This window comes from Tursiops truncatus, chromosome 10 (genome assembly GCF_011762595.2).
Source record: "Tursiops truncatus isolate mTurTru1 chromosome 10, mTurTru1.mat.Y, whole genome shotgun sequence".
In the NCBI taxonomy this organism is placed as follows: Eukaryota; Metazoa; Chordata; class Mammalia; order Artiodactyla; family Delphinidae; genus Tursiops; species Tursiops truncatus.
The window spans coordinates 37,852,276-37,981,506 of NC_047043.1; the positions used below are offsets into that span (position 1 = coordinate 37,852,276).

The 129,231-nt window shown below is 38.7% G+C and overlaps 1 protein-coding gene, 1 long non-coding RNA gene, 1 other non-coding gene and 1 pseudogene across 23 annotated transcripts; 2 read left to right on the forward strand and 2 right to left on the reverse strand.

The window, feature by feature from the left end:
• The first annotated feature begins 6,064 nt into the window (after positions 1-6,064).
• FKBP5 (FKBP prolyl isomerase 5) lies at positions 6,065-104,880 on the forward strand. 21 transcript variants are annotated; one of them, XM_073810819.1, is made up of 16 exons: positions 6,068-6,216; positions 6,588-7,006; positions 11,655-11,759; positions 21,428-22,165; positions 22,693-22,829; positions 28,624-28,654; positions 47,256-47,384; positions 54,700-54,844; positions 68,819-68,961; positions 69,913-70,027; positions 85,269-85,425; positions 90,202-90,292; positions 93,006-93,089; positions 98,854-99,039; positions 101,568-101,807; positions 102,541-104,880. In XM_073810819.1, the coding sequence occupies exons 7-16, from the start codon at positions 47,280-47,282 to the stop codon at positions 102,646-102,648; spliced, it is 1,374 nt and encodes a 457-aa protein (XP_073666920.1). In that variant the 5' UTR covers positions 6,068-6,216; positions 6,588-7,006; positions 11,655-11,759; positions 21,428-22,165; positions 22,693-22,829; positions 28,624-28,654; positions 47,256-47,279; the 3' UTR covers positions 102,649-104,880. The 21 variants fall into 21 exon arrangements, with proteins under 21 accessions (XP_019805259.1, XP_073666927.1, XP_073666924.1 ...); XM_073810818.1 differs by having other exon boundaries at positions 47,259-47,384; XM_073810824.1 differs by having other exon boundaries at positions 6,588-6,764; positions 47,259-47,384.
• Positions 22,692-26,953, reverse strand: LOC141279741 (uncharacterized). The gene is made up of 2 exons (XR_012334501.1): positions 26,776-26,953; positions 22,692-23,631 (listed from the first exon to the last, which is right to left on the reverse strand). It is a non-coding gene; the product is annotated as an uncharacterized lncRNA (long non-coding RNA).
• A 10,021-nt stretch (positions 104,881-114,901) lies between the features above and the next one.
• On the forward strand, positions 114,902-116,554 carry LOC117313863 (sigma intracellular receptor 2 pseudogene; annotated as a pseudogene).
• Positions 116,555-121,911: 5,357 nt separating this feature from the next.
• On the reverse strand, positions 121,912-121,984 carry TRNAA-UGC (transfer RNA alanine (anticodon UGC)). The gene has a single exon. It is a non-coding gene; the product is annotated as a tRNA-Ala (tRNA).
• Between the last annotated feature and the right edge of the window lie 7,247 nt (positions 121,985-129,231).

Consider the following 129,231-nt stretch of genomic DNA (forward strand, 5'->3'; position numbering starts at 1 on the left):
CCGCCATGTTTGGAAATCCAGTTATGCAACTCAGTGGTTTTAATGCATTCACAGAAATGTGCAACCTTCACCACAGTCAACTTTAGAACATTTTCATCACCTCAAAAAGAAACCCTGTACCCTTTACCTATTATCTTCCTATCCTTCCTTCCCCTACACTCCCAGTTCTAAGCAATCTCTAACCTGCTTCCTGTCTTCTGTCTTCCCTTTTCTGGACATTTCAAATGAATGGAATCATATAATATGCAGTCTTTTGTGACTGGCTTCTTTTACTTAGCATAATGTTTTCAAGGTTCATCCACATTGTAGCATCTATCAGTACTTCATTCTTTTTTATGGCCAAATAATGTTCCACTGTATGGATATACCACATTTTGTTTATCTATTCATCAGCTGATAGACATTTGGGTTGTTTTCACCTTTTGGCTATTATGAATTTATGCTGATATATACATTGGTGTACAAGTATCTGTTTGAGTCTTTGTTTTCGATTCTTTTGGGTATATACTTAGGAGTGGAATTCCTGGGTCATATGGTAATTCTTTGTTTAACATTTTAGGAAGTGCCAAACTATTTTACATTCCCACCAGCAATGCCCAGGGGTTTCAATTTCTCCACATACTTACCAACACTAGTACCCTTGTGGAAGATCAGTTGACCACAAATGTATGGGTTTACTTCTGGACTCTCAATTCTATTTCATTGATCTAGTATATTTCATTGTCAAGGATAGGTCTACCCCGTTCTAATACCAGGTGTTGATTACTGTTGTTTGTAGTAAATTTTGAAATCAGGAAATGTAAATCTTCCTACATTGTTTTTCTTTTTAAATATTGTTTTGGCTATTCTGAGTCCCTTGCAATTCCATATGAATTTTAGAATCAGCTTGCCAATTTCTATAAAGAAGTCAACTGGGACTCTGATGGGATTGCACTGAATTTGTAGATCAATTTGGGGAGTATTGCCATCATAACAATGTTAAGACTTTTGATGCATAGGATGTTTTTCCAATTAGTTAAGTCCTTAACTTCTTACAACAATGTTTTATAGTTTTCAGAGTATAAGTTTGGCACCACTTTTGTTAAATTTGTTCCTAAGTATTTTATTCTTTTTGATGCTATTATAAATGGGATTTTTTCCTTAATTTTATTTTTGGATTGTCCATTGAAAGTGTATAGAAACACAATTGCTATTTATAATTGATCTTGTATCCTGCAACCATGCTGAATTCATTTATTAGTTCTAACAGGTTTTTGGTGGATTCCTTAGGATATTCTATACACAAGATCATGTAATCTGTGAATAGAGATAGTTTTATCTTTTCCTGTCCAATCTAGATGCCTTTGTGTGTGTATGGATGTGTCTTTTATTGAAGTATAGTTGATTTACAGTATTATATTAGCTTTAGACATACAACATAGTGATTCAATATTGTTATAGATTTTACTCCATTTGAAATTATTGCAAAATAATAGCTATGTTTCCCTGTGCTGTACAATATATCCTTGTTGCTTATCTTTTTTTTTTTTTGGCCGCACTGTACGGCATGCAGGATCTTAGTTCCCCAACCAGGGAATGGAACCCATGTCCCCTGCAGTGGAAGCACAGAGTCTTGACCACTGGACCACCAAGGAAGCCCTTGCTTATCTATTTTATATGTAGTGGTTTGCATCTTAATCTCATACCCCTATCTTGCCCCTCTCCCCTTCCCTCTCCTCTGGGGTAACCACTAGTTTGTTCTCTATATCTGTAAGTCTGTTTCTGTTTTGTTATATACATTTGCTTGTTTTATTTTTTAGATTCCACATATAAATGATAACAGAGTATTTGTCTTTCTCCATCTGACATTTCACTGAGCATGATGCTCTCTCAGTCCATCCACATTTGTTACAAATGGCGGAATTTCATTCTTTTTTTATGGCTGAGTAATATCCCGTTGTGTATATCTATCTATCTACCAACCACATTTTCTTTTTCCATTCAGCTGTTGATGGACACAGGTTGTTTCCATATGTTGGCTATTGTAAATAATGCTGCTATGATCATTGGGTGCATGTATCTTTTTGAATTAGTGTTTTCATTTTCTTCAGATGTATACCCAGGAGTGGAACTGCTGGATCATACAGTAGTTCTAGTTTTAGTTTTTTGAGGAACCTCCATACTGTTTTCCATAGTGGCTCCACCATGGACGCCTTTTAATTTCTATTTCTTAACTAATTGCCCTGGCTAGGACCTCCAGTACAATATTAAATAGAGGTGGCAAGAGTGGACATCCTTGTCTTGTTCCTTGTTTTGTTTTCTGGGAAAAGTATCTAGTTTCTCACCGTTAGGCACGATATTAGTTGTGGTTTTTTGTAGATGTCCTTTATCAGGTTGAGGGTGGCTGCTTATCTTTACAAATAAAATCTTATTGTTAAATAGCCAGGCCATTCATTGATGTGTTGTCTATGTCTGTTTTGTACTATAATGACAGAGTTGAGTAGTTATGATAGAGACCATATGGCCTGCAAGCCTAAAAATTTACCATCTGGCCCTTTAAGAAAAAATCTACTGACATCTGTTTTAAACTGCTAAATTTGGGGACAGTTTGCTATGAAACAATATATAACTGAAAAAAAAACTCCCCATCTTCAACTGGGACCTCAAAGAACTGTAGCACTGAGTAAGGGGAAACCATAAATGAACAAACCCTCCCACAGACTCTAGTCTAGCTTCAAGTTATCAGAGAGGTTCAGAAAATCAGAAGCCCCTGAAATTGGGTTAAGGTGATCCTAGCTTGCTGGTATCCCAGGATGCCTGCAGAAACAAATGGAAATCCTTTCTGGAGGAAGATACTATCATCAACGTCTCAAATGATTTTTCAAATACAATGTCCAAAACATAACCAGGTACATGAGGAGATAAAACAACATGAGGAAGAACCAGTAGGAAAAACTGACAATGGATGTGGACCCCCCGGGACTCCAGATTGTGCTCCTCCCCCCACCAAGGACACAGACCCTAAAACAACTATACTTACTATGTTTAAGGAGAGAAAAGCCGAGCTTGAAAATTAAGTAGGGCACTAAGGGATATAAGAAGTGACATAGCAGATGTGAAAAAGAACCAGATAGAAATTCTAGAACTAAAAAAAATAGAATAACCAAATTTAAGAGCTCAGTGGATGGGTTTAAGAGGAGAATTTTTTAAAAAAGCTGAAGAGAGAATTAGTGAACTGAAAGAGAAGAAATTTTTAGAACAAAGCATGGAAGGACAAAAGATAGAAAATACAGAAGAAAGGGATGTAGTGAGAAGGTCTAATATATATTTCAACTGGGGTCCCAGAAGGAAAGAAGAAAATGTACAGAAAGAGTATTTGAACATACAATGGCTGAGAGTTTTTCAAAATTGATGAACAACTATTTAAAAGGTGATAGCCATGAAATGACAGATATCCATTCCATCAGGTGTTCTGACTCTTAAAATCTTTCATGTACAAATCTACATTTGAAAGGATTCTGAAACTGACATGGAGGTAGCTCTGAAGTGGATGGAATAGTGCTTGGGTGGGCTGAGTTCAAATATGAACTCTGCCACCTCCTAGCTGTGCCACCTGGAGAAAGTTGCCAAACTTCAGTTTTCTCAGCTGATAGATGGGACCGGTAATATAGGCCCACTCCACGTTGTCACTGTGAGAATCAGGTGATACAATGCATATAAACAAACCAAGTTATTTTATTTTTAATTTTTTTGGTTGTGCCATGCAGCTTCTGGGATCTTAGTTCCCTGACCAGGGATTGAGCCCGTGCCCTGGGCAGTGAAAAGTGCAGAGTCCTAACCACTGGACCACCAGGGAATTCCCCACGCTAAGTATTTTAAATGAGATATGGTTTGAGCAGTATCACAAGCATTCCTAGGGGTATTAACAGTGACAGGTAGGATGGGCAAATAATTTGCTGGTCCCATCACAAAATAAAAATGTGGGCCCCTTGTTAAAACATTAAGAATTTCAGGACAGTAACAGCAGAGCATTAATCTGAGCACAGGTTACACTCCCATGAAGCCATCTGTGGTGACAGGCCTTGCAGAGGACTCCTGTGCGCACGAGGAAAGGGTTGCTCATCTCACACCCAGGTGTCTGCAGCCATAGCCCACGTTATCTTTGCGTTCTGAAGGGCAGCAGTGCTTAGGGAAATTGCAAGCACGCGTGTTTCCAAATGCTGAGGCAGGCAAGTGCAGTGACCGGAGTGGTTTTCTGAGAGAGTGGGTGTGGCCAGCCAGGCTGCCATTGGAACTGTGGAACTGACTGTTCCCCACAGACTCTGGCCTAGAAAAAAAAAAAAAAGTCTGCAGCTGTATCTACAGGGCCTGTTGTTGTTTGCTGCGGTGTGTTACAACACAGCCTGGCAGCCTCCTGGGTCTTTCTGTCTTCCTCCTGGAAGAGCCTGGTCCCAGACCATGTGACATGGCCACACAGCCCTGCAGATTTGCCCACACTGTTCCTTGCTGTTCCCTCAGTTACTAGGCTTTTCCAGGTCTGCATTCTTTTTGCTCCTGCTATTCCCTCCTCTGCACCCCCACCCCCCGCCCCGGCCCAGGGGAGTTCCTTTCCTTCCTCTTCCACATCTGTCAGTCTGGCAAAAACACCATCTTTTAATACTTACCTTTCAAGACTCAGCTCTAGAGTCACCTCTTCCAGGCCTTTCCTGACTCTCCCAGGAAGAGCAAATTCCCCTCTCCTTGGAGTCATCCACTGGCCTATGCATAGCCACTCCCTATGCAGACATCTGTCACAGTCTCTGAAACATAAGGAGCACTGATATGCAATGTGGATGTCACTGTCTTTTAGGCTGAAGCCCTTAAGGACTGGGACAGTGTCCTCTCACCTCTGTATACCCTGCACACAGCACAGTGCTTAATACTTGCTGTTAAAAAGCATAGTAGATGCTTAATCAACTGGTGTTAATATGCAGAGTAGTTTTAATCACCATTGTCTTACTGAATTAATGCACAAATAAATTGTTTCAGTGACTCTCCCTGGCATCTGGTAAAAAGGAAAGCTTCTAGGCACTGAGACAGGGCCTTTGCCCTTGACGAGGTTTCAGTGTCAGCTCTAGTGGTTATTTCTGCAGGCAGCACCTCTTGAAGGCAGGGATGGTGAATTGTAGAAGCTCGTCGTCAATACCTAAATGACCCAGGTGATATAGCTTAGACAGCAGTTGTGGAGCTAGGAGATGTTAGGTTTCCATAGGTAATTAATAAGCTCCATAGCTATGGGACTTCAGGTTTCTGTTTTCTCAAAAATGAGATTGAGCTAGCTACTCCCTACGGCCCAGGTGGCTAGCTCAGTCCCCTCATCTGAATCTCTGGGTGGCCATTTCATTGGAGGGGACTGAGCACCTCCTGAAGCTGAGTTGCTCAGCAGGTCTACCCTTTCGCAGGTGGCAGAGAACACAGACATCTTTTAAGGCCCTTTGCTCTCTCAGTCACCTGGGATCTCATGTTTGAAAGGTAGAAAGCCACAGGAAAGCGTAGTCTTCACAGTCCCTGAGTGTCCAGAGGGAAGTGCTATGTGCTATGTGCTACGGTTCTCCAGGTGGGATTTTCCCCAGTTCCAAATGGACAACTTTGAGTTCCTGGTATTGTTTCCTGGGGCTAACCTCACACAAACAAGCCTGGTCTGGTCTGTCACTCTCCATCCTCAGGGCAGGTCTAGTGGGCAGACAGGAGGGCAGAGCTTTCAGAGAGAGAGAGATCCGTATGCTTAGTCAACTAGCTTCTTTAGGCATTAGTTTTCCCGGAGATAAGGGATGGTGGGAGAGGGTGTCGGTCAGTTTCCTCCATCCCTTCCCTCCAGCCCCCACAAAGGGCAAGGGCCAGACACGTGGGCTGGCGGGGAGAGGCGGAGGTTACACCAAGGCGGAGGTGCAAATGGTCGGGGGCGGGGCCTTATTTGCATGGACGGCGCGCGGCCGCCAATCCGGACAGGCGGAGCGACAGCCCGCGCGCCTTTTGGGGGCGGACTGACAGCCCCGTGGCCCTATGGGAGGCGGGTCCTGCGGCCGGCGGGGGTGGGACGGCGCCGGGCGCTGCCCGGGGGATTCGGGCCGGTTCGCGGGCGCTGCCAGTCTCGGGCGGCGGCGTCCGGCGCGCGGGTGGCCTGCAGGGCGGGCTGAGGGGCAGCGGCTCGCGGGCTAGGCGGAGAGAGACAGAGCAGACGAACAACCGCGGCGACAGGTACTGGCTCCATGGCCGCAGGGATGGGGAGTGTGGTCGCTAAGCCCAGGGAGCCGAATTCCCTGCTTCGCGGTCCGGCCGCCGCTGCGCCGCCTCCCCGCCCCCTCACGCGGCTCCCCAGCCCGGGAGCGGCGCGTCGGGGCCAGGGGGGCCTGGGGAGCCCCCAGACGGGCGCGCTGGAGGCCCCTAGCTCCGCTGCGGGGCTCCTCTACGTCCCGCCGGGCCGCGGGGCAGGGGCTCCCTCCTGGAGGCGCGAAGCCGGCGGCTCCTGGAGCGGCTCCCCGCCCCCCGCCGCGCTTTCTCTCTCGGAGGCGAGGCCGGTCGCGCCCGCTGGTCCTCACCCGGCTTTTGTTTCCCTCCCGGGGTGACAGGTCACGGCTCCCGTCCGCGGCCCCCGACTCGCCCGAGGCCCGGCGCCCGTGACCGCGGCAGCCCGGAGCAGACGGCGGGACCGGCGGAGAGCCGGGAGGCGCGTGAACAGCAGCTGCCGCGGGCGGGAGAGAAACTTCGCTTTCCGGGGCCCGGGCGGCGGGAGAAGTGGAGCCGGGGTGAGCCGTGCACCGGGACGCCGCGGGCGCGATGGAGCCGCGCTCACCTGGCGGGCCAGCCGAGAGTGAGGATAACGGAGCGTCCCGTCGCCGCCGTCCTGGCTTTCGGTTTGCGCTCCCCGGGCGGTGGGTGTGGATGCGCGTTCACCGTCTTCACCTGCCGCCCAGGGACCAGTGACTGGGAACAGCATCCCCGCTCTCGGCCGCTCGTAGAGGGTGCGGGTGCGGCGGCGTTCTAACAGGTGATAATCCTAGTGCCAGGTGAAAGCCAGTGAAAAGTTGTTTCAGAGCTCAGTATTCAGTTCACTCTGGGACGTTATAACGCCTTCTCCCTTAATGATTTCTAAAAAGGTGTGCTGGCCGCAGTATAGTAGTCAAAACTAGTATTGATTGGGGAAAAAAAAAGGTGGGGGGCGGGTGTTGTCAGCGTGTAGATTGCCTTCTTTCCATTGACTTGCCGGGAGGAACATCTTTGTAAAAATCGGTTTCTGCAGTGGTGGCGAAAGCATGCATAGTAAGGTACAGGTTGTAAATGGAGAATGCAGAACTCTAGATATCCTTCACTGTGGTTCAGGGTAGCGTGTACAACGTTTGGCCGCCATTCAGTAAATTCTTCATGAAGCAGTTTGAGCTCGTGGTTTTGGATTTACTTTACAGGAGTGGAATAAGGCTTAGCGTTGAATGGGAGCTTTCTTTGCCTCTCTGAGGGCTCACAGGAGTGTTTCTTTTCATTGTCTTACCGTTTTGTTAGATTTTAGACAAGGGAAAAGTTAAGGCATATTTTGGTTCAGTATTTTGAGTAGTCTGTGGGAATTCTCCCGCACCACACCCCCCGCCCCGCATAAGAGTTTTTTTTTTTTTCCCCAAGGATAGAGTTGAAAAACTTCTTATTCTTGTGGGAAATTTTTATTTGTTATACGTTTCACTTATTTTCTGTTTCTCTCTCTCCCATCTGACCTCACTTAACAATCTACAGTTATGGCCCTGACCAATTTAGGGCATCTATAGAAAAAAAAGTTTTAAAATAATGTATAATTACTTTAAAATATATTATGAAGGTTATTAATAACATTCATTTGTGAGGAGCAGTTGATTTAGATTACTCAGTTATTTTCTTCTAATGTGTCTTTTTTATATCTATGCTGGGTATGATTTGTACTTAAGAGATGTAAGTTTAACTTCTTAAGGACCGTTATTTTAATTATGGTACTTTATTAGTGTTTCATTGAATAGTAATTTTAGTTACTTACGTAGCTAATTAGTAACACCTTTTAAAGGTGAACTCTTTAACCAATAGTCTAGTTGTGACTACTTGGGATTTAAAAAAAATCAAAGATGGACTTTATAAAATGTTTTATTTCTCTAAAACAACAGGCTTATATGCTGTGAGGTCTTTGTCTTTACAATATTTAACAAAACAAGTGTGTTTCTGAATCTTCAATTTTTTAGTGATGGGAATTTTGGGTGAATTTCTTTTTTAAAACATGATTTTAACCAGTTCAACATGAACATTATAAAATATTGGACTAGGCAACTAGTGAAATCTTCAATTTTCCGTTTATCCTTGGATTGGAAAAGGATACATATTTTAGGTTGTTTTGTTTCCTAAAGGCTTCTTACCTTAGAACCAGTCTAGAGAAGGAAGAGCATCCTCTTTCTCTAGCTGTAGAAGAAGTTATTACTGTTGAAAGCTGAGTTGGCTTTTTGATGTTTAGTGAAGGTAGATTGTTTGAACAGTGACTCCTGCAGAGTGGGTTTTATTATGTATAAGTAGTTCTAAGGAATCTTATGAGACTGGGGTTATGGGTGATGTCCTTTAAAGTGTATAGGAATATATTAGTTTAGGACAATTATGGGTAATTGTCCTTAAAAATGTATAGGAATATATTAGTTTAACTACTATGTGTAATTAGAAATTTTATAGTCATTATCCTATAATGATGCTTAAATATACCACATATCATAAATTAAAGCTATATTCCTTAGTTTTATTTACGTAAAGCATATTTGGGGAACTTTAACTATGGAAGTGCCCTTTAATTAAAAGACCATTTTCAAATTCAGTTTTTACATATTTTAATTACTGATTGTTGTCCACTTTAACTTGCGGTAGACCATATCATAAAATTATCAACCACATTACAGCTTCAAAATTAAGCATAAGTTGAATTCTTGCATCTACACAATAAATGTTGGGAGTGTTTTTAAGTCACTGACCCTCAGGTGTGGCTCCTTTTTAGTTTGGGGGTGGGCAAATATTTTTGAATGAATAAAGCTACAAAAGAACAGGGACACATATTAAACAAGCTAAATTTGAGGGTAGATCACATGATACTGTTAGACATTAATACTGCTTTATTTAACAGTAGTATGCATGCTGTATCTGTGATTAAGAATATTTTCTGTAGGTCTTTAATATAATTTTCAACAGTTCCTAACAAAGAATCTATATTGTATATATTTTGGCACACTAAATTCTGTAATTATTTTATGCTGAACAATTAAATATTTTATACATTTTATAATTCTGAGACTGTGTGAACTTTCTAACCTAGCTGATTAGTAATTAGATTTTGTTTTTTCATTGCTTCACATTCTGAATTTTTTTACAGCGCATTTTTAACTTCTGACATTATGTCCCCAAAAGTGTAAGGAAAATTACATCTACACTCACCAGAGATTAGGTGGACGTTGGTACGTAAATCACGTAACTATTGATTTAAAAACAGTAGCCACGGGACTTACCTTGGTGGCGCAGTGGTTAAGAATCTGCCTAAAAAAAAAAAAAAGAATCTGCCGGCCAATGCAGGGCACACGGGTTCGAGCCCTGGTCCGGGAATATCCCACATGCTGGGGAGCAACTAAGCCTGTGCGCCACAACTACTGAGCTGCACTCTACAGCCCACGAGCCACAACTACTGAAGCCCGCACACCTAGAGCCCATGCTTCGCAACAAGAGAAGCCACCGCAGTGAGAAGCCCGCACACCGCAGCTGGAGAGAGCCCACGCCCAGCAACGAAGACCCAACGCAGCCAAAAATAAATAAATAAATTTATTTTTAAAAAAAAAATATATATGGTACATTTGAATTGTATGGTCTTGAAATTGTTCATTGTTTGGAAGGAAGAATAAAAGATGGAGAAAAATCAAAGGCTAGAAGAGGTTTTTTTTTTCCCTTTTGTAGTTGCAAACCCTTCCTGAAGCAGATGATGGTAAATTTCTGGAACCGTTTGTAGTGTTCAGCCTCAGTCTTGGCAATTTATGTATGATGTTAAATAAGGAGCCATTCCTAGTTCCCTGAAAATGATCATCTGATTATCAAAAACAGGGCTGGGAATTTCAAATTGATCTCATCAAAAATCAGATTTGTGTGTATGTTTCTCAGTGTTCTATCTCTGGAAATTAAAGATCCTCCTCTACTGTCTGCCGAAAATTACACACAGAATTAGAAGGTTAGAATGTCTCTATCACAGACTTAATGCTGTAGTAAGATACTTTTTGGAACAGAAAACATCCTAGCCTTTTTCAGAATATACAGTGTTCTGAATGAGGATGAAATGGTCTTTACCCATGTTAAACATTAGCCAATGGAATTATTTCCATGTTTCTAACTTTTTAAAAAAGCAAGACAGTAGAATAGAATATTGACAGATTTTGGATTTGGCGCCTAGCATAAAAAATTATTACATGGTGGATGGTAATATTTAATGTTTTGAAATTCTAGTTTGAGAAGGGGATTTGTTATGAGAAGAAGGGTATTTCATTGAAGCAAAACAGGGTAATTTACATGGAAAGAAACTTGTTTCTCTTTTGAATTAGTCTTAGGTTAAAACATAATACTTATTAAGAAAAATTGAAATGTCATCTTTCCTATCTTAAATTTACTTGCACTATGAACTTTATAAGGTCTTTTTTTAAAAAATGAATTTATTTGTTTATTTTTGTCTGAGCTGGGTCTTTGTTGCTGTGCGCGGGCTTTCTTTAGTTGCGGCGAGCCGGGGCTACTCTTCGTTGCGGCACGCCAAGGGCTTCTCATTGCTGTGGCTTCTCTTGTTGCAGAGCACAGGCTCTAGGCACCGCGGGCTTCAGTAGTTGTGGCTCGCAGGCTTTAAAGCGTAGGCTCAGTAGTTGTGGTGCACGGGCTTAGTTGCTCCGTGGCATGTGGGATCTTCCCGGACCAGGGCTCGAACCCATGTCCCTGGCATTGGCAGGCGGATTCTTAACCACTGTGCCACCAGGGAAGCCCTATAAGTTCTTTTAAAATATCTTTGTTGGTCCTAGGTGGACCTCTCAGAATCCATTTGTAGAGACACACACACATATATATATACACACACACATAAATATATACACACAGGTAGATAAAGTATCTATGCTATATATATTTGCATTATATATGTAACTGTATGTTTGTTATATGTATATATATAAATCCATCTATCTATACTGTGTGACTTCACAGGCTTATTTATATGTGAAACCTTTTTTTTTAAATGAAATCTTGCTACACCAAGAGGAATAAAGTACATGTACACAGAAAGACTGATAAAAATGTTCATAGCAGCTTTTTCACAATAGTAATGAACTAATGATTCATACTGTGACATAGATGAATCTCAGAAATATTATTCAGAGCAAGAGAAGCCAAACACAAGTATGTACTATAAGATGCCATTTATAAAAAATATGGGAACAGGCCAGATTTAGGTATGGTGATAGAAATCAGAACAATGGTTTCTGGGTAAGGGCTGTGGATGACTGGAAAGGGGCAAAAAGGAACTTTTTAGGGTAATGGAAATATTCTATAACTTGATTTGGGAATCAAGCTATGGAATTCAAGTGTACACCTTTGGGGTAAGTTTTCATTTTCATGTAATTTTTAACTTACAGAACAGTTGCAAGACCAGTACGAGGAACTTCCAGATTCACCAACTGTTGGTGTATACATTTGTTCACATTTACCCAGCTGAATACTTAAGATCCGTGCATTTTATGGTATGTAACTTTTACTTTCATAAGGAAAAAAAAATATAAAAATTTGTTGAAGATGAGGAGAATGACCCTGTTATCTGAAAAAAGTGAAATACCTCAATTTGAAATTAAGCAGTGCTTTAATAATGATGTAGGAGAAGAGAATTACTGACAGTCTTTTGTCTCTACATATATGTATCTATGCTGCTTCTCTTTGAAGTTTCATGGCAGCATATTTCTGTTAGAAGAGACAAGATCCTGAAAATAATTCAAGGCCAACTGCCAGCCAGGAAACTGTGCTTTATTTTGTTATCCTGTGTCAGTCACCTAGGGAATGAGACTGATACCTAGCGATAGCTTCCTGGGAATTGATAATTCCTGTTAAGAGAGTTGCACACCTTCAGTGTGCTAGGTTTTGCACAAACGTGCAGTCCTTACTGTCCTGGAACTCACCAGACAAAGAAGAGGCAAACAAAGCTGGTTGTCATTTGTGGGTGGTATTTATAGTAGGGGGAAGGATTGGTGCTTGTAAACCATATAAACTAATCTTGATCGTAGGTTAAGTGGTAAGTCTAAGGTGGTGAATTTGATGCTCACTGTTAGTTTAAACTGTAATTTAAATAGGTTTAATTTAAAGCAAATCACTCTACAGCAGCCCTAAAACTATGTCAGTTGTTTAAAACGTTCAGCTTTTTTTCTCGACTTACTATTTTATATAATCTTAAATATGTGTTCTTCACAATTTAGGATTGGGCATTATTTATGGATATTCATTTTTTAATCAGTTTTTTGCATCCACATAAGAAATTTGTTTATTTGGTTATTTACTAGAGTGGAATATGATTTGAAGTAACAGAATGACTAGCCAGCAGTTTCAGCAAATTAATCATTGATAACTGGGGATGAACATTTATGTTGCCTTTACTAACAAAAACCATACATTTATATGGTCTATATATTTTTCTTTAACAAATATAAGTTCTTTGAAGAGAAAAATGACAAATGTCCAACTCAACCAACATGGATAAAAGGAGGACTTTCTCCATTTAATGAACATATTCATGTTCCTCTGAAATGACAGGGCCTTATCTCCCTTTCATACACAGTAAATTTCATTGGTCTATTGAGCATGAATAAAACATTATTTGAAAAGTTTTTAGAATTTTGTTTTGAGTTGTCAAACCCTAACTGCAGATAGAACTTTAAAAATATCTGTAGGTAGCCTTTTTTTTAGACTTTTTTATTATAAAAGTTTTAAACATATCCAGAACTGGAGAGAATAATAATGAACCTCCATATACCCATTCTTCAGATTTATTAATTATCAGCATTTTGGTTAGTGTGCTTTTAAAAACTGATACATTCTCACAAATATTGTAAAATAGTAGTGGTATTAGTGTACCAGATTTTTTCTCTCAATTTTTTTCAAAAGTTTCGTTGTAAATAGAGAAATCTGAAAAGCAGTGTGTTTTAACTCAGAGACTTAACTTTGGACAATCAGTAATTATGAAACTATTTTTATTCTAAATTCCTTTCTGTCAATTCATAGCCTGGAAAAGAAAGATAAATTTTTTAGCCTTTTATTTATAATAAATTAGTCCAAATATTCTAATCTATAGAATAAGGTAGTACTGTTCATCTGGTAAGTTAGATTATCTTCAAAGTGTAGTGTCTGAGGAATGCTGTTGTCTAAATGTTTTGCTGTTACTTTCTCTTTCTCTAAAAACTCAGTCATTGCTGTGCTTTTTTAGGCTCCAAATGTATATCTTATGTCTAAACTCCAGGCCTTGCAAAACTGAGGCCCAAATTTTCACTTATGTCTTGAAACTAAATATGTTTAAATACCATCTCTGTAGCAACTGCACACCAACACCCCCTCTCTCCACCCCCAGTCAAAACGCTTCTCTTCCTGACTTTCCTCTTTAGCTGTTTGTGACACCATTATTCTTACTGGTCATTTTTTACTCTTCCTTTGCTTCTTAAGCTCAGTGAGCCACTAAATCACTTTGTTTTTAAATGTCTTTTTATCTTTTCGTCCTTTTTCATTTCCACTCCAGTTGTCCTAATTTGGGTAACATGTTAGCAGGAAGTTATCCCTAATCTATAATGAACTTCATACATATCAAAATTAAGATATGTTCCTAAAGTAAAATAGGGCATTTTCTTCCCTTTCAGAGAAGGCTTCAGTCAGTCTTATAAGCAAACACATAATTTTTAAGGGCTAGGAAATCATTATATTTAAACCAAGGTGATAGAGACGATTTCCAAATCACTCAGCTCTAATAACCTTGTGAACGATGGCCAGCAGGGCCCACAGTTTATCAAGGGATATAGGCAGCAGACTTTCTTGGACCACAGAAATAGCCCAGAATGAGTTCCTTCCAGCAGAATATCTGCAGGTGCTTTGCAGTGGGGGAAATACTGAGTGTATATAACACACTTTCAGGACTTCTTGTGTTTTTATGGTAAAAATAAAGATCTGTGGGTTTACCCCAAAACCCTTCTATTCCTTGTGGCATATTTCCTGACCAAGATAGTTCTTATCAAAAAGCCATTGTGCCGAAAGTGACACGATACTCTTACCTCATTACTTTCCCTTCTTTTTACAGGCTCCTAGAATTGATGGTTGTCAGAAAGATAGGAACCTGAGGTTAGTTGGGAAGATATTAAATAGAAATGGGAAAATAAGTGATATCCATTCTCCTTCCCACTAGCAGTCGTCCACCCTCCAGTGGTCTTGGGCCTGAGTCCTTGACAGATGGATTGTAGCTTATCAACTTGCCTTGCTTTTGGTCAGCTTATGGAGCTCTTTCTTCTTTCCGCTCTTCTGGGAAATGTTTGAATTTCTTCCTTGTAGAAATCAAGACCCAATTTAAGATTACTGACTTTGGGGATAAGAGAATAAAATTTGATATTGTTTTAGATAATCCAGAATACCTGATTATTTTCTTCTATGAGAAGTAGGAATAATATGGGGATTCTGAGATACTTATGCAGAAATTAATTTAATAGTTATTACAAGTGGAAAATGGAAGAGAAAATTACACCGTTTCTAGGAAGCCTAGTATAGTAGGCATAGACAGGGGTGAGATTCAGGAGTGTTGCTACATGATCTTGGGAAAGTTAAAGTTACTTAACCTTACTGAGCCTTATATTAATTGTAAAATGAATGGGTTGGATTAGATAGTGATCTAAGGTCTTTTTGCAGCTCTGAAATTCTAAAATGAGTGGTTTTTCAGGGGAAAAACTCCTGATTTATATACTGTTCCTGGTTAATGATTTTTTCAGTAATTGTTTCACCTACATATTTTTCTGTTTCCATTAGAAGTTAGGAAAAAATTAAAGGAGTCAGCATTCGCAAAATGAATTAGATTTTAGCGTTTTCATTTATCTACATCTCTCTACTGGATTTATTCTGGACTCAACTTTCACCTTCTATTTGTGTCCACTTTCCTGCTTTTCTTGCTTTTTCTTTGCTATACAGTGTGACTTTCATCTCCCTCTTTTTGCTGCTTCTCCTTGCTACTGGTTTTTTCTAGCTGTCCATTGCCCATATTTCATTATGGACATGGAATTCGCCAAATAGACCCTTGAGTCTGAGCTACTGATAAATTAAATTTAGACATCCTAGTAGTTGTCAGGATTAGTGGGATCCTTCTACTCGATAATACAGAAACTAGAGAGATTAGTCCTAGGGTAGAGAGAGTGGGGGAAGCCTGAAGGGAGAAGGAAGGGGATGGAAGAGTTTCCAAGGATTATTTAGATATTTTGATTTAAAATATAAGTTAAAATCTTCCTTAAGTTTTGATGATGGTGGCTCTGCCTGTGATATCAAAGTTTGATCCTGAAGTCTTAGTGCACTGTGAGTTTCATCAGGGCAGCAGCTGTGCCTCTAATTCTGAATCCTTGGTGTTCAGCATAGTGCTGCAGAGTAGTGAAAGTTGAACTGAGTTGTTGTTAGGACTGCTTCTTTCTTCAGGGTGTTTTGTGGTTGGCTGGAGATTAAGATTCTGGTTAGACCCTTAAGTAAGACTGTCACCACCACTTTGTGATATGGGACAAGATATGTAGCTTCTCTCTAAGTTCAGTTTCCTCATCTATAATAATAGGAGGTGCAGGCAGTATTAATACCTACCGAAGGGTTGTGAGGAATAAATGAGACAATACATATAAAGTACTTAGCCCAGAACCTGGCATATGTCTTCAATAAATATTAAATGCTATTATAGTTTCATTAATAAGCACTTTTGTGTTCCAGATAATAAGTTGTGTTAGGTTCTAAGTAGTGTTGTTACAGAATAAATAAGACAAGATCCTGTCCTTAGAAAAGATAGAACATGTGCACAAAAGATAAATAACAACCTAGGTCTTGTGGTAAGTGACAAAGGAGTGGTTTACTTAAGGTCTCAAGAGGCAGGAATAATTGCTAAGCAGGTGAGAACTTCAGGAAGGTGACAGAACTCCACCTAAGCCTTGTAGGACTAGTTAGCAAGTTAGGAGGACAGGCTCCTTGGAACCAGTTTGCCTGTGTTGGAATCCTGACTCTGCTACTGTGTAATCTTTAGCAAGTTACTTGACCTTCTTCCTAGGATTGTTGAGAGAATTAAATGAGTTTATACATGTCAAGTGCTTAGAATGGTGCCTCAAACATGGTTAGAGCATGATAAATTGTTATTATAAATTGGAAGAAGGGAGAAAGCATTTGACAGAACACTGAGTGACAGTGAAGGGGAGATTTCATAGGTTTGTCTGAAATGATGAAGCCAAATGGACTGGAGGGAATAACCTGTTGGAAAATAGTGAGTGATTATGTTAGGGCAGAATTATGAATGATTAAGCCAGGGAGTATGGCATCTTTTCCATATGTACTGGGGGAACTTGGGAAGATTTCTTGGGTTATTTGTAAAGCATTGTTGTGTGTTACAAATAACATTTCTAAGTCTGTATCTCTAGCACTTCTCACTATCTTTCCTGATGTCATATAACTGAAACTACTATCATACTAATTTTGACAATGAAGCTCATGATCCTCTATTCTGAACCATTATGCCTCTTTAATTTGTCCATTTGTTTTTGTAAACATGTATTTTGGGCTTTCTCTTTTTCTCTCCATATTCTAGTTGTTTACATAATTCTTATTCCTTTTCTCCAGAGTTAAGTGGGTTTCTGCTATTTACCTCTCTGTCCTCAAAAATCCCAGTCTAGATCCTAAATCACCGAAGTCATAAAGTAGAAAGGGCCAGGGAGAGGGAAAAAGGGGGAGGAAGGTAGGGAAGTATGCTCTAGTCCAGCAGTCTTATTGTACAGATGAGGACGTTGAGGTCCAGAGGAAGTAACGTCAGGATCCACAGCTAATTAATTAGTGGCCTGTACCTTTCAGAGCTAAACTAGGGCTGCTTTTTTACTGTCGTCCTAGTATGACTCTTAACCATCTGGGTGGGAATTACAGTAGTATTACCAATAATCTTTCTACTAACGGCTGTCAAACACCAAGGTAAGAAATAATTTTACTGCCAGGAATAATGTGGTAATAATTCACTCTATTCTTAATGAGAAGCCCATGATCACACTTCTTGGACAGGCATTACTATTCTTAAAGTAATATTTAAAACCAAGGCTCCAGGGCTTCCCTGGTAGTGCAGTAGTTAAGAATCTGCCTGCCAATGCAGGGGACACGGGTTCGATCCCTGGTTTGGGAAGATCCCACATGCCACGGAGCAGCTAAGCCTGTGCGCCACAACTAATGAGCCTGCGCTCTAGAGCCTGTGAGCCACAATTACTGAAGCCTGTGCACCTACAGCCCGTGTTCTGCAACAAGAGAAGCCACCGCAATGAGAAGCCTGCGCACTGCAAGGAAGAGTAGCCCCTGCTCACCGCAACTAAAGGAAACCCGCGCGCAGCAACGAAGACCCAAGGCAGCCAAAAATAAATAAAATAAATTTATTAAAAAAAATAAAATTAAAAAATAAAACCAAGGCTCCAAAATCTTCTTTAGGAACAAAAGGGTTCCTTTCTTTTATTTTTAGAGTTGGAAATTATAAATATAATAGTGTTGTAAACATAACTATCATTCTCAAAAAAAAGTGGACTTCTGTTTCTGTCATGGTGGAACACAGGTTCTTTTACAGAGTGATTGATAGTCCAGTAAGATTAGCATGAAAAGTTGGGAACTATTGTACTTTCACCTCACAGTCCCCAGCCGTGTACTTCTACTAGTACAGTAGTTTCTAAGTTTACAGTCTTCTTTCGTCTCTCACATTTTACCATATGCCACACATAATGGTGAGAAACTTATTTAAGCATTGTTTTCTTCTATATTGTTTTCCTACCTAAATGCAATGTGATCGAATGTCTTTTATAAAGCCCTAAGCTTAGTGTCTGGATACTCTAGTTGCTCAATAAATACTCCCTTCCCTTTTTACAGAGCACGTAATTTTTTCTCATTAATGTCAGTTCCTCATCTCCAAATCACTGTCACACTACTTTTCTTCCCTTGAAATGTCTTGTTTTAAATTTGACAAGATGCTGTCCTTGCATTTTGAAAATTTGTGTGACGTACAAATACGTTTTAGTCACTTTAAGCATAATTTTGTCATAAAATTATTTCACAGCTAGTTATCTTTTCAGGTTCTGTATTCTTTCCCATGATTAAAGAAAGAAAAAGTGGCATGGGTTACATAAAAATACCCTAGACCTCTCTGCTCATCCTGCCATATTCCTTAAAAAAAAAAGAAAAACTTCTAACTGGATTCATTTTTACTGAAATACTAATTTTTCTTTATCATTTTCAAACACCGTGAAGTTGAATTGTATAATACACAAATATATATACAAAAGAATTTTTTCCATGTCCTCAGTGCTTTGTATCAGATCACTTAGTTGTATTTCCCATGGTTTGGTTTCTTTTTCCTGTCTTCATTTTTCTGAAGGGAGAAGGGATTTTTTTTCTCTCTTATGATCTGTGACTTGTTTTGTATTTAGACGATTACTCTTTATAACAAATTTTAACTTCTATTTGTGCTATTAGGGGGGAAGAGAAATGCTTCAAAATTAAATTTTAGATTTCTTTTTTGAGGGCTGTGTGTGTGTGTGTGTGTGTGTGTTTCTCTCAGCCCCTTCAGATAATATATAGGAATTTGTTTCTGTTTTTAAATCTTTTTTATGTTGAACTGTTTTATTGTTGTTTGAAAGAAGTCTGTTAAGCTATATTTTATGAGTGGTTACTAGCCTTTCCTTGTAAATTTATATAGTAATAGTACTATAAATTCTACGCTATATAACTATATGTTATATATACTATATATAATACTGCATTATATATGTTATATATATAGCATAAATATAGTATATATTAATACTATGCTGTATATAGTATATAATAATACTATATAAATTATATAGTAATTTATATAGTAATACATTTTGCTGTTAACTTCATCCTTAGAATATTAATTTTTTTGTAATTTGACTTATTTGGGTATGTCTTGCAATTCTCATATGTTGAGAGAGAAAGGAACAATTGGTTTTTGTAACTCTTATATAAATTATTTGGCTGTCTTCTTCCATTTATTATCATTTTCTTTTTTTAAATTTATGGCTTCTAAAAGTGAAGAGCTTTAATATTATGCATTCTTGTAGACCGTAGTCTTTGTTACAAAATGTGTTCATTTCTCTTTTCCATGTTTAATATGACTATGCTTAGGTTTTCTGTTTAATTCATGGTATATTTTTGTTTAGTTTTCGGCTGGATTTGTCAGTTTGGGTTGTAGTTTCTTTTCATCTTCGTGTTGTTTTTGTTCATTTTCTTAATATCTCATTTTATCTCCACTTAAACTTTTTGGTATTACCATATACTGAATATTTTAATATGTGTGTGTGTCTGTAGTTTCTAAACAAGTGTGACCGAGTTTCCCTCTTTTCTTAAGATTCCTAGGCTATTTAAATATTTTTATACCTGTTGTCTATTTTGCATCTAAAATGCTGATAACAGTAAGTAAGATTTCAGTACACTTTATGTGAGTTAATTTTTTATGACAATCTAGCTTTGCCAGACCAATTTTGTTAGTAAATTAAAAACATTTAAAAATTACTAATCCTCCTAATCTAGTGTCCCTCATTTAGTAATTTGTTTTGATCCTTGTGTCATTTTATGAGTCTTTTATTTGGAAGACTTGCCAGTGACTTCTAAAAGTGAATCATGAATTATGTGAAACAATTAACTTTGAAAGGGGAAAATAAATATACATTTTAGGACCTACATTTTATATAAATTGTTTTGTTTTTTTTTTTTTTTTTTCCTGCGGTATGTGGGCCTCTCACTGTTGCGGCCTCTCCCGTTGCGGAGCACAGGCTCCGGACGCGCAGGCTCAGCGGCCATGGCTCACGGGCCCAGCCGCTCCACCGCATGTGGGATCCTCGCGGACCGGGGCACGAACCCATGTCCCCTGCATTGGTAGGCGGACTCTCAACCACTGCGCCACCAGGGAAGCCCCATTTTATATAAATTGGATTAACAGATTATTCAGTGATGTAAAGATATCTTTTAAATTGTTTCTTTATACTCTCTATTCATTGAAAAGATTTGATAGATTGTAATTAAAACTAAAAAGGCAAGAAACATTAAAAACAAAGTCAGAAATTAAGCATAAATCACTTGAGAAATAATGAGCAGGATGAGGGAGTGGAAAGAAATCTTTACAGTAATAATCTGAGGCAAAATATTTTCTGTATTTGAACATTAAATTTAGCTCTGAGCTTCCTGGCAAGCAGGAGAAAAAAGGAAACAGGATGGGTTTCACAGTTATTGTCTGATAAAGAAAGCTTATCAGTTTTTCATGGGAGAGAAACTTTTTCTGAGTTCTAAGTTATAAAAGGAGGTTATGTGAATTCTTAATAAGGAATATAATTTATATTTCCATTTTATAGCTTAATTCCTGCTATTGCTGTGTTAGCTGTGATATACCATTTATATGCACTGTAGTTATATTTGGTCATATTAAGTTCACATCCACTGTTGTCAGGAGTGGAAATACCATGGCTAGGGTGTGTTTATGTATTGCCTCTAGAATTGTAACCATTGACGAACAGGAAACTGAAAGCTAAAAGTTCAGGAAATGTATTGTATTTAGACTTTGTGGAAAAAATATATATGATACTTAACTACTGAAATCCATGGCTGTTTGAAGACTGAAAAATTTATGTGTGCATTTGGTTAGAGAATAATATTATGGATTCTTATAACAATGCTGTCAGATGCTTAAATATGATAATAAATACAGTATGCACATTGTGTGCCAGGAAAATTGTGCAATGCTAGAAAAAATGCAATGGATTATAATATGTGTTCAGCTATACTCTCAAGAAATAAAACAGCTGGCACAGCAGTTGAATTCTTCAAGGATATCTTATTTTCAGAGAATTACAGAGCTTTGGTTTTAGTTTTAGTTCCAGGGAAGGCGAGGTCCCTGTTTTACAAGACAGTCCATTTCACTCTTAGGAAATTCTAATGGTTAAGTTTTATTTTCTCATATTGCATTGAAGTTTGTTCCCCTGTAATTTATTAATATACTCTATAGTTTTCTTAGTGTTGAAAGGAAAATGGTTAACTGATAAAAATTATTATTTTTTTTTAATAAAGGCGATTTAAAAATTTTATTTATTTATTTATTTATTTTGGCTGCTCCGGGTCTTAGTCGTGGCACGTGGGATCTAGTTCTCCGACCAGGGATCGAACCTGGGCCCCCCTGCATTGCGAGCATGGAGTCCTACCCACTGGACCACCAGGGAAGTCCCAATAAAAATTATTTTAAAAGTTAAATATATTTCAAATGCTTGGGTTTGGGGTTTTGTTTGTTTGTTTTAGGATTGTGGCATTTTAGGTGCCTCATGAAATACTACCTGTAGGAGCTTTATTTTTGAAGTTGTTTAAAAGATTTCTGTCAGAGGATAAGTGATTAACATATATGCTGCGTAACCTGTATTTTCTTACTGTTTCTGTACTTAGCTATTTTAACAGGATGTGATTTATACGGTTTCAACATTCTTTGAGACAGCATCAAGTTTTAATAGCCTTTTAGAAATGGGAATTTTCTAATATTGTATTTTTGTTGCTGTTCTGTTTCAACAAAAGCGATCAGTTATGACTGTTTTCACTGCCAGTTTTGTGATTTGAAGTTATAGTCACACAAAATATTCAGGGACCACATTAAATGAGAATTCTATTTATTACAAAGTTCTTTTAGGAAATTTAGCTGTATTATATGTCAGCACTTAATAATCATTTGAATAGCCTCATTAAAATTAGCCTCTTTTCAGGATTGATTTGGATTTGGATCTGTTAGGGTCATGTGTTCACCTCTGAACTGTTGGGGTGGCCAAGGGGATAAGAAGCTCTGACTGGCAAAGACTGGGGATCGGGCCCACCCCAGGAGGTGAGGAGCAGTGATTCCCCAGTGGAAAGTCCCAGAATGGTGTTTGCAGCAGAGGGTGGAATGGGCTCTGGGCTGACAAAACAAGGAGTCTCGACAAGGCCAGACCATAAACGGCCTGGTATAATGGGTTAGGGGCTTGGACTTCAGGCAGTAGCTGATCGGTTGTTGCAACAGAGGGTTCTTTTCAAGAACAACTTTTACTTCCTTCTTATTGTATAGTACATGGTTATTGTAAAAGAATTTAGTAAATAAATATAAATCAATGAAGAAAATAAAAATTTCCTATAATGTTTTTTCTTTTGAATTTTCTTAGCTAATTTCCCTTAAATTTTATTTAACATCTAAATTACTTTCTAAATTTTGTTTATTTGAAATGGTGCTTGTTCAATTGTTCTTTCACAAATTGTGTTTCTGTTAACTTTTTAAATTAATTATGAAGGAAATAGGAGTTAATAACATTTAAAGCCTTTGTTTTTATTTGATGTAATTATTCTATTAATTTGTTTCTATTTTATGGGAAACCGTAGGCATAATAGGCATAATGAGAACACAGACCTGGAAGTCAGAGTGGTTCTTACAGGAGAAACAGGAAAAATGGAGCAAAGACTAGGTCTGTCTTGTTCACGGTTATGGCAGTATCATCAGGCACAATGCCTGGCATATAGTAAGTGTTCCATAAATAGTTGCTGAATGAATGGATGGGTTTCTCATTAAGCACTTTGAGTAGCTCATATTTCCTGCACTGTGGATAATCAAGATCAATTATATTCATCCAAAGTTAAGAGTCTTTGCTGTGCTCTGCTCTTTTTTAAAAATGAAAATTGAATAAATCGATTGTTTTAAAAGATACATATGTGTGTATGTACATGCACACACACACAGTACAAAAAGTAAAAATCCCTTGTTTCTTCCCCTGAATCCCATTCTCCAGAATTTGCTACTATTAATGGTTGGTATATTTTTTCTAGATATTTTCTTGCATTTACAAATGTATATGCATTTTTTCATACAAATAGAATAGTAATTTACACTGTCGTATAACTTGCTTTTTCCCCTCTTCATGCCATTCTTAAACATCTTTCCCTATCAATTCATATATAACTGCTTCTTTATTTTTTTATTTTTAAAATTTTTATTTATTATTTTTGGCTGCATTGGGTCTTTGTTGCTGCGTGCGTGCTTTCTCTAGTTGCGGTGAGTGGGGGTTACTCTTTGTTGCGGTGCGTGGGCTTCTCATTGCAGTGGCTTCTCTTGTTACGGAGCATGAGCTCTAGGTGCGCAGGCTTCAGTAGTTGTGGCTCACAGGCTCCAGAGCGCAGGCCCAGTAGTTGTGGCACATGGGCTTAGTTGCTCCGCGGCACGTGGGATCTTCCCGGACCAGGGCTGAAACCCGTGTCCCCTGCATTGGTAGGTGTATTCTTAACCACTGTGCCACCAGGGAAGTCCTGCTTCTTTATTTTTAATTGCTGCATAATATTCCATTGTGGAGATATATAATAATAGTCAATTAAGGAAATTTCAGTTGTTTCCCCCCCCTTTTTTTTTTAACCATTACAACAGTGTTTAATATTCCTTCCACATATAATTTGTTTTCTTCTGTGAGAATATCTATAGGTAATTTCCCGGAAGTGCTATTGCTGGGCTAAAGGATATTTGCACTTACACTTTTTATAGATGTTGGAAAATTCACCCTTAAAGATAGTATACTACTTTGCACTCTCATTTAAGGATATGAGGTGTTATTTTTTGATAACTACATACTTCCATTTTGTGGATTAGAAGGGTTCAGCTTTTGAAGATGAATCCTCATGGTAATTTGAGTTGTCAGAAGATGATGGATTAAGTCATATATTCCCACTGCCTGACATAAGTAGTTGAAGTCAAGTGAAAGATGGTGGACTGTACTCTACAGACCTGTAGTGTGCATTGCACTGATCCAGATGTGGAAGATCAAGTTGTTGGTTTTCTAGGGTTTTGTCTCCTTAGTATGTTTAAGCTAAACGTTCATGAGTGACAGTCTGGAGGGGTGGAAGGACCTGAGTGCTGATTTGAGAAGTTTAGTTTTATTATGCTGGGGAACTCTTTTAAGACCTTGAACTGGGGTGTGTACCGTGTGAGAGAGGTTTACTGGCAGTATGTACAGAATGAATAGAAGGGAGTAGGCTGGAAGTAGGCAGGTCAGCTGGAGGGCTGTGGTGACTCAGGAAGGAAAGGAAGAAACCCAGAATGTGGTGATAGCTATGGAATTGGAAAGTAAGATAGTAGGAAACACAATGAACAGTTGGCAGGTCCTGTTGATTAAATGGAGAAAAATTAAAGTTGTAGGAGAACAGCCAGACAATACAGATGATAAAGTAAATGGAGAAGGAGCCAATTTTGAAAAAGTGGATTTTCTTTAAAAAATAGGGATATAAAAGGGTCCTGAAGTATTGAGTATCTATACCCAGGCAATTTGGGAGAGATTAAAAACAGGAGAAGGGAAGAGGGAGAAATTATAACTAGATCTGGAGGTTATCTTAATAGAGGCCATATTTGAAATTAAGAGTGGATGAGTTCTGGTATGAAGTGGTTGACAGGGGAAAAGCTGTTGATTGAAAACTGCATTTTGAAAAGAGATACTTGCAATAATAGGAGATGGGATGAAAGAATAATCAAGGAAAGAAGAAGTAGGTAATCTGAGGAGTAGGAAAAGAATCAGGAGCAATGTTACTGAGATCTCACCTTCATTCTTTTTCTCTACATATGATACTGTATTTACTGGATGTTTTCGAGGTAGCCACCATGTTCTTTCTTTTGTGTAATACCTCAGAAAATTTTGGTGTGAATATTTTAAAGATGGAGTTAGTTTTATTCCTGAAGTTGACTATTATACTTGAAAAAAGCTCTTGGAAAAGTAGTTTTGGTGTCATGTGCTATGTTCCTTCTGGTTTCATAAAATCTTTTCATCTTGTTTTAATATCTGTGGGCCTAAAGCAAGAAAAAGTACAGCTTATAGTTGAATAGATAAAAGTCCAGATACCTCGTGCATTTTAACTGCTCATTTTAAAAATGTTTCCTGGCGGGCTTCCCTGGTGACGCAGTGGTTGAGAGTCTGCCTGCCGATGTAGGGGACACGGGTTCGTGCCCTGGTCCGGGAAGGTCCCACATGCTCTGGAGTGGCTGGGCCCGTGAGCCATGGCTGCTGAGCCTGCGCGTCCAGAGCCTGTGCTCCGCAGTGGGAGAGGCCACAACAGTGAGAGGCCCGCGTACCACAAAAAAAAAAAAAAAAAAAAAATGTTTCTTGGCGATTGAAACTTGGCTTAATAACAAATGATAAGAATGCATATCTTTTTAGAAGAACATAGCGTGAATTTAGAGTACACTATCTTGGTGCTTGTCTGGATGGAGCCTAGTCACTGGAAATAATCTAGAATCAAAGCCAGGAACCTGCAACTTCACTTGAGTCAGTGTGTGAAATGGTTCGAGTGCAGTCTCAGGAGTCATTCTGTCTTGTTCCACTGTGCAGTAGCAATATTATGCACCTGAATTTCACCATCTGGAAATGCTAATAACAGTTCCTATATCAGGGTAATTGAGAGGGTCCATCCTGGAACTTATATTCTAGTAAAGAGAGATGGGAAACTTACAGATAAATACATGTGCCAGGTGGTAAGTGGAGGGAAAAAAATGGTAGGATTGATTGCCATTGTTTCTTGCTCTTTTATATTGGGTAATAGGGAGGGCCTTTCTGATAAGAAAGTATTTGAACAGAGACCTGACGGAAGTGAGGGAGCAAACTGTGCAGCTGTTTGGGGCAAGAGTTCCAGGCAGAGGGGACAGCAAGTGCAGAAGCCCTGAGTAGGGGTATATTGAAGGGTGCAGCAAGAAGGCCAGTGTCACAAAAGCAGAGTGAGTGAGAGGAGTAGCAATAGGAAATAATTTCAGAGATAGCCACTGACCGGCATGTAGGGTTTTAAGCATAAGAAGGACTGGATTTTATTCTGTGTGAGATGGGAAGCTCTTGGAGGATTGCCAGAGAAAAATTTTTTTGAAGTCAGTTTGATTGTCACTTCTTTTCTTTAAAATGCTTCAGTTCTCTACTTCCTTTGGAATAAAGTTCAAATGCCTTATTCTGGCACACAGGGTCCTTCACAGTCAGGCCTCTGCCTATTTATTTAGCATCATCGGCCTCCTTCCCACATGTACACTTCACTTCAGCTAAATTGGATTACGTGCAGTTCCCTGCATGGGTCACGATGATTTGTGTCTTTGTGTTTTTCTGCATGCTGTTTGCCCTGGGAGAAACTGTCCTCCTCAGCTCCCATGGTCATTGGCTCTGTTTTAGAGGGTCCTCTTTGTGTTCCCAGAGCACCCTGTACCTTGTTCTGTCACCATTCCCTCCCCTAGCCACTTTGTACTCAAGCTGCATAGTCTTGGAATGTGCTGTGTTCTTTTACCAGCCTTGATTTTACTCTTGCCACACCCTTCAAGAACGAGCTCAAACACTGCCGTCTTTTCTCTACTTTATAAACCTTTATAAACTGCTGTCTTTTCCCTACCCTCATAAATACGTCATAGCTCGGTTATACTTAATCATAGTTACTTTGAATAAAAATGTTTCTTTCCCTTACCTCACACAAAATCCTTGGCCTTACTCATTTTCAGTTTCCATTGTAGCCCCCAGTATAGGGTCTTGTACAGATTTCACATTCAGTAGATGCTCCAGGTATGCAGGATTCATATGATAATTAGAAAACTTGGGTTTCAAGCTGCTAAGGACCAAAAGCAGCAAAAATGAACAGTTAAAGTGAGATGCCTGTTAAATTAACAAAACAAATTTATTATAACATAATGTTGATGATGGCATGATTACTCTGGTTCTCTCATATATTCACTACTAGTGCCAAAAACTAGTGCACCCCTTTTGAAATGTAGTTTGGCAGAATGTATTCAGGCATATAAATGTCCATGGTTTTTGAGGTGGTGATATCACTTCTGGAAGTCATCTTCAGAAAATAGCACAAACTAGAATAACAATTATTAGCTACCTCTACCACTAATGTTGATAGTTTACTATGTGACAGGCACCATGCAGAGCCCTTTACATGCGTTACTTAATTTAATTCTCAGAATTCCAAGAGGTGTGAATACTGTTAACCTCATGTCATATATGGGGAAATTGAGGCACAAAGAAATTAACTGACTTGCCCGAGATCATACAGCTGCTATGTTGTCAAGTCAAGATTCCTACTAACAGAATTCATACCCTTAATTATATGATATGGTAAAAGCCTAGGCACAAAACTGTTCACAGCAGTGTTATGTAGAATAGATAAGTTGGAAGCAATGTATATCATTAATTATGGTCCATCCATTCAATAGAATAATAGATATGGATACTAGAATATATTTATTGAAATAAATCTATCTATCCATAAATAAATATGGATAATAGAATAGATTTATTGAAATAAAATTCACATAGCATAATATCACCCCTTTTAAAGTGTACAAGTCAGTGGTTTCCAGTATATTCACAGAGTTATACAACTATTACCATTATTGTACTTCAGAACACTTTATCACCCCCAAAGAAATCTCATACCCATTATCAGTCACTCCCTATTTCCCCGTTACCCTAGAAGATTACCAGTCTATTTTCTGTCTCTATAGATTTGCCTATTCTGGACATTTCATATAAATGGAATTGTACAAAATATGGCATTTTGTGTCTGGCTTTCATTTAGCTTTCATTCAATATTTCTTGGTTCATCCATGTTGTAGCATGTTATCAGTACTTCATTGCTTTTTATTGCTGAATAATATTCCACTGTATGGATATACCACATTTTGTTTATCCATCATTAACTAATGAACATTTGGGTTGTTTCTACTCCTTAGCTATTATGAATTATGCTGTTACAAACATTCATGTACAAGTTTTTGTGTGGACATGTTTCCATTTTTCTTGGAATTGTTGATCAAATGATAACTTTAACTTTTAGAGGAACTGCCAGACTGTTTTCCAAAGCAGCTGCATCATTTTACCTTTCCACTAGCAATGCATGAGGGTTTCACCTTCTCCACATCTTTGTCAATACTTGTTATTATCTCTTTGCTAATAGGCATCCTAGTGGATATGGAGTAGTACTGCATTGTGGTTTTGATTTGTATTTCCCTGATGACTAATGATGTTGAGCATCTTTTCATGTGCTTATTGGCCATTTGTAAATCTTATTTGGAGAAATGTCTGTTTGAATCCTTTGCCCCTTTTTTAACTGAGTTATTTTCTGTTATTGAGTTAAAAGAGTTCTTAGTATATTCTAGATACAGTCTCATTATCAGATACATGATTTGCAAAATTTTTCTCCCATCCTATTGTGTTGTATTTTCACTTTCTTGATGGTGTCCTTTGTAGCACAAAAGTTTTTAATTTTCATGAAGTCTAATTTATCAAATTTTTTTTTTATTGCTTTCAGTTTCACATAAGAAGACATTGCCTAATCCAAGGTCAGTGAAGATTTACCCCTGTGTTTTCTTCTAAGAGTTTGATAGTTTTCGCTCTTACACTGAGGTCTTTGGTCCATTTTGAGTTCCTTTTTGTATATTGTGTGAGGTAGGGTGTCCAACTTTGTAATCCTTTGCATATGGAGATCCAGCACCATTTGTTGAAAAGTCTGTTCTTTCTCCCATTGAATTGTCTTGGCACCTTTTTCAAATATCAATTGTCCATAAGTGTAAGAGTTTATTTATCAGCTCTCAATTCTATTCCATTGATCTATGTGTCTGTCCTCATCCTAGTACCACACTGCCTTGATTACTGTCACTTTGTAGTAAGTTTTAGAACCATGACGTGAGTCCTCCCAACTTTGTTCTTTTCAAGGTTGTTTTGGCTATTTTATTCTGTTTGCTGTGAACCTATAACTGCTCTTAAAAATAAAGTCTGTTTTTAAAAAAGGCCTCCTGAATTGTAATGTTGGGATTATGGTGAATTCTTTTCTCCTTTCTTTATTTCTCAAACTTTCTGTAATATATAACTATATTATATTTATAATTTTAAAAGTTTAAGTTTTGGCCAATAGAATACTTTTTTTTTAACTCAAGAGACAACTCTTAGCTCTGTAGCTAAAAACCAGAGTTACCTAACTTTCCAGGAAGAATGTATGAAAGTGAAGAGCTGGGGCATAACGTTATGGTTAGAATGAGCCAGTCTCAGATTTAACACTCAGCTCCACGAATGCTCCTTTCTGTCGCCAGTTTCCTTCAGTTTCTTTTTCGCCTTCTCACTCTCCATTAAAAGCCCTCCCTCACACGCTAACTAAGACTCCTCAGAACATTTAGGTGAAATTTTTGGAATCTGGCTAGTCTGTATAATTGCCATTGAGAAATGGAAAGAATTGTGATTGAGTAGCATGGGGGCAAGGAGCCAGATAATGCAGTCTGAGCCACAGAAGTCACTTTGATGGAAGGCGAATTGGGGGGGGGGGAGTCATCCAAGTAGAGCTCTTTATGGCCTTCTCTGCCCTTGTTGTGTTCTGTCAATTTCTTTGCATCTGTATATGTTGTTTTCTTATGAAATCATATGCTGAGGGCAGAGATCTGCAGGTAGTGCTAGGCTAGTTAAAAGTTTAAATAGACACACAGAGAAACAAGCCCTGTAACTTGGTGACAGCCTGCTCTTCCTATGTTGTTTGTAAGTACCGCTACAGAGTTTGCATGTTCTAAAGTTTGGGGGCTTTCTTTCCAGTTGAAGCAGTATTAAAATCTCAGTTTATTATTATTTTTTTGCATATAATAGGTGTCCATTTGAGGTTTGTTCCAAAACAAAAGCAAGTTTTATAGACCTGCTAAAGACTGTTAATACCAGTGTCAACCACAAGCCAACTTTTTTGTAGCATTGTGACTTTGAAGTATTAAGGTGATTAACAATGTATTTTTTTAGTTGAATTAATCAAAGGAAGGGGAAAACAGTTTTTAACTCAGATTTTTTAAAATTGTGGTATATTTATTGATGGCATTTAGAAATGTAAAATCATAATGTTTTTATTCTTATAAGGCTTAAACTTATCATTTTCTTACATAGATTAAAGAAAAAATGAGATACCACAATTATCCAAATTTCCAGAAATATGCACAAAATCATAGTTTTGATTGCTGTCTTAAGATCAAGTACCTGCCATTTTAGGAGAGAGATGTTTACTGTCAGTTACAGGCTTTGACTTTTGTATTGTTGTGGAAAAACTATATCCTTCAAATTTCAGACTGTCAAAATTAGTTCTAAATAATGTTTATTTTATAAGATATTTTCTTGCCGCTTGAAATTCCATTCATAGTACTTGTGTCTTTTTACTGTGTCTCCCTTTTTCTGGCTTAAAAATATACTTGTGGGCTTGTGCTTCTGGCCAAGGTGGAATAACAGAGATTGGATTTACTCTCTTGGCTGTAATCACATAACTAACAAACAAACAAACAAAAACCCCAGAAATACTATATGAAGTTTCAAATACTGACCAACTGACAGCACAGGACAATGATTCCCAAGAAAGCAGAAACAAACAGATGAACCCTACAATTATCCTAGCTTACTGCCTGGAGAGAGTTTCTAGGCTGCAGCATAAGGAGGGGAATCCCAGATGGAGCCCATCAGTCTCCCTAGTTGAGGAAACAGAGCTGGAGGCCAAGGAGACTGTAGTTTGGAGAAGAGAGAGCTGCACAAGGAGGAAACTCCAAAGGTCTGCAGAGAGTCTCCCTTAAGTCTTCATATGAGTAACGATTAGTACTTATGTTGTATGGAAGCTACCTGAAGCCAGGAACCACCCAAAAGGAGTAGAGGGGATAATCCCTGATTCTTTTTCAGGGTTAAAAATAGTTTGTGTTCCCACCAGCCATAGGAAAAAACCTCATAAGTCACAGAACATTGGATAGAGTACTCTGAGGGTATCGCCCCAGCAGTGGTGCAAATGTAGACCTAAACTATAGACTGCTGTGATCCTTTCTAACAAAGCTTAAAAATAGGCCTCAAAAGGATCAAACTGTTTCCAAGTAATTTAACTGCATCCCAGAACAAAGCTCAATGTATATAGTTATGCAAAAATATCTAGCACTGTATTGTCAAATAACAAGTGTTGGTGAGGATGTGGAGAAAAGGGAACCCTTGTGCACTGTTGGTGGGAATATAGATTGGTACAGCCACTATGGAAAACAGTATGGAGATTCTTCAGAAAATTAAAAATAGAACTACTATATGATCCAACAATTCCACTCCTGTGTATTTTTCCAAAGAAAACAAAATACTAATTAGAAAAGTTACGTGTACCCATATGTTCATTGCAGCATTATTTACAATAGCCAAGATATGGAAGCAACCTAGTTACCCATCAGTAGATGAAAGGTTAAAGAAGATGTGATCTTTATACCATTTGGACAACAAGGATGTAGAGGGTATTCTATGGGAAATAAATCAGAGAGAGATAAATACTACATGATTTCACTTACATGTGGAATCTGAAAACAAAACAAATGAACAAACATAACAAAACAGAGACAGTGTTATAGATACAGAGAACAAATGGGGAGTTGCCAGAGAGGAGGGGAATAGGGGGAAGAAAGAAATAGGTGAGAGAAATTAAGAGGTACAGACTTCTGGTTGCAGAAAAAAATGAGTCAAGGGTATGAAATGTACAGTGTGGGGAATATAGTCAATAACTGTAATATCTTTGTATGGTGACCTATTGTAACTAGACTTATTGTGGTGATCATTAGACTTATTGTGACGATCATTTTGAAACATATAGAAATACCGAATCACTGTGTTGTGTAACAGGAACTAACATAGTGTTTTAGGTCAATTGTACTTCAAAAACAAACTCATAGAAGAAGAGACCAGCTTTGTGGTTACCAGAGGCAGGGGCAGGAGGAGGGGAATTGGATGCAGGCAGTCAAAAGGTATAAACCCCCAGTTATAGGATAAATGAGTACTAGGGATGTAATGTACAATATGATGAATATATTTAACACTACTGTATTTCATATAGGAAACTTGTTAAGAGAGTAAATCCTGAGAGTTCTCATCACAAGGAATTTTCTATTTCTTTAATTTTGTATCTATATGAAATGATGGGTGTTCACTAAACTTATTGTGATAATTATTTCATGATATATGTAAGTCAAACCATTATGCTGTATACCTTCAACTTATACAGTGCTATATGTCAATTATATCTCAGTAAAACTGGAGGAAAAAAATATCTAGCTCTCACCAAGGTAAAATTTACATTTGGCCTCCAGTCAAAAGCATCAGACTTGTAATGAAGCAATCCATGAGGAGGAAAATTAAAAAATAGAAACCGACCCAGAAATGACACAAGTGATAGAATTAGTGGACAAAAACATTAAAACAGTTTTGGCTATATGCCATATATTCAAGAAAGTAGAGGGAAGATTGAGAATGTTAAATGCAGATATAAAATACATTTGAGACGTAAATTGAACATCTAGAGATGAAAACTACAATGTGCAAGATGAAAAATAAACTACATGGGCTTTACAACAAATTAGTGCAAGAGAAAAGATTAGTAAACTTGAAGCCATAGCAATACAAACTATCCAGAATAACACTCAGAAAGGAAATAAGACTAGGAAAAAATGAATAGAGCATCAGTGAGCTGTGAGACAACTTTAGGTAGCCTAATATATGCATAATTGTAGTCTCAAGGAGAGGAGGGGGTGCAGAAAATTTTTTTGAAGAAATAATGGTCAAAAATTTCCAAATTTGATAAAAACTATAAATCTAGAAATCTTAAAAAAAAAAGGAAAAATGGAACAAAGAACAGATGACAAATAGAAAACAAATAGCAAAACATTAGGTTTACACCAAACTATATCAATACTTATATTAGCTATAAACCATCTAAACAATCCAGTTAAACGGCAGAGCTTAATAGATTTGGTAAAAAAGCAAGACTCAACTGCATGTTGCCTACAAGAAACCTCTGATACGTAGTAAGATACAAATAGATTAAAAATAAAAGGTTGGGGGCTTCCCTGGTGGCGCAGTAGTTGAGAGCCCGCCTGCCGATGCAGGGGACATGGGTTCATGCCCCGTTCTGGGAAGATCCCACGTGCCGTGGAGCAGCTGGGCCCGTGAGCCATGGCTGCTGAGCCTGCGTGTCCGGAGCCTGTGCTCCACAACGGGAGAGGCCACAACAGTGAGAGGTCCGTGTACCGCAAAAAAATAAATTAAAAAAAAGATAAGCAAATAGACCCATAGAATGGAAAATATCAATTAATTTTTGAGTATGGTGCCAAGTCAATTAAATGGAAAAAATTTTAGTCTTTTCAACAAATGGTGAGGAACAATTTGAGATTCATATACAAAAAACTAAATCCACACCGTATATCATATATAAAAGTTAATTCAAAATTGATCATAGACCTAAATGTAAAGCCCAAATCAATAAAATTTTTAGAAGAAAATATGTTTACCTTTGGGTTTGGTAAAGATTTTTAAGGTATAACACCAAAAGCATGATTTATAAAGGAAAAAAGATAAATTGGACTGTATCAATTAAGAACATCTCTTTGAAAGCCACCTTTAAGAGAATAAAAGGACAAGTCACAGACTGGGAGAAAATATTCGCAAATCACATTATCTGATTAAAAGCTTGTATTCACATTATATAAGGAGCTCTCAAAACTTAATAATAAGAAAACTCAGTCAAAAATAGACAAAAGATTGGAACAGCTCACCAAAGATACATGGGTGGCAAATCAGCCCATGAAAAGATGATGAACACCGCTAGTCATTAGGAAAATGCCGATTAAAATCACAGATACCACTACATACATGTTAGAATGTCTTCAGTTAAAAAGGCTTATAGTACCAAGTGTTAGTGAGGATGTGGAACAACTGAAACTCTTACACACTTCTGGTGGGAACACAATATGGTACATCCACTTTGGAAAACAGTTTGCTACTTTCTTAAAGACCTAAAATGTACACCTACTCTGTGATTTAGCCATTCCACTCCTAGGCATTTATCTAAGAGAAATGAATGCATATGACTACATGAAGATTTGTACCCAAATATTCATAGCAGCTTTATTTGTAATAGACAAAAACGGAAAACAATCCAAATGTGCGTTAACAGGCAAATCACCCAAATGTGCATCAACAGGCAAACATTTAGCACTGTCTCTACAATGGAATACTACTCAGCAATAAAAAGGAATGGACTATTGATACATGCAACAATGTATTTTATTCTCTATTACAGTAGGAGAAAGAAGTCAGGGAAAAAAGACATTATTCCATTTATATGAAATTCTATAAAATACAGACTCTTCAGAAAGCAAATCAGAGATTGCTCTGACGTGAGCCAGAGAGGAATGAATTTTAAAGAGACACAAGGAAACTTTTGTGGGTGACAAATATATTCATTATCTTGATTGTAGTGATGGCTTTATGGATAATATATACATATGTCAAAACATACAAACTTAAAACTTGTATACTTTAAATATAGGAAGTTTATTGTCACCAAATCTGTTTAAAAAATGTACTTGTGTGTTCTTCAACATTTATAGCAAGCTGTTTAAATTTCAGAAGCACATAAGGGACTCAGAATAATTTTAAAAATAATTTGTCAGTGATTAAGTTTGATGAGGTGGGAAAACCTGCATTGTATATATCAAGTTTACTTATAATTCTAACTTATTACAAAATCGAGAAACTGAATAAATGTTCCAATTTGGGCTTTCTGAAATTCTGAAGAATTTTTTAGAATAATAATGATCAAATGTTAGATTTAATTGTATTGTCATATTAGAACACTGTAATCCAACTGGATGATAAATAAAGGGAGAGAGGGGAAAGAATGTTGAAAGAGCCCTAAGTATAAAATGGAGGAAGTCAACAGAATTCTAGGCTTGGGAGAAATTCTTATGATATTGTTTGGATGACTAGGTATCTATGGTAGATAGTATTGAATAATGGCCCCCTCAAAGACGCCCACATCCTAATCCCTGAAATTTGTTAACATGTTACCTTACAGAGTAGAAGGGACTTTGCAGATATGATCAAGGTTAAAGACTTTGAGGTGGGGAAATTATCCTGGATTATCCAGATGAGCCCAACATAATCACATGGATTCTTAAGAAATTTAAGAAAGCAGGGAAACTTTCCCAGCTGTGGCCAGAGGGAGATGTGACTAATAGGAGAATGATGAGAGAGATACAATATTGCTGGCTTTGAAAATGGAGGAAGGGGGGCCATGAGCCTAGGAACGTGGATAGCCTCTAGAGTCTGGAAAAAAGGAAATTCTCTCCTAGAGCCTCCAGAAGGAATGCAGCCCTGCTAACACCTTGATTTTAGCCCAGTGAGACCCATTTCTGACTTCTGCCCTCCAGAGCTGTAACATAATAAGTGCATATTGTTTAAGCCATTATGTTGGTGACAGTTGTTGTGGCAGCTGTAGAAAATATCTAAGGGAATAAACCTCAGAATAATGTTTTGCCACAGGGTTGCAGTAGAAAGTGAACTCTGTGATACCAGAATAACTTTTTCCATTCCTTGGGAATTGTTTTCCCTTCCACATATCAAACTTCATTGTCCTATAAGGTAAAATATGTACTTATTCATTAAAAAGTAATTCTAAATATTAGAGTTGGAATAAACCTTAACCCCCCTGAAATTTACAGATGGAGAAACTGAGTGAGGGCCAAAGATTCCAGAGCTAGTTACCAGTGGATTTGAGTTTAAATTTAGGCATGGTTCAATCCTCTCTCATATATACCCTTTAATTAGAAATTTGTTCTGGAAATATGGAATATATGAGTCATTCCAAAAAGGGTGTTTACTTAGGCAGGTAGACAAATCTTTATCTAGTTGACAGGATTAATTTATGAGATTAATTTGTCACTTTGGAAGGTCCTAACCCTAACCCTGACCCTGAGGAGAAGGAATAAGTCATTAACAAACTTCACTGTTCAATAACTAGATCTGCAGAGGAGGTACCAACTCAGAATGGAGGGGTTTGGGAGATGGCAGGGTCACATCAAAAATAAATTTTCCTTATTTCTTCCTGCCTAGGATGTGTTACAGCCTTATAGATTCAGTTTCCCCCCAGACTTCTCCCCAAACAGGAGTCTCTCCTATTACGGAACATCCCCTTATTCTCAAAACCCAGTGCCTAGGCAGAGGCTCTGGTCGTCAAACTTGAGAGCAGCACTCTTTCCCTTCTTTCTCCTCAGTCCCTGTCCTCCTTCCATACTTTTGTGGCGGGATTTAAGGTGGCCAAGGGTTTTTTCCTTCTGTATTTAAGGATTTGATCACAGACACAAAATGCAGTTTATTCTTGTGCAGTTTTACTCTTGGACATATAATGGACCTTGGGAAACAGAGTGAAGCCATGTTTTAAACCTGCTTAATTTATGTTATAGTGCTTTAATGAAACTATAAGAGGAATGCAGTACTATACAAAAATTTTATCTTAGGTTTCTTCCTTCTGCAGTCCAGCTCTCTGAGCCATCTCTTCCTCCAGTTGCTATTTAGTGTATACTCAGAGATTGACAGCTAGGTGTGGTGCTCTGTTTTTGACTGCCCATGTTTAAGTCAAACTGATATAATTAATAAGATAAACCTGTTATGTGTATGTATGCATAGACATACACTTACAGTGCACTTCAGGGATGTATTAATTATGCTAGGGTTTTCTTGATTACCACCCCTGATTAGAACAGAATATTATTTTTACTTTCATAGTTGAGCACTTAGGTACGGTGTAATTCTCCAGATTAGATTTTTCAGAGTAGATTAGAGAAGAAATACAGTCAACTGGTAATGATATTTCAGTGCTAATTCCTTGTAGTGTCTGCTATTTTACTGTCTTTATATCAGTTGCTTTTGAAAATCACAATTCATTTGCGTTTATCAACTGCCTCTTATATGCCATCCATTTACACTAGGTGTTGGGGGTTCAAAAATGAATAGCGGGACTTCCCTGGTGGCGCAGTGGTTGAGAGTCTGCCTGCCGATGCAGGGGACGCGGGTTCGTGCCCCGGTCCAGGAAGATCCCACGTGCCGCGGAGCAGCTAGGCCCGTGAGCCATGGCCACTGAGCCTGCGCGTCCGGAGCCTGTGCTCCGCAACGGGAGAGGCCACAACAGTGAGAGGCCCATGTACCGCAAAAAAAAAAAAAAAAAAAATGAATAGGACATGGGCTTCCCTGGTGGTGCAGTGGTTGAGAATCTGCCTGCCGATGCAGGGGACATGGGTTCGAGCCCTGGTCTGGGAGGATCCCACATGCCGCGGAGCAACTGGGCCCGTGAGCCACAACTACTGAGCCTGCACGTCTGGAGCCTGTGCTCCGCAACGAGAGGCCACGACAGTGAGAGGCCCGCGCACCGCGATGAAGAGTGGCCCATGCTTGCCACAACTAGAGAAAGCCCTCGCACAGAAATGAAGACCCAACACGGCAAAAATAAATAAATTAATTAGTAAGCTCCTACCTGCAACATCTTCTTTAAAAAAAAAAAAAGAATAGGACACATTCTCTGCCTATACCATGTTTACAGACCTTTGCCATATGTTACCTTGCTGGCCTGTTCTTAGAAATCACCAGCAGACTTGGAATCAAACTGTTTGACCCTAATGAATCAACTCAAGTTAATAATCTACCACTGTAGCACAGGTAGAAATTTAATTTTTCTATTAAAACATGAATGGAGGCTCACTCCTACTGTGTTTATTACCCTTCCCAGAATGTAAGTTCCAGGGAGATGGAAATTATTTCATCTGTACTGCCACAAGACCTAGTAATCAGAAGTGGGGCTGGGACGTTAAAAGTTTGAGAACCACGGTTGTACTTTCTTAGCAGTAACTGGAAGTGTACTTTTTTTGTTGTTTGTTTCTTTGTTGTTTTTTTTTTTGTTTTTTTGCGGTACGCGGGCCTCTCACTGTTGTGGCCTCTCCTCCGCAGGAGCACAGGCTCCGGACGCGCAGTCTCCGGACACGCAGGCTCAGCGGCCATGGCCCACGGGCCCAGCTGCTCCGTGGCATGTGGGACCTTCCCAGACCGGGGCACGAACCCGTGTCCCCTGCATCGGCAGGCGGACTCTCAACCACTGCGCCACCAGGGAAGCCCTGGAAGTGTACTTTTATCTTAATTCCATGTAGAATCTGGTCACGCCCCAACGTGTACTGTCCCCCAGAGTTCTCTCCTGAGCGCAGGCCTTGTCTCTGACTGCCTTCTGGATGTCTCACAAGCATGAACTCTGCTCAACCAGATTTTGCTTCCTCTGCATAGGAGGCACTCCAAAATGTTTGAGTTAAATTGAACAGAAAGAATAAGTCCTGATGAGTGCAGCTGTGAAGTGTTTTCGTCTTTTTGTCCTAAGTTTTTTAAAAAAATCATGGAAGTAATATATACTTAGTGTTAAACTATTTAAATGATAAAAAATTTTATAAGTGAAAATCCCTTCTGAAACTCCTAAATCTCATTCTCCAGAGGTAACATTGTTTTAACTGTGGTTAAATATATTTTTCTTGTATATATAAGTAAATATACACCATTTTCTTCCTAAAAATAGGATCATACTACAAATTGTTCTGCAGCTTGCCATTCGCTTAATAGTCCATGTTGGATGTTGTTCCAACTTTCATGTCATTATTAGAAGCTTGCTTATCTGGAATAGATAAGATCTTGCCTGTTCCGTATTAATATTTCCAAAGTTTAGTTGTCTTAACTCTAAGGAAGAACAGTGATGAAAAAGACATTTTGGCATGTAATACGTAATATTTGCATAATTGTAAGCCAGTGCTCTAAAAAATGATTCTACACACCAAAATCTATAAATAACTGGGAAACGTGGTTGGTTCCTGCAAGCAATTATGATATACCACATTGTCTGTACCACATGTATTATCCCTTTGGAACATCCTCAAGTGATGTTGGTTTTGTTTACAGCCGGGAGAACCAAATCATCACTGGGCACTATGCATTGTAACAATACATTTCATTTATTACAATGGTATTCTTTTTTAGTGGATGGGCATCTACAAAATCCTTTCTCAGTTTAGTTGTTTTGATGTTTTTGGTGTTTAGACTCTTAGCTCAGTGATTCTCTTTAGATATACCTCATCCTTTTCAAAGACAGCATAATATTTTTATAGTATGAATTTGATAATTTTTATTTAAACATTCCTCTTGAGGAAGAGCTTTAGAATACTTAGCCATATTAATTTAGCTGTAACTTAAGTGGCAGGGGGGGCGGTGGCGGTGGGATGAATTGGGAGATTGGGATTGACATGTATACACTAATATGTATAAAACGGATAACTAATAAGAACCTGCTGTATAAAAAAGTAAAATAAAATTCAAAAAAATAAGCAATCTATAAATGTTTAATTGATGAACAAATCTATGCCTTTGTTCTTCCTACTCTTGAATCATTACTTTTTTTGTTTCCCTGTGACTCTTTCCCTGTGTATTTAAACTTGTCAAGTTCTTTCTTGTTCTTAAACCTTTGCTCTCCACTCCCTTTTCCACCAAAACATTTTACTGTTTCCCTTTGTAAGCCTAGTAAAAGTCTCAAAATTCTCACATTTTGCATCTTATACATTCCCCTTATACTTTACATTCACAGTATGCTACCTTTCTCTCCTTTCCATTTCTTAACTTCTCAACCTTTACCACTGCCCAGTGCCTTTGGGAGATGCTAGGGGATACGTAAAATCAGCATTTTATTTTCCTTAAAAACTTTTTAGCCAAACACTTATTCATAGGAGATGTCCCATTTTATTGTAAGTAGAATCTTCAGAAATATTTGAAAGGTAATTGCATCCATAAAGTAAAGACATGCTAAGAAAAAATGAGCAATCAGATAATAAGAGAGTATATAGAAATAAATATTTTTAAAAATCCTTTGAACAAATTAAATGACACAGTGGGCATAGCTGACAACCAAATGGTGATCTAGAAATTCCATCAAAGGAGATCTCTTAGAATATAGAGCAAAAAGGCAAAGATGGAATTGAGGTGGTTTCTGGACCCTGTGTGTATATTAGAATCATCTGAGATGCTTTTTAAAAACACTGATGTCCTGACCACAGACCAGTTAAATCCAGACTCTCTGGGAGTGGGTCCAGGCATCAGTGGCTTTTTAAAGCTTCTCAGGTAATTCTTTTTTTTTTTTTCCCTTGGTTCTTTGCTGTACTTTATTGTTTTGTTTTTTAAACATCTTTATTAGAGTATAATTGCTTTACAATGTTGTGTTAGTTTCTGCTGTATAACAAAGTGAATCAGCTATATGCATACGTATATCCCTATATCCCCTCCCTCTTGCGTCTCCCTCAGGTAATTCTAATATTTATCCCAGAAACATGTTTAGGAGACCTGAAGGATAGAACCAAGATGCCCAAAGTCTGTCTAATAAGACTTCTAGAAGCAGAGGACAGACAGTGAAGGAAAAGAAATATTAGTAGGAACTTTCCTGAGATCCTCAAAGACTTGTCTTCAGCATTTAAGGACCAGGATGTTAATTAAGGCCCCTGCAGGAATGAAGGAAAGAAGATTAATGACACGTATATTCTGGTGATACATCCGAACCCCAAGAGTAAAGAAAATTCTTACATGTTCATAGAAAAAAATGGGAGCCACCTTGTGCATTCGGGAGGGAGGGAAACCTACCTGGCCTAACTGATCTGAACACAGTGTCTGCTCTGTCCCCCAGGTGGGGCTCTACTTAATTTCTCTGCTCTTTGTGATGCTGACCAGGCTCCCTTTGGAAGAGCTGTTCTTACAGTCGGTGTTCAGAAGGCAATTTGCTCTTCTTTGTTCTCTCCTGGCTGATCTCATCTGTGTTCTAGTTCAGTGATACACCTTTTCTTGTTTTCAAGCTCAGAGCTTTGCAGATTTTTCTGTCACTCCATTGCCATCGTGGGGGAAGTTGATCCCTTAGTCTTTCGGCCCTTGGCATTTGGATGGTTTAATATTTTCTAGACCTTTTTTTGTTTTGTTTTAATGCTAATATAACTCTTTGCCTCCTACTTATTTAAGAACAGTAATTCATCCAAGTAAACAGGGTTAGTGGCAGGAGTAATGGTAAATTTGGTCTATTAACTTTGCTTTTCTTCACTAATTACTGAGAAGGAAAGTGAGTTTACCAAAGCATTGTATGTATCTGAGAGAGATAATAAAGGAGGAAATACTTTGTAGCAATCAAGGGGTAGCTCCATTTAGGATTCTCTTTCCTCTCCAGTCTTCATGATTGGACATCCCAGAGTCTTTGGTCCCTGAAGAACTGATACAATAATCACTTCTGGAGGCTCGACTCAGCACTTTGGGATTGCATTGGAAATACAGAAGGTATCCTCAATTAAGGGGAAGGTAGGAGAGCTAAAGAGAGAACCATGGTTAAATGTACAGTGCAGTGGCATTAAGTACATTCACATTGTTGTGCAGTTATCACCACTCTTCTCCAGAACTTTTTCATCTTCCCCAAAAGACACTCTATATCCATTAAACAACCACTCTGTTCTCTGCTCCCCTCAGCCCCTGGTAATCTCTATTCTACTTTCTGTGTCTATAATTTTTTTAAAAATATTTATTTATTTATTTGGTTGGTTGACTGGTTGTGCAGGGTGTTAGTTGCGGCAGGTGGGCTCCTTAGTTGTGGCATGCAAACTCTTAGTGGTGGCATGCATGTGAGATCTAGTTCCCTGACCAGGGATCGAACCCGGGCCCCCTGCATTGGGAGTGTGGAGTCTTATCCACTGCGCCACCAGGGAAGTCCCTGTCTCTATAAATTTGCCTATTCTAAGTACCTCATATAAGTAGAATCATACAATATTTGTCCTTTTGTGTCTTGCTTATTTCACTTAACATAATGTTTTCCAGTTCATCCATGTTTAGCATGTATCAGAATTTCATTCCTTTTTATGGAATAATATTCGTTTCAATAATAACATAATACATATTGCACACATACCATATTTTGTTTATGGACACTTGGAGTTTTTCCACCTTTTGGCTTTTGTGACTACTGCTACTGTATCTGTTTGAGTCTCTGTTTTTGCTTCTTTGGGGTACATACCTAGGAGTGGAATAGCTGGATCATATGGTGATTCTGTGTTTAATACTTTGAGGAACCACCAAACCTTTTCACAGAGGCTGCACCATTTTACATTACTGCCAGCAGTGCATGAGGGTTCTGATTTCTCTACATCTTCACCAACACTTGTCATTTTTCCTTTTTTGATAATAGCCATCCTCATGAGTGTGAAGTGGTATCTCATTGTGATTTTGACTTGCATTTCCCTTTTGAATAAGGATGTTGAACATCTTTTCACATGCTTATTGGCTCTTTGTATATCTTCTTGCAGGTTTCTTTTTTAAAGGAGAAAACGTAAATGTATGAGCATATATAAGAGCATTGTTCATCGTCTCCCCATTCCGCACCCCGGTATGGAGGAAGCAAATTAACTGGGGGAAAGTAGGTGAATAAATACAGTGTGCAGTTTCATATAGACATATAGTCTGTCTTTATATTTGATCTCGTTTCCTCTGCATGCATGTATATCTCTCTTTTGTGTGTGTCTTGCCTACAAATAGATAACTACTCCTGACACTCCTGTGTTACTGGACTTGAATGTTTGATAGAGGCCTGGGGTTGAAAGTAAATGAGGGCTTCCCAGTTAGTCCTTACATGAATATTTTCAAAATTAGGATGCACTTATACTGCATTCAGTTACAAGCCTTTCCTTGTGTTTTCTCTCTTTCTTTTGTGTTTTAGTTTTAGGAGACTGAAAGCCTTTATGGCCCAGACATCTATGGTACTTAGAAAGAGTGCTGCTGTAATTTTGTAATTTTCTGTGTTTCTAACAAAGTAGCCAGTTCCTATATGCTTTCTTGTCTTCTTTCTGAAAACTCTTCTGTTAGACAGTAGGATAATCTGTGATACAAGATATCTATATTTTAACAAAGAGAACAACTACAACAGTAGGTAATATACATGGTTAATTAGTGGATAAACCTTTAAAATGATTTCTCATTTGGGGGAATATGACAATTTAGTTATGTTAACTGAAGTTTTCAGTACACTGTTGATGAAATTTTAAGCTTAGTCTCATTTTTCTGTGATGTCTCAGGTGTTTGCTGACCAGCACTTTGGAGAGTGCATGCTTATCTGGCATGTCCATAACAGAACGAACTGTGTGTTCCCTCTCTGAGGCTCTGGGCAGCAATTTTCCCCTTTGGACAGTTCAGGACAGTGAGCTTTATCATAGATTAATATCCATAGCTACAGAGTGATTTTAAATCCAGAATAAACCTAGGGTAGGGGAACGAAGAAAAGGCTCTCTTATGAAAAAAGTGAAATTTTCTTAGTGTGTCTTACAGGTTTTTAGGAATTATCTGTTCTTACAGCCTTTTTTTCATGTAACATTAGATCAAGGAAGAAGTTTTTCTTTATTTGTTTTGTTTGCTTACAAAAATCTATACCCCAAATGGTATAACTGGAATTAAGGGGAAGTACTTGGAATGTTCAGTTTATTTCTTTCTTCTTCCAGATTTATCTGCCTTTGAAAGTTCAACAAAGTTTTAGTGTTGTTTTTATCTTTGTGTTTTAATTAATTTAATTCATGCTACCTCTTTTCACATGGACTCCATACTAGTCAGAATCCTTCTGAGATTACAAAGATTATTTGTATCCCTTCAAGTGTTAGAACCAAAAATGAAGAGCAAATTCCTTTATCAAATGAGATTTATAAAGCTTGCAAATCAACTTATACAAGTTCCCTATTTATTTAAATTTTAGCAAGCCATTGTTTCCAAAGGGGAAGGTTAGAACAAAAGAAAATGTTTTTTGATTGACAGTATTTTCATTTAAAAGTTTAGCTGATCTACAAATGACAAACATTCAGAAGAAAGGCATTGCCTTTGGATGTGTTGTAGTCATGCTCTCTGAATGCTCTGTTTTTAGCTTTTGGTGATATTTGTGCTCACACATGCTCTCTCTCAAGTGATTTGAAAGTAAGTGGCAGACATCATGGCACCTCACCCCTAAATACTTCAGCATGTGTCTCCTAAGAATGAGGATATTATTCTGTATAAAACCACAATGCTATATCACACTCCAGAAGGCTAACATTATACAGTAATAATAAGGTAATATATGGTCTGTTTTTCCAAATTTTCCTAATTCTCACAAAAATGTGCTTTTATAAATTTTTATTCCCCCTAATCCAGGATCCAGCCAAGGATCACACACTGCATTTGGTGGCTGTGTCTCTTTAGTCTTTTTTAAACCAGAACAGGCCCCTTTTCTTTTTTTTTAACTTTTTTTTTGTCTTTCATAACATTAACATTTTGAGGAGTCTAGGCCAGTTGTAGAATGTTCCGCAACCTAATTTTGTCTTTTCTTCTTGATTAGTTTCAGGTTAAATGTTTTTGGTAGGAATACCACATGTATGCTTCCCATTACATCACATCAGGAGGCACACTGATACTGGTTTGTGTTAATATAGAAGATGCAGAGTTTGGTCATAATGCAGATCACTTGTGTGAAGGGGGAGGTTTGTCAGATCACTCCACTGGAAAGCTCTTTTTCCTTTTTTAATAATAAGTAATCTGTAGGTTCATGTTTTGAGACTGTGTAACTGTCCTGTTCCCTAATAACCTTTCATTTGGTGGTTTTAATTTGTTTATTGATTTACTCCAGGGTTTCCCCAGGGGATTACTGATGGATGTCTATGTACCTGTAAAGCAGCAGGAAATTTTTTCTGTGTGTATGTATTTTTCCAGGGATACGGTCCAACACCTCCAGAGTGTTTAAAAGATCTTTTCCCTCTGTTTTTGAGGTGGCTCCTGCAAATTTCTATGCATCAGAGAGTGTTTTATAAGTGGTAGGTTACTGGAATTAGGGAACAAACCCTGTTCATCTGATTTCCCTAATTATCTTGCCCAGCATCACACAACAAGTAGGTAGTTAATTTTTGTTGTTGTTTGTTTGAGAACGCTTTGTTCTGGCCTTTCCCTTATCCTGAGCCAAGCATTTGGATCTTTTGTGTTTGGCATAAAGTGTACTAGAAAATAAAGCAAAGGGCTAAGCCCCTGGTTTTTGGTGTTCTCTTTGAAGATTTGGGGTCACAGCAAAATTTGATTTGTGTCTTTGTTGACACTGAAGTAAATTTAGGTCAATTGGAAATGATTTAAAACACTGTATCAACTATATTTAGTTGTCTAATTATCAGTTGTATCAGTAAGACATTTTTCACAAGTGTAAAATAGCACTTTTTAACTGTGTAGGCAAGAGGGTCCCACAGGTGACTTAGGGAGCCTTATGTCCATTATTAGCCTAATACTGAATAGCTGTAGAAGTGATTAATTCTTGTCTTCCCCTGCTCAACCAGGAGAGCAGTATGGAATTCATCATGGCAGCAGCCAGCAAGGTGTGTTTTGTTTTGTCTTGTTGATTAGCTTGTTGGTATTTGCCTTGCATGAAGTATCTGTCATTTAGGTGACTGATGATAATAATAAGAGTTAACATTGGAATAGTATACTTTTAACATATACATTATACCATTTAATCCAGAAGATCACTCTGTGAAAGTAGATATTATTTTTATTCTAATTACACAGGTAGGGAAAAAAGCTTAGAGAAGTTAAAGTAAGCACATTAAACAGCTTGTAAGGAGCTCCAGATTCCTTGACCTTTCTGTCATTCCAGTCTAAAAGGTAGAGGCATTCTAAGGAATCTAAATATGGACAAAGCATGGCCCTGCTCTCAAGGATCTTTTAAATACAACAAGTGTGTTGTCTTACCGAGTGTATTATAGACAACAAATCAAGGGGAGAGCTAAGGAGTACAGAAAAGGGCAGACAACTATAAAATAGAAGGTCAAGTTCAGTAAGATGGAGGTAGCATTTGAGTGGGAAAAATGGGGATTTTATTTTTCTTTAATTTTTTTAATTTTTATTTATTTTTGGCTGTGTTGGGTCTTCATTGCTGCATGAGGGCTTTCTCTAGTTGCGCCAACTGGGGCTACTCTTCATTGAGGTGCACGGGCTTCTCACTGCGGTGGCTTCTCTTGTTGCGGAGCACGGGCTCTAGGCGCGTGGGCTTCAGTAGTTGTGGCTCGCAGGCTCTAGAGCACAGACTCAGTAGTTGTGGCGCATGGGCATAGTTGCTCTGCGGCATGTGGGATCTTCCCGGACCAGGGCTGGAACATATGTCCCCTGCATTGGCAGGCGGATTCTTATCCACTGTGCCACCAGGGAAGCCCAAGAGTGGGGATTTTAAAAAAGAGTGACCAAGAGCATGGAGATGGGAAAGCACGGGACTTGTTATGGGAGAAGAATTGGTCTGGTTTGGCTAGAGCATGAGCTGCATGAAAGAAAGTAGTGGAAGCTAGACCTGAAAGATAGGTAAGGATCATGTTGTGGAGGGCCTGGAATGCCATGGTAGGGAAGAACCTCATTCCAAAGGAACTTCTGAGCAGGAAATGAAAAATGTGGCTCTATAAAAGACTTTGTGCTAATCTCTTAACATTTGTTATCTCATTAATGCCTCACAGTAACCCTATGAACAAAAACTCCATCCATTTTACAGATGTGAAACTGAGGCTCAGTGACTTTAAGTTTGCAAATGTCAAACAGATATTGCTGGAGCTAGGACTCAGACTAGGGTCTGTCGTTTTGAAAGCCTATCCTGTTTTTCACTGTGATATATTGTCATTTCTTTTATCAGATCACCTGATAAGTTCTTAATTCTCTGTCAAGAATATGGCTGTAGGAAAAGGACGTTTTCAAAGTTCTGAAAGGACTACTTCTCAATGTGTAATCATGCTAAGGAATATAATCACTATCAAACCTGACTTGTTCTGCTCTCTAATTTGGGATCAGAGCTGGATGGGAAATTGAGGAGTTGGATGATGTTTCATTTACATGCCTCATGACATCAATACATGCTCATAGCAAATGTTTTTATTTTCCTTTTCAGTGTTTAACCTTATTGGCCCTTAGAAAATCTTGGGTCAGCTAAAGCTCAGTTCCTAGGGGCATTTAAGATGCATAAAGAAGTGATACTTTTCCTAGCTAAAATATGTTTCTTCTCAGCAGGTTGTCTACTTATAAAAGACAATGACTACTGATGAAGCTGCCAAGAACAATGGAGAAAGCCCCGCAGCAGCTGTTGCTGAACAGGGAGAGGATATTACCTCCAAAAAAGATAGAGGAGTATTAAAGGTGAGGCCACAAGGATGAATGACATTTAGGGAAATTTGCTATCTGGAAAGATTGTTAATAAAAATCTTTTTTTGTTTTTTTGGTTGGAGGTGGAGATAGATAATGTTTATTGAGGCTTACTAAGTACCAAACACTGCAGTTAAATTCCCATTTTGTCTTCATAACTGGAGGTTTATTTTTAATCCCAGATTATAGATGGTAAAACTGAGGGCCAGCTAGGTAAATTAACTTGCCCCAAATCATATATCTTAGTAAATGCAGATCTGGGGTTTAGGTCCAAGTTACGTCTGACTCCAAAAGGCTGTGTCTCTCTATTCTCAGAGTGTATAAATGGGTGATTATTTTAATATAATATTTAAGTATATTAAAGCTAGCTAATGACAATTCAAAAGACTTTTTTAAAAGAAAAAGAAAAGCTAACTTGCAGAGTTCAAAAGGATTGGTTTTTTACATACAAATAGAATTCCTGTGTGCAGTGAAGGTATTTTTTTGAGGTTTCATCAGAGAATATATCTCACTTTTGAATTAGCTTTCCTCCTTAAAAACACTTTTTTCATTCTGTAATTAATCATTTTTACATTGTTTTTAATCTCACAGTGGTTTTGTGAGACAGAGTCCTTTTTGATTCTTCCGTTTATGTATGGAAGATATGTATGTGTTATTATTTCGTATAATAAAGAGAGGTTAAATGGTTTTAGTCATACTAAGTTCTTTTTTCTCCTACACTGTTGTTATGCGTTCAAGTTTTGTATAATTAATTTTTTTTTTGCTGAAAAGATTATCTTAAACATTCTAAATATTACCACTAAGCTGAGTTTTAATATCTCCTTGTGTTATCAGTAGCAAATGAGAATTTTTTTAGTTTGTTTTGGCTAATCTTGCTTATGTGAAAGCTTTTTTCTGCGCCTGAATTTCTTCCAAATATACATGTTTTACTATTAGCTTGCTGTATGCCAAGCCAAAATTTGAAGACTTGAACCTGTAGAATAAGGGCTTTATGCTATCTATAGCATAAGATGTATATTATGATATCTTCATTCAGAGGGCTTTTCAACCTTGTAGCTCTGTGAATTACTCATCCCATACTCCAGAATGCCTCTCAAGACAGTGGAAATTCTGTGGGCTATCTGCAGCATCTCCCTACCTCTGTTTAAGTTCTTCTCTTTCATCTTTTCAGAGCACTGGTACAGACAGCATGGCCCCCAACTTGCCTGAGGCCCTGCTTTGTTCTAGGGAGTAAATCTAATAAGATTTTTAGGCTTGTAGGAAACATTTAGAGATTATAAACCCTTTAAATCTTATGGTTTATCACTGTCTAAAGCCTCATGTTTCACCATGGCTTTTGGTTAAGATTAAATAGGTCTTTTAACTCTATCACCTAGAGCAATTTAGTAACCTATCTGTGATGAAGTTTCCTCATTTGTAAACTTAGAGTAATAATACTGCCTACCTCATAGAATTATTGAGATTACATAAAGCATTTAGCACAGTGCCATGATTGTAATAATCTCTCTTATTAACTGTTACTGTATATATTTTTTAAAAGACCAAGGCAGATCTGGGAAGTGAGAAACTAACCCAGGAAGATAAAATTTCTTTTTGGAGCTTACATTTTTAAACTGAATTGAGACTAGATTGTATCCTTAAGACAGCTCCAGATTTAGGCACTAAACTCATCTTGTTGGGGAAACCGGAAGTGATACCAGAGTATCACTTGCTGATGTGAACAGCTCTGACTCCGTGGTAGCCATTCATCCCATATGCCCAGTTACTTGGTTATAGTCCTAGAAATGCAGATTCCCTCCAGGGGAGGCTCAGGCTCCTAAATACTGCATGCAGTTCATGAACACGAGCACTTCTAGAATATCGTGTGATTTCTTTTAGATTAACTTTTTTTTTTTTTTTTTTTGCGGTACGCGGGCCTCTCACTGTTGTGGCCTCTCCCGTTGCGGAGCACAGGCTCCGGACGTGCAGGCTCAGCGGCCATGGCTCACGGGCCCAGCCGCTCCGCGGCATGTGGGATCTTCCTGGACCGGGGCACGAACCCGTGTCCTCTGCATTGGCAGGCGGACTCCCAACCACTGCGCCACCAGGGAAGCCCTAGATTAACTTTTTTGAAACGTTTTTTACCCTTGAGTACTAGAAGGGCAGTAATGATTCTCCTTTTTTTTTTTTTTACTAGCACTTAATATAATTTTTTAAACTGTAATTATTTTTTCCCAGCTGTATTGAGATATATTTGAAATATAACACTATGTAAGTTTAAGGTATACAGTGTGATGATATGATACACATGATATGTGTATCATGATATGATTCCCTCCCTCTCCTGGAGGGAATCTGCCTTTCTAGCACTATAACCAAGTAACTGGGCATATGGGATGAATGTCTACCATGGAGTCAGAGCTGTTCACATCAGCAAGTGATACTGTGGTATCACTTCCGGTTTCCCCAACAAGATGAGTTTAGTGCCTAAATCTGGAGCTGTCTTAAGGATACAATCTAGTCTCAATTCATTTTAAAAATGTAAGCTCCAAAAAGAAATTTTATATATGATATGATACACTTAAATGTTTTGAAATGATTACTGCAGTAGGGTTAGTTAACCCCTTCATCACCTCAGATAATTATTTCTTTTTTGTGGTAAGAACATTTAAGATCTATTCTCTTAGCAGCTCTCAAGTATATGATACAGTGTTGTTAATTATAGTCACCATGCTGTACATTAGATCCCAAGAATTTATTCATCTTATAACTTGGAAGTTTGTACTCTGACCAACATCTCCCCATTTTCCCCTAGCCCCTGGCAACCATCATTTGACTGTCTGTTTCTGTGAGTTCAGCTTTTTCAGATTCCACATATAAGTGATATCACACAGTATTTATCTGTCTTTATTTATCTGAATAATATTCTATTATATATATATATATATATAAAATATTATATAATATATATATACCACATCTTTATCCATTATTTCTTTGAGATAGTGATTTCATTTCCTTTGGATTTATACCCAGAAATGGAATTGCTGGATCATATGGTAGTTCTAGTTTTAATTTTTTGAGGAAACGTCATACTGTTTTCCATAGTGGCTGTCCCAGTTTATATCCCTACCAACAGTGTACAGGGTTTACTTTTTCTCCACATCCTCATCAACACTTGTTATTTCTTGATTTTTTGATTATAGCCATGAGTTCCTTGTATATTTTCAGTATCAAATAACATGGTTTGCAGATATTTTCTCCCATTCCATAGATTGCCTTTTCATTTTGGTGATTGTTTCTTTTGCTGTGCAGAAGCTTTTTTAAAATATATATATACATTTATTTTATTATTTTATTATTTTTTTGCGGTATGCGGGCCTCTCACTGTTGTGGCCTCTCCCGTTGCGGAGCACAGGCTCTGGACGCGCAGGCTCAGCGGCCATGGCTCACAGGCCCAGGTGCTCCGCGGCATGTGGGATCTTCCCGGACCGGGGCACGAACCCATGTCCCCTGCATTGGCAGGCGGACTCTCAACCACTGCGTCACCAGGGAAGCCCAATTTATTTTATTATTTATTTTTGGCTGCGTTGGGTCTTTGTTGCTACATGCAGGCTTTCTCTAGTTGCAGTGAGCAGGGGCAACTCTTCATTGCAGTGCACAGGCTTCTCATTGCAGTGGCTTCTCTTGTTGTGGAGCATGGGATCTAGGCGCGTGGACTTCAGTAGTTGTGGCTCACGGGCTCTAGAGCACAGGTTCAGTAGTTGTGGCGCACGGGCTTAGTTGCTCTGCAGCATGTGGGATCTTCCCGGACCAGGGCTTGAACCTGTGTCCCCTGCATTGGCAGGCGGATTCTTATCCACTGTGCCACCAGAGAAGCCCACAGAAGCTTTTTAGTTTGATGTTCCACTTATTTATTTTTGTTGCTTGTACTTTTGGTGTCATATCCAAAAAATTATTGCCAAGATTAATGTCAAGGAGATTTTCCCCTTGTTTTCCTTTAGATGTCTTATAGTTTCATATCTTATATTTAAGTCTTTCATTGATTTTGAGTTAATTTTTGTGAGTGGTGTAAGATAGGGGTCCAATTTTATTCTTCATAGGGTTATCCAGTTTTCCCTACATCTTTTACTGCAGAGATTATCTGTTCCTCACTGAGCCTTCTTGGCTTCCTTGTCAAATATTAGTTGACTGTATATGCTACGGTTTATTTCTGGGTTCTCGATTCTGTTCCATTGGTCTTTGTGCCTGTTTTTATGTCAGTACCATTCTGTTTTTATCACTATAGCTTTTAATATAGTTTGAAATCAGGAAATGTGATGCTTCCAGTTTTGTTCTTTCTCAGGATTGCTTTGACTATTTGGGGTCTTTTATGGGTCTGTACGAATTTCAGCTTTTTTTTTTTTTTCTATTTCTGTGAAAAGTACTATGGGAAATTTTGATATGTCTTGGATTGAATCTATAGATGCTTTTCAGTAGTATGGACATTTTAACATTTTTAATTCTTCTGATCTTTAATCATAGGACACCTTTCCATTTATATGTGTCTTCTTCAGTTTCTTTCATCAGAATCTTATAGTTTTCAGTGTATAGATCTTCCACCTCCTTGGTTAAATTTATTTCTAACTATTTTATAGTTTTTGATGATATTGTGAATGGGATTTTTTATTGAGGTATAATTGACATATAACATTTTATTAGTTTCGGGTGTACAATATAATGATTTGACATTTGTATGTATTATGAAATAATCACCACAATAAGTCTATTTAATGTCTGTCACCGTACATAGTTTAAAAAATTTTTTTTGTGATGAGAACTTTTTAGATCTATTCTCTTATCAGCTTTCAAATATGCAATACAATATTATTAACTATCGCATCATGCTGTACATTACATCCATGACTTACTCTGTAACTGAAGGTTTGTACCTTTTGACTCCCTTTACCCATTTCTCCCACCCTCCCCTCAAACTCTGACCTCTGGCAACCACCAATCTGTTTCTGTTCTTTGTATCTATAAATTTAGTTGTTTTTTCTTTACTTTCTGTCTTTCTTTCTTTTTAAGATTCCATATATAAGTGAGATCATGCTGTATTTGTCTTTCTCTGTCTGACCTATTTTCACTTAGCATAATTCCCTCAAGGTCCATCCATGTTGTTACAAATGGCAAGATTTCACTCCTATTTTTAAAATAAGTTTATTTATTTATTTATTTGGCTGCACTGAGTCTTTGCTGCTGCTTTCTCTGGGGCTACTCTTCATTGTGGTGCGTGGGCTTCTCATTGTTGTGGCTTCTCTTGTTGCAGAGCATGGGCTCTAGGTGCACGGGCTCAGTAGTTGTGCCTCTCGGCCTCTAGAGCGCAGGCTCAGTAGTTGTGGTGCATGGGCTTTGTTGCTCCGCGGCATGTGGGATCTTCCCGGACCAGGGCTCGAACCCGTGTCCCCTGCATTGGCAGGCAGATTCTTAACCACTGCGCCACCAGGGAAGTCCCGGTTTCATTCTTTTTTATGGCTAAATAATCATCCATTTTGTGTGTGTGTGTGTATACATATATATATATATATATATAACATATACAAATATATATATTTTATTTATCCATTCACTTATTGATGAACACAGGTTGTTTCCATATCTTGGCTAATGTAAGTAATGCTGCAGTGAACATGGCGAGGGTGCATATATCTTTTTCAGTTAGTGTTTTCCTTTCTTTGTATAAATACCCACAAGTGGAATTGTTGGATCATATGGTAGTTCTACTTTTAATCTTTTGAGGAACCTCCATACTGTTCTCCGTAGTGGCTGCATCAATTTACATTCCCACCAACAGTGCAAGAGGGTTCCCTTTTCTCCACATCCTCACCAGCACTTTTTATTTCTTGTCTTTTTGATGACAGCCATTCTGACAGGTGTGAGGTGATATCTCATTGTGGTTTTGGTGTACATTTCCGGGATTGTTTTCTCTATTTCTTTTTCAGATATTTTGTTAGTGTGTAGAAACACAACTGATTTCTGTATATTGATTTTGTAATCCTGCAACTTTACTGAATTCATTGATTAGTTCAAACACTTTTTTTTTTAATTTTATTTTTTATTATTATTATTTTTTGCAGTATGCGGGCCTCTCACTGTTGTGGCCTCTGCCGTTGCGGAGCACAGGCTCTGGACGCGCAGGCTCAGCGGCCAGGGCTCACGGGCCTAGCTGCTCTGCGGCATGTGGGATCTTCCCGGACAGGGGCACGAACCCGTGTCCCCTGCATCAGCAGGCGGACTCTCAACCACTGTGCCACCAGGGAAGCCCCCAAACACTTTTTTTGATGAAGTTGCAGTAATCATTTTTTTTCCTTTAGAATGTCTAGGCTTTTGAGCTAAGAAAGTTATAGAATCTAAGTTCACAGTGTTTATGTGGTGATATGAGGGTGAGGCAAGGAGAATGCATCTCAAAAAAGAATTTAGGAGCAAATAATTGAATTCTTCAGATAAAAATTCAGACCCTTCCCCAAAAATGATGTTTATTGGACATTAGCTACCATCCTCTGTTATCTAATAGAAATGATTAATTTGGCATAAGTGATTGACAGAATAAATTATACACCACATGCCTGGATTTGATTTTCTTTTCCCAGAACTGACCAACTGCATTAGTGGCTTGCTCTGCCAAGAACAAAATAAATATACTGGATTTTATGATAGTTAAATGTTTTTCAACTTGGAGCTTTTTGGCATTTCCTTTACTAGAACACAAGTTATTCAGTATCATATCAAACTGTGCAGTGGTACTGTTTTTTTTACACTTTGAATATTCTTCAAATAGTAGGAAGTATAACCTTTATATCAGGAAATTGGACTTTTTGAAATTAAACCAGACTAGTGGAATCTAGTCAAAAGATAATGTTTTTAGCAAAGGAGAGAAATAAAAATCTCACCTTTGAAACTTTGCTTCAGACTTCTTTTTGAATGTTTTTGAAAGTCCACTAATCTTTTTGGTCTAATTCAGTTTGTACATGGACTAACTCTGTGTTTTGAAAGATTTCAGTGTCAAAAGATGGGGCATTAAACCAGTGAAATAAGATCTATTGATTAATTATTTTGAGAGAATAGTGTGATTAACAATACAATTAAATATAGCATTAAAGATTTAGAGTAGTACAGGATAATTTTGTAACAGTGAGGATCATTGAGAGAACTGGGAGGGAAGCCTTTAGAAAGGACAGACAGTTGTTTGCAAATGTGCCTGAGTGATGTGGAAGGGACTGTGTGACCTCTTTATTCTCTTATTAGAAATAAAATGTTTAACCTCATTTTTCTTGACATTTGTCTTTTCTAGATTGTCAAAAGAGTGGGGAATAGTGAGGAAACCCCGATGATTGGAGACAAAGTTTATGTCCATTACAAAGGAAAATTGTCAAATGGAAAGAAGTTTGATTCCAGTCATGATCGAAACGAACCATTTGTCTTTAGTCTTGGCAAAGGTAAGAGGGTATTTTTTTTTTGAGTTGTGTTTTGCTTAGATTTATTGCTATTTATATTATATGGGAGCTAGTGGATCCTATCCTTGCCAAAAGTAAAGATATTTTGGAGCAGTAGTTCTCATGGATCCTATCCTTGCCAAAAATAAAGATATTTTGGAGCAGTAGTTCTCAAAGTGTGGTCCGTGGATCCCTGTGGGGTCCCTGAGATATTTTTAGGGGGTCCATAGTGTCAAAATTATTTTCATAATAATACTAAGATGTTTATTTATTTATTTATTTATTTATTTATTTATTTTACTGTGTTGACATTTGCACCGATGGTACCAAGCTGCAATGGTGAATATTTGCTGGAGTCTTAGCACAAATCTAGGCAATGGCACCAAACTATACCATTAGTATGCCCTCACTCACTGTTCAAATAAGAAAAATAAAAGAATGCCAGTATCACTTAAGAATGTCCTTGATAAGGTGTAAAACATATTAATTTTATTAAATCCTAATCCTTGAGTTTCACATTGTTTTGATATTTTGTGACAGATGGGAGAGCACACATAAAGCACTTCTGCATCCCCAACTACAGTGGCTATCTCAAGGGAAAGCACTTGTGTACTTGTTTTAGTCGAGAGCTGAACTAGCTGCATTTTTTCCATAAAGCAGCATTTTTCTTTTTTTTTTTTTTTTGAGGTACGCAGGCCTCTCACTGTTGTGGCCTCTCCTGTTGCGGAGCACAGGCTCTGGACACGCAGGCTCAGCGGCCATGGCTCACGGGTCTAGCCGCTCCGCGGCATGTGGGATCTTCCCGGACCAGGACGTGAACCCGTGTCCCCTGCATCGGCAGGCAGACTCTCAACCACTGCGCCACCAGGGAAGCCCGAAGCACCATTTTTATTTGAAAGGGCAAACTATGATTATTCAGACTTGATTTTTCCCTATTTGGCAGATATTTTCTCGCAAATGAATGAAGTGAGCCTGTCACTTCAAGGACAACAACTGACAGTATTTGTTGCCATTGAGTTTTCAAGTGAAAATTACAGTTTCGGAAAATTTGTATCTGCTACTCAGAGCTCGACAGCTTCCCAAAACTTAAAAGACTTCTGTTGAGATCAATGAGTATTAATGAATGTGATTTTTAAAATATCATGAAGTGAAATGTGTTAACATTTGGAAGATTGTGTGACTCAGTGAACAATATTTTCCCAATGACCAATGCAAGACGTTATAAAATTATGCATGAGTAAAAGGTCCATTTGATGTGTAAGCTAGACCAATGGATTTTAACGTAACATAATATGAAAAGTTCATTGATAACGGTTTCAGATTCCACATTGCAACTAACCTTTATGAAACTACCACTTGTCCAGTTTTGATGTAGTATCAGATTATATTCATCATTATCTGAAAAGGCTATTAAAAAACTCCTATCTTTTCTAATTATATGTGCGGGTTTGGATTTTTTCCATATACTTCAGCCAGACATTGCAACAGTAGGTATGAGAATCTGGTTGTCTTTTATTAAGTCAGACACATTTTACATTTGTAAAGTGATAAAACAACGTCACTCTTCTCACAAATTTTTTTCTTTTGGGAAATATAGTTATTTTCCATAAAAATAATTTATGTTAACATGAGGTTATTGTTATTTTAAATGAACTGGTAAATAACTGTTAAAAAATTTTTTAAATACGGTAAATATCAATAGATACAGCATACAAACAAAAGGACTTAGGGTCTTCAATTTTTAAGATATAAAGGGGTCCTGAGGGAAAAAAGTTGAGAACCACTGTTTTAAAATCTTAAATGTGATTTTTTACTGATTTCTTTACAAATGCTTTTAAATGTCTTCAGTTAATTTAGTATTCTTATTTTTTTTAATCTTGGAAGAAGAATAATAGCCCATACATCAAATTGAACTTTGTGGACCATGTGGCTTGTTGGAAGTTAGTGGCTGAATTACAGAGTCATTTTATTCTTATCTGCCACAGATATAGCAGACTTCTAGTTTGTTCCCAGATCAAGTGTAGGAGAAAAGGGGCGATCCCCCTCATTCACCACCATGGCTCAGTGTTGAATAATTCCTTTCTTTTTCTGACTCTACACCTTAGTCGAGTTGCTCGCTAAGCAAGGATGTGGGACAGGAAACAGCAAGTAGCTAAGGAGTTAAACTCTTTCTGCCTCTCTGCCTTCCCTGGTACCCACAGGCATTTGTATGTCATGGTGATTTCTGCTTCCTGTACAGCTGTACTCTCTCCAAGCTCTAGTGCTGGCTGTGCCACTGCTCCCTTCTCCTTTGGGTCCTCAGTGAGTTAATGGCTCATGTGAGATTAATCTTGTGTTCAATAAGATAGCAATCAAAATCAAATACAGATTTTTTTTTCTTAACATAGCAGATAAGGATGACGATTAACAACTTTTTTTCATTTTTGTTGACGTAAGGATGTGAATTTCCAGGGCTACCAGCATGGCTGTGGCATCATTATTTAATTTAGATGACCAAAGAGTAAATGGCCTCATCAGACCTCTTTGTTCCCACTGCCCCCCGCCTTTGAATTTCTGTCTTGAAGAAGTTGATAGGTTTAAGATAATAGGTCTCCTCTCAGCAGTTATCTTTGCAAGTAGACTTAGAATTGCTTCTCTACCCAGATTTTCTCAGTAAAACATGGAATGGTGAATGAGTCTTTCATCTTTCCTAGAATTTTGAGCAGAGAGAAAAGAGGCAACTTCCAGTTGACTTGGTACCTGTGGCACACCTATCTAGAGATAGTGTTGTCTCAGGGGGAGAGCATCCAGCTGGGTGTTGGGAAGCCAGGGTTCCTGTCTTTGTTCTTTCCTGTGGTATGTTAACATGAGTAAGCCACCTAACCTTCCCTGCTCTTACAAAAAGGAAGCATCTGTAGAAGAGCTTTGAGATTAATCCTGAGTCTAAGATTCCATTCTTGTATATTCTGCAAAGAGTACAGGAACAAAAACTGTAAAGGACTAAACCCAACACAATTACAGAACCTTTAGAGGCCCCCTTAAGATGATAATTAGAAATATGAGACTAGAACAATATCCCTCTGGTAAAACTTCTATAACATAATGGGTTCAGTTGCCTATAAAACAAACATTGGTTAGGCAGTTTATAGTTTTATACCTATATGTTATGGCAGTAGCTACTTCATAACATAATGAAGAAAAATAATATAAATAACTGTAGCACAAATATTGTACATTGAACTCTCTTGATCCCTTATATTGTACCTCTCCCAAGGGAATAAATAGAAATATTTCAGTGGAAAGTCACACTGATTTTGGGGTTCTGTTGAGACGTCAGTATTTAAAATAGAATCATAGGGCTTCCCTGGTGGCGCAGTGGTTGAGAGTCTGCCTGCCAATGCAGGGCACGTGGGTTCGTGCCCCGGTCCGGGAGGATCCCACATGCCGCGGAGCGGCTGGGCCTGTGAGCCATGGCCGCTGGGCCTGCGCGTCCGGAGCCTGTGCTCCACAATGGGAGAGGCCACAGCAGTGAGAGGCCTGCGTACCGCAAAAAAAATAATAATAATAAAATAAAATAAAATAGAATCATAAGAACTTATCTATAAAAATTGCATTAAAAATACACATACCATAAGTATAAATTTGAGGTATACCTACACATTGTTTGTATGTGTCTGTTGTTCTTTTCGTACCATCTTTGATACTCTGTGCTTCACTTCCCTCATATATAAAGTGATGATAATAATAGTATATACAATTATATGTTGAGGATTAAATAAGATATAGTATACACTGTTGCTTAGCACTCAGCCTAATACATAGTAAGCACTCAAATCTTTTATTACTGTTGTTGTTACAGTACTGGGATTATTGGCTGGCTTTACAATAGAGTGGCAAGAGCTGTGTTACAGCAGTTTGGGTCCTCACTCCTATTTACTATGCCTGCATACAGACCTTTTGAATGCTTAACCATCTTTTTTAGCCCCAGGAAGTCTGGAAAAACAACAACTGGATCAATCTAAGACAATTGGTTATCACCACTACAGAATATGTTACAGATATTAGAATGATGATGGTTTCCCTCACTGGATTTTCTTAACTAAATCTTTGTTATATGTTCTGAATTCCTAGAACTGTGTCCATAACCCATCTTAAAAGAAGTTGAAATAAGAATGACTCAGGATTTTCAAGTATACTTCCACAACAGGGGTTCTGTTCTTTCCCTTTCCCTGTCTGCAGCAAATATGTTATCACTAAAATTGTGAAGGGATGGGTTTGGGGGCTGAAAGAATTGTATCTACCTCTGTTCTTATAAGTAAATCCAAGGACACTAAAGCTTCACCCCTTCCCCATCTACCCCTATAAAGGTCTGGTGATTTCTGATAAAAGGCTACTTCAGTGAAGTGGTTTTTCGTGCTCTTCGTATATGACTAACATGGTTGGGAATTATGAAGATAAAAATCCTCTCTCTTATATTCTTCCCCCAGGTTTGAGAAGAGAAACCAGTCATTTTGCATTTTTCACATACCTATACTTCTCTCTTACTATTGAGATTAAACCATAATGAAGTAAATATCAGTGATCTGCCTTTAACGTTAATCTTACCTTATTAGATGCATGATGACCCATGATTATTGGTAAAAACATCTTTTAATTTAGCAGTCATTAGCATATTGGAGTAAAAGAGAGAAAGTATATGTTGAAAGACTAATGGCTAATACTTTTTAAGTACTTATAGTGCCAGGCAAAGGGCTTAATGCATTATCTCATTTAATCCTCACACCAATCCTATTATTACTTTATAGATTTTTTTGTACAATTTATTTAGTATAGTTTAGGTGACAGTCATAGTAACATCTGTGTATAAGACTGAGTTTTTTATTGAAGTACTATTTACATATAATAAAACTTAACCCTTTTAAAGGGTATATAGCTTGATGAATTTGGGTAATAGTTGTGTAACCACCACCACAGTCAAAATATAGAACAGTTTCCTCACCCTAAAAAGTTTTCTTATGGACCCGGGGCCATGGAATCACTAATCTGACTTCTGTTACTATAGTTTTGCCTTTTCCAAAAGTTCATATAAATGGAATCATATGTCATCTTTGGCATTTGACTTCTTTCACTTAGCATAACGATTTTGAGATTCATGCATGTTGAATTGCCAAGTAGCATTTTACAAGTATGGAAACACCACAATTTGTTCATCCATTCAAAAAATCGGACATTGGGGTTGTTTCCATATGGGGGCTATTATGAATAATGTAATGAACATTCATATACCTGTCTTTGTGTGGCTATGTTGGATAAATTTATTTTGGGGTAAATACCTGGGAGTGGACTTGTTGATCATATGGTAAAACATATGTTTAACTTTATAAGTTAATACCATACTGTTTTTTCAAAGTGGCTGTACCATTTTGCATTCTCACCAGCAGTGTTTGAGAGTTTGTTTTTCACATGCTTGTCAACCATTAGTACTATCAGTCTTTTTAACTTTAGCCATTTTAATGGGTGTGAAATGGTATCTCATTTTGGTTTTCAGTTGCATTTCCCTGGTAACTAGTCACATTGAGGGTATCTTTTCTTGTGCTTAGTGGACATTTGTATATTTTCTTTTGTGAAGTATCTGTTCAAATCTTTTGCCCATTAAAAAAAAACCAACAATCTTTTTGAGCTGTACTCAACAAGACAAGCACTTAATCAGATGTGTATTTTGCAAGTATGTTCTCCCAGTCTCTAGCTTGCCTTTTCATTTTCTTAATTGATCTTTCAAAGAACAAAAGTTTTTAATTTTGATGAAGTCCACTTTACCAATTTTTTAAAAATGTTTTAGGTACCTACTATGACCATTTTAGTTTTGGTTTGCTTTGGTTTTTTTGTTTACCTATGAGGAAACTAAGGTACAGAGGGAGATTAAGTAATTAGCCCAAAGTTAATACGGTAAAGTGGCAGAGCCAGGATTCAAAGCCAGGCAGTGTCTTTCAAGTTATGTTAGATCTTAAGGTTTAAAACTAGCCTAAACACTAGGTATAGAAACAAAGTAGGTGCTGGTCCAGCAGAATTTACTGAGTGCCTGCTGTACACCAGACATTTTTCTTACAGGAATGATGTAGTTAATGAGGTTTATCAAAAGCAAAATTATTGCTATTACATGCTTGGTATTGTGGGCCTAATTCCTATTTTTAAAGTTTTATTTTTATTTGAAGTGTATTTTTTTTTCACATATTTTAGGCCTTGACAACGTTTTACAAGTAGTAAAATACACTTACCAGTAATGGGTAACCATGCAGCCAGCTGCTTGTGGGTTGTGGTTTAACCATGTGTTCCCTTTAAATTTCTATTGATACTCTTGCTCCACCATAAATATATTCTTAACATCTGTTAACTTTTTTTTTTAACCTGCAGTTTAGGAGCACTCAGGATTCAGAAAGAAGGCTTTTAGGCCAAAATATTTAATATTCCTAACCCTCCCCAAAAATGTGAGCCAGAAAGACAGCAAACTTTCAGAAAGTACTTTCTTTGGCTTTACCTGGTACTTTCTAATAGAGTAAGAATGATTCCAGTTTCATCGCCGAGTGGATATTAAGGAGAAGCTAATTTAGGCAGGGGTGAGAGCAGACTGGGAGAAGCTAACACATTTCTAACTCCATTTAAATTAGATACTGCAGCACGGACCGTGTTCCTTTATTGAGTATAGTATTGTGGTTTTAAGTTCTTTGGGAAATAAAAAATAATCAAGACATGACTCCTGCCTTCAGGTATCTAGCAGTTTAGCCTGGCAGAGTTGATCATTAAGGTTGTCCCAGCACAGATTATTTTCACCCCGTTTTTGAAATGATAAGCCATGACGGTGGGGAGAGATCATCTGGTGATCAGTTTTCTTAGTAATTTAATAGAGAAATGGCAAAAATAGAATGTAACATAAGACATATGAACACTTTAAAAGAATCTTAACATATAAACGAGTTTGTTGAATTCATAATCAGATACTTTTGGTAGGGAATAGGGATGATTATCAGAGCCCTTTTATAAGACATTTAAAAATAAGACTAAATAAAATTTATAAGAGGAAAAAAATACACAGGAAAAACTTTGCTTTATCTAGCATAAAAAGAAAGACAATGTCAATATTATCAATGGTTTCAAATGCAAACATGCATTTAAAGGTTAGATAGTCGATAATTTTATCAAGGATGCCAAGACTGTTTATTGAGGAAAGGACAGTCTTTTCAACAAACGATGCTAGGAAAACTAGATATTCACATGCAAAAGAATGAAGTTAGACCCTTACTTTACATCACATACAAAAATTAACTCGAAATGGATCAAAGATATATATGACTTAAAACTGTATTTTCTTAGAAGAAAACTTGGAGGCAAAGCTTCTTGACATTAGATTTGGCAATGATTTCTCGGATGTGACACCAACAGCAAGGCAGCAAAAGTAAAAACTACATAAATTGGACTACATCAGAATTAAAAACTGTGCATCAAAGAATACAATAATGGAGTGAAAAGGCAGCCTAAAGAATGGGAGGAAATATTTGCAAATCATGTATGTGACAAGGGGTTAATATCCAGAATATATAAAGAACTCCTATAATCCAACAACCAGAAAACCTCAAATAACCTGCTTATAAAATGGACAATGGACTTAAATAGACATTTCCCTAAAGAAGATCTACAAAAGGACTACAAGCATATGAAACGATGCTCTACATCACTAAATCATTAGGGAAATACAAATCAAAACCACAGTGAGAGGGACTTCCCTGGTGGTCCAGTGGTTAAGACTCTGCACTCCCAATGCAGGGGCCATGGGTTTGATCCCTGGTCAGGGAACTAAGATCCTGCATGCCGTGTGGCACAGCCAAAAAAAAAATTTAACAATATTGCCTCACACCATCAGGTACTATTTTAAAAAAAAGAAAAAGAAATTTGCAAGTGTTAGCAAGTTGTGGAGAAATTGAAACCCCCGTGCACTGTTGGTGGGAATGTAAAATAGTGTAGCCACTATGGAAAACAGTATGGTAGTTCCTCAAACAATTAAAAATAGAGTTAACCTATGATCCAGCAATTCCACTTCTCCGTATATACCAGGGTCCTAATGAGATATGTGTACACCCATATTTGTAGCATTATTCATTATAGCTGAAAGGTGGAAGCCACCCAAATGTTTGTCTATAGACAAATGGATAAACAAAATGTCTTATGTACATACAATGGTATATTTCTATAAAGGAGTATTATTCACATGGGACAAAACTGATGAACCTCGAGGACATTACACTAAGTGAAATAAACCAGTCACAAATAGACAAATACTGCATGATTCCACTTACATCTAGAGAAATGTAGAGTAATCAAATTCATAAAAACAAAGTAGAATAAAATTCTTGCCGGAGCTTGGGACAGGAGGAAAAGAAGAGTAGCTTAATAAGTAGACCTCTAGTGTTGCAAGATGAAAAGTTCTGGACATTGGTTGCACAACAGTGTGAACATACTTAACTGTGCACTTAACAGTTGAAATGGTCATTTTTATGTATTTTACCACAATTTAAAAAATTTTTAATCAATAAAAAAGAATGTTCTAAAATGGTCACTATAGTCTATTATAAGTGAAAGTATTCAGTGATTAATTTAAAATGTTATATTTTAAAACGTGTTGCATGATATTTTAATAGACTTTATTTTTTTAGAGCAGTTCTAGGTTCACAGCAAAAATTGAGCGGAAGGTACAGAGATTTCCCGTGTACCCCCTGCCCCGCCATGTGCATAGCCTCCCCCTCTTATCAGCACCCCCTCCAGGATGGTGCACTTGTTACAGTTGATGAACCTACAATGAGCCTATAAAATTTGATTTTGATTTTCTTAATCAGAAAAAATTATATAATATTCTTCAGAGAGAAGAAAAATACAGTGCATTGCTTTTATACTGGGCTTTGTACACTTTTAACGTTTCACTTCCCTATAGTTAGGTATATATAAAAAGCATTTACACTTAAAGATAGATACATTATATATTTGTGTAAATATATATTCTTTTTTTTTAATAAATATATATTCTTATTTCAGATTTTGTTACTAATGGAATAGGACTACTGAAGTTGATAAATTGTGTTTGAGCCAGTAAAATTGAAGTCTAGAACAAGTGGAAGAATAAATTGCGTTTATATATTCTTGGTGTATTATACCTACAGTTAAGACCCTAAAGATCAAAAGATCCCAAAGATCAAGAATCTTAAAAATGTTTATGCTTTGACCCAGTAATTCTACTTCTAGGAATTGAATCTAAGGAAATACGGTAGAAGCTTGCTTAACCAACTCCAGACTAACTGCTGCTCTCCATTCTACTTGTAAATACACTGAGTGACACCGCTAGTTTCATATTCTTCACTGTGGCCCTGCACTATGCTTCAGCCAGTTGAGTGAGCCTTGTCAATGCCCTCCACCCACAGACCACTAGGAACACAACTATAGTGAACAAGTTGGGTTTATTACTCGTAGGGAGGTAGACTGCACACCATGGGAAACTGGAGGTGTCTCAGAGTGTTCAGAAGGTCTTTTTATAGGATTTGGACTTGTATTGGGTGATTTGGGGAAGAGTTTAAGGAAGAAGGGATTTGCTCTGGATTGGATATTGTTGGGATGCAGGTGATTCTTTGGGTATCTTAGTAAATCTTATCTAGGAGGAGGGCTGACTGGAGTGAGACTAAAGCTACACCTGTAGAGAAGCAGAAGTCACTCATGTCACCAGGAGAGGGGGATGTTTGGTATTTTGTAGGTTGCACAGGGACCTTGTTTTTTGTCCATGCTCAGACAAAATTTTGAAGTGTTCTTGTTTTGTCTCACTTTTTCATGGTCTCAGAGTGACCTTGTCTGACGTTGATGTTTTGTGAGATTGTTATGTCCAACAGGAGAATAACATGGCTTGGCTGTGTGCCCCAGTCCAGCTTCAGAATCACCAAGGCCCAGCTGTAAGTGTCGGGCAGTTTCCAGACATTAGGGTGTGCTTTTTTCTTCCTCAGACTCTTATTAAGAATCAGTCTAAACTTGTTTATATCCATTGTCCTTTTTGTAATTATATAAGTTCATTAGATAGTATATAAAACTCTGAAATTAGTGTAATAAGAAATGGGACTTATTTCTTTGAAAACTAAGTTGAACATCTTTGGAAAGACTTATTAAAGTGAATTGCTAAAAGCCTTTTTTTAAATAGCTATTGAGGGACTTCCCTGGTGGTCCAGTGGCTAAGACTCCAAGCGTCTGATGCAGGTGACCTGGGTTTGATCCCTGGTCAGGGAACTAGATCTCACATGCTGCAACTGAGAGTTCACATGCCGCAACTAAAAGATCCTGCATGCCACAACTAAGACCCAGGGCAGTCAAATAAATAAATAAATATCTTTTAAAAAATGGCAGTTGCGGGCTTCCCTGGTGGCGCAGTGGTTGGGAGTCCGCCTGCCGATGCAGGGGACATGGGTTCGTGCCCTGGTCCGGGAAGATCCCACATGCTGCGGAGCGGCTGGGCCCGTGAGCCATGGCCGCTGAGCCTGCGCGTCCGGAGCCTGTGCTCCGCAACGGGAGAGGCCACAACAGTGAGAGGCCCGCGTACCGCAAAAGAAAGAAATAAATAAATAAGTAAAAAAAAAAAAAAAAAAAAAAATGGCAGTTGCATTAGGGGTGGGTAAACGCTAGGTGAAATAAGTAGGCCATTCAGAACACATTTTTACCAGAAGGATTCCACATACTGATTGCTTTTTACAAGTGTCTTCTACTTCTTACTTCACTTTAAAGAAATCCATGTTGTAAGTTGCAAATGATATGCCATAAGTGTGATTTATATAGTAAAGATGATATAGAACTCTTATCACTTGTCACACGCAGACAAGGCCTTGGACTTCTATCACAGGATTAGTGAATTAATATACTTTGATAGGTTTTAAGTTTAAAAAAAGTTTGAGGTTGTATATGTTCATTTTTATGATTCCTCACTTAAAGCAACATTTTAAATTAACCTACAACCATAGTCCTAATGTGTCAGGTAAGAGGCTTTCATTATGCAAAAAAAAAAAAATCATGTGAAGATTTAGGTGCAGAGTTGTTTATTGCAACTTAATAAGAGTAAAAAAAAAAGCAATTTAAATATTTATTAGTGGGAGTAATGAAATTATGGCATATTTAAAAGATGAAATAGTAAATAGCATATAGTTATTAAAAGTCATGTTTTCAGGTATTTTAACAAGAAAAATGCTCATATAATGTGAAATGCAGAGTAGGCTACAAAACCAAATAAACTATGATCAGAATTTTAAGAATGTATATATAAAAAATTTAATATGTAAACAAAGTATACATACACAATTGGAAGAAAACGAGCCAAGAAATTGACAGTTTACCCCAGATGCTGAAATTTCAGAGGTTTTTTATTCTCTGTGCTTTTATATACTTTCCAACTGTTCTATAATGAGTATGTATTATTATTTTTTAAATCAGGGGGAAGTGCTTTTTAAGAAAAGAGGCCCAAGATTGGCAATTTTAGAAATATACCTGTGTTCATATCAGTCTGGCTCTTTGCTCAGCGTGTTTCCTTCAGTGTCTAAAGCTCAGTGTTTAAAAGAAGCTTTAATGTTCCTGAATGAGAAGAAGAGCCAAAGGCATAGGCATGATTTATTCAGCTTGAGGCTCCTGTGGATTTAATAGCCAGGCTGACGTTTCCAACTTCTAAGGCCTAGCATAGGCATCATCTGTGAAGTAAGCTTTTGCTGACTGTTCCAACCCCACCCCAAGGCAAAAGCCCCTGTTTGTACTCTTATGTTAGTGTTCACCATGCTTAAAAAAATCAAGGCAGGTATCTTTCTGCTCCACTAGCCATACTACATTGCATGTTTCTTGGAAGGAAGAAGAGAACAGCCACCTTTGTATTTCTAGTACCTAGACAGACCTTTGCTCCTCAGTAATTGGCTGAATGCCTTGAACAAATGTACAGTAGTAACCCCATAGTATAAAGATTTCCTGAAAGAGGGTGTAAGGTATTTGTCTTAAAATATCGGAGTTGAGAGTAAAAAAAAAAATTGTTCTAAATGGCCCACGCTAAAGCCATTGCAGTCTTTGAAGAGCATCAGTGACAGTAGAGCAGCCTGTCAACAGCAGACTTTACATTTCTTCTGATGATTCTAGACTGTTTTCACATTGGAACCGTGTGTGGGCATATAAATTGGTGTAGCCCTTTTGGAAGGGCAGTTGGGCAATATCTATCAAATGGAAAGTGCACATCACCTTTGCACTTCCAGGAATTTACCTTCCAAATATACTTGCACAAAATAGGCAAACATAAGGGACAAAAATTCTTATTAGAGTACTGTTGGCAATGTATCTCAATAGTAGAGTGACTGCAATATTATGAAGCCACTGAGAATGAAGTAGGTCAGTATGTATTTACAATGATGGTAACTGTCCTTTATTAAATACATATTATATGCCAGGCACTTGACATATTTTATCTAATAATTCTTGTAACAACTATATGGCAGGTACTATTATTATCTACATTTTGCAGATGAGGAAACTTGCACAAGGTCACACAACTAATATGGGGCCGACCTGGTATTCTAATTTAGTCAGTCTGAAGTTAAAGCAGGCTGCACATCTAACCCCTAAAACGCATATCCTATCTGCTGATGGATAAAGATATGTATATACACGTAAATGAATAAATTTTAAACATTATATATTTATTTATAACATATTTCTATATAATTAAAATATATATCTATGTAATGAGAAAACAGTTCAGAACTGAATGTATAGTATGCTGTCATTTGTGTTTTAAATTTTTTAAAAGCGACAGCACACAGTGGATGGGTACAAAAAAAACATAACAGTGGCTTCTTTTAAGGAGGGAATGGATGACCTTTTACCTTTCACTTATATCTTTCTCTCATGTGTGTTTTAATAATTGGCATGTATACCTTATATACACTTTTAACTAAAATAAGTGTATCTGATATTTTGAAAAGTTGTAATGCCTAAGACTAAGCTGAAGTCATGAGTCACAAATGCTTTGTCCATATCTACTTACATACCTTAGTATAGGGTTCCCCTTATTCTAATCATCCTTACTCTAATCCTAACCTCAGTTCTCAGTTCAAGATAATAGCTCTCTTCAAAATTCACCTTCTCTGGAGTTCATTGCTTATTACCTGATCTCACTTTGAATACTTAAGTCTTTGACATAGCACCCCAAATGTATATATTATCCCTTGAAATTTTGTACATTTTCTGTTGTTTCCCAAAGGATTTGGGACTGCTTATTGTAAGATACAATTACAATTATGTGGGTTAATATAGTTCTACAGCCGAGCAGTAAGCTTTGTTCCCTGGAAGTAGGAAAAAAAAAATTCTGAGTTCTACACTTCTTGTGATTTGGCAAAAAAGGACACATATCATTCTGTTTTTTTTAGAAAAACAAAACCCACTTTTTTTCTTACTCTAAATTTTGAGAAGAAATCTGTTTCATGGGCCTTTTTATACAATTTATACTTTTCCGGTTTCTTGTTTGTTGTTTTTGTCTGCCCAACTAAATTATAAGCTTTCTTAGGACAAATTCCATTTTCTATACTATTTTTGTTCCATTTCTGCCTAGAAAACACGCACTTATTCTTATGGTTGAAATTATAAATTAAGCAACAACTGCAGCCCAGCCACATTTCAAAGATGATGTTACTGCCACTTTTCAAAGACTTAGAGTAGTTTAGAAACTGATACTACTTTCATCCTTCTCAGCAGAGAATCTTCTCTGATAGCCCTCAAAAAAAAAAAAATCACAATTTATTTCTTAGTGTATAGGTCTTACTGAGGGTTTTTTTAGCCCCTACTTCCTAGCTGAATAGTATGTAAGGAATTGGAAATTTGTTTGAACTTTTGTTTTGTGACAGTTAAGTCTTTTAAAATATGGCTTATAGCTTTCAACCACTTTTTCCTTTCTCCTAGGCCAAGTTATCAAGGCATGGGACATTGGGGTGGCTACCATGAAGAAAGGAGAGATCTGTCATTTACTGTGCAAACCAGAATATGCATATGGCTCGGCTGGCAGTCTCCCCAAAATTCCCTCGAATGCAACTCTCTTTTTTGAGGCAAGTATGTGTGTGATGTTGCCTTGTTAGCATCTGCTCTACTATAGTGCTGGCTCCAAAGCAACAGGCAGTGGAACAAGGAGCTGAGCTTGCTATTGAGAATCAGATCCAACTTATTTATTTTGGAGCTTGGCTTCTTGAATTGTTTCCCACAAACCCAAGGGATGTGTGCCAGTGCTTTCTTAGAAACGTGTCTCTGGCAGAAAACGGTCATATCCAAATAAACAAAAGACAACAGGCTTAGAAATAAAGGTTCTGGTCAGTGGTGTGAGTTATGACATACTCAAACCTGATCAGAAGACAGGATGGAAATGTGGGAGATACATGTTGAAATATACCTAAAGCTATAAAGCAAGTTGTAAAGCTATTTTCATATTACAGAGGTTTATAAATGTCACAGATCTCACTTCCTCATTAGAAGCGGTAGATGGTGATAAAATGGTATTCATTGTGTTGAATTATACATATTTGGCCATACCTAATTAAAAAATTAAAGAGGGGAAATGCCTAAAACATTGTAACTAGGTAAAAAACACCTTTAGTTGGTTGTAGGCCTGATTCATAAGATTTAGTCTTAATTTTAAGAAGGGCATCCATGAATCTGGGGAGAAAAAGTGGTGGCCTCTAGAGTCAGACAAAATAGTCTGGGCCAGCACTGTGTCACTCTGGCGTTCTGCCCACAAGGCAGTTTTCCTAGTATTTCCTGTCTGTCTTTGCACTGCAGCCCCACAGGATGTAGTCCTAGACATTATCATTACATGAAGTTTCTTTCCAGGTATGGAAAAGTGCAGTGTTCTTTTTTCCCTACTTTTCCAATAATTAAGAAGCACAGGTAAATATAAAACAGAGTTTTATTTTGTAAAATGAAAGGAGAGTGGTTGCCTTTGCCTTTAAGTATGTTAAATTGGCTTTTTTGGTCCGTTCTCAGTCAGATCCCTTTTTCCTTTCTAGATTGAGCTTCTTGATTTCAAAGGAGAGGACTTATTTGAAGATGGAGGTATTATCCGAAGAATCAAACGGAAAGGAGAAGGGTATTCAAACCCAAACGAAGGAGCGACAGTAGAAAGTAAGTACTGCTGTGAGAGGGAACTGGTCCTTAAAAGTTGGGTTCCAATTATGTGGATGAAATGGAGATTTTGTTTTAAAAAATCTGTTTATGAAAATAAATATATTGAATATATATCTCTTAATAGTTTTAAATTCAACATTTATTTAAAAGTGACTTCATTTAGTAAATATTCATTCAACCTGTGTGTGCCAAGAACTGTACCAGCCTCTTCAAACTCAAAACAATGAGTAAAAGGTAAGCCCATCCATCAATGAATTCTTGGTCTGTGGACTCCTTGGTGTGCCAACAGTTATATCAGTTGCCTTATATATTATTTATTTATTTCTCACAATAACCTTTTGAGCTATGATTAATTATCCCTAGGTGAGAAAAGTGAGTTCAGAGAAGTTATGTAAATTACCCAAGGTTACAGAGTTACCAAATAGAGTAGTAGATTGTAATGCCCATCAGGGCATCAAACCCATTTCACTGGCTGTCATTAAGATAAAAAACAGTTCATCATTTTAGTTAGATCAAAACAGGAGAATAGTTTTTTCTGTTCTGTGTCAGGAGACCTGGGTTCAAGCTCTGCTTTGTCATTTATTGAGTGACCTGAAGCTATTCCATTTTCTTCATTTGCTAATAAGTTGGATATAAGGACAGGGCTGAGGACTGGGTTAACTGAGCACCCGTCCACCCTCCCAGAGGGAGGTGTACACACATTGTGTGTACACTACTTGTTACTTTATATTCTAATCAGCATCTGCCCATTTCCCTAGTATACAGTGAGTGCTGGAGGACCAGAATCTTTCTTCATCTTTTTGTTTCCAGCATCACCTACAGAGCCTTACACACATTTGTTGTTCAGTAAATGCTTTCTGCATGGATAAATGTTTGCAAGATGGCATTTACTGAGTTGAAGTACTTCAAAAAAGACAGTAGTGAGAAAACAAATACTTCCATTTAAAAAAATCAAGGGAGGGCTTCCCTGGTGGCGCAGTGGTTGGGGTCTACCTGCCAATGCAGGGGACGCGGGTTCAATCCCTGGTCCGGGAGAGCAACTGGGCCCGTGTGCCACGGCGAGGAGTGGCCCCCTCTTGCCACAGCTGGAGGGGACCCGTGTGCAGCAGCGGGGATCCGATGCAGCCAAAGATGAATAAATAGAACAAATAAATTTTAAAAAAAATTTTTTTTTAAGTTATAAAAAAAAAAAGTCAAGGGAATTCCCTGGTGGTCCAACGGTTAGGACTCGGCACTTTTACTGCTATGGCCCGGGTTCAGTCCCTGGTTGGGGAACTAAGATTTTGTAAGCCGCGTGGCGCAGACAAAAAAACTTTTTAAATTTTAAAAAGAAAGAAAGAAATACTTCCCTTAAAAAATAAAATCACTGGGTTTCCCTGGTGGCGCAGTGGTTAAGAATCTGCCTGCCAGTGCAGAGGACACGGGTTCCAACCCTGGTTCAGGAAGTTCCCACATGCTGCAGAGGAACTAAGCCAGTGTGCCACAACTACTGAGCCTGCGCTCTAGAAGCCGCGAGCCACAACTACTGAAGCCCACACACGTAGAGCTGGTGCTCTGCAACAAGAGAAGCCACTACAATGAGAAGCCTGCGTACCGCAATGGAGAGTAGCCCCCACTCACCACAACTAGAGAAAGCCTGCATGCAGCAACAAAGACCCAACACAGCCAAAGATAAATAAAATAAAAAGAATTTTAAAAAAAATCAAATTACTAAAGAAGGATGGCAGCGTGAACTATTGATATTATCAATATAAAAGGCCTAAAGATTTCATTTTTAAAATGTAAACTAGAATAGTTGATTTTCTCATCTTTAATGTTGCGTGTTGAACCACAACATTATTTTACATTCTACTTTGAATGCATGTTTCATTTCCACGAGTCTGGCAAATTAGTTCAAATTTAGTTTTTTTTTAATTGGAAAGTTATAAATAGTATTACTGTTCTGTTGTAGTTAAAGTGTTTAGATAGTTATCACTCTTGATAAGTTTTAGAATAAATGAAGAAGAGCTCAGGTGTATAGTGTTGGAGAAATACCTGGACCAGGAGCCGGAAGATAGGGTTCAGGCTTTGGCCCACTCTAACTAGACGTTGCCTTTCTGGCATCAGCTTCTTTCCTGTCCAGTGACGCAGGGGTAGACTCCTTCATTTCTAAGGTCCTACTAGCCCGAAAAATTCCTGATAGAATTCTAAATGTTTATGAAAGTTATAGGAATGATAGAAAATTCTCCTCAATATATTAATAAGAACTTAAAAATCTTGTCTATAACATGTATTTTAAATTTTTATTATGAAAAATTTCAAACATATACAGAAGTAGAGGGTTTTTTCCCCCTGTGATACAGTGACTCCCCAGATTTAACAAGTTATATATTTTAAAATTGGAGGTTTTCGTCAACTAAATTAAAAGGAAAAACTTCCCAGTTATAGGCAATACCACAAAACTACCACTGTAGAGTTAACTTTGGAGCAGGCTAAATTAAATCAAATCTTGCTTTCGGTAATATTTTCAATTGGAGTCATTTTTTTAACTTTTCATTTTGAAATAATTTTTGACTTCTGGAAAAATTGCAGAACTAGTACAGAGAATTTCCTTATATGCTTCACCCAGCTTCCCCTAATGTTGACATCTTACTTAACCACAGTACTTTTATCAAAATCAGGAAATTAACATTGATTCAGTGCTATTAACTATTCTACAAATCTTACTTGAATTTCACCTGTTGCCACGCTGATGTCCTTTTTCAAGTCCACCATCAAATTCAGGATCCAACATTGTAATTTAGTTGTCATGTCTCTTTGTCTCCCCCAATCTGTGACAGCTGATCAGTCTTTGTGTTTTTCATGACTTTTAACACTTTTGAAGTTAAAGTTAAATAATTGAAGGCCAATTATTGTAGAATATCCCTTAATTTGGGTTGGTTTGATGTTTTCCCCTGATTAGATTGAGGCTATGCATATTTGGAAAAATACATAAGTGATGTGCCCATCTCAGTTCATCATTATCAGGAAGTACATGACATTGATGTCTCATTACTGTTGATGTTAACTTGGGCCACTTGGTTAAGGTGGGGTCTGCCATGTTTCTCCACTGTAAAGTTACTATTTTTCTCTCTCTAGTTACTAAGTATCTCATTGGGAAGGAAATACTTGGAAACTATTCAGATAACCTCTTTTACATCACACCTTCACACACTAATTTTAGCATCCATGAGTGACTTTTGTATGCAACAGTTATTACTGTGGTATTTGCCTAATGGTTATTTTTCTATGTCCACTGTTTCTTCTACATTTAATTAGAATTCTGCTGTAAGGAAGAGCTGCCTCTTCTCCTCTGTTTATTCAGTCGTTTATTTATATCAGTATTGACCCATGGATGTCATTTTATTCTGTAGGTTACTATTCATTACTATTCGTATTTATTTTGTTGCTCAGATTGTCCTAGATTTGGCCATTGGAAGCTCCTTCAACTTGGCTCTTTGGTCCTTTCAACATTGTTTCTTGAGCACTTTCTTACTTATGACACCACTAGATGCTTAGGGCTTATTTGGTAATTTTCCTGCCCCCGGTCTGGAATCAGCCATTCCTCCAAGGAGCTGATTCCTTTTACTGGAGAATGGTATTTAGAAATGAAGATCTGGGTGCTAGGTATACTCATGCTATGGAATGTTATTGCTTCTAGAACCTCTTAACAGAGCTAGAAAATACATATATCTCGACATGCATATATACACATTCTATGTGTACTTCTGTATCAGTCTGTATATATATATTAAAAACTATGAGTACATACTGACACTTTCAATTTCAGCCCACCACAGTTTTGTTTTAGCCTCCTCTCTTTGCTTCTTTGAAATTGCTTTCTCCAACAGTGAGAAACCTGGCTCTCATTATTCACAGTGTATTTATTTATTTGCTCAATCATGGTATATACAGAAAGTAGTTTCAGAATTGCTAACCCATACCCCTGTGAAAAACAAATTTCCTGGGACTTCCCTGGTGGTCCAGTGGGTAAGACTCCATGCTCCCAGTGCAGGGGGCCTGGGTTCGACCCCTGGTCGGGGAACTAGATCCTGCATGCATGCTGCAACTAAGAGTCTGCATGCTGCAACAAAGATCCTGCATGCCGCAACTAAGACCCAGCGCAGCCTAAATAAATAAATAAATATTTTAAAAAATATTTTTTCCTAAGTAGGAAATATCTGAGTGTACTTCCTTTTGTCATTAGCCTATAGCATACATTGAAAACACTGTTTTCCAACTTAGGTTAGTTCTTTCATCCTCATTCCCTTCAGTATGGTTATGTTATTCATTTGTAATACAGTTAAGTTCATTTGTTGTATTTACCTTCCATTGGGGTTCCCCCCACACTCTGGTAGGTTTTAATTATTTGGTTTTTTTGGTGTATGAAACATTACCATGATTTTAGATGATACAAAAAGATATACTCAGAAGTGTTATTCCCCCCCTCATCCCTACTAACCTGTTCCCATTTCCTCATTATTTCCACTCTGTTCCTTCCTACCTCCTATAGGTAACAATCTCATTAGTTCCTCGTTTATTATTGTATTTTTTTGCAGAAGTGAGCAGATACATGTATTTTTATGTCCCCTTTTTGTGTGAAGGATAATATACTATGAATAGAATTTTTAATATATGTGAATAATCCTTTATATATATATTTTTTCTGTTTCTAAATGTATTAAGAAAGGGCAATGACTAATTTTTTTGTCTCTCATCTTGTTAGATTGTACTTTCCTGGGAAATTTGAGAGTAAATGGTTTATTCTTACTTTTTCTCCCAAAAGCCCTTTTTGGTTTTCTGGAACAAATCAATTTTATAAAACTTTATTGTATTGTCACTTATCAAGGTTAAGGTGTCCTGCTTTCCCTCTTTGAAACCAGTTAGCTCTGTGTGGGAGGAGGACAGAAGGTTGACTCAAAAGTGGTCTCTGTCAGAAGCCAAGATCACCTTGTTCCTTTTGAAGTCTACTCAGTCTTCACTTTACTGGTTTGCCTTTTTTTGGTACCATCACCCATATACTATTAGATTCAAAACCAAGTAGAAATCCTAGAACTAAAGCCAGTTCCACAGTGAAAGAAAAACTATAGACAGTGATCATCCATTATGATATGTCATTATAGATACACAAGAGTGACCAAGTTTCTGTCATTTCTGTGTAAAGGTACAGTGAATAGCCGGGGGAGGGGGCACACAGGCTTTGGAAGTGATAGATGTGAATTTCGAATCTTGGAATCACTACTTGATATTTTTATGACTTTAGACAAGTTACTTAATCACCTTGAGCATACAGTTTTCTCATCTGTAAAATGGGAATAATAATCTTTTACCCCCACAGATTGTTGTGACAGTTAAGGGAAGAAAGGTGCCTAATACATGGTAGACACTTAGTTTCTTTTTTCTATAAATAAATAAATTTATTTCTCTAAATAAATTTATTTCTCTAAATAAATGTTTATATCATTTATTTTGCGTCCTTTAAATAGATTTAAGGAAATAAACTTCTCTTTCTCTTATATTCTACAGCCTGTCCATCAGCAAATTATTTTGTCTCTACCAGGGTTGACCTAGAACCCATGATCAGTTTGTCTTCAGTAACAGTCTTAAAAATAATTATATATCTTCTTAGTAATGTTACCTAAATCATATTTCTCCAGGATTTTTGCTGGTTTGTTTTCTGAAGAACAAAGTTGTGGACTGAATCAAAAGGCTTTTATTGAATTGTGATCTTTTGCTTCCTTTTAATAATTTCTTTGGGGAAGAGAGAATTTACATTAGTTTGACAGAATTTATTCTTTCTCAAAGAAATTGTGATTTTTACTCCGTCAGGATCCTAATGCTTGCAAATCAATTTTTAGATTCTGTTCCAGTATGCTTTATGTCAATTAAGATGACCATCTTGTAATTTTTATTCAGTGTTGTCCTTTTTCCATTAAAAAAAAGTCACTGTGTTCTAAGGTACTCTAATTGACATTATCATGATGACTGATACTTTAGTCATCATACTTTAGCTTCATTGCCTGTAGTGGCTACATTGTTACTTTTAAGCTTTGCTTTCTTAGAAAAGCCAATCTGACATAAGGCTCTGAATAGCTACCAGCTCCTCTTCCCCCAACTCCCATCTCTCACATCTTCTGAGTTAACTTCCGTGCTTGGAGTAGGCACATCAAAATGCTAGCTGTGTGTGACTCTCTTGCCTCACAGTGCTTTCAGCCACATCAATGCAAAGAATGCAGACAATCGGGAGTATTTTCAAATGTGAAAATTTCAACAGAGTGATCTGCAGGGATTCAAGTTGTTGGAGTACCCTTCCCTCTGCAAATCCCACTGAAATGAGAGATGGGGAGGGGAGGGGTGGAGAATGATTTCAAAAAAAAGAGGAAGAAATCCGTATTAGTGGTGGAAAATAGGAAGACTACAAGAAGTGGATCAGAAAGTATGGAGAATTTCTGGAATACGTAAAGTAGATAAAATTGGACTGATGGAAACTAGACTCAGGAAACCCAACCCACAACAGGTGTAGAGAAGACCTCTGCAGAGGTACATACTGTTCGTCTCAACAAGCTTGGGAAGAACTCCAAGCTTAGTCAGCTGGTGCAAGGGAGCCAAGGCAGGCTATGGGGTAATCATCAGGGTTGTTATAAAACAATATGGAACAGCTGGGCTAGTAAGCCTGTAGTGTAGTGGTTCTCAACTTTGGCTGAATTTAGAATTACTTGGGGAGCTTTTAAAATTCTGATGCCCAGGTCTCAGCCCAGACCAGTTAAATAAGAATAGCAAATCTCAAAGGATGGAACTCCAGGCACAAGTATTTAAAAAACAAAAAACACCCCTGGTGATTCTAGTTTGCAGCCAAGGATTGAGAATTACTACTCGAGAATTACTACTCTAGGGCCTGGCTGTGACTTTTGCTCCCAAGCTAAAGCCAATAAGGCCCAATTTCCAAAGTAAAGTAGGGATCTGCCTCAGAAGGCTCCGTGTGTTAGGACTTGGACTACAGAATGAGAACATAAGTATCTTTGAGCTTTTAAAACAGATTTGAAGGGGAAAAAAGTGAAAGCAGCTCTGCACAACAGTAAATAAGCAGAAGTGTTTCGCTCCTGAAGTAAAACTTTTTCCTACATCACCAGTGGAAAAAGGTGTCCCCAGCCTTCCTGTGCACATGATGCTCAGCATGTAGTAAATGCTCAATAAATATCTTTGGGATCTTCACCCAGAGATCTGCATGATCAGCCCACTCCTCTTGCGAAAAGGCCTACCATGGAAGTATATCCAATGGCTTAGAAAAACTGTGTCAGGTAACTAAAATCACTTGATCTTTCTGAATCCTTCCTTTTAAAGCATGACCAAACAATACAGAATCATCAGCAAATACCACGAAATGGAAGCACTGAGGTGGACTAAGAAGAAATAGAAGAGAACTTTCAAAATACTAATTAGTATCTTCAGAGATATTTAACAGGATATTAAATTCATGAGTCAGAAAAATCAGCTTCTCTGAAAAAGGAAAAGATAAGAAAGTATCTGGGGGGCTTCCCTGGTGGCGCAGTGGTTGAGAGTCCGCCTGCCGATGCAGGAGACACGGGTTCGTGCCCCGGTCTGGGAAGATCCCACGTGCCGCGGAGCGGCTAGGCCCGTGAGCCATGGCCGCTGAGCCTGCACGTCCGGAGCCTGTGCTCCGCAACGGGAGAGGCCACAACAGTGAGAGGCCCGCGTACCGCAAAAAAAAAAAAAGAAAAAAAGAAAGTATCTGGAAATTAAGAATATGATTATCAAAATTGGAACTCTGAGGAAGGTTTGAAAAGCAAAATGGACAGTGCCAGAATTTTGAATTAGTGATACAAAAGATAGTGAAGAATATCTCAGAACACAGAGGGGGAAAAAAAAACACCAAAGAGATGAAAAGTGAAAGAAAAATTAGAAGACTGGGATAATCAAGGATAGATGATATGTATCTAACCAAACGTGTAATGGAAGAAGGTTTCCTAGAGAAAGAAGAATTTTTTCTTAAGAATTTACCTCACACACAGTTTTTTTTGTTTTCTTTTTTTTTTTGGCTGCATCGGGTTTTCGTTGCTGTGCCTGGGCTTTCTCTAGTTGCGGCAAGCAGGGACTACTCTTCGTTTTGGTTCGTGGGCTTCTGATTGGGGTGGCTTCTCTCGTTGCGGAGCACGGCTCTAGGCACACGGGCTTCAGTAGTTGTGGCATGCAGGCTCAGTAGTTGTGGCTGGCGGGCTGTAGAGCACAGGTTCAGTAGCTGTGGTGCATGGGCTTAGTTGCTCCATGGCACGTGGGATCTTCCCAGACCAGTGTCCTGCACGTTGGCAGGCAGATTCCTAACCACTACACCACCAGGGAAGCCCCAAGACAGAAGAATCTTAAGATTGAAAGGGCCAGTTGATGGTGGCACACGGGAGTAAGGAGTGCTTTTTCACCTAGATACATCCTGGTGAGATTTCCCTTTCCTTCCTCCCTCCCTTCCTTCCTATTGAAGTATAATAGACTTAAAATATCATTAGTTTCAGGTATACAACATAATGATTCAGTATTTTTATACATTAACAAAATGATCACCATGATAAGTCTAGTTACCATCTGTCACCTTACAAAGTTATTACAGTATTACTGACAATATTCCCTATGCTGTACATTACATCCCCTGACATTTATTTTCTAACAAAATTTGTACCTCTTTATCTCCCTCACCTATTTCACTCATCCCTCTACTCCTCTCTCATCCTCCTGTTTGTTTCTGTATCTAACTCTGTTTCTGTTTTATTTGTTCATTTGTTTTTTTAGATTTACATGTAAGTGAAATCATGGGGTATTTGTCTTTGTCTGACTTATTTCACTTAGCATAAATACCCTCTAAGTCCATCTGTGTTTTTGCAAGTGGCAAGATTTCATTCTTTTTTTATGGCTGAGTAATATTCCATTGTATATATATCTGGTGAAATTTCTTAATTCCATAACTTAAAAGAAAATTTTGAACTCTTCCAGGGAGAAATAAGCTATGTGCAAAGGAATGAGAATCAGAATGACATCAGACTTCTTATTTGTGACACTAAATACTAAAAGACAGTGCTTTGAGCATTGTCTGTAACTGAATATTTTAAACCTAAATTTCTATCCTCAGCCAAGTTATCACTTAACTATGAGAACAAAATTAACTTTGGAGTATGCAGACTTGTGCCCTTTTTGAAAAAAATACTATAGGATATTCTAAAACATCACAAAAAATAAAGCCAAGAAGTGAAGACTCAAGGCATAAGAAACATTAGTGAGCATAAAAGTAATTTCCATAACATGACAGCTGAATTTGGATCTCTGAAATGGTAGAACTATAATGTTAAAATAATAATTGTTTAACAGTATGGAGCTACGGTAATTAACAAAATGAGGTGCAAATGGGAAATGAGGAGGGGAAGCAAATGGTCTAAGAAGGTTTTCTTATTCAAGGAGATATTATGCTGATTAGTCCACATTGATAAATATGTATATGTGTGTATGTATGTGTGTGTGTATATATACACATCTATGTGTGTATGTGTGTATATATATATACACACATACACACATACTGTTGAATGATTTGTTTAAAATTTAACGTTAGGTACTAGTAAGAATAGGATGTAGAACTTCCAAGGGACCGTGCATGGAGTGGGGAAGTAAAGGAACGAGGAAAGGTTGATCAATTTAGTAAAAGTAATAAAGGAAGAATAACAAGAAAACATTATGTAGGAAATCAAAAATAAGATTGTAGGAATAAAATCAATCATGTCAGTGATTACAAAAAATATGAATGAGATAAAGTCACCTATTAAAGGCAGAAATTCTTATAAGGTTAACACAGTGATGACAACAAAATCTAGCTATGTGTTCTTTATAAATAAAACACCAAAAACCAAAATGGTCCAAAATTGAAAATAGAGGAAAGATTTCATGTATGACCATGTTGAAATCTGATAGAGCTATGAGGGTTTTTTGGGTTTTGTTTGTTTTTCACATGCTTTTGAAGTATTTATGAATGTCCTGGCAAATTTTGTCCAGTAAGAGAGAGCAGATTCTTGAAACCATTTTATTATATATTTTCACAAAATAATGTAGTATGGTACTTGGGTCTAAAATGGATAGTGTTTATTCTTTCATATATTTTGGATTTATATAGCTCCTTCTAAAAAGGTATCTTCAAGTCTTCGGGTAGAGTAAAATCTTAGTAGAAAATAATCTTTTTGTTATTAAGAAATTAAGCCAGTGGACCATTGATTTTGGAATAGTATTAAAAAACAAAACTCCATATCAGTAAAGAATTTAAATAGCTCTTGGCGTTTATTAAAAATAGGAGTACTAACATATTCAAAAGGGAAAATTCCTATAAATGAGTGAAAATGACTACCATTTTCCTTAATGCCCTGTTTTCAGATTAATCATTAAATAAATATTTACTTTCTGGCCCTGAACTGTGTGTTGTACACACAGTTGTACACACTGTGAGGTACAAAATAAGATATTGCCTTTGCCTACTTTGAATTTTATTCATACTTTGACAGCTCTCTCTGTGGAGCGATCAAGTGGTTTCTTATACCAAGTTCTAAAACATGTTTAATCTGGTATAATTTACCACTAATTGCAGGAAAATAATCATAGCTAATATTCATTGAGTTCATCTCTGTCTATCCACACATAACACAGTATTTTCACATAGTAGCCACCCTGACATTAAATGAATGCATGCCAGATATTGGGCTAAAATCTTTAATTCAATACCTAATTTAATACTCTCAACAATTAGGAGTTAGCTGACATTATTTCCCCTGTTCTATAGATGAAGAAACTGAGCTTCAGATAATTGAAATGACCTTGCCCAAAGCCACAGTTGTTAAGTGACAGAATGGGACTGGAATCCAGTCTGGTGTAAAGAGGAGAGTGGTGAGGATTTGTATTGGTATAGAATTTATTGCTGTGTGCATGCTTCCTGTTTAGACTAAGGCATATAACCATTTGCATAAATGTTACTCTGTTCAAGTAGCCAGGTTCCACACCTGCCCTCAGCATCTGTCCCCTCAGTGCCATGAGCAATCTTCCAGTGGTATTTGTTCATCATAGTACAAAATGGTACAGAGGACAGGAGGCAGTTTGGGGGAAATTTGACCACCATGACTGAGGGGAAGAGTTTCTCTTCTAATCAGTGATTAATATGCCTCTCCTGATTTTAGAAATCCATCTCTGGATTTGCCTTTTTCAGGGGGTCATTAAGATCCCACTGTCTCTTGGATGCTTTGCTCTGTTAGGCAGGAGATGCAGGCAGAGAGAAACTCCCTTGGCATGAATTAGGCAGCAGAGAAAACCCTTGCCGAGTGGGAGTAACCTGTCACAACCTGGTTTTCTCTGGCTAAATGACCAGTCTTGTCTAGTCGTAATGCCATTACAACATTCCCATTCAGATCCCCATGACCCAGTAATTGTTTTGGGAATGAGTGCAAAGCTATCAGACACCAACTACTATAATTAGAAAAGGGAAAAACAGACACTTACCAGAGCTAACGTCTTTAGGCTGGAGCGTTTACAGCACTTTTTTGGGGGGGTTATGGAGCCTCTTTCTCAGTTTTGCTTCCTAAAATACAAACTATACAGTTTTCGGGTTCTTGCATTCCAGTTTTTTTCCTTACTGCAGTGCACTCTTTCCTTTTCCCCCCCTATTTTAATCGGAGTACAAATTGCTGTCAGCACATCGAGTTCATGTGCCAGCCACTTTCAGAACAGGGTGTTCTGTGCTCTTCAAAACAAAATTGCTCTAGGGCAGTAAGAGAACAATAAGTCAGAGCTCCAGTTTAAGTGATGTTTTGCAGCAGACTGGGCTCACTTGATGTGGTTACACTCGGATTGCGCAGCAAGGCTCGGTAATTTGGTTCGGTTTGACTTCGTGGGGTTTGGAGGACCTCCCCCCTTTAAGTTAGGTAGACTTTAAGTCAAGAGAAAATGTTGTCCCTTTTTAACTTGTGTATTTCTTTCTCTTCCGAAAAAAACCCTAAGTAGAAGCATCCTGTATGTACTTTTATTCTCTTTGGGCACGTCATAGATCATTTACTTCCCGTAAATCATGCTGGTTGGAATTAGCAACAGACCTCCTGAGCCCTAGAGGCCAAGCTCCCAGTGAGTCATGATGGTTATTATTAAATATTTATTAAATGAGTTTTTGCACTAAGCGATACAAGGTCAAAAGCAACCACAGGTCTTCCACAGCCAGAGCTGCCATGGTTTTCTTTGGTAACAATTATCGAGACAATTAAAAAAAAAATTGGATCTATAGGAGCCAGGTATGTCTGCATCTGTCACCATGATGGAGGTCCCTGCTGCGGCAGTCGGCTCCAAGGTGGGGAGGAGTTCTTCTCAGCTGTCATAGAACTTGTCACACCAGTGTTCCAATTTTAGAAACCAGTTAATCTAGCGAGAGTGTTTGCTACTTGTAGATGTAAAGAATCAATGGACTATACTCCCTGAGGCTGTGATATCTCCTCTTGCTCTGACATTCAAGATAATGTCAGCATTAAAAGGTTTTATATATACATGTAAAGACTGCTGCGTGTGTGCACGCACGCATGCGTATCAGTTTATCAATTTAAGATTCTATGGTACTGTAGGTAGTGCTTATTCAGGTTCAACTTCAAAGAGATTTAATAGAAAAAAAAGATTGGTCCATATATAAGGTAGTAAGTACTTATAAAAGTTATTGCAAATGTTTCCCTATTAGGTGGCCAAAAACATTGGTTCTACCATATATTGTTTCTCTTAGAGAGACCGGCTGCAGTGAACATTTTTTTTTTTTTGCTTTCTTAATTATGCCTTCATTATACTTTGACTTGAACTTTTTTTTTTTGCTTGCTTGCTTGACTTATCTTTCCCAACATGTTTATTAGTAGCCAGTCTTTTCTTTCCCTAATATGAAGGGTTATCACATGTAAAGAGAACTTCTGAAATTATTTATATAATTTTAATATCAAGTATATGCATCAAGCTGAAAAACCAGCCTAGGAAACTGACACACAGGCAGGAATCCTTCACAGAGTCTCTGGATTTCCTGTTTTGAAAACACATTCAAACTTGATCAACCAAAAACCACAACGAATGTACTGATAGTTTCCTCCCCCACTAAATGTACTCTCCATCAGGGAGGAAACACTTCTAACAATAAACCTCACTCAAAAAGATCTGTCAACTAAGTTGTGAGCTACTAGGATAATAAATCTCAATGCTTGAGATATTCTATAATATGTGGGCCGAAACTCACTTTGCTCAGCAAATCTTTTCTCATGAAAAGTGTCATCACATTAGTCTAAATTAAATTTCTTGGGCAGATTTAAAGATATTTAAGAACACAAATTTTCAAACTCTCAAATTCTTTAGAGACACCAGCTTTTACTCCAGTAAAAACTATCTTAAGCCTAGGATTCCTTGCAGAACCTCTCTAGTGTGTATGTATTTGAAAATAATAAAGTTGAATTTATTTTGAAACTATTTCCAATTCAAAAGAACTTTCACTGTGCTGCAAGCTAAGCTGTATTTTATCTAGAACATTCCAAAAGTGAGTTAATAGAAAGTCATGTGCATTTATGAGTATGGGACATAGAACAAAATTTCTGTATGCCAGCTCCACCCTGAGAGCCAGTCTAGCTCTTGCCCCTGTTTAGAAGGTCTGACTCGAGAGTCAGGCCTTCTCTAGTTTGGCCCAAGCGTCTTCGACTCCACCCTATGTCTGCAACGGGAACAAATCGGGATGGTATTAATCCTAGTGACTTAGAAAACGGTAGAGAACTTCAAAGCATAAATGTCCATGTGACATTTCTGCCCCTAGTGTCTATGCCACTGCTGTTTACTCTTCAGGGTTTCTCTCATTTCCTAGGCCTGGGCTAAAGGTAACCTGATGAAATGATTAACTACAGGAATTAGCTTTGAAGCTGGTTTCTGGTTTACATTGAGAGTTATATTACTGGGCCATAGAATCGTAGAATTTTAGAGCTTCAAAGGACCTTTGAGATCAAGTAGTTCAAAAGTAGAGTAAGTTGGAATTGAATTTGGAAAATAATTGTCTCCTGGAACGAATGTAACAGAACAAGTGATTTTTATCTCTAAAGCAAGTTATTGATCTAAAATAGATCAACCAGTCTCAGAAAAGAAGCATTTTAGGAATTCCTTACATTTGAATCAAGGCCATTATATTACAGAAGTAGGAATAAAAAATTTTCTTATGAAAGACAAATTATTACATTGCTTGTCGACTGTTGTGCTGTCATACAAGCCATCCATTTTTCTGACTGAATGAAAGACCTAAGTGGAAAGGAATGAATATCCGTAATATTAAACATAGTTGGAAAGTTTCAAAGAATTTATCCCAGAAGAAAAAGTCTAACTAACCAAGAGAAAAATATATATCTGTATGTGTTTTCCTATTTTATATGAACATAAAAGCCCCTTATCTAATGTGAAATTACCCTGGGAATGAGCTGAGTTTGAGTGCAATGAGGAAGTAGACCCTGAGAAATTGACCTCTTCACTTAACATTTCAGACGAGGGGGTTGAGTAATTTGATTTGTCGAGTTATAGGAGACTATTGATTCCTTCACATTTTACATTTTTTACTGCACTAAGGGATTACAGATATGTTAGTTATTGATGATGTTGCCTTTGGCCTTTTCATTTTTATTCAGACATATTTGTGAATGAGATTAAAACTCTTAAAGAAAAAAAAAAAGAGCTTCTATATTCAGTTAACCCTTTAATATCACTGGGGAAATAGCCATTCGGTTGTTTTTCAACCCAAGCATCCGAAGCCAAGATGCAGTTATAAATGTTTAAGCCTTTGTATACTTGATATTAAGTTTGTGGCATTTTGATAATTACCTATTAAATAATCTAGTATTTCTTGTCTTGTGTTATAGGTGAGGAAACCTCTGTCATATAGTAGGTTTAAGTTAAACCTGTGTTTCCACTTTATTATCCTCTAAGCTATCTTACTGATGTAGTTATCAGTAATTATAAGTTTAAACTTAAAACAGAAAGAAATATGATTGCTCTTAAATTTCCAGGCTGGGTAGACTAAGCTTCAACAAGACATACCACGTATGTCTCTAGATGAAATGAGGAAGGGGAACTACTCATTTATCAGGTCCCTGAATATGTCACGAAGAGCAGCTCTGTTGACTGTCCTTCTCCTCTCCCTCAGTCCACCTGGAAGGCCGCTGTGGTGGAAGGATGTTTGATTGCAGAGATGTGGGGTTCATAGTTGGCGAAGGAGAAGACCACGACATTCCAATCGGAATTGACAAAGCCCTGGAGAAAATGCAGCGTGAGGAACAATGTATTTTGTATCTTGGACCACGGTAAGCAGCATACCAGTTCAGTACACAGTGAAGTTATCTAAAGAACAGGGATACACTTGCTTTTTCAATCAACCTTTTGCTATTTTCAGTGAAGTTAAGGCCAACAGTGGAAACAATTAATTAAATCAGGCTACAGTTAGTCACAGAGTGAGTTAATGGGCCTTATAATATTACAGACATTTGTAAGCCTATTCACTTGATTCATGTGTGTTCAGGGTAGGACTGACAGGCAAGTTTTGCTTTTCTGTTTGTTTTGCCTGCCATATTGCCAAGACAGGAAGCTGTTGGCCCTTCTCACGTGATTCTCTTGCCCCTTCTCTCCTTTTCTCTAAATTAGGCAGGAGGCAGTAAAACGTGGGGGTTAGAAGTTGAAGAAGCATTTGGATGATTTATTACCACTTGAATTTGTGCCACCTGTTCTTATACAGACTCCCTGAAAAAAGAGTGTTCTTCCTGGATCTAAAGGCAGCGGAGATGACTCATTTTTGCCTAAATTTTTCCCATCATAAGGATATCCATTAGCACTACCAAGCTTAGAACTATCAGACACTAACTGTCTCTCTGGTGAAAACATGTTTGGTATTATTTTTAGATCTAAAATTATACCATGAATCCAACCCTTCTATCTTGAGAAATGGACCCTTGAGAGAAACCAGGGTGTTTTGATTCTGTTTGTGTGAAAGTGCATCTGCTTATCTCATGTCTCATCCCTCTCTGGATCCTTGGATTTCAGTCAGTCGGATTTTGAGTTGTTGAGAATCTTGATGACCTGCACTTACCAATAGGTAATATTGTGCCTTTTGTACAGTTGGTTGCCTTTGTGTAGCCTCGGTCATAATCCAGTGGCATATTTACCTTTGCCCTAACACTTGAGCCATAATCGTATTTCTTAAGTGATGGTTTAGTCATGCCACTACCCACTTGAAAATCCTTGCAAAATGCTCTACACCTCGAACCCTTTAGAGCTTTCACTGAGGCACCTTTTATTTAATACCTTCTTTTTCTCGGTCTTATTCCTTTTTCAACTAGTATATTCCCACCTTAGTGTGTTTTATTTACATTTACTATGTATTTGTAGTTCACTTAGGTGAATCTGTTTCTATAAGGAACTTTTTAATTCAGGTGGTGCATAGAGAGGCTATCTCTTCCATATCCAAGTAATATCTAACTATTTTTAATCCAGCATTCCAAAGTTACAGTAGTTCTAAACTCATATAAACAGAGTGGTATTTATGTCCATGTGTTTTCAGATCTAAGTTCCTTGAAGATGAGTTCTCTATACATTGTGAGCATATAATATGAATTGGTTCATTACATTTTAACCTAGCTGACAAGCCAGTTGTGGGAACAGATGTCTCAAGTTTAATGGCAAAGGGAAACAGGAATTATCCTTATATTTATTAATGCACATAGTTCCTTGCAAGTTTAAATTGTTGTATGATTAGTGATTAAAAAACAAAACAAAACATGCAGCTTACCAGCTGTGTACTCGACTCTCCTAAGCCTTAGTTTCCCTTTATGTAAAATGGGGATAATGGTATCCACCATACAAAGTTGTGGAGGACTGAATGAGATAATGCATGTAAAGAGTGTAGCAAAGTGCCTGACACAGCCAAACCCTTAGTATGTTAGCTATTATTGCTGTTGTGATGATTATCTCTCTCTTCCATTTTACTCTCAGACCATAAGGAAAGGGAAACCCCGTTTTAACATATGGTAGATTTTTCAGGCATAAAAGTTGTCAACAAGTTTTCATAAATTACTAGATATAAAAGTTTTTTCATATGTTTTATGGAAATAATTTAGCATAGTTAGAAAGGAACATGTTCTTTTCTCTTCAAGATGTTGCTTAGTATGTTGAGGAGTCATTTAAAGTGCAGAGTCTACACCAGGAGACTGTCCACGCGGGTGCTGCGTAAGATTATCCGTGTATCTAGAGAATCCCTGCCCACTGGGCATGCAGTGAGCGTGTGCAGTGAATTTGCTTGTCTTACCCGAGTCCCACTTATAGATATATTGCATCTGAGTGTGGCTATAAATATGGCTGTTGCAAATATGTGTTCTGTGTTACTCTTAGTGTCATCTGTATTTCATGCTCCAAAAACCCTAGGGCATATACCTTCCCTTTCATTCTGATAGACTCCTTGGCAGGATGTTTTCATAGTAAGGAATTCATAAAACACTTCCAGAGAAGCCATTTTCTCTCTTCTCATCAGGACAGTGTCTTTAATATTGTTTTAAATACGGTGACTGATTAAGCTCTTTTGTTTCAGGTAAAGTGTGGCTAGTTTTAGTTTTTTTCTTTTTTCTTCCTTATCTTCTGTCCTGCACCAACCCCAAACAAAAACATAGGCTGCCGAGAGCCAGAGTACCTCAGTTATGCGGCAGTGTGGGTCAAAAACTAAACAACTTTCTGGGACACACAGAGTCTGAATTTAAATCCTGGCTCTACCACTGCCTCTTTGTGTGATTCTCAGGAAGCACTTCTCTCTGAGCCTCAGTTTCTTCATCTGTAAAAAGGAAGCAGTTGGTAAGAGCAGTTGCATACAAGGTGCAAGTGCTTCTTGTACGCACATAAAGGCTGAATGGTCATTAGCAGTCATTATTTGTACCTCTGCTCTCTGCAGGCACCTGTCAGTTTAAGAACATTGATACTGGATTCCTTCTGTTACTGTAATCCAGCTTGTCTTTTGGTTAAGCCTAGAATTCCTCTTGTGGTGTTCTGTCTTTCAGTCAGATGAATTTGTGTGCCCTGGGTCCTTCCTCGCCCAGCCTAATCCAGCATAAATCAGACAACTTTCTGTAAAATAGGAAGTCAGGTTAAATGCTCCCAAAACAGTTCGGTATGAGCTTACGCCTCCCCAGGATTATGTTTTCCACATGTGTCTTCACAGAGTTTCTTCATTTGAACCCAGGAAAGACTGTAGAAATCATATCCTTCCTTAGTCTTCTTTAATCCCGTTGATGATAACCAGAAAAATTTGGTGCCTGCCCTCGACCCAAACCCTCACCCTCCTCGCCCCCCAGCCACGGAACTCCTATTTTTAAGCGTTGTAAGGCAGCTGTTCGCATCCTCGGCACTATTGACATTTGGGGCCGGATATTTCTTGGCTGGGGGAGCTGTCCTGTGCATTGTAAGATGTTTGGTAGTGTCCCTGACCTCTACCCACTAGAAGTCAGAAGCCTCCTAGCTGTGACAAACCCCAAATCTCTAGACATTGCTAGATGTCCCTGATAGGGATGGGGGATTAACCCCTTTTGAGAGCCACTGGTCTAAGGCAAGAGCATCTGTTGGGTTTGTACCTGTTTAGCACAGGGTTCCAAATAGAACATGCTGTCAGTAAACACATGCTCAGTGAGGACTCACTTGCCTACCTGATTCCCATCAGTTAAGGAATGTTCTTTTATTTACCACATGGCAGAAACAAAATAGGAGATATATCAGTCTAAGAGCTCAAAGTAGAAAACTAGTCACAACTTCCTACAGTTGGCCACTGGTAATTATGTCCTCTTTTATTTCTTTGCTGAAGATACCCTTTGCCCTGATATTAAAACTACCACACCCCATTCCTACCAGCTCTCACTCCATCTCTATGCCTCTCTCTGCCTCCAGCTTCCATTTTCTTGTGTAACAGGGGAGGTAAATGAGTAAGCATTTTTCTTCCTGAAAAATTCAGGCAGGGAGTAAAGAAGTGGTACAAATAGCAAGAGGTGAGTGTTCCCACTCCAGTCCTTTTGCCCCAGAGAAAACTGAAGGTATTAATACATCAACTTGGTTTTGGCCTGGTTTCAAACCATAGCCTGAGAGTTTGCGTTTACTAAGATTTTTGCAGTGCCATTCCATATACTAAAGAGTAGTTTGCTTGAAACAGATGGAGCAGAGTATATTCCAGTGAACGTTTTCCTAATACGCTGGGCATTGTTCTACATGCTGGGAAACCACTGAACCAGACAGACAAAGCTCCATCAGAATTTCCATTCTAGTAGATGTGTGCTCCTTCAAATGCCTTATGTGTTAAAATTTTAAATGATCCCCAAAAACAAATTTATATATCCCTGTAATTTTATTCAGTAAGTTTTGGCTAAAAAGTGTAGTGTTTTACAGTGTTATAGCCAGAGAGCTATGAGAATACAGTACAGAGTATTTCTCTTGATGAGGTATTAGAGTTTGCTGGGGCTGTTCTTTTTGATTATACATTTGTTTTCTAGTATGCTTTCTGCAAGTCTTGAAGAAATACTATGAGGACGTATATCCTTCCTGATGTGTGCACCTTCCCCCCACTTACCTGAATGGAAGTGGTACTTTTGGAAGGGGACAGCACTTTAAAGTTAAAAGCTTATTAAAACATACCTCTCCCAAATCAGCACTGTAATGATTATAGTGCCTGTCTTCTCTGGGTCCTGATAGAGCTTCAGGGAAAGCCCTTATAGTCAAATAATGGCTGTTTTATAGAAAGAACTAGATATAAAATCAAGCAGAAAAAGAGACAGTGACATTTAAAATCACACTAAGCAAGCTGTCCCAAGGAGTACAGGTGTTGCATTACATATGAATATGAAGAAGAAAACTAAATGCAGCCTGGTTTCTTAAAAAAACCACAGCAGTGATACTTGGCACTATATCTTCTGATCAACATCTGGTTTGTCTTCAGGGCCTTTGATGTGCGTAGTTTGCAAATGATAGCTCTATGCTGATGTGATGCCTCAAAATACTGAAGGGGGTGCCTGGAAATACACCAATTCTTTAAAGTTTTATTTTTTTACTCTCCATTTCAGATATGGTTTTGGAGAGGCAGGGAAGCCTGAATTTGGCATTGAACCTAATGCTGAGCTTATATATGAAGTTACACTTAAGAGCTTCGAAAAGGTGAGAAAATACCAACTTCTCTGAAATCATGACAGATTTCTTCTCCATCCACTTCTTGTAAATTAGTGTCTTATATTACCAGGTGGTATAGATAGATGGTATTTGTTTGTATATTGTGCTTTTCATGACCAAGTTTGTCTCCTGTCTCTGACGCTGCTACTAGAGCACAGGACAACTGATACAGCACAGCTGATACACAACCAAGGAGCTCAGTGTTCTTATTTTGTTCCTATGTGTCAGCCTTTTTTTTTTTATTAACTTTTTTGGGTAGAAGCCAAGACTTGTTCCCTTATTTGTTCCTAGACTTGTTCTTTTTGTACTTTTTTTCCTGGGTTGAAGACAAAAAGGTTCATGTTCTTGCCAAGCATCTCCTTGGGGGAGTGGGGTGCAGTTTTCCAGGGCTGGACGGATCATACCCTTCACAGGACTCGTGAAGAGGCCTTCACTGTGGCTCCAAGTTATCCAAAATGCAAGGGCTTCATGGGCCACCAGGCTCGGTGGCAAGGAACAAACCTGCTAACCCTAGACTTTTTCTTTTTGTACCTGTCCAAGTAGAAAAAAAGAGAGCATTTGCCTCAGGTTCCAGAAATGGCACGCCTCCTTGAGTGTATTTCCATCTCAAACCCGCCTCTGGAGGCTCCCAGCAGCAGCTTCCTTGGACAAACGCAGAGCATGTGCCTGAGCTAGGTACGCTGTCCCATCCAGCTACGTCCTCTGCACCACCAGAGCCCAGCCCTTCCCCGAGAGCCTCAGGAACTGCATCTTGTAGACCTTTTTCATCCCCACAGTGCTACCTCCATGTTCCATACTTCAAGCTTTGGACTGGAAATGTGACTGTTTTTATGTTATTAGACTCAGAAAGGAAATCATTGTCCTGTAGGCCTCTAACTTTGGGATCCTCCCCAAACAGTGATGTTCATCATAACACATTCCCCAAAACAAACATATGCTCTTGTCACAACCATTGCTTGTTGTCAGGTAACGTCTTCTGAAGTCCTGCTAGCTCAGTACTGATCCTCCAAAGCTGTCTTCATAGCACAAAGTGGTTTTTATTTTTAAAGAAGGAGAAAATAATTTTTAGCAATAAAGTAACCCCCACCCCTTCCCATCACAGCCCAGTGGACCTTGTACACTCAGGAGCCTCCTCACTGTAGTACGCCACAGCGAGCCTGTGCTCAGTCACGGCTGCAAGGGCATAGGCCAGGCTGCACTGCTAGGTGTATTTGAAACCACGTGATCAATCCAAGAAGAAGATACAAGAATTGCAAATATATATGCATCCAGCATAGGAGCACCTCAATATATAAGGCAGATGTTAACAGACATAAAAGGAGAACTTGACAGTAACACAATAATAGTGGGGGATTTTAACACCCCACTTAGATCAATGGACTGATCGTCCAGACAGAAAATCAGTAAGGCAACACATGCCTTAAATGACACTGTAGACCAGATGGACTTAATTGATACTTATAGAGCAATCCATCCAAAAGCAGCAGAATACACATTCTTTTCAAAAGTGCACATGGAACATTCTCCAGGATAGATCACATGCTGGGTCACAAAGCAAGCCTCAGTAAATTTAAGGAAATTGAAATCATATCGAGCATCTTTTCTGACCACAGTGCTATGAGATTATATTTGAAACCATGTGACAGTGTGTGGCAGTGATGGAGGCAACATGAATTCATTTTCTGTTTTGTAATACTAAGAATAGATTTATAATCAATAAAGACTGAACCTAATATAAAAAATGCAGAGTGCTTGTTATTAGATTTTTAAATAATAAAGTTAAATTATTAAGAATCAACATAGGGTTGCCAGGAAGACTAGTAACTCTCATTATTCACTTTAAAAAGGAGGGGATATATATACCACTGTCTTTTGAATAGAGAATTTCATATTTACCCACTTAAGCTTCATAATTCTTATGCAGTAAATAGCACTGACACAGCCATTGTCATCTTCCCTAAAGGACTGCAGATTGTTCTGTTGACTCTTTATGATCCAGCTGTTCATAATGAAAGTGCAGTTGTCCCTGGATTCGTATCTATAATGGGGGAGGAGTAATGATACACACAGTATAAATTAGCAGGTGATCATGAAAGCATTTGTTTACATCTTGGCATCACCTCTATCCTCCCACTTATGTTTTCCTTGAAATTCCCCAAGTACGCATCTGCAAGTTGCTACAGTTTGGAGGCTTTAGTATGTCTGGTTGTTTCAGAGTAGAGAGACAACTACATGACCTGGAATTTTTAAAGTGTGTATGAATATACAACTGTGACTTGACTACAGTAGTGTTACCATTTTAGAGCTGAAAAACTGAGGCTTGAGAGAAACTTGCCTAAATTATAATAGCAGTTTAGCGGCAGAGTTTGCAGGAGGGAGATAGGGGCCCCAGCTTCCATCGTGTGGCCTCACCTCGTAATTCTAAAGGCACATTCTTTAACGATGCTCAACAGTTCATCTTCCTTACGGTATTATTGCCTGCACCTCCCTCTTGAGCAGCATGGATCAAGCTACAGCTTTGTCCTCATGGAAAGTGAGTTCTAGCCTAGCAGTGCATTGGCAAGGGCACACAGTTTTAAAAGCCAGTGTGTTTCGGGGTGTGGGTATCCTCTAGGAGTAGCTATTGTTTCTTCTTATGGACATCAGCTGATGCTTTTTCCTTCTCTGTTCATCTAACCATTGTCACACATTTACACAACAGGCCAAAGAATCCTGGGAGATGGATACCAAAGAAAAATTGGAGCAGGCTGCCATTGTCAAAGAGAAGGGAACTGTGTACTTCAAGGTATGTGGGTCTTTGTACAATCCTTCCCATCTCAAAGAATTTATTCAAGTATCAATTAATTGTGCTGATATTCCCTATTCTGAATTCTATACCCTTCTGGATAAGAATAAGCCTGAATTTTTACAAGTCTGTCATTTTCAGTATAAGAAATGGTGAGACAGAATGAATTATGTGACAAAAAGAATACAAAAGCCTCTTGTACACATTCTACTCTAGATTGTAAGCCTCCGCAAAGTCAGACCAGGTCCGGCTTGCCCACCCACTGTGTATCACTCAAGACCTAAAGTATCTTGCTTGGTACATAGTGGTCACTCAACAAGTATTTGTGGGACGAAACAAAGAATGAATAGAATAATTGTTAGCAAGTAGTAGAATTCAAAGGGCTAAGTTTCATATCATTTTCCTTTCCACTGTCTTGGGGAAGTCACTTAGGTACATGATAAAAGGAAAGATTATGCACAGATTTCAAAAGGAACTGGCAGGAGGAGAGTATAAATTTCTTCTAATGGCCAAGATGATCCCTGCCACACTTGCTTTTGTGAGAAAAAAGCAGAAATTCCTGAATGATATTTGTCATTTATTGATTCTTGAAAACACTTTCTTATAATCTAGGAATGTGTTGTTTCCTCACTTAGATTTTAAACCCGATACAGTAAAAAAAGAAACAGCGCTTTGTTCAGTTCTAATCAGAATGTACTATCCATTGCTTCCCCATTGCCAGATATTATACCTTCTCCACATCAAGCAGAAAGGGCTTAGCGCAGAAGAGAATGAGAGAAAGAATGGGAGTTTTGTCAAGGTTTCTTTTTTTTCCTTGCTGCTGTGATCCAGGAGCAAAAAAAAAAAAAAAAAAAATTAGATGATGTTTTCAACAGTCTATCAAGCAATGATACATCAGTGTACTTCAACAAGTCTTCATGGAGAACCTGCTGTAAGACATGTCCTTGCGTTGACAGCCTTGTCTGGAGGGAGGGGAGGCAATATTAACCCACATGAAACAACTAGAGAATTATGTAAGACTGTATAACCAACATAGACTCACGCAGCCAGAGGGCAACAGGTATGGTTATTATTTTCTAAACTTTGAGAGGAGCCCCATTATTGAGTCATGAAATCAGTTTAGTGGAAGTGTATTGCCTTATGTAGTAAGGATACACTTTGTTTCACAAAACTTTGTTCAGTTGTGTGTGAGTGGGTACTAGGTCATAATTTAAAACATTTCTTACTGTGGGTGTAGATAATATATAATTATTTCTATTTATTTATAACTATTACATTAAAATAATGTATGGATCACCAGAAAGCATTACGATATGGCAGAATGACCTCTGAATTGGGAAAACTGGGCTTTATGGCTCCAAATGATTTAAAGTCATTTAAGGTCCAAAGAGATTAATTTTTCATGTGAAAAGTGAGGGAGTTAAATTAGAAGACTCCTAAGTTTCCTTCCAGCCCTAAAATTCGGTGCGTTTCTGAACTCTCAAGAACAACTTTGATTTTTTTAAATTCTAATTGAGGTATTGGATACCTCTGTAACTATGAATAGGTAGATTCCAGATGAGTTATTTGTAGACCCAAATACCTAATACACTAGAACAAAAAGAAAATTTTCTGTAAAATTACTTAAGACCAAAGGTCCTGAACTATGTTTTCCTATCTACTTGGAGTCCATAAAAGTCTAAGTGTATTTTTTATATTTCCCAAAACCTCTGAAAAGAATATTAACATTTGGTAGAGGGGTTGCAACTTTTGGCATTTGACTAGAATTAACTCGATGTAATAAAACAGCTTGGCTATTCAGAAGCTCTGATTGGTTGCTGATGACTTAAATAATGTTGTAAAGCCACGTGTCATATAGCTGTGTCCTGAATATATAGAGAGATGGCCAGAATTTACGATCAGCAACAGAAAGCAGTGTTAAATTGTCTGTACAGTTACTAAACTTTGTTGCTTCTTAGCATCATAACTGCAACAGTGATTTGTGTATTTCATAATACTATGAACCCTCTTAAAATTACTGATCTTTGGATAAAATCTGGATCAGCAGTCACACATATGGAACATATTATTTTTAACATGCAATTTGATAGACAAAATCTTTCAAAACATTAGTTTATTGGGGGAAAATTAACGAAAGGTTCAAAACCACTGACCTAAGACCTTTCCCCCAGAATGTCTCTGAACATTTTGTACTACTCAGAACTTCCCTGGAGGCACCTTCATAATTAGAGGTAAAAGATCCCGGCAGTGATCCTAGTTTTACCTGTAAGACTTCAGAAATGGTTGGTAGGTGGGTTCCTGCACACATTCCCTTTTCAAATGTCAGGGCAGGTTTCAATCTGCTGTGCTGCCTTCCCGGCCCATAGAGTTTCCAGGGTGTTTGACTTGGTGCCTTGTGCACAGCGCAGAGCCCGGGTGTGTGGGCCAGAGCAGAGGTGGGGTACATTGCATGCCACCCGCACGTTGGAGCTCCATTTTCATTGACCTCTTGGTTTGGTTTACACGTAAGTGGGTAAGTCTCTCCCCGTAGTAGGGTAGAATTGTAATAAGCTCCCATTGTAAATGGGAGTGATTTTGGCGTTTAGAGTGTAAACTCCTATCAACCTCTGAACGCTAAAGAGAAGAAAGGTAGGAGAGGACTCTCTTCATTTGGCTCTGAAAATAATTATTAAGCACGTTTAACAATGTGATGTTACGCCAGGCATTGTGCAAGTCAGTTAAACAGACATGATTTTTGCCCTCATAGCTGACAGCATTCTGCGGGACAAGAACATTAACTATCACACGTGTTTCTCTTTTCTGACTTGGAGGCAGAGTGGTAAGGCTGAGGACACTTTCTAACCAAGAGGTTCTTGCGCCCCCTTGTGCTCCTTGGGGAAAAAAGCATTTCTAAAGCAAGCTAGTTAAGGATCGTCCTTCAACCATGGAACCCTTTGCAGACAAACCAGGCTTTGCTATGTTTTGACCACCATTACTGAACCAGGAAACCAGTGCTATGATTTAGAAAAAAGTCGTCTATGACTCCAGGATTTTAGGTTAAAAAAACTAAAAACCTGCCCCTCTTTCTTGTTCCTTCACTCTTTTAGAGCAGGATTTCTCAACCTCAGCACAGTCGACGTTTGGGGCTGTATAAATTCTGTTTGGCAGGAGGCTGTTCTGTGCGTTCAGCAGCATCCCTGGCCCCTACCCACTAGATGCCGGTGGTACACACATATTCTCCAGCTGTGACAACAAAAAACGTCTCTAAACGTTGCCAGATGTCCCCTGGGGGCAGAATCACCCTAGTTGAGAACTCCTGTTTTAGTACATCAGAAGCAGAAATAACACAGAGGTCTTTGTTCATTAGAAGTTGAGATATAAGTAGAATTATATATACTATATAAGAAAAGGCTATCAAAAAATTAGAGTGCTCTATAAAGGTAAGGAACATTTATGTATTATGAAGTCTAATACTTTGGGGTTTTTTTTTTTTAGAAACCATAGCCTCTACCATTCTGATAGTCAGAACCTACTGAAGTGATAGAGTCTGGATCTTTGTCCTCCCTGACTCTTCTTTTCTTTCTCTATGACAATATATTAGTCAGAAAGGTAATTGGAACACTAAAGATGGAGGAGGGGAGAGAGGAAGAAGAAACTAGGCGTAACAGGGAAAATGCCTTACCTAATCTAAATGAAGTGACACCTTTTATTTTCACCTACGCCTCCATTTTGCTCCCAGTGATTGAAAAACTTTTGATTCCATAGTTATATTCCTTTGACCTTAATGTTTACTTAGCACACCTTCATTAAAGGCCTCCTTATGTTAAACCCTGGATATTCCAAAAGGGATAGGACATGCTTCCTGTCCCAAAGAGCTCACAGTCCAGCAAGAGAAAAGACAATGACAGAAAATGCCCAACCCTGAAACTGGTGAGGACTTTAATCTTGAGTAGTGGGCCTAAGGCTAGGACAAGCTATAAATACAGACAACCTCCGACTTACAGTGGTGTGAAAGCAATACACATTCAGTAGAAACCACACTTTGAATTTGGGGTTTGACTTTTCCTGGGCTGGCGATATAATCAGCAGCAGTGAGCACAGCTCCCGGCCCTGCAACCACGGAGGCAAATAACCGATACAGCCATTCTGGACCCACACAACCATTCTGTTTCTCACTTTCAGGACAGTATTCAGTAAATTACATGAGATATTCAACACTTTATTATAAAACAGGCTTTGTGTTAGATGATTTTGCCTAACTGTAGGCTAATGCCAGCGTTCTGATCACACTTAAGGTAGGCTAGACTAAGTTATACTGTTTAGTAGGTGAGGGGTAGTAAATGCATTTCAGCTCCCCCGGGGTGTGTTGGGAGGTAACCCCGTTGTAAGCTGAGGAAGATCTGTACTTTCAGACCCAGCCCCTCTCCTTGGAACTGGTCTACCCCATCCTTATCACCAAAAATCGACATCGGGGCTTCCTTTCTACAGATGCAGCTCATTTTTATGCCAACCACCTGAATTCCTTTATAACGGGAACATTCTTGTAGACTTAGTCTGTGATTTTTCTCTTCTTAGTCATTGGGTGACGTTTGGAGTGCATGGGGAGACATAACTCTACACTGATGTGTATGCCCTGCTTTGACTGTGGTAAATTCTAGTGACATGATCTCAACACTGTTCATTGGTCAGACATTGAATTGAATGTCCTAAGAGATGTGGCTGCAATTCTGCCATCTGGCGGGATGTGTCATGTTTTCGAGCTTATGGTCACCTCCTGCAGAGGAGACCCCTCACCTGTACCCCCATCTTATTTGTGTACTTACCAGCTATCACTCCTCTCATTCATCCTAAAATGGCAGTAAACACATTGTTTCAGCCCATTATTTCTTGTATAGAGCAGATATAATTCATGTGAATTAATTACACAATTTTTATTCACAATTTTTAGAATTCTAATCGGGTCAGAGAGCAAAAATATGGTTAAGAGAAAGAGCTTTCTCATGTAGTTAGGTGACTAACACCTGTGTGATTTATGTTTTATAGTTATTTATGTTGGATGGCTGCTCTTCAACTATGTATATTCCCATTGTCTATAAATCAGAGGTTAGCAGACCACAGCCTGTTTTTGTAGGTAAGGGTCTACTGGGACGCAGCCACGCCCCTTTATTTATATATTGTCTGTAGCTGCTTTTGTACTACCAAGGACAGAGTTGCAACAGAGACTGTTTGGTCTGCAAAGCCTAAAATATTATCTGCCCCTTTACAGGAAATGTTTGCCAGCCCCTGGTTTAAATAAGATTCGCTGGGTTTGGGACTAGCACTTGCCAAAATATAGTGTGTGCTGTGCATTGCTGATCGTCAGGAGGAGAAAAGGGAAAAGTAACTTCCCTTCAAGTAAACTAGTGAGATAGTCTACAGCTACTCACCAGCCCTTTGAAAGTCTGGTAAATTTTAGCACCAAAGAATGTAACCCAAAAGCCTTGATGCCCACCTGCTGAAAGAACTGCCCCCTCTGAAAAGGGTGAGATGGTAAATGCTGGACAAGAGCATTACGGTGCCGGGCCCTGCACCAGCTCAGAGGTCACTGGAACTTGAGAAGGAAGGGGGAAAGCTGCCTTGAGAGCCACCTCCTGAGAACAGAAGGAAATGATCAGATACCTTGGTTGGTACGAGGTGGTTGTCTCCTTTTGCGGATTTGCTTTTCTCAGGGAGGGCTGAGCTTACACATCCTTTGTACCCGCTCCAGAGCCTGTACAGCAAGTAATTACTGGCTTTTCTGTGTTAGGGAGGCAAGTACATGCAGGCGGTGATTCAGTATGGGAAGATAGTGTCCTGGTTAGAGATGGAATATGGCTTATCAGAAAAGGAATCGAAAGCTTCTGAATCATTTCTGCTCGCTGCCTTCCTGAACCTGGCCATGTGCTACCTGAAGCTTAGAGAATACACCAAAGCCGTGGAATGCTGTGACAAGGTAAAGTGTCTTCGTGTGGGATGAATGTTAGATAGTCCGGATCTTTTTTCTCCATCCTCGTACTCAGTCGTCGTCTGCTTCCTCTCAGCCAAGCTTTGGATTTTTCATTTTGCTTTGTTTTGTTTGGGATTATTTGTTTCTCAGTAAGAATTGGGAAGTTCAGAAAGATTTTTTTTTTTTTACTACAGTCATACTTTCCTAATGCCTAGAATATTTATAATAATACATTATGAGTAAAAGTTTTGATAAAATGAAGCAATTTTTATCCATGACCTTAAGTCGATGGTATTTGGTACCAGATTACACAATTTAATAAGAACATTTAACTGAAGCCTTTTAGGATTTTAAGAACAGACTGTGGCTGCTCATGCAGGGATATATACAAGTCACTTTTTATTATAATCATATTTATTCACTGACTAGGAAGATACATAAATAATTTGCAAGACCCACAAAGCATCAGCATCCCTTATTACATCTCTATCGTTAACATGTTAATAAGCAGCACCTAAGTACCAAAAGACCAGTAACAGTGTCATGTGTACGATTCTGTTCTTTTCTGCACTAGCTGATGCTGTTGTGTTGGGTATTTGGTCTCAGAGTGAGCAGTGTATATTATACTATGGGAAAAAGCTAGTAACTGGATATATCTTAAAGATAGACAAAGGAAAGAGGAATAACACGCAGCTATTTCATACCTTCTTTGTAAGATTATTTTTGAGATTTAAGATTTTGAGTTTTGTGGATGTGTTCCCTATCATGTTATACTAAATTTTTGCCTGAGAAAAGAATGTTATTATTAATTACATTTTTAAACTTTGTGCCTCTTTATTATAGAAGTAGTATAAAGTCATTCAAAATTCAGACATTACAGAAACATACAAGAAACTGAGTCCATTCATAAAATTCCCATTGACCCTGTCCCAAGACCACAATCATTCATTTCCCACACACCTTCCTTTTGTTTTTCCATACATAGTAACATGTATATTTTTTAATGAGAATGTATAGATGTATAAAACAAGGACATCTTTCTGCATCTATCAGTTCATCATATAACTCTTCTTCATTCTTTTTAAAGTCTATATAGTATCAATTGTATGCATCTATCATAATTTATTTAACCAATCCGTTTTGGTAGATTTCCAGGTTTTTGATATTATAAATTATGTAGTGTTTCTCTGCATATGTGTGGAATTATTTCTCTATGATAAAATTCCTAGGAGTGGAAATACTGGGTCAAAAGATGTTATTTTAATATATTTAAATTTTAATACTTCATATATTATTGAATATTATCAGTGGTTTCCTTTCTCAGTAGTATTGGTAACAAAAATTTCTTATTTTTATTTCTTGGATACCAATGAAGTTGCACATCTTTTCATGACTTGTTAGCCATTTGTGTTTCTTCTGTGAATTACTTGTTCACATCTTTCCACCAGATTATTTGTTTTTTTATTGATTGAGGTAGCCTCACATTATCACTGTTAACCCTTTGTCTGACAGTAGGGACCTTGTTCTCACTTGCTTGTCTTTGATGATGGGATCTTCTTCTGAAAAGAGTTTTAATATTTCATAGTAAAATCTCTCTTTTTAGAAAAGTCTTCCCCATCCTACAATAATAAAAATAACCTTGTTCAGTACTTTAAAAACGTACTCCAGGGCTTCCCTGGTGGTGCAGTGGTTGAGAGTCCGCCTGCCGATGCAGGGGACACGGGTTCGTGCCCCGGTCCGGGAAGATCCCACATGCCGCGGAGCGGCTGGGCCCATGAGCCATGGCTGCTGAGCCTGCGCGTCTGGAGCCTGTGCTCCGCAACGGGAGGGGCCACAACAGTGAGAGGCCCACGTATCACCAAAAAAAACCTACTCCAACTAGGTTTACTTTAAAAAAAATAAATAAATAACCCTATTATATTTTATGGGGGGGTCTTTTGCATCTAGTTGGTCTAGAATTTGTGTGTTTATGATACGAGGTAAGAATCTAACTTATTTTCTACATGGATAGTCACTGCCTTGGCCCCATTTATTGGAAAGTTAATCCTTTCCCTACACGATTTACATTACCATCTTTGTGATTATTAAATCTTTTTGTATACATACACATGAGTCTGTTTCTGAATGCCTTGTTCTCTTCCACTGACCTCTTTGTCTGTGGAATACTTACCACTGTTTTAATAGTAGTTTTAATAGTTTCAATAGTTGAATAGTATATCTTTTTCTCTGGTAGGTCAAGTCCCCTCATTATTTTTGTGTTTCCAGAATTTTCTCTGCCATTCTTAGTCATTTACTTCTTCCACTGGACTTTATATGAACTTTTCAAAAGTCCTCCTCCCAAGTCCCCTGGGAACCTTTATAGAAATTGCATTAAATATAGAAATTAATTTGGATATTTTGATCAGTAGTATATAACTACCTTGAGCCTGATCTTTTCAATATGCCTTTTCCAGTTCCCTTGGCCAGAGACCTTTCTCTCCAAATTCCCACAAGGTACATGCATCCTTTCTAAAACATAGACCATCTGTCCCTAGGCCCTTGGACTGGACAGTGCCAATGAGAAGGGCTTGTACAGGAGGGGTGAAGCCCAGCTGCTCATGAATGAGTTTGAGTCAGCCAAGGGCGACTTTGAGAAAGTGCTGGAAGTAAACCCCCAGAATAAGGCCGCGAGACTGCAGATCTCCATGTGCCAGAAAAAGGCTAAGGAGCACAATGAGCGGGACCGCAGGATATATGCCAACATGTTCAAGAAGTTTGCAGAGCAGGATGCAAAGGTATGTGCAGAACCCACTTGCCTTCAGGTAGATCATGAACTGACTGACCTTGCCCCTTTGACTTTTGTTCTAAGAAGGTTCAGCATAGGACACGGGCACAGGAAGACAACCTAAGAGGCACAAGAATAGGGAAAATGATTTCAGATCTGATTGAGGCTGGTTTGCATCCAGAAATAGAGTAGAGCTGTTCCACTATTCTGTTCCCCAAAGGCACATAGTTGTGAGGCCCTGGCATGTGCATGCAAGAGAAGAGGGAAATTAATTCCCTAGAAATGTACTAAGGCTTTTATTATTTTTAAAAAAAAAACAAACAACACTTGCTTGTTGAGACTTCGATTTTCCTGGGAAATGGGCTCTGATGGGGAAGCCCCGCCATCATGCCCTTTACTTTGAGGCTCGGGAGCCAACCTAGCGAATGGGATAGGAGCAGTCAGCCTCGCCTGCAGCAAAGTTGTATTCTGGTCCTGCGCTGACCGTCCGGCTCAAACCCCCTTGTCATGTGGACTTGACTGTTAAACAGCTGTCCCTGTGGCAAGCTGGTCACTTTAACGAAAGAAAAGTGAAAGCCCTCACTCTAACTGTGGCAGCAGAGCCATGACACACAGCTGCACAATCTAAATAAAGTCACGGTAATGCCCTCTTGTGTTCGACCTGACAGTCTGGAGGAGCCAGGAAGTAATTGGACATTTCATTTCTTTTTTCCTCTAATCCTCTTGATTTACTTCTTCCACAGGAAGAGGCCAGTAAAGCAATGGGCAAGAAGACTTTAGAAGGGGTCACCAATGAAAAAGAAACAGCAAGTCAGTCGATGGAAGAGGAGAAAGCCGAAGGCCATGTATGACACCACGCCAAGGAGGGAAGAGTCCTAAGGAACTCGGCCCCTCCTCCATGGGCTTTCACCCAACTCAGGACTAAACAGTGTTTAATGTAAAGTTTGTTATAGTCTATGTGATTCTGGAAGCAAATGGCAAAACCAGTAGCTTCCCAAAAAACCACCACCCTGCTGCTGCCCAGAGCTCTCATCGAGGGGGTGGCATGGGACCACTCCAGGTGGAACAAAGCAGTGACTGTTGGTGTGGAGAGATTGAGCCAACAGCTTAAGTCCAGCTCATTTCAGTTTATGTCAACTTGCAATATCCAGTTCAGGGTCTCTTGAGATCAGCCTAACAATTGGGGGCTGGCTGTTAGGTTTTCCATTTGACTGAACTTTAATAGCACTGCAGAAACCTAGAAATAAATGCTTAATGAGTTTCTTCTTTCCTACAGTTGGGCAGGGGAGAGTTGGGGGAGGTTTTGTTTTTCAAATGACTGAAGTGCTGTGAATGCATGCTGTTGCATTTTTAACCAACAGAACCCAAAGGAGAGGGGCCGGGTCCCCCCTCAGATCCCCAGCAGCATCACCGACCTGGAAGCCAGAATCTCAGAGGCCTCTCGCTTGCTGACTTGGCTGCCTCCCAGACCCCCTCCTTAGTAAAGCAGCCTCCTTGTGAGAGCAGGCTTCTGCCCCGCCAGCCTGTCCCCCCGGAGGAGGAGCCCTGTCATTCCTGAAATACTCAATGCTAATGAGCAGAGGGAATTTCTGGATTAGCTTTCCCTGTTTTGGATGAAGTTCTGAGATGCTGAAATGTGAATAGAACTATCAGAATTGTGCTTTTTCTTCCCTCCTCTATCCTTTTAGGAAAGAATGTTGAATCCAGTACTGCCTGCTCGCGTTGCTACCATTCAGTTTCTTACTTCCATTCTAACCCTTGCTATCAAGAATTTCAGGCTGCTTCTTATAATATCTGGAGTGAGTGAGTTTATTTACATATCTGTCTAGGATCCATGCAGCCTTTTTGTTGTCTTTTTAAAATTGCTGTCTCATAAACACATGTATACTGATTTATGGAAGTTTATTTACTCTCTCCTCTATCATGTTAAAAAAATTTTTTTGACTTTTTACTATTAAGTAGCTTAATTTTTAAAAACAAAATCTGTGGGGTTGAAAAAAGTCATCGCTCTTCTACGTTAAGCATTTTCCTTTCAGGTTTGACATATAGTAGCTTTCTTTTCCTGCGCTGATAGCTGCTTTGTTCTGGTGTGAGTTGTGAAAAAGAGTTGAAAAACAGCTTCCCATGCAGGTACATCTAGCCTAAAATCTCCAGTACTTGGGCATTGAATTAGGGCAAGTCTTAAATATGTACATGTAGTTGAATTTTAGTCCTTACGGGTAAGCGAGATTAAGCATGGCTTTCTGGTCCCACAGCCTAAGAAATAAGAAACACTCATGGGAATGCATTTGGCAACCCAAGAAAATATTTGCTTCAACCTGGAACATCTCACTTTTTTAAATCCTAAAGAACACTGGCAATTGTATTTTAGATTAATTTTTATTTTTATAGTGGTTTTAACAAAACACTTATTGTTAGGTTAGGTCCCATGTTAAAACCTAAAGTCATTTCCTTTTATATCAGTTTTTGTCTCCATGGAACAAATGGAATTGTTTCTCCCTTAATGATAACTAAAATCCTTTTAATTTCTCATTTACACATTAGTCTTTTTTCATGAGTTATTTCTTTTTTTAAAGAAATCTCACCTAGGGAATATAAAAGCAAAAGTTGATTTTGCTTATCCACTTAACTGTTTGTTTAGTATTTGTAGCTCTGTTGACTAGAGCATGACTCCAGTAAGGCTAAGGTTAAAATTAGATCCTAAAAAGTCCAGTTAGATTTTTGCAGGTAACAAGCAAAAACTGTTCCAAAAATTAGATTATTATCTTAGCCCACTGTCTCGTCTGTTATGAGTCATGTGAACAGGCGAGGAGAGAGAGGGGAAGGCTGGGCAAGTGGTTTGGAGCAAATGATTATGAGGTGCCCATCACCACTCAAGAGAAAGAAACTTCACATATTCTTGTATCAAATTCAATAATTTTAAACAATTTGTCTAGAAGTCAGCAGATGTCTTTGAACCATCTCTTAGACTGCATTTGGAGTGGTGAGGCAGCATACGGTGAATTAAAAACAAATTGGTTTTTTAAAAAAAAGTATTCAGATGCACTTTTATGGTGTTCCTTAAATAAATTAAGAAAAACAGATGATGTGATTTCTCATTATTCTTGGTTTTGCTCAAATAGTCTTCAAGAAAGGTTGTTTTGGTTGAAAAACTGTGGTGGGGGACAAGTTGAGGAAATGAGACCTCAGAAACTTGGCAAGAGACAATATTCTCCTGCCCCTTGCTCTAACGCACAACTTGAGATCAACATTGGGCTAAAGGCAGTGGAATTATGCATCTTTGTAAAAACAAGAAGATTTTGTTTTTTCATTAACCAGTGGATATTCTGCCATTTTAACTGAGTGTAAGGTAGGTTCATTTGGGGAAATGAAAAGGTTTAATTGTGCCCTTTAATAAATATGTAAAATATAAGTAAGCATATGTCAGGCAATGTTCTGCGTTAAGCATGTATTTCCTCAAGTAGCTTGTTAATTCTGATTCACAGTGCAAAAGGCGGGGGCTGTGGGGCTGGGGGCACTACGACCCCAATAGCACCACCAAGGCCTACAGGCAGGTTAACACAGGCTCTGGCCACCTTTTATTCCCTTTGAATTCCTTGCTTCATCTTGGGATTTGAATTATACTCTTCCCCCTTTGCTGCTAAATTATGTGGTAATGGAATAATTCCCTTTATTTGCACGTTTTTTTCTAAACAAATAATGATTAGCTAGGGATCTTGAAGATAAGAAGAGAGTTTCCTAACTATAAATTTGTGATCTGGGTAATTCGAGGGAGCCTGCACCTGCTCCAAAGCATGAGGAATATCAGTGAAGAGTTTTCTCCATAGTTATTTGGCCTTTAAGGCATCACTTCGACTCCTCTTTTAGCATGGTGCATCAGAATGTATTCCAAGGGACTGTCACCAACATTAGTGACAAAGAGCATTAATTTGAGCTGATTCATCAAAATCCAAAAACAGTTCCCCAAACTAGCTGTATATTTCCATCAACTGGCTACTTACGTGTTTGAATAGCAACGACTGACAAAAGTGTACGTGAAAGGAACTCTCAGTGCTTCCTTTCAGATTTTTCTCTCCTACTTGTCTGACATTTCTTTGGGAGATAGGGAAACTATACAGACAAGGCACAATAATTTTGACCCTGCTATTTATATAATTCATCTCAACATAATCTACATGTGCGACCTTCATGATACATTGCAAGAAAGGGGACATCACTGAATGTAGCTCCCAAGAAGACCTCTGACAGCACCTGTTGGAGCTAACTGCTACCTACAGATGGGATGACTGGAACATAGTCCATATAGCAGGGATTCCCTGAGGAGCCTGAAGAATCAAGGATATGAGGAGGACCCAGAAGGGTGAAGTGGTCATCCAGGTCACCTGATGCCCTTCTGTAATTTCAAAATAAGTCTTTTTCTAGTCTAAAGCATGATTCTTTTGGCATATGGCATAAGATGTTGATAGCTTCTTAAAATCCCCAAGCATTTGGTGGAACTGAAATGGCAACAGAGCCATAGGCCTCATAGTCTACTTTGGAGTAAATGCAGGGAATTAACCAGTATGTAAAGGGTAGGGATGTTTTGCTTTTTAAAGCGTGCTCTGGGTTGAGTTAAGGAATTTCAATGTTTAGAGGAAAGAAAAAACAAACCAGATATTAGATCCTCACCACCCACCACCGTGGAATCTGGTTGGAGCCAGAAAAGAAAAGGCAAGAGGTTTTCCTCTGCAGCCTGCTCATTTTCAGCAAACACTTCAGTACCCATGTTTGGAGGGACCAGACCTTTTCAACATAACCAAGGGCAAGTAGTGAAATCTTCAGTAATCTGCCAGGCATTGACAAGGGTAGGGTAGGTACCAGTTGCTAAGAACAGTGCATAGAAAAAGCTGTCCTGCAGCCACAGGCTTACTGGTCATTACTATTTGAATTCTTACTATGTGCCAGACACTTAAACCCTCTTTACACTGAATTTCCAGATATAAGAAGAATGTGGCTGCTACACTGTTTCTACCTTTGGGATCTCACAAAAGATCATGTGGTCCTTACCAACCTAAAACTATACAAGGAAGGAATTCTGGGAGATGTATTTCAAACCTGGCTTAGTTGACACATCATAAATACCCCCAAGTGTCTAAGCCTCTCTTGAGGCATTAAATATATTCCTGGCCTGTGTCTACTTTGGATAATATGCTTTCATAAAATAACTTTAAAGCCAAATCATACTGCCTACAGCAAGAAATTATCTCCTTAAAAGCTTCTGACTGAGGAGATAAGGTGGGCAGAATAAGTAGCTAATGACTAGTATTGGGGGAGGCAATGGCTAATTCTAGTTACTCTAACTGATTTGATGTCTGCTTACAACCACATTTCCACACAGAACTTCTGATCTTTTCAGTGTAAAAACGTGAACCCACACACATACCCTTGCCCTTTACAGATACCAAAGTCTTCCTAAAGGTGACACCAGCCAAAACAATAAACTCATATGACCCCCCACTGAGGGATCAAGGAACTCATGCATTCCTTTACTCATCACCATCTCAGCATTTAGTACACTATGCCCAAACTAGTACTTAGTAGATGCTCAATAAATTGGCTTCCTCCCTTTCTCATAAGGCAGCCTCACATCTCTATTTCAGTGGCCCTTCATTCCTGTTACTTGCCTTGAGATGTGGAGGCCAGAACCACATGGTTTTTCTAGCAATGCCGGCAACCTGATTTTGGTCCTTGATGTATTGGGAACCAGCAACAACTTGACTTGGGGCAGGGGATATAACTGCAAAATGGATCTGTGGTCTTCAGGCCACACTGATCTTAAATCTATTTCCACTATTAACTCAGAGTTCATCAGCCCAACAGATCATATGTGAAGTGGAGGAGGATTCTGGGGAGATGGAAGAATAGGAAGCACCAGGAATCTCTCTCCCACCTAGACAACAACTACACTGGCAGAATCTGTCTGATGTAACTATTTTGGAATTCTGGAGTCTGTTGAAACCTTGCAACTTCCAGGCATGGATGGTATATTGTAGGCAATTTTAGTCAATTTCGGCTAGTACAATAGCAGCTACCCATCCACCACCACCAGCCACATGGCAGGCAGCTCTGCAGGTTTTCTGGCACAGCTTGTGGGAGCTAGGGTGGGCAAAAATGATTCTGTCCCCTGAATATTAAGCATCTGTCCTCTGAGTAGGATTGCTGCTTGATTACTGAAGTGTAAAGAGGCAGGAAGCCACTGTCTCATCTCCCCCACTCCCCCATCATTTTAAGCCCCTCCATCTCTGGCTCAAGTGACTTGCAGGGGAATTTAAAGGACCAGTGGCCTTTTGCCCTCCCCCCGCCTTCACTTTTTGCATTTTCCTCTTTCAGGAGCCAAACATTGAAGACTAGGACATTCAAAAACAACTGCCTATATGGGGAAAATTAGAAAGTGACGATATATGTTCAGGGAAAGCCTCAGAAAAGACCTGAGAAGATGTTAACTTTACACCTCAGACCAATATTCAGCACAGAGACAGCCTACAACAATCAAAAAACAAAAATAACAAATTAAAAAAACTCAGAAAACCCTTGGGATGAGGGAGAATCTAATTTCCAGAGTTGATACCACATTATTAGATTCACATGCCAGTGTTCAACAAAGAAATCACAAGACATACAAAGAAACAGGAAAGTATGGCCCACTCAAAGGAAAAAATAATTCAATAGAATCTTTCCCTGAAAAAGACCTCATGACAGATGTACTACCAAAATTTTTAAACAACTGTCTTAAAGATACTCAAAGAACTAAAGGTAGATATGAAGAAAGTCAAGTAAACAATGTGTAAACAAAATGGAACTATCAGAGATTTAAAAAACCTAAAGAGAAACCAAAAATATTCTGGAGCTGAAAAGCACAATAACTGCAATGAAAAATTCACTAGGCATATTCAAAGGCAGATATGAGCAGGCAAAAGAAAAAACTAATGAACATTAGGATATGACACTGAAATTATTGAGACTGAAGAACAAAAAGGAAAAAGATTGAAAAAAGTGAACAGAGCCTAACGGACCTGTGGGACACCATCAAATGGACATCATGAGACTCCAGAAGAAGGAGAGAAAGGGGCAGAGAAAATATTAGAAGACATAATGGCTGAAAAGTTCCTAAGTTTAGTGAAACACACAAATGTAAACATCCAAGAAGCTCAACAAATTTCAAGTAAGATTCAAAGAGACCCAAACCAAGACACATTATAATTATACTTTCAAAAAGACAAAGATGGGGTTTCCCTGGTGGTTCAGTGGTTAAGAATCTGCCTGCCAATGCAGGGGACACGAGTTCAAGCCCTGGTCCAGGAAGATCCGACATGCTGTGGAGCAACTAAGCCCATGTGCCACAACTACTAAGCCTGTGTTCTAGGGCCCGTGTGCCACAACTACTGAGCCCACGTGCCACAGCTACTGAAGCCCATGTGCCTAGAGCCTGTGCTCCGCAACAAGAGAAGCCACTGCAATGAGAAGCCCGCACACTGCAATGAACAGTAGCTCCCGCTCACCACAACTAGAGAAAGCCCACGCGCAGCAACGAAGACCCAACGCAGCCAAAATAAATAAATAAATAAATAAAATAAATTTATAAAAATACATATATATTAGCAAGCCAAATTCAACAATTCATTTAAAGGATCATACACCATGATCAAATGGGATTTATCCCAGGGATGCAAGGATTTTCCAATATCCACAAATCAATCAGTGTGATACACCACATCAACAAATTGAAGAATAAAAACCATATGATCATCTCAATAGATGCAGAAAAAGCTTTTGACAAAATTCAATACTCATTTATGATAAAAACTCTCCAGAAAGTGGAGAGGGAACCTACCTCAACATAATAAAGGCCATATACGACAAACCAACAGCTAACATCATACTCAATGGTGAAAAGCTGAAAGCATTTCTCCTAAGATCAGGAAAAAGACAAGGATGTCCGCTCTCGCCACTTTTATTCAACATAGTTTTGGAAGTCCTAGCTATGGCAACCAGAGAAGAAAAAGAAATAAAAGGAATTCAAATTGGAAAAGAAGAAGTTAAACTGACTGTTTGCAGATGACATGATACTACACATAGGAAATCCTGAAGACACTACCAGAAAATTACTAGAGCTCATCAATGAATTTGGTAAAGTTGCAGGTTACAAAATTAATATGCAGAAATCTGTTGCATTTCTATACACTAACAACGAAAGATCAGAAAGAGAAATTCAAGAAAGAATCCCATTTACCATAGCATTAAAAATAATAAAATACCAAGGAATAAACCTTCCTAAGGAGACAAAAGACCTATACTCTGAAAAGTATAAGATGCTGATGAAAGAAATTGAAGACAACACAAACAGATGGAAAGATATACCATGATCTTGGATTGGAAGAATCAATATTGTGAAAATGACTATACTACCCCATGGCAATCTACAGATTCAATGCAAACCCTATCAAATTACCAATGGCATTTTTCACAGAATTAGAACAAAAATATCTTAAAATTTGTATGGAGACACAAAAGACCCTGAATAGCCAAAGCAATCTTGAGAACGAAAAACAAAGCTGGAGGAATAGGCTCCCTAGCTTCAGACTATACTACAAAGCTATAGTCATCAAAACAGTATGGTGCTGACACAAAAACAGAAATATAGATCAACAGAACAGGATAGAAAGCCCAGAAATAAACCCATGCACCTATGATCAATTAATCTACAACAAAGGAGTCAAGACTATACAATGGTGGAAAGACAGTCTCTTCAATAAATGGTGCTGGGAAAACTGGACAGCTACATGTAAAAAAAAAAATGAAATTAGAACATTCTTTAACACCATACACAAAAATAAGCTCAAAGTGGATTAAAAAACTAAATGTGAGACTGGATACTATAAAACTCTTAGAGAAAACCATAGGCAGAACACTCTCTGACATAAATTGCAGCAATATCTTTTTCGATCTGTCTCCCAGAGTAATGGAAATAAAAACAAAAATAAACAAATAGGACCTAGATAACTTAAAAGTTTTTGCACAGCAAAGGAAACCACAAACAAAATGAAAAGACAACCAAGAGAATGGGAGAAAATATTTGCAAATGATGTGACCAACAAGGGATTAGTCTCCAAAATTTACAAACAGCACATGTGGCTTAATATCATCAAAACAAACAACCCAATCAAAAAATGGACAGAAGACCTATATAGACATTTCTTCAAAGAAGACATACAGATGGCCAAGAGACACGTGAAAAGATATTCAATATCACTAATTATTAGAGAAATGCAAATCAAAACTACAATGAGATATCACCTCACACCAGTCAAAATGGCTATCATCAGGACTTCCCTGGTGGTACAGTGGTTAAGAATCTGCCTGCCAATGCAGGGGACACAGGTATGAGCCCTGGTAAGGGAAGATCCCACATGCCATGGAGAAACTAGGCCCATGCACCACAACTACTGAGCCTGCACTCTAGAGCCCATGAGCCACAACTACTGAGCCTGCATGCTGCAACTACTGAAGCCCACACACCTAGAGCCCGTGCTCTGCAACAAGAGAAGCCACCACAATGAGAAGCCTGCGCACCGCAACGAAGAGTAGCCCCCACTCGCCGCAACTAGAGAAAAGCCTGTATGCAGCAACAAAGACCCAACGCAGACAAAAATACATATATAAATAAATACATATATAAATTTTTTAAAAAGGCTATCATCAAAAAATACATAAACCATAAATGCTGGAGAGGGTGTGGAGAGAAGGGAGCCCTCCTACACTGTTGGTGGAAATGTAAGTTGGTACAGCCACTATGGAGAACAGTATGGAGATTCCTTAAAAAACTAAAAACAGAGCTACAATATGACCCTGAAATCCCACTCCTAGGCATATATCTGGAGAAAAACATGGTACAAAAGGATATATGCACCCCAATGTTCACTGCAGCACTGTTTACAATAGCCAAGAAACGGAAGCAACCTAAATGTCCATTGACAGAGGAACGGATAAAGAAGATGTGGTACATATATACAATGGAATGTTACTCAGCCATTAAAAGAATGAAATAATGCCATTTGCAGCAACATGATGGACCTAGAGGCTGTCATACTGAGTGAAGTAAGTCAGACAGAGAAAGACAAATACCACATGATATCAGTTATATGCAGAATCTAAAAAGAAATGATACAAAACAGAAACAGACTCACAAACTTAGAGAAGGAACTTATGGTTACTGGGGGGAAGAGTGGGGGGGAAGGGAGAGTTAGGGAGTTTGGGATTGACATGTACACACTGCTTTATTTAAAATGGATAACCAACAAGTACCTACTGTATTACACAGGCAACTCTGCTCAATATTATGTAACAACTTAAATGCGAAAAGAATTTGAAAAAGAATAGATACATGTATAACTGAAACACTTTGCTGTACACCTGAAACTACCACAACACTGTTAATCAACTATACTCCAATATAAAATAAAAAGTTTAAAAGGGCTTCCCTGGTGGCGCAGTGGTTGAGAGTCTGCCTGCCGATGCAGGGGACACGGGTTCATGCCCCGATCCGGGAGGATCCCACATGCTACAGAGCGGCTGGGCCCGTGAGCCATGGTCGCTGATCCTGCGCGTCCAGAGCCTGTGCTCCGCAACGGGAGAGGTCCACGTATCACAAAAAAAAAAAAAAAAAGTTTAAAAAAATTTTTTAAAGGAAAAGATATATTGTGCTCATGGACTGGAAGGATTAATATTGTTAAAGTGATGATACTCCTTAAGGCAATCTAGAAATTCAATGCAATCCCTATCAAAATATCAATGGCATTTTCATAGAACTATAATAAATAATTCTAAAATTTGTATGGAAACACAAAAGATCCTGAGTGGCCAAAACAATCTTGAGAAAGAATAACAGAGCTGGAGGTATTATGCTCCCTGATTTTAAACTATACTACAAAGAGCTACTACAGTAATCAAAACAGTATGGTAATGGCACAAAAACATAGATCAGTGGAACAGAATAGAGAGCCCAGATGAACCCACACTTACAAGGGCAATTAATCTATGACAAAGGAATCAAGAATATACAATGGGGAAAAGAGAGCTTCTTCAATAAATGCTGTTGGGAAACTGGACAGCTACATGCAAAATAATCACAATCAAACTGGAGGATGTGGAGACAAGGGAACCCTTGTGCACTGTTGGCGGGAATGTAAATTAGTGCAGCCACTATGGAAAACAGTATGGAGGTTCCTCAAAAAATTAAAAGTAGAACTAACATACAATCCAGCAATTACACTTCTGGGTATTTTTCCAAAGAAAATAAAAACAATAATTCAAAAAGACACATGTGCACCCCTATGTTCATTGCAACATTATTTACAACTGCCAAGATATGGAGCAACCTAAGTGTCTATCAATGGATAACTGGATAAAGAAGATGTGGGGTCTGTGTGTATGGAATATTTTATCAGCCATAAAAAAGACTGAAATCTTGCCATCTACAACAATATGGATGGGCCTAGAGATATTATGCCAAGTGAAATAAGTCAGACAGAGAAAGGCAAATATTGTACAGTTTTATTTACATGTGGAATCTAGAAAACAAAACAGATGAACAAATATAATACAACAGAAACAGAATCATAGATACAGAAATAAAAAGGTGCTTGCCAGAGGGGAGAGGGTGGGGGATGAGTGAAGATGAAGTTAGAAATCAAGTACAAAGAAAACTGGAAAGTACAAAAAATTGTGGAAATTAATACACTTTAAAAAACAGGAGTCAAAAAATAAATCACAAGGGATATTAGAAATACCTAAAGATAAATGAAAATAAAACACAGCATACCAAAACTTACGAGACACAGCAAAAGTGGTACTAAGGGGAATTATTTTTTTTTTTGGTCATGCCACACAGCTTGTGGGATCTTAGTTCCCTGACCAGGGATTGAACCAGGCCCTCAGCAGTGAAAGCGCTGAGTCCTAACCACAGGACCACAAGGGAATTCCCTAAGGGGAAATTTTTTAGCTATAAACACTTACACTAAAAACCAAGAAAGATCTCAAATCAACAACCTAACTTTATAATTTAAGTAACTAGAAAAAAAAACAAACTAAATGCAAAAGTAGCAGAAGAAACGAAATAATAAAGATATGAGTAGATATGGATGAAATGGAGAATAGAAACGTAATACAGAAAATCAATGTTTTGACAAGTTAGTTCTTTGAAAATATCAAGAAATTTGCATAACTTTAGCTAGATAGACTAAAAAAGAGAGAAGACTCAAGTTAGTAAAATCAGAAATTAAAGTGGGGAGATTACTACCAATTCTATAGAAATAAGAGACCACAATGAACTATTATATGCCAGCAGATTGGACAACCTAGAATAAATGGATAAATTTCTAGAAACATACAAGCTACCAAGGCTGAATCAGGAAGAAATTGGAGCAGATCAATTACTAGCAAGGAGATTGAATCAGTGAGCAAAAATCTCCCAATGAAGAAAGGCCCAGGACCAGATGGCTTCACTGGTGAATTCTATCAAACATTTAAAGAAAAATTAACATCAATTCTCTCAAACTCTTCTAAAAAATCAAAGAAGTAGGAATATTCCCAAACTCATTGTCAAACAAGACAATGATGCCCACCCTCAGCACTCCTACTCAACACAGTATTGAAAGTCCCATCCAGAGCAATTAGGCAAGAAAAATAAGTAAAAGGCATCAGAATCAAAAAGGGGGACTTCCCTGGTGGCCCAGTGGCTAAAACTCCACACTCTCAATGCCGAGGGCCTGGGTTCGATCCCTGGTCAGGGAACTAGATTCCCACATGCCGCAACTAAGAGTTTGCATGCCACAACTAAAAGATCCCACATGCCGCAACTAAAAGATCCTGCATGTGCAACTAAAGATCCTGTGTGCGGCAATAAAGATCCCGCATGCTGCAACTAAGGCCCAGCACAGCAGAATGAATGAATAGGAAGGAAGGAAGGAAGGTAGGAAGGAAGGAAGAAAGAAAGAAAGAAAGAAAGAAAGAGGTTGGAAACTATAAAAAAAAAAAAGAGTCTCTGCTCCCGCTCTGCCCAACTGATGGATGATGCGGCCTCTGGGTGCCTGGCGTGGCCTGGAGTGGCTGCTGGGTCTCTAATTCCTCTCCTACATCCCCTTCACCCTGCTCGTGGACCTGCAGGCGCTGCTGCCGCCTGATCTCTGAGATCCCCGTGGAACTGAGAAACCTGCAGCAGTGGTAGACTGAGGAGTTCAAAGACCCCCTGCTACAGAACCCGCCGGTGTGGTTTAAGTCCTTCCTGTTTTGGGAGCTTGTGTTTCAGCTGCTCTTCTTTCCCACTGCAACATATGCCTTCTTCAAAGACGGCTGCAGGTGGATCCACACCCCTGCAATCATCTACTCGGTTCACACCATGACAACTCTGATTCTAATCCTCTCCACATTTCTACTCGAGGATTTCTCCAAAGCCAGTTGTTTCAGAGGACAAGGACCTAAGACTTTCCACGAGCGACTATTCCTTATATCTGTCTACACCCCCTACTTTCTCATCCCTCTCATACTTCTGCTTTTCATGTTGTGGAACCCCTACCACAAGTCTGAGGAGAAAAGAAAGAAAAAATGAGGAAAAATAACCCCGGGTCCAGTGGAGAGGTGACCACAGGGCAGTTTCCTGTTGGACCCATTACCAGGAAAATGCTAAGAACCCATGTTTTCAGTAGTATTTGAAACACACCAGCAGCGACACACACGACCAAGACACTGGCAGGAGGCCCATCAAACCCTCACCTTCCAAGGGTACTGGCACAAACAGACCAATCATCTGAGGATGAGCAGAGGGGTGTGGGCTAGGTTATGGGGAAATGGTGCCAAAGGCCTTATTGTGTGCCCAAGTGCCACTGCAGGATTACTAAAGGCAGGACCAGACCAGAAACTAAATAAACTTCCAAGCAACACGGCCTACTTGGCATGTTCCTGAGTCATGTGACCCACAGTATACATGTGACTAACCCTTTGACTCATGATTCTCTACAGCATATCACTGGGATGTCTCAGGCCATTTTTAAGTTTGAAGTTATGCCTCTGTAATATTCATTAAAAATTGTTTTCTTGTCCCCACCCCTAGGTGGGGGTGAGCTATTCTGTAAGAGGTTTAAACTTAGTTTTCCTTAAGGTTCAACCTTGGCATGACTTTCAGTCAGAAATGGGTCCAATTGGAAGGGGTATTGTTTCTGTCTTAAACAGGTCATCCAGGAGAAGAGATTTTTTAAAGCCTCCTTGTTTATCCTCTTTCCAAGCCTTAGTCTTCTATTACCTTTTACACACCACCTAACGTAAATTCCTTTACTCTGAGATCTGGTGTCTCAAACCTGAGCTGGAGGTGTGCCTCCTACTGGATAACTTCATCCTACCTAATAGTTTAATAATTCCTTCCTGTCTTGTTCAGTCAAAGGTAGCGGGTGAGGGGAGCTGGGCATGACAGGTCCAGTGTGTGCATATAGGGTCTCTTCACGTTAGTATTTGATATTCTGCTAGCTTTCTCTAAATTCATACTCAAGGCCAACTCAAAAACAAAAAAAAAAGACTTGTGAACACATGGAAAATGGTAGACGCTGGTCCTGGTTATTAGTTTCCCATTTTTGCCTGTTTTACTTACAAGCCCTAATGGTCTGATTGTTGGGAGGATCGTCTGACTCCTGTGTCTGTTCAAAATAAAGTAGGTGCTGACCAAAAAAAAAAGGGGGTGGGGGGACTTCCCTGGTTGCACAGTGGTTAAGGAGCTGCCTGCCAATGCAGGGGACATGGGTTCAAGCCCTGCTCCGGGAAGATCCCACATGCCGCAGAGCAACTAAGCCTTTGTGCCACAACTACTGAGCCTGCACTCTAGAGCCCGTGAGCTGCGCAACAACAGAAACCACCGCAATGAGAAGCCTGTGCATCACAATGAAGAGTAGCCCCCGCTCACCACAACTAGAGAAAGCCCATGTACAGCAGCGAAGACCCAACACAGCCAAAAATAAATATAATAAAAAATTTTTAAAAAGCTTTAAAAAATATGCCCAATTTATTTAAAAAAGAAAAGGAAGAAATAAAATTGTCTCTATTTGTAGACGACATGATTTTATATACAGAAAACACTGAAGACTCCACCAGAAAACTGTTAGAACTAAGAAATAATGTCAGTAAAGTTGCACGACACAAGATTAACATTAAGAAATCAGTGGTGGGGACTTCGCTGGTGGTGCAGGGGTTAAGAATCCACCTGCCAGTGCAGGGGACAGGGGTTCGAGCTGGTCCGGGAAGATCCCACATGCCTCAAAGCAGCTAAGCCTATGTGCTACAACTACTGAGACTGTGCTCTAGAGCCTGCGAGCCACAACTACTGAACCCACGTGCCACAACTACTGAAGCCCGCACTCCTAGAGCCCATGTTCCACAATAAGAGAAGCCACCACAGTGCGAAGCCTGCACACCACAGCGAAGAGTAGCCCCTGCTCACTGCAACTAGAGAAAGCCCACTCACAGCAACAAAGACCCAACACAGCCAAAAAGAAATAAATAAAAATCAGTGGTGTTTCAGTACCCTAACAACGAATTATCTGTAAAAGAAATCAAGAAAATAATCCCATTTACAATAGCATCAAAAACAATAAATACTTGGGAATAAATTTAAGCAAGGAAATGAAAAACCTCTATGCTGAAAACTATAAGACGTTGATAAAAGAAACTAAAGAAGACACAAATAAATGGAAAGGCATGCCATGCCTCTGGATTGGAAGAATTAATACTGTTAAAACATCCATACTACCCAAGCCAACTATTCAGTGCAATCTCTATCAATATTCCAATGGCATTTTTTAACAGAAGTAGAAATAATAATTCTAAATTTTATATGGAACCACAAAAGACCCCAAAGAGCCAAAACCATCCTGACCAAGAAAAACAAAGCAGGAGGCATCATTCCTGATTTCAAGCTATATTATAAAGCTATAGTCATCAAAACAGTTTGGTGCTGGCATAAAAACAGCCACATATACCAATGGAATAGAATTGAGAGCCTATTTATTAGAAAATAAACCCATTCATACACAGTCAACTAGTATTTATTAAGGGAGCCAAAAATACTCAGTGGAGAAGACAGTCTCTTCAATACAACGATGGTGGGAAAATTGAACATTCACACGTAAAAGAATAAAAGTAGACCCCTATCTCATACCACTCACAAAAATTAACTCAAAATGGATTAGAGACTTAAAATTTTAAGACCAAATGACAAATGCTGGAAAGGGTGTGGAGAAAAGGGAACCCTCCTGCACTGTTGGTGGGAATGTAAGTTGGTGCAGCCATTATGGAGAACAGGATGGAGGTTCCTCAAAAAAAAAATACAAATAGAGTTGCCATATGATCCAGAAATCCCACTCCTGGGCATATATCTGGACAAAACTCTAATTCAAAAAGATACATACACCCCTATGTTCACAGCAGCACTATTCACGATAGCCAAGACATGGAAATAACCTAAATGTCCATTGACAGAGGAATGGATAAAGAAGATGAGGTACCTATGAACAATGGAATACTACTCAGCCATAAAAGAAGAATGAAATAATGCCATTTGCAGCAACATGAATGTAACTAGAGATTATCATACTAAGTGAAGTAAGTCAGAAAGAGAAAGACAAATACCATATAATATCACTCATATGCGGAATCTAAAATATGACACAAATGAACTTACCTAGGAAACAGAAACAGACTCACAGACATAGAGAACAGACCTGTACTTGCCAAGGGGAAAGGGGGTAAGGGAGGGATGGAGTGGGAGTTTGGGGTTAGCAGATGCAAACTATTATACATAGAATGGATAAACAACAAGGTCCTACTGTATAGCACAGGGGACTATATTTAATATCCTGTGATAAATCATAATGGAAAAGAATATTAAAAAGAATGTAGGGACTTCCCCTGTGGTCCAGTGGTAGAGAATTCACCTTCCAATGCAGGGGACACGGGTTCGATCCCTGGTTGGGGAACTAAGATCCCACATGCTGTGGGGCAACTAAGCCCACACATCACAACTAGAGAGAAAACCCACATGCTAAAACTAGAAAGAAGCCCGAGCAGTGCAATGAAGAGCCCACGCACCACAATGAAAAAGATCTCAAATGTCTCAACAGAGATCCCGCATGCCTCAACTAAGACTTGATACAGCCAAAAAAATTAATTAAATAAATTAAATATTTTTAAAAATCAATTTTAAAAAATAAAAAGAATGTATATATATGTGTAACTGAATCACTTTGCTGTACAGCAGAAATTAACAGGATATTGTAAATCAACTATACTTCAATTAAAAAAAAGAAAAGGAATTTAAAACTTAAAAAAAAAGACTTAAATTGTAAGACTGAAAACCATAAAACTCTTAGAAGAAAATAGGAAAAAAGCTCCTTGACATAGGTCTTGGCAATGATTGTTTGGATGTGACACCTAAAACAAGTGAAATACATCAAAACAAACAAGTGAAACTACAAACTGAAAAGCTTCTGCACAACAAAAGAAATGATCAACAAAATAAAATGACACTACAGAATCGGAAAAAAATATCTGTAATTCATATATCTGATAAGGGACTAAATCTGAAATATACAAATAACTCACACAACTCAATAGCAAAACCAAAATAAAACAAATACAGTTGACCCTTGAGCAACATGGGCATTAGGGGCCTCAACTCTCCGAGCCGTCAAAAACCCGAGTTTAACTTTATAGTTGTCCCTCCTTCTCCTCAGTTCCACATTCAAGTATTCAACCAACCACAGATTATGCAGCACTGTATTTACCATTGACAAAAACCCACGCATAAGTGGACATTTATAGTTCAAACCCGTGTTGTTCAAGGGTCATTACAATCCAATTAAAAAATGGACAAAGGACATGAATTAACATTTTTCCAAAGAAGATATAAAAATTGCCAACAGGTATAGGAAAAGGTACTCAACATCACTAACCATCAGGGAAATGCAAATCAAAACAACAAGATATCACTTTATACCTGGTAGAATGGCTATCATCAAAAAGACAAAGACAACAAATGCTGGCAAGGATGTGGAGAAAAGGGAATCCTTGTGCACTGCCGGTGGCATGGTAAATTGGTACAGCTATTATGGAAAAAAATATGGAGGTTGCCCAAAAAATTAAAAATAGAAATACTATATGATTCAGCTATACTATTTCTGGGAATATATCCAAAGGAAATGAAATACTATGTCCCAGAGATATCTGCACCCCCATGTTCACTGCAGCATTATTTACAATAGCCAAGACATGTATACAACCTAAGTGTCCATCAACAGATGAATGGATAAAGAAGTAGTGGTATATACACAGTGGAATATTTTTCAGCCATAAAAAGGAAGGAAATCTTGGGCTTCCCTGGTGGCGCAGTGGTTGGGAGTCCGCCTGCCGATGCAGGGGATACAGGTTCGTGCCCCGGTCCGGGAAGATCCCACATGCCGCGGAGTGGCTGGGCCCGTGAGCCACGGCCGCTGAGCCTGCGCGTCCGGAGCCTGTGCTCCGCAACGGGAGAGGCCGCAACAGTGAGAGGCCCGCGTACTGCAAAAAAAAAAAAGGAAGCAAATCTTGAGATCTGCAACAACATGGATGGACCTTGAGGGCATTATGCTAAGTGAAATAAGTCAGTCAGAGAAAGACAAATACTGTATAATCTCACTTATATGTGGAATCTTTAAAAAAAAAAAAAAAAAAACCCATAGAGAAAAGATCAGATTTGTGGTTACCAGAGGTTGGGTGTGGGGGAATTGGATGAAAGTGGTCAAAAGGTACAAACTCCCAGTTATAAGATAAATCAGTACTGGGGATGTAATGTACAACTTGATGACTACAGTTAACACTGCTTTATAGTATGTGTGGAAATTTTTAAAAGAGTAGATCATCACAAGGAAAAACCACTTTTTCCTTTTCTTTAAATCTGTATGGATGATAGACATTAACCTTATTATGGTAATCATTTCACAAGATGTGACAGTCAGTGCTGTACACTTTAAACTTACATAGTGCTGTATGTCGATTATATTTCAATAAAACTGTATGTCGATTACATTTCAATAAAACTGTCAATTATATTTTCAATAAAAAGTATTTATTTCAATAAAAGAAATAAATAATTTTATTTATTTCTTGAAATAAAATTTCAAGAAAAATTGAGAAAAAGACACTATCCACAGAGTAAAAAGGCAACCCACAGAATGGGAGAATGTATTTGTAAATCATGTATCTGATAAGGAATTAATATCCAGAATATATGGAGAACTCCTAAACTCAACAAGAAAATAACTGATTCAAAAATGGGCAAAGGGGGCTTCCCTGGTGGCACAGTGGTTGAGAGTCCACCTGCCGATGCAAGAGACACGGGTTCGTGCCCTGGTCCGGGAAGATCCCACATGCCGCGGAGCGGCTGGGCCCGTGAGCCATGGCCGCTGGGCCTGTGTGTCTGGAGCCTGTGCTCTGCAATGAGAGAGCCCACAACAATGAGAGGCCCGAGTACCGAAAAAAAAAAAAAAAAAAAGGACAAAGGACTTGAATAAACATTTCTACATAGATGATACACAAATGGCCAAGAAACACATGAAAATGTGCTCAACATCGCTAATCAGAATTAAATGTAAATCAAAACTACAATGAGATGTCACCTTACATCCACTGTGATGGCTACTATCAAATAAACAGAAAACAAGTGCCGGAAAGGACATGGAGAAATTGGAAACCTTGTGCACTACTGGTGGGAATGTAAAAGCTACAGCCACTGTGGAAAACCGTGTGGCAGTTCCTCAAAAAATTAAAGGTAGGATTACCATATGATCTAGCAATCCCACTATTGCGTATATACCCAAAAGAACTGAAAGCAGGTTTTTAAGAGATATTTTTACACCCATGTTCACAGCAGCATTACTCACAATAGCTAAAACATGGAAGTAACCCAAGTGTTCATCACTAAATGAATGGATAGGCAAAATGCAGTATATGCATATAAAGGAATTTTTTTTTTTGACTGTGCTTCGCAGCTGGCGGGATCTTAGTTCCCCAACCAGGGATTGAACCCGGGCCCCCAGCAGTGCAAGTGCAGAGTCCTAACCACTGGACCACCAGAGAATTCCCCATATAATAGAATATTATTCAGCCTTAAAAAGGAAAGAAATTCTGACACATTCGACTATGTGGTTGAACCTTGAGGACATTATGCTAAATGAACTAAGCCAGTCACAAAAAGACAAATACTGTTTGATTCCACTTATGTGACATATCTAGAGTAGTCAAAATCATAAGGATACAAATTGTATGGTGGTTACCAGGGGTTGGGACGAGCAGAGAATGGGCAGATGTTGGTTAATGGGCATAAAGTTTCAGATTTGCAAGATGAAAAGATTTATGGGGATGGATGGTAGTGATGGCTGCACAACAATGTGAATGTATTTAAGACCATTAAACTTTACATGTTAAAATGGGTAAGATGGCAAATTTTACGAGTATTCTAACACAATAAAAGAAATGTGGGACTTCCCTGGTGGCACAGTGGTTAAGAATCCTCCTGCCAATGCAGGAGACACGGGTTTGATTCCTGGTCCGGGAAGATCCCATGTGCCGTGAAGCAACTAAGCCCATGCGCCATAACTACTGAGCCTGTGCACCACAACTACTGAAGCCCGCATACCCTAGAGCCCGCATGCCGCAACTACTGAACCCACATGCCACAACTACTGAAGCCCGTGCACTCTAGGGCCTGCATGCCGCAGCTACTGAGCCCATGTGCTGCTACTATTGAAGCCCGCATGCCTAGAGACTGTGCTCCTAAACAAGAGAAGCCACTATAATGAGAAGCCCATGCACCACAACGAAGAGTAGCCCCTGCTCGCCGCAACTAGAGAAAGTCCGCACACAGCAACGACGACCCAACACAGCCAAAAAAAAAAAAAAAATCTGAAGTGGAATGTTTTCCTTAGAAGTACTTCTAGGACCACCCTTGTAGTCAGCAACCAGCAAGCCCCCAAATGTTTATGGCCCATCTGGGTACCACTGTTCTATATGCAGGGGATCCTGAGAGAAGGACAGGGCCCTTGTGCTCAAGCAGCTCACAGACAAGTAGGAAAGGAAGCAAGGAGATGGTTGGACCACTGCAGAGCATCTGTCGCCTGCTATTCAGACCTACAAAACCTGGAGAACAGAGCAGGAAACCTAATTCTGCCTCCTCAGTGTCCTGCTCGTACAGTGTCCCAGACAGGGCCCACCCCACAGCCAACGTCCAGACCCACTACATGCACATGGCCCTTCTGCAACAGCATCTGATGTAGGTTCCTGCCCTGATGCAGACCCTGCCCTGGGCCCAGTCTGGGTAAGTTTCTCCTGGTGGCAGAATCTTAACTTCCTCCTTGGAGCAGTACCTCCCTCTTTAAAGGAGCTCCAGGCAGAAGTCTGGGGAGTCGGGGGGGGCTGTTTTTCAGTGATTCACCCACTAGACTGCAGCTACAAAATCCCCGGAAGTTCCCTTTAGTTAACAAAGCAACTGGACGGATACACCATGCCTAACCTCGTTTACTGCATAGCTACTAGAAAGTATTGAGTTTCAAAGAAACAAGTTTGATGCTTAATTAGAACTACCCCCTGCCCTTATGAATGTAAATTGGTACAGCCACTATGGAGAACAGTATGGAGGTTCCTTAAGAAACTAAAAATAGAGCTACCATATGATCCAGCAATCCCACTCCTGAGCATATATCCAGAGAAAAACATGGTTCAAAAGGATACATGCACTCCAATGTTCATTGCAACGCTGTGTACAATAGTCAAGACATAGAAGCAACCTATATGTCCATTGACAGAGGAATGGATAAAGAAGATGTGGTACACATATACAATGGAATACTACTCAGCCATTAAAAAGAATGAAATAATGCCATTTGCAGCAACATGGGTGGACCTGGAGATTATCATACTAAGTGAAGTAAGTCAGACAGAAAAAGACAAATACCATATGATACCACTTATATGCAGAATATAAAAAGGTGATATAAATGAACTTATTTACAAAGCAGAAACAGAGTCACAGACTTAGAGAATGAACTTACGGTTACCGGGGGGAAGGGTCGGGGAGAAGGATAGACTGGGAGTTTGGGATTGAGATGTACACACTGCTATATTTAAAATACATAACAAATAAGGACCTACTGTATAGCACAAGGAACTCTGCTCAATATTCTGTAATAACCTAAATGGGAAAAGAATTTGGAAAAGAATAGACACATGTACATGTATAACTGAATCACTTTGCTGTACACCTGAAACTAATACAACACTGTTAATCAACTACATTCCAATATAAAATAAAAATTTTTTAAAAACAACATAAAAGCGGGAACAAAGAACTACCCCTCTTAGAGGGGCATCAGTTCCCAATATTGAGGGGAGACCCACCCCCTTGCTGCTGACCTGGCCTCGCTGCAGACAGCACTGCTCTGTTGGAGGGGGCTGTTGAATTCCTCTCCCCTCTCTCCTCAGCACAGTTTCTGGAAGGGTGTCTAAGCTTCCTCTGAGCCCAGCTGTGGCTTATTAACAGGGGCAGATGGTAATAAGACTTTACAGTGAAGCATGCACTCTTCAGTTGTTATCAAACATGACAGCAAATAAACCAAGTGCCACCTTCAGGCTGTGAATCTGGGCCTCAAGAACCAAGTTTTGTGGGACGACCCAAGTTGGCTGTATGACGGCCGGGACCAGATTTCCTGTGGACAGTGCTACACAACTCTGTGCTGCGATTTCACCATCCCGACTCCAAAATGATGCTCCCCCAGAAGGTCCTCGTCAGGGCTTCGAAATCTGAGGAGCCCCGAGGCCAAGTGGCAAGAGCATGGGATCAGGTCCAGCTCTGTGTTGAAAGGAAGTGATTTTGGTCAAGTCACCTCTTCCCTCTTGAGACTTCAGTTTCCTCACATGTAAAACAGCTAATATTTATTTAACTTTTCACATTTTAATTGTGGTTAAAAAAACCCATAAAATTTATCATCTTAATCATTTTTAAATGTATAGTTCAACAGTGTCAAGCATTTTTCCACTGTTGTGCAACCAATCTCCAGAACTTCTTCATTGTGCAAAACTGCAACCTCTATACCCACCAACCCAATTCCCCATTCTCCCCTCCTCCCCATCCCCTGGCAACCACCATTCTACTTTCTATTTCTATAAATTTGACTACTGTAGATTCCCTCATATAAGTAGGATCATGCAGTATTTGTCTCTTTGTGATTGGTTTATTTCACTTAGAAAAATGTCCTCAAGGTTCATCCACGTTGTAGCATTATGTCAGAATTTCCTTCCTTTTTAAGGCTGAATAATATTCCTTTGTATGTATATACCATATTTTGTTTATCCATTCAACCACTGATGGACACTTGGATTGCTTCCACCTTTTGGCTATTGTGAGTAATGCTGCTGTGAACACAAGGGTACAAATATCTCTTTGAGATCCTTCTTTCAGTTCCTTTGGACATAGACCCAGAGGTGAGGTTGCTGGATCATAGGATGATTCTAATTTTTGAAGAACCACCATAGTGTTTTCCATGGAGGCTGCACAATTTTACATTCCCACCAACAGTGAACAAGGGTTCCAATTTCTCTACATCAGGGGTCCCCAACCCTCAGGCCACGGACCGCTACTGGTCCGTGGCCTGTTAGGAACCAGACCGCAGAGTAGGAGGTGAGTGGCGGGCGAGCGAGTGACGCTTCATCTGTATTTACAGCCGCTCCCCATCGCTCGCGTTACTACCTGAGCTCCGCCTCCTGTCAGATCAGCAGTGGCATTAGATTCTCATAAGAGCGTGAAACCTACTGTGAACTGCGCATGCAAGGGATCTAGGTTGCGCGCTCCTTACGAGACTCTAATGCCTGGTGATCTGAGGTGGAGCTGAGGCAGTGATGCTAGTGCTGGGGAGTGGCTGCAAATACAGACTATCATTAGCAGAGGGGTTTGACTGCACAGAGACCATAATAAATCAGTTGCTTGCAGACTTATATCAAAACCCTATCAGGGAGTAGCAAGGGAAAATTAAGCTGCATCTGGTGGCAGGCTTTATAGTGGGAAGTGAGTTGATGTACTTCAACTGTACAGCTGCATCTGGTGGCAGGCTTTAAGTCAGAATCCGACACTTATTTTAGCCTGCGTGTGGCCCACCCATTATTTTATTTACCACTTCTGTCCGTGCCTTTTTCCCGCACTGCACACTTGTCTCAGTCACAGTTTTGGTAAGTCCACAAGCTAACCCTAACCAAAATGAGTAAAAAACAAATGCCGCTGGAGAGCATCTTTGAAAAGGGGGAAAGACCCAATGATGAGACAGCAGAAGACTCTAACACTGCCAACAAAAAGAAAGCTTCATTTAAAAGAAAATACCAAGAGTCCTACTTAAATTATGGGTTCATTGCAACAGGTGATTCACATTCTATAATATGTGGTGACCAGCTATCCAACGAAGCCATGAAACCTTCAAAACTGCTTTGCCACATGGAGACTAAGCACCCTGAATTAAAAGACAAGCCTTTGGAGTTTTTCAGAAGAAAAAAAACGTGAACACGAAGAACAGAAGCAATTATTGAAGGCCACCACTTCATCAAATGTGTCTGCACTGAGAGCATGATTCTAAGTGGCTAACTGCATTGCTAAAGCTAAGAGGCCCTTTACTATTGGTGAAGAGCTGATCCCGCCTGCAGTTATGGACATTTGTTGTAAACTTTTAGGAGAGGCTGCAGTTCGAAAGGTGGCATGTGTTCCCCTTTCGGCTAGCACCATAACTACACGAACTGATGAAATAGCAGAGGATATCGAGGCACAATTGTTAGAGAGGATTAATGGGTCACTGTGGTACGTGATTCAGGTTGACGAGTCTACCGATGTTGACAACAAGGCAACAATGCTTGTTTCCGTGTGATATATTTTTCAGGAGGACGTGCATGAGGATATGTTATGTGTACTTTTGTTGCCAACCAACACCACAGCTGCAGATTTATTCAAGTCTTTGAATGATTACATATCAGGAAAACTGAACTGGTCATTTTGTGTCGGTATATGCACGGACGGAGCGGCTGCCATGACTGGATGGCTTTCTGGTTTCACCACTCCAGTCAAAGAGGTCGCTTCTGAATGTGAGTCTATGCACTGTGTCATCCATAGAGAAATGCTGGCTAGCCGAAAAATGTCACCAGAACTTAACAACGTTTTACAGGATGTGATTAAAATCATCAACCACATTAAAGTACATGCCCTTAACTCACATCTGTTCACGCAGCTCTGTGAGGAGATGGGTGCAGAGCACACACGTCTTCTCTTATACACAGAAGTGAGATGGCTTTCTAAAGGGAGGTCACTGGCCAGAGTTTCTGAGTTATGAGAGCCACTCCAGAGATTTCTTTTATTTTTTTTAAAGATCTTATATATTTAGACTGCGCCAGGTCTTAGTTGCGGCATGAGGGCTTCTTAGTTGCGGTATGCGGGCTTCTTAGTTGCGGCATGCATGCGGGACCTAGTTCCCCAACCAGGGATCGAACACAGACCCCCTGTACTGGAAGAGTGGAGTCTTACCCACTGGACCACCAGGGAAGTCCCACCCAGAGATTTCTTTTAGAAAAATAGTCACCACTGGCAGCACATTTCAGTGACACAGAATGGGTCACAAAACTTGCTTACTTGTGTGACATATTCAACCTGCTCAGTAAATTCAATCTGTCACTTCAGGGGAGAACGACAACTGTGTTCAAGTCGGCAGATAATGTGGTGCCTTCAAAACCAAACTGGGATTATGGGGGCGACGAGTGAACATTGGGATTTTTGACATGTTTCAAACATTAGCAGAGATTTTGAAAGAGACTGAGCCAGGGCCTTCTTTCTCCCAGCTGGTGCATGATCACCTATCTCAGCTTTCAAAAGAGCTTGAGCATTACTTCTCAACCACAAAAGACTCCCGAACTGAGGAGGAATGGATCCGTGACCCATTTGTGAATAAGCCAGGTGAATCGACTTTGTCCATGCTAGAAGACGATCAACTGCTTGAGATCTCAAATGACGGTGGCCTTAAAGGTATGTTTGAGACAACTTCAAATCTCCATACATTCTGGATTAAAGTCAAGGTGGAATATCCTGAGATTGCCACAGAAGCACGGAAAAGCCTGCTTCCAATTCCAACATCCTGTCTTTGTGAAGCAGGGTTTTCTGCAGTGACAGCGACCAAAACGAGATTACGGAGTAGACTGGACCTAAGCAACACACGTCGGGTGTCACTGTCTCCCATCACCCCCAGATGGGACCATCCAGTTGCAGGAAAACAAGCTCAGGGCTCCTACTGATTCTGCATTATGGTGAGTTGTATAATTATTTCATTATATATTATAATGTAATAATAATAGAAATAAAGTGCACAGTAAATGCAATGCGCTTGAATCATCCTGAAACCATCCCCCTCCCCCATCCATGGAAAAACTGTCTTCCACAAAACCGGTCCCTGGTGCCAAAAAGGTTGGGGACCGCTGCTTTACATCCTCACCAACACTTGCTATTCTCTGGTTTTTTTTGATTAGCAGCCATCCTTATGGTTATGAGGTGATATTTCATTGTGGTTTTGACTTGCATTTCCCTAATGTTTAGTGATGTTGAGCATCTTTTCATATGCTCGTTGGCCTTTTGTATATCATCACTGGAGAAATGTCTATTCAAGTCCTTTCCGTATTTTTTATTCTGGTTATTTGGGTTTTTTTGCTGTTGAGTAATAATAGCTTACATTTATTTAGCTCACATTATAGTGTAGAAACTATGCTCAGGACCAAACTAAGACAGGCAGTACCCTGGCAGGCTAACACTCTGGTGTCATTTCAAACTCATAGTCTTTTTTTTTGAAGTATAGTTGATTTACAACATTGTGTTCATTTCAAGTATACAGCGAAGTGATTCAAGTTATATTTTCTTTTTATTTTCCATTACAGGTTAGTACAAGATATTGAACATTATTCCTTATGTTATAGAGTAAATCCTTGTTGCTTATCTATTTAATATATAGTGGTTTGTTCATCCCATATTCCTAATTTATCCCTCCCCCTCTTCCCCTTTGGTAACCATAAGTTTGTTTTCTATGTCTGTGAGTCTATTTCTGTTTTGTAAATAGATTCATTTGTATTGTTTTTTAGATTCCACATATAAGTGATATCATATTTGTCTTTCTCTGATTTACTTCACTGAGTATGATATTTTCTAGGTCCATCCATATTGCTGCAAATGGCAATATTTCATGCTTTCTTATGGCTGAGTAATATTCCATTGTGTATATATACCACATCTTCTTTATCCACCCACTTATGGACACTTA

Excerpts from the sequence above, each read along its gene's own strand:
- FKBP5 (XM_019949700.3), top strand. The coding sequence starts at position 47,280 with ATGACTACTGATGAAGCTGCCAAGAACAATGGAGAAAGCCCCGCAGCA. Across the intron at positions 47,385-54,699 it reads AAGATAGAGGAGTATTAAAG|ATTGTCAAAAGAGTGGGGAA; the intron begins GTGAGGCCACAA and ends TGTCTTTTCTAG. Across the intron at positions 99,040-101,567 it reads CCGTGGAATGCTGTGACAAG|GCCCTTGGACTGGACAGTGC; the intron begins GTAAAGTGTCTT and ends ATCTGTCCCTAG.